At 46.5% G+C, this 141940-nt stretch overlaps 12 protein-coding genes and 1 pseudogene across 19 annotated transcripts; 11 read left to right on the forward strand and 2 right to left on the reverse strand.

The window, feature by feature from the left end:
- The first annotated feature begins 3874 nt into the window (after positions 1 to 3874).
- On the forward strand, positions 3875 to 5786 carry LOC112889598 (berberine bridge enzyme-like 18). The gene has a single exon (XM_025956320.1). It carries the CDS (start codon positions 3988 to 3990, stop codon positions 5560 to 5562), a length of 1575 nt encoding a protein of 524 aa, XP_025812105.1. The 5' UTR covers positions 3875 to 3987; the 3' UTR covers positions 5563 to 5786.
- Positions 5787 to 15731: 9945 nt separating this feature from the next.
- On the forward strand, positions 15732 to 17300 carry LOC112890317 (berberine bridge enzyme-like 22). The gene is given in 3 exon segments (XM_025957227.1): positions 15732 to 15923; positions 15926 to 16555; positions 16558 to 17300. Coding segments are annotated over 3 exon segments (1560 nt in total). The 5' UTR covers positions 15732 to 15736.
- A 9289-nt stretch (positions 17301 to 26589) lies between these two features.
- On the forward strand, positions 26590 to 28300 carry LOC112888579 (berberine bridge enzyme-like 8). The gene has a single exon (XM_025954812.1). The coding sequence runs from the start codon at positions 26632 to 26634 to the stop codon at positions 28234 to 28236; it is 1605 nt and encodes a 534-aa protein (XP_025810597.1). The 5' UTR covers positions 26590 to 26631; the 3' UTR covers positions 28237 to 28300.
- A 1445-nt stretch (positions 28301 to 29745) lies between these two features.
- Positions 29746 to 31542, forward strand: LOC112888578 (berberine bridge enzyme-like 8). The gene has a single exon (XM_025954811.1). The coding sequence runs from the start codon at positions 29778 to 29780 to the stop codon at positions 31392 to 31394; it is 1617 nt and encodes a 538-aa protein (XP_025810596.1). The 5' UTR covers positions 29746 to 29777; the 3' UTR covers positions 31395 to 31542.
- Positions 31543 to 40181: 8639 nt separating this feature from the next.
- Positions 40182 to 41759, forward strand: LOC112890818 (berberine bridge enzyme-like 8). The gene has a single exon (XM_025957679.1). The coding sequence runs from the start codon at positions 40182 to 40184 to the stop codon at positions 41757 to 41759; it is 1578 nt and encodes a 525-aa protein (XP_025813464.1).
- A 1918-nt stretch (positions 41760 to 43677) lies between these two features.
- LOC112888606 (berberine bridge enzyme-like 18) lies at positions 43678 to 45988 on the forward strand. The gene is made up of 2 exons (XM_025954859.1): positions 43678 to 43890; positions 44127 to 45988. The coding sequence occupies exon 2, from the start codon at positions 44191 to 44193 to the stop codon at positions 45799 to 45801; it is 1611 nt and encodes a 536-aa protein (XP_025810644.1). The 5' UTR covers positions 43678 to 43890; positions 44127 to 44190; the 3' UTR covers positions 45802 to 45988.
- Positions 45989 to 53389: 7401 nt separating this feature from the next.
- On the forward strand, positions 53390 to 55320 carry LOC112888516 (berberine bridge enzyme-like 8). Its single transcript, XM_025954741.1, has one exon. It carries the CDS (start codon positions 53483 to 53485, stop codon positions 55163 to 55165), a length of 1683 nt encoding a protein of 560 aa, XP_025810526.1. The 5' UTR covers positions 53390 to 53482; the 3' UTR covers positions 55166 to 55320.
- Positions 55321 to 56757: 1437 nt separating this feature from the next.
- Positions 56758 to 62091, forward strand: LOC112889386 (serine/threonine-protein kinase 19). Of its 4 annotated transcripts, none has more exons than XM_025955982.1 (9): positions 56758 to 56932; positions 58398 to 58571; positions 58670 to 58743; positions 59705 to 59785; positions 60031 to 60123; positions 60872 to 60991; positions 61269 to 61340; positions 61606 to 61683; positions 61762 to 61805. In XM_025955982.1, exons 2-9 carry the CDS (start codon positions 58460 to 58462, stop codon positions 61768 to 61770), a joined length of 639 nt encoding a protein of 212 aa, XP_025811767.1. In that variant the 5' UTR covers positions 56758 to 56932; positions 58398 to 58459; the 3' UTR covers positions 61771 to 61805. The 4 variants fall into 4 exon arrangements, with proteins under 4 accessions (XP_025811767.1, XP_025811765.1, XP_025811763.1 ...); XM_025955980.1 differs by having other exon boundaries at positions 56761 to 56932; positions 58370 to 58571; positions 61775 to 62091; XM_025955978.1 differs by having other exon boundaries at positions 56763 to 56932; positions 61775 to 62091.
- LOC112889387 (agamous-like MADS-box protein AGL62) lies at positions 56922 to 58181 on the forward strand. Its single transcript, XM_025955983.1, has one exon. It carries the CDS (start codon positions 57380 to 57382, stop codon positions 57929 to 57931), a length of 552 nt encoding a protein of 183 aa, XP_025811768.1. The 5' UTR covers positions 56922 to 57379; the 3' UTR covers positions 57932 to 58181.
- Positions 62092 to 62393: 302 nt separating the features above from the next.
- Positions 62394 to 63956, forward strand: LOC112889385 (putative UDP-rhamnose:rhamnosyltransferase 1). Its single transcript, XM_025955977.1, has one exon. The coding sequence runs from the start codon at positions 62440 to 62442 to the stop codon at positions 63838 to 63840; it is 1401 nt and encodes a 466-aa protein (XP_025811762.1). The 5' UTR covers positions 62394 to 62439; the 3' UTR covers positions 63841 to 63956.
- A 7337-nt stretch (positions 63957 to 71293) lies between these two features.
- Positions 71294 to 83960, forward strand: LOC112888569 (annotated as a pseudogene).
- A 38445-nt stretch (positions 83961 to 122405) lies between these two features.
- On the reverse strand, positions 122406 to 125899 carry LOC112889668 (probable LRR receptor-like serine/threonine-protein kinase At3g47570). Of its 5 annotated transcripts, none has more exons than XM_025956413.1 (3): positions 125487 to 125878; positions 123081 to 123188; positions 122406 to 122920 (listed from the first exon to the last, which is right to left on the reverse strand). In XM_025956413.1, exons 1-3 carry the CDS (start codon positions 125815 to 125817, stop codon positions 122547 to 122549), a joined length of 813 nt encoding a protein of 270 aa, XP_025812198.1. In that variant the 5' UTR covers positions 125818 to 125878; the 3' UTR covers positions 122406 to 122546. The 5 variants fall into 5 exon arrangements, 2 of the variants coding, with proteins under 2 accessions (XP_025812198.1, XP_025812199.1); XM_025956414.1 differs by having other exon boundaries at positions 123081 to 123759; positions 125779 to 125870; XR_003228143.1 differs by having other exon boundaries at positions 122662 to 122920; positions 123081 to 125649; positions 125779 to 125899.
- Positions 125900 to 129332: 3433 nt separating this feature from the next.
- Positions 129333 to 135989, reverse strand: LOC112889429 (shaggy-related protein kinase GSK4). Its single transcript, XM_025956050.1, has 12 exons — positions 135663 to 135989; positions 134728 to 134817; positions 134572 to 134631; positions 134198 to 134470; positions 134026 to 134100; positions 133867 to 133923; positions 132761 to 132901; positions 132590 to 132640; positions 132390 to 132485; positions 131911 to 131994; positions 130607 to 130708; positions 129333 to 129782 (listed from the first exon to the last, which is right to left on the reverse strand). Exons 1-12 carry the CDS (start codon positions 135747 to 135749, stop codon positions 129687 to 129689), a joined length of 1212 nt encoding a protein of 403 aa, XP_025811835.1. The 5' UTR covers positions 135750 to 135989; the 3' UTR covers positions 129333 to 129686.
- Between the last annotated feature and the right edge of the window lie 5951 nt (positions 135990 to 141940).

Below are 141940 nucleotides of genomic sequence, written 5' to 3' on the forward strand. Positions count from 1 at the left end.
CAGTGATGGAAGAGATAGACTTGCCTTCTTGAAAAGGCAATTCTTGTGTGAACGCCACAAGGCGGGAATCTTATTCGATAGCTCAGAGGGCTCCATGCCCTTCCAATACACGAACCATCCTTTCGGCGTTGAAGTTATAGTCAGGCCCAGATGACTACCCGATAAGGGTGTGGAGTCATCATCCGAGTCCGAGTACTTGTCAAAGACAGGGTCCTCCCGAAAAACGGTGGCTCCCCCTTCTCCGATCTTGAGTAAGCGATCCAAATCCTTCTCCTAGTCAGAGAGGGACTCAAATTGCATGGACTTTTGGTAGACAGAAGCCGCGTTCCGTAGCTTGAACATGAGTCGGGTATGCCCCTCCCCGGATCGGACTGGATCTGATCCGAGAAGTCCAAGTGCAGCACGAGTCGAAGTCACGCCAAAAATGGACTTCTCCTCGATCTCCCTGGTACCAGCCAAATGGCTGTTGAAGCCACCGAGCCGTTGGTGATGCAGATTCAGGAGCCGAAGATGAAAGTTGTGCCCTCATCGAGCACGACGCTGGTGAAGCCAAAAGATACCATCGAGTTCGCCGGTGGATGCTCGATGAACACCCTACCTGGTGCGCCAGCTGCCGGTGTTTAACCTCCAAGCCCACCCCCCCGAGATGATTGGTTGTAGGTAGAGTGTCGCCGAGATCAAGAACCCGAAGGTGCAAGGAACATGAAACTTTAGACAGGTTCGGGCTGCAGTATGCGTAATACCCTACGTCCTGTGTGGTTTGTATTGATAGATGTGGATTGGTTTTGAGGGCCTCCTTTCCCGCTTTTATATAGTTTGGGGGATAAGGTTACATGGAAATCCTAACCTAATACAAGCTTAGGAGTCCTACCCGAGTACTAGTTGGGTAGTTTCCTTCTGTTCCGACTAGTCCTACTTCTGCACGAGTAGCTACAATTGGTGCAGAATGTGGACCATGTCCCGTCCCTTATCCTAGAAAATATATGCCATGTGCGTAGTCCTATGGCCCCGGATATGACAGCCCATACAGCTAGGGGCAGGGGCGCGGGTTACATTCCGAGGGTCCAACGCGCGTGTTCATGGTCAGCTGGGTCATCATGACCCCTTTGATCAGCGCCCACGCCATCCGCTTCCGTCCCATCAGATCGACAGGACAGGCCTTACCGAGCCACGCTCCGCCCTTAGGCCTAGGGCGGAGGGGTAAGCCATGCTACCCGAGCCCGCCACACGCTCCCTCAGCCCGGGGAGGCCAATCCGATCACTCGACCAACTAACAGCTCTGGCCCCAGACCACTAGGGGCACCGAGTGCGCCCGTTGAACGTGGCTGCTCGTATGCTAGCCACGCACATGCCATACCCTACCGAGGAGTTGGCGGACAGGACTGTAGCCACTGAAAGGATCTTGGTGATGCCTTTGGGGGGGGGGGGTGTTGAATAGGCGTATATGAAAAAAATCTAAAAAATCTTCTCGGCGGTTAAATTGTCGGAACTTCCGACCCTGTGAGGAAGTTCCGATGGACCAAAACTTCCGACAAACAGAAATTTTCTTATACAAGATTCAAAATTAAACTTGAAACTGCAGAACCTGGCTGAATCAAAAGTTGCGCAAAGATACTTAGGAGAATTCTGCAGGTGATTTTTGCAAGCACAATAACTTGAGTATGTAGATTGACACAAAACAAACTTTAGGTCAACAAGAACTAAATAAATGCAATAAGCATAAGACACAAGAGATTTGTTCCCGAAATTTACTCCCACTAAGGAAGCTACGTCTACGTTGAGGAGCTCACAAAGAGCCGGGTCTTCACTAACCCTTTACCTCACTCAATCAACCACAAAGGAGGATTGAGCCACTTACTATGAAATCCACAAAGGATGGGTAATACAAACTTTCCGAGGCGCACACATACGAGAGGACACTCAACCGGGTGACACCAAACTGTCTAGAAGCAGGCTTCAATAGTAACAAACGCGAATGAGTCGATGAAGATGTTTTAAGTGCCCTTGAGATGAATGTGGCTGCCTTCTCACTCAAGTACTCAAGTCTCACACCTTAATCTTGCTCTCACCCAAGCCCTAGCTCGAGTCAACTTAAGGATTAGCTCTTGGAGGGATTGGAGAAGTATTTTCGAAGCTCAAGGAGGTGTATCTCGTGTAGGTCAGCAGCAAATGAAGGAGGGCCTGAGGGGGTATAAATACCCGAGCCTCCAAAACTAGCCCGTTAGTATGCAGAATAAGTGATTATCGGAACTTCCGACATAGGGTCGGAACTTCCGACCCCATTAAAAACAGCCGGCCGAGGACCCCCTATCGAAACTATTAACCAACTTCCAATAGAGGTCGGAACTTCCAACACACTGACTCAGTGAGAAAACTAAGTGCACAAGTATGTAATTTTGTATCTCTCTTAGGTAGTTAGCATCTCAATTAAGCACTTTGACATCTTCAAGTCATCTTCTCGCATCCCTCTTAATAGTATGGTGTTTCCTATACACAAATTCAAAATAGAAAATTAATAAAGATCTTCTTTTGAGCTTCATCACCGTCTATCAAGTAAATTGGCGTATTTTCGCGCAAATATTTCATTTCATTGAATTGTAACCTATTCATAGCTCGATAAACATATTAGTTCCTTAATTATGCATATCATCAACACCAAAATTCAGTTAGGGGGCCAAATCCACTTTCAGCCACGCCGGACACTATAGCTGACCCGTCACCGGGATCTGGCGTCACGAAGCGATAGAACACAACAAACTTACGGACCTTAGCTATGACACGTGTAGCTCCTCCGATCTCATCTCCAGGTTGTCAACCCCGGGGAATGAGGCACCCCTTTCTCTCGTTATTGCCCAGCCCTCTTTGACTATAAAAGGGGAGCTGGACCCCCATCTCTCTTGACTCTCATACGCACCCCCACTCGCATGCTCGCAAGCATCCTATTGTAAGCACCTAGCACTCGAACACAAGGAACGAGAACAGACACCCACACTGGATGTAGGACGATTGCCCGAACCAGTATAAATTTTTATATTCTGAGTGTTATCTATTGAGCTACAGAGAGTCATGACGTATATTACTAGCCGGTATACGAAATACCGACATACATAAACTTACAATTTCTATAATAGCAAATATCTTGATACATTCCACATTTGGACTACATCGGTCTCTTCTTTATGCGATTAATGTGGCTGTTGTAAACTTTTCCTTTTTAATATTGACAATTTAGCTTTTACTTCTTTAAAATAATGACGTCGGCTTATGAAAAAGAACATAATAACCATAATAGTGGCCATGGGTTTACATAGGCCCTGTTTGGTTCCCAGTGACTAAAATAAACTGACTAAAGTTTAGTCTGTTTAGGGACTAGGGACTAAAGTGCCAAACCAACTGATTAAAACTGACTAAAATCCTTTTAGTCCCTTTAATCTCAAGGAGGAGCTAAAGGTAACTAAAAGCTCATTTTTCCAAGCCCTGCCCCTCATTTACTCCCTCCCTATCGTTCCCGAACAACATTAATGAGGGTACTTCTATCTTTATGCAGCTGCATTAATGATCTTTAGTTACTTGATCCAAACAGGAGTGATTAAGATTTAGTCACTCCTTTTAGTCAGTTTGCTGGAACCAAACAGGCCATAGAGTACGAGGTTTTTAGGTAGAAAGAAGATAGGGTTAGTCGTGCCTTCAAACCGATCCAACTTAATTAAGAGTGGTACACCTTGAATTCAACCAGCACAGTGAACCATCGCCACTTCGCCACGCACGTAATGTGCTAGAGTACGCACCATTACTTTTCGACGTTTCCCACAGCTTGACCATTACTTTTCTACGTTTAGTTTCCTCCAGCACCAGGCACGGACGTTTACAGGAATGGGGAGCAGGAACAAGCCTGCACGTGTTCCCATGTCGCAGCTCGTTGGGGTTGTATATGTGGATCGATCGAGCTCGATCTGAGCACGCCATTCAACTCTGCAAGAAGCAAACATGGCCATGGCAGCCAAATCCTTGGCGCCGGTGCTCATCTCCACCGTCTTCTGCTGCTACGCCTTCCTCACCCCTTCCCACGCTTCGTCCGACGACTTCCCCCAATGCCTCTCGGCGAGCATCCCCTGCCCGCTCGTGCACGCACAGAGCACTCCGTCCTTCACTTCGGTGCTGGTGTCCTCCATCCGAAACGCAAGGTTCTCCACGCCTACGACGGTGAGGCCGCTCTGGGTCATCACGCCCACGAACGCCTCCCACGTGCAGGCCGCCGTGGTCTGCGGCCGCCGGCACGGCGTCCGCCTCCGGGTGCGCAGCGGCGGGCACGACTACGAAGGCCTGTCCTACAGCTCCAAGCGCCCGGAGGTGTTCGCCGTGGTCGACCTGTCTAATCTCCGCGGCGTCCGGATCGACAAGCAGAACTCCACCGCGTGGGTGGACTCCGGCGCGACGCTCGGCGAGCTGTACTACGCCGTCGCGCAGGCGAGCAACCAGCTCGCGTTCCCGGCCGGCCTGTGCCCGACCATCGGCGTCGGGGGGCATTTCAGCGGCGGCGGTTTCGGCACGCTGCTGCGCAAGTACGGCCTCGCCGCCGACAACGTCCTGAACGCCCTGGTGGTGGACGCCAGGGGGAGGATCCTGGACAAGGACGCCATGGGGCCCGACGTCTTCTGGGCCATCCGCGGCGGCGGCGGCGAGAGCTTCGGCATCGTGCTGTCGTGGCAGGTGAGGCTCGTGGCCGTGCCGCCGACGGTCACGGCGTTCAGGATCCCGGTGACCGTCGACGAGGGCGCCGTGGATGCCGTGACCAGATGGCAGGAGGTGGCGCCAGCCCTCCCCGACGACCTGTTCATAAGGGTGCTCCTCCAGAACCAGACCGCGACCTTCGAGGCCCTGTACCTCGGCACGTGCGACGTGCTCCTGCCGGTGATGCGGTGCCGCTTCCGGGAGCTCGGGATGAGGATGAACCGCACCCACTGCCAGGAGATGACATGGATCCAGTCCGTGCCCTACTTCTCCCTGAGCAGCGGCGCCACCGTGGAGGACATCCTGAACCGGACCACCGCCACGGGCACCTACACGAAGATGACGTCCGACTACGTCCGGCAGGCCATCCGCCGCGACGCGTGGGAGAGCATCTTTGCCGGATGGCTCGCGAGGCCCGACGCCGGGATCATGATCCTGGACCCCTACGGCGCGGCGATCGGCGGCGTCCCGGAGCCGGCGACGCCGTTCCCGCACCGCGCCGGCGTGCTGTACAACATCCAGTACGTGAACCTGTGGTTCGCCGGCGGGGACGGCGGCGCGGCGCAGATGAAGTGGGTCAGGGACCTGTACGCGTTCATGGAGCCGTACGTGAGCTCGAGCCCGAGGGAGGCCTACTTCAACTACAGGGACCTCGACCTCGGCGAGAACGTCGTCGTGGGCAACGTCAGCAGCTACGAGGCCGGCAAGGTTTGGGGCGAGAAGTACTTCAGGGACAACTACAAGAGGCTCGCTTTGGCGAAGAATGACATCGACCCTGACGACTTCTTCAGGAACGAGCAGAGCATCCCGCCGCTCGGGCCGGGCAAGTAGGGAGCTGCAGGGACTTGGAAAATGGCGCGCGCCTGCGGTCGAAACATTTTAGAATAAATCTAGTTATTAGCTAATCATTATTTTTCTTTTGCACATATTGTATAGCTATACATAACCACGTACGCACTCGCGGCTGGGGCTAGGAAAGAAATATAAGGACTAATAATATAAGTTCATGAATAAATTCAGCTAATTAAAATTATTGCTTGCCTTTGGTCTCTTATTTTTCTTTCTGGTTGTGGCAAACTTCCATTACTAGTAACTTTGTATACTTTTTCATCAAAATTCATAGTTTTCTTCTCTACATTGCGGCAGCGTGGTTTTTCAAAATGTTTTACTTGAGACCTTAGCTTGAGCTATGCCAGCTCTTGTTGAAGTCCATCTACTGTGACTTCATGCATTCAGACTTTTGCCAGTCAATTTCGATTTCACCTTCTTAAAGTTTACCATGCATCTGAGTTCAGCTAAAACCTAAGTGGTTGCTGTACCTCTTATTTTTATACGCTCTTTCTTATCTTTATTAAAGTTCTAAATTCTAGGTCCTAAACTACACTGTTGTTAGCATTACAATTGCAAAAGTATGCAATTCAACTGAGAGGGTGTTTGGATCCAAATGATAATGCCTAAAAATGCTAAAGTTTAGCACTAGCCTATCCCAATAGGAGCGCTAATGGGGTGAGCTAAAGACTCAAAAACTTTAGCAAGGATATGAGTGCTAATAGATGCTGAAGTTTAGCATTCAACTTTAGCCCATCCAAATAGATTTTAAGATGGCAACATGTAGCTTGGAGTAAAATTAGGGTGCTTACAATAATTCAACCTAACTAATAGCTTAAATGTTAGTATGCTTGTGAAATGTACTCTATACAAAATCTTACTCTAATAGCCTGAAAATGGCACAATATCGAAGGCTTGGGTGGAGGCAACGGGCAAGGGACCATATACCGTGATCGCTTCAATTTGACACTTGGACATGGAAGGGGGGGTGGTTCTGGCAGCTGTCAAAGGACCAGAAGATGCTAGTGTTGCGATCCAAGATTCATGGCTGCGCATGGTGCCAACGAAGTCACCGCACCAACGTCGCGAACCAGATTATGAGCACTTGCGAAATTGAGAATGACAGACACGATGTGAACCCTGGTTCAACATCACCCAGGAACACTTCGGCAATTGCCATTTAATTTCCCTTCCGCTCTATGACTTTTAATATTTGAATATATGATGACTAGCTCCTTGATTCAGATTGCCATCCTGGAACGCCTAAACGCTCGACATTTCCTTCTTCTATACGGGATTTAATTATTTGGGCACCTGAGTAGTAGGGTAACATAAACAATCATCTGTTTGTTCTGGACCATCACAATCACAGGAATAGAAGCAGTCAGTTGAGTTCAATATATGTACTCCATCCAGAAATATAAATTTTGTTCCACTACCAAGGGCAATCTTTGACCACCGATCACTCTATGAATATATAAGATTTAGATAAAAAAACCAGAACATGCTGATCAATGATACAGGAACATCCAGAAAATCTGAGTATTCTGTCTTAAAAATTGGAGCACCTGGTTTTTCCCGCTTCATGTTTTCAGTAGGAATTTTAGGTCAATTTTGGAACAAAGATTTGTTGAATTATTCTGGCTCCCAACGATGTAAGACCTCTCCACCCTTTAAATTTGAAGGGCTACGATCGATTCAGGGCATTCTTTATTGAATTATTCCGACTCCCAATGATGAAAGAGCAAAATCCCTTAGTGCCAAAGAAATTTTGATGAGTTCCTTGTGTGCCATAAAATTTTTCAAATTCCTCTTAATGCCATAGAATTTATGGTTTATCCCCTTTGTGTCATTCCGTCCATATTTCCATCCATATACTGTTAAGTGTACGTGGAAAACACAATTTTACCCCTCTTGATTTAGGGCCCCACTTGTCATGTTCATCTCTCTTCCTCACCTCCCTCCGACAGCCCTCTCTCAACCCAAGTTCCCCGACCGCACGCCAGCCCCTCCTTCCGCAGCCCTAAAGCTCCTCTCCCTCCTCCGCCCGGCGAGGGAGCTCCTCCCCGGGCCCGACGCCACCCCCTCCTCCCCCGGCCCTCAAAGCATAGGATGGGATGAGGAGGGAGGAGGCGGCTTGGGGTAGGCTCGGTCGGCTGTGGCTCCGACGCATGGAGGCTGCTCGTGCGCTGGCCAAGGGCGGCGGCGATGCCTTTCTCTCATGCATGTTCGCCCTACTGTATCATCCTTGCTCGCCCTCTAGCGTGGATCACTAGCAACCTGCAGCCACTATTGCCGTCAGCCTTCCCTGCCTCCGCCTCCTACCACTACTCAGTTAGGCTTCTTTAATTTTCACTCGATTTGATGAGTATGTTGATTGATTCGGGAACTACAAGAGCTCATGGAATCCAATTAATATCCTTAATATCGGAATGGGAGCAGCCAATTTATTTTTATTTCTGGTGGGGATTGCTGATTGGAGCAAGCATGACATGGTTGAGATGTTGCTCTACATCTTGTTAGTGCACGCAGGGGATGGCATGGGCGGAAGACCTGTGCGGTGGCGCGGCAGCCTCCGCGCCGCGCGTTACTGTCTCTGTGCCGGGGCTGGTCAAATCAAGTCGCCGTGCCCTCGCACATGGGCTTCCGCACTATGCCACACTGGCGATACGCGTGCCGCTCCGCGTCGGGGAAGCTGAGCCTGAAGCCGCTACTCTGGCACCAGGACGGCAGCGTCAAGGGAACAGGCAGAGCAACGCGGGAGCAAGCTCTAGCTCCCTCGTGGGTTGCCAGAAGCGGTGGTGGTTGGCCCAGGCAAGCTCCAGCTCCCCCGCTGGACCCAGAAGCGGAGGCGTCAAGCCAGGATGCCGAGAGCGGCAGACCGGCGGACCGGCGTGTGGGTCGAGCGAGGAGACCGGGAGAGAGGCCATCGGACGGAGGTGAGGAAGAGGAGCATGACATGTGGGGCATGAGGCCGGAGGGGCAAAACTGTCTTTTCCACGCACGGTTAACAGTATATAGATGGAAACATGGATGGAATGGCACTAAGAGGATAAATCATAAATTCAGTGGCACTGAGGGGAATTTGAAAATTTTTGTGCCACACAAGGAACTTATCAAATTTCTATGGCACCAAGAAAATTTACTCATGATGAAAGATCTCTCTACCCTATAAATCTGAAGGGCCAAGGATGGTAAAGGATCTTAAAATTTAGCCTAGAAATCTTAGAGGCCAGTCTCAAAAAGGGCCAGACTTAAATTTTTTATATTTTTATCTAAGAATGGTTAAGGGCTGAGTTGGATTGTGAAGGGATATTAAGGCTATGATTCATTATGGCCCTAGCGACAACTGATTAAGGGCATTCAATTGACAAAATCAATCTACTTTTATTATTTATTTTTACTTTTCTAACTTTTTCGAACCCTAATAATTGTTCTTCTTTGTCTTCATGGCATCCTGAAGTGTGCTTACAATCACAGGGTTACAAGCAAGCTGCTGACGGTCCATCAGTGATTATTTGTGTAAACTGGAGTATCTGGTTTTTTCCTGCGGTAGTATGTCCAACCCATGCTGCCGTGTGTTGCACAAGAAATGCTCAGCGTGTTTTGCAATTCTGCGTCAACACACTCTTTGACACTTGGTTAGTTCCATTCGGTTTTGGTCATAACCGAAATAACCGAGCTACTAGAAGATCAAGGAAATCAGAGACTCATCCATCAAACACAGTACAAAGAGAATGAAAATCCTGAAAAAATAAAAAAAATTAAGAAGCAGCTCGCTGGCATCCGCTCCGCCACCTGCCCGACCAACTTGAGGCATCCCCACAGTCGTCCCTCACCTTCTTCGTCATCGGCTCAGCACGGTCACGAGGAGGAGGCGTTGTCGCAAGAGGACTTAGCGGTGGCTAGCGAGCTGGAGGCGAGCGGGAGGAGCCGTGGCCGTGCGGGGCTCGAGCGGCGAGCGGGAGGATGGGACTGAGCGCCTAGCTTGAGGAGGTGCCGATCCGCTGTCGTGCTCGTTCTATCATGCCTCGTGCAGGGGCGACCAACCGAGCCCAAGCGCACAGTCACGCATACGGCGTGGTGGCCGAGCCCAAGTCAAGCCAGCCACCGGCACGTTGCAGTGGCGAGATCCATGGGCGGCAACCGATGGGATCGAAGTGAAGGGAGGATAGGAATGATCGGATAAACCTGTTGATGGGTGGGGTGTTGGTTTATATAACTAAGGGAGGCAGCTTGGGGTAGGCTCGGTCGGGTGTGGCTGTGACACACGGAGGCTGCTGGTGCACTAGCCAAGGGCAGCGGCGATGCCTTTCTCTCATGCATGTTCGCCCCACTGTATCATCCTTGCTCGCCCTGTAGCGTGGATCACTAGCAACCTGCAGCCGCTATTGCTGTCGACCTTCCCTGCCTTCGCTTCCTACCACTACTCAGGCAGGCTTCTTTAATTTTCACTCGATTTGATGAGTATGTTGATTGATTTGGAACCGCGAGAGCTCGTGGAATCCAATTAATATCCTTAAGATCGGAATGGGAGCAGCCAATTTGTTTTTATTTCCGGTGAGGATTGCTGATTGGAGCAAGCATGATGTTGTTGAGATGTTGCTCTATATCTTGTTGGTGCACGCAGGGGATGGCACGGGCGGAAGACCCGTGCGGTGGTGTGGCAGCCTCCGCGCCGCGCGCTGGTGTCTCTGTGCCGGGGCTGGTCGAATCAAGTCACCGCGTGGGCTTCCGCACTATGCCACACTGGCGATGCGCGTGCCACCCCGCGTCTGGGAAGCCGAGCCTGAAGCTGCTACTCTAGCACCGGGATGGCAGCGTCAAAGGAACGGGCAAAGCAACGCGGGAGCAAGCTCTAGCTCCCTCGTGGGTTGCCAGAAGCGATGGCGGTGGGTCTAGGCGAGCTTCAGCTCCCCCGCTGGACCCCAGAAGCGGAGGCGTCAAGCTGGGACGCCGAGAGCGACGGACCGGCGGACCGGCATGCGGGTCGAGCAAGGAGACCGGGAGAGAGGCCATTGGACGGAGGTGAGGAAGAGGAGCATGACATGTGGGGCATGAGGTAGGAGGAGCAAAACTATCTTTTCCACGCACAGTTAACAGTATATGGATGGAAACATGGATGGAATGGTACCAAAAGGATAAATCATAAATTCAGTGGCATTGAGGGGAATTTGAAAATTTTTGTGGCACACAAGGAACTCATCAAATTTCTGTGGCACCGAGAAAATTTACTCATGATGAAAGATCTCTCCACCCTATAAATCTGAAGGGCCAAGGGTGGTAAAGGATCTAAAAATTTAGCCTAAAAATCTTAGAGGCAGCCTCAAAAAGGGCCGGACTTATATTTTTTATATTTTTAGCTAAGAATGGTTAAAGGTTGAGTTGGATTGTGAAGGGGTATTAAGGCTATGATCCATTATGGCCCTAGCGACAACTGATTAAGGCCATCCAGTTGACAAAATCAATCTACTTTTATTATTTATTTTTACTTTTCTAACTTTTTCGAACCCTAATAATTGTTCTTCTCTTGTCTTCATGGTATCCTGAAGTGTCCTTGCAATCACAGGGTTACAAGCAAGCCGCTGACGGTCCATCAGTGATTATTTGTGTAAACTGGAGTATCTGGTTTTTCCTGCAGTAGCATGTCCAACCCATGCTGCCGTGTGTTGCACAAGAAATGCTCAGCGTGGTTTGCAATTCTGTGTAAACACACTTTTTGACACTTAGTTAGTTCCATTCGGTTTTGGTCATAACTGAAATAACCGAGCTACTAGAAGATCAAGGAAATCAGAGACTCATCCATCAAACACAGTACAAAGAGAATGAAAATCCTGAAAAAATAAAAAAAATTAAGAAGCAGCTCGCTGGCATCCGCTCCGCCGCCCGCTCGACCAACTTGAGGCATCCCCACAGTCGTTCCTCACCTTCTCCGTCATCGGCTCAGCACAGTTAGGAAGAGGAGGCGTTGTCACAAGAGGGCTTAGCGGTGGCCAGCGAGCTGGAGGCGAGCGGGAGGAGCCGTGGCCGTGCGGGGCTCGAGCGGCGAGCGGGAGGATGGGGTCAAGCGCCGAGCTTGAGGAGGTGCCGATACGCTGTCGTGCTCGTTCTATCATGCCTCGTGCAGGGCGACCAACCGAGCCCAAGCCACGCATACGGCTTGGTGGCCGAGCCCCAAGTCAAGGCAGCCACCGGCACGTTGCAGTGGCGAGATCCATAGGTGGCAACCGATGGGATCGGAGTGGGGGGAGGATAGGAATGCTCAGATAAACCTGTTGGTGAGTGAGGTGTTGGTTTATAAAACTAGGGTTCGTCAGTTTTTATGGGCATTTCAATTAACCGAGGCCGCAAACCAAATTAACTGAGAATAATTCAGTTAGTTGCTTGCTATGACCGAATTAGGAACCGATAACTTTGATTTCGGTTTACCCAGGTTCGGTCTTGGTCATTTCGGATCGGTTCCTCGGTATCGTTTTTTTTTTTTGTTTACCAATGCCTACCTTCAGGTGATGACCGCTCGCTGATCTCTCGGTCACGAACATCCTAATCATCATGAGCACCGTATATTAGAAAAATAGGTTTATATCAAACCCTTGAAAAGGGTGGACGGCTAGGTTAACTGACTGTACTATTTGCCAGGGAATCTCCGGCCCTATCAGTGTTCACATGCAGATGATGGGTGACACTTGACTGTGGCAGCTGGCCGGTGGAGACCGTTCAACAGCCTGCGTTTAAGTATAAAAAAAAAACAGCCAGCGTTAGCGCGGAGTCAACCATCTGTTCACCTGGCCGCCTAGTCTACTTAACTATAGCCTTGGGTTTACCGCGCGAGCTACTGTGGTAGTGTGGTAGGCGGGTGACCTGGATAGTTGACCATGATTTGACCAAACTTAACTTCACCTCGGACTACTTCACCGTACCCAGCGAAACCATCGTCAGGTTGGCCGCGACCTATCATAATTTTTCCTTCTATCTGACATGCATGGCTATGACTATGAGCCTACGACGACGAAACAAATGGAAGGAAGAACACAAGCTTTGCTTCTATCTCACGGCAAGCAGTGACGGTACGTGAACACAGGGCCGTGTTGCACCCTGACTCACTATCCAGCACGCCCCCACGGCATGCAGTACACAGCCCGGGGACACGGCTGTGTGCCTCACCGTCAAGCCACCACCAGCCAGTGATGTCTGAATTCTCACTCCAATTTTGATTTCAGAAGCTGCAGAGGTAATGTACAGTAGGTCAGGCTCGAAATTTTCAGAATAATATATATATATATGAAAAATTCATTCTACACACGCTCGTAGCTACTCCCACATATATATCTTATCAGTGGCGGAGGACGAAAAAAAATGCATGCCGTAATTTAAACGTTTTTCACAACAAGCAAATGTAAAATGAGACTGAAATGAGAGCGAAAAAATACCTTATCAAGAGGTCATCGTGATGACGCGATCATGTTAAATAATAGCCAAATATCAATTATAATATAGCAATTAAAAATCTGCAAAAAGGATAAAAATGAGTTAATAATGATATATTTAAGTGAAGAATGTTTAAAAAGAGGAATAAAGTATACCTCTAGTTGCGCCTAGGTCTAGGAGACCTAGGCAATTGCATTTGCCTATTTTTTTTATTTTGAAATACCTTTTTTATTTGTTGAAGATCAAGTCCTATTTTTACAGGTTTGAGTAATACTGTAAGTCTGTAATAGACAGAATGAACTATAAGTATCTCACCTTTAGATCAATTGTGCAGCATATTATTAATGCATCAAACATATGGCTAATCTAGCAATAACTATAACCTGTGAATGAATTTCAATATACATAACATACGAAGATAGATACTGACAGCATGAAAATGAAATCATAAAACTGACCAAAAGGCCATAGGTAAACTTTTGCAAGAAACCATCCACTATTCCACTTGTATTATCTAGCTTCTAGTAGGGCAGCAGGCCACGCAGTCGTCCCTGAGGTACCCCGAGAACCAGTCCAGCTTTTGGTTGGCGATTCTAGCTCCCAGTCCCAGTCTCCCAGATCTATCTAGATGACAACAGCAGAAACTCTGTATGGACTTGCCTTTCCTTGATTCCTCTCTCTCTCTCTCTCTCTCTCTGGTGTTCGATCAAGAAGGCAAGGAGCTAGCAGGCGCGCGGCAATGGAGGAGGAGAGGACAGGCGCAGAGCAGTAATCGCCAATCACCAAGGCGTGCTGCAGAAGGTAGTACTAGCGGAGCAGAGAGGGGCAGAGCCTATGGAGCAACCGAGCAAGCCAGCAAGGCAGCAAGGAGACTAGGAGAGGTTGCGGGCGGTGGGCGGCGGCCGGGCGGCGCGCGGGCGGCGCCGCGGCGGCCGGGCGGGGGGTGGGGCTGCGGGCGGCGGCGGGCGTGGGGAGCAGAGTCACGGACTCACGGTGGGGAGTAGCCGAGCAGTCGAGCGGAACTAGGGTTAGATTTTTTTTCTAATTGGGCTGGGCCGAGCCGAGGTATTGCCCGGGCAATACCGGGCAATACCGGGCCCTCCGCCACTGTATCTTATGACGTAGAACGTATCTGACCCAACGAAGAGCATGTATGTGAAGTATGTGATCATACTAGAACATCTATGATGGTATTTACGTTGGGTATGTGACTATGCATATAGTATATGGACATACTAATTTTTATATACCAGTACTAATAAGGTATAATATAATATATTTAAAAATAGGGGTGCTTTTGAAAATTTTTGTATATATCCATTTTGAAATATCTTAAAATTAGCATATGAACATACTCAAAGTGATAAATGAGTATGCGGATATACACACAGTGATATACTGATAGTGAGAGTAGCTACATGCGAGTGTAGATAAAAGTTGTGCTCTACTACAAATTGGTTTTATTTTACGAAACTGTAATCTACAAGAAAAGTTTTTTTTCATTGGCAATTCATCTCTGAATGTGAGTTGTAATATATGCTGATTTCCCCGTATCATACATGCTCCTGAAATGCACGTATGTCCGTAAGAGTACTTTATGAAAGAAATATTTGAAAACCATAAACCCCTCAGGGAGCTTGTACAGCATCGTGTCTTGCACGTTGGAGTTCACCTCGGTTACAAACTTACAGTCACATGGATTCCGAGTGGCCTCCAAGGCTAACTATAGCTAAACTCACTGTATCATCCTGAACTACTAGCCACTATATACATAACACTTTAGACTCTGTTAAAAGTCCTAATTAATCAACAGAGCACGCTAATCGCATTATCGCAATCCAGCGCTTCATTGACCATCCAGCGCGGGGAACTATTCTCTGAGACCTCCGGCCAGCTGAAATGGCTGACCTTGCAGCCGCGACTTCTCTGTTCTCTCCGTACCCCATAATTTTTGCAACGATATTGTACTGCAACTCCTATTAGCTGAAGATAATGTTCTTGTATGTAGCTCGTTCCTGCATATATACATGATGCCATGTGGTTATTCTTTCTAGTGCGCATCTTAGTTGTGCAAACGCCGTGAGTGGTTTAGAGCAATTGTGTACTCTGATATACCCTGATGTAATTGTTTGACATCAATAGAAGAATTTTTTAAGTAAAAAAATACCGTGCTCGTGAGATACAGATGTGTTTGGTTCGTAGGATGTAATGGCTCTCATCGCCAAGTCAGAAGAGAACACGAGCTCATCCAAGGAGATTGATGGAACACGTTTGGGACGGAGAACAATGGCGAACCTAAGGTCCTAGAGTGGGACAGAGTCATTCCATTTTTGAAAAACTGGAATGGAGCCATTCCTTTCTAATTAAAAAACTGAGATAGAACCACCTATCCCTCTTTATTGTCCAACCAGACGCATGCTAGAATTAAGTCCTAAATATCAACATAGCACGCTAGTCACACGTCCACCGCGCTTCAATATTGACCTGTCAGGCGGTGGACCATTTTCTGAGACCCTCCAGCTCAAGTGGCTGACCTTCCTCTTCCTGCCGCGACTTCTCCATTTCCATACGTGCTCAGATTCTTCTACACCGTGCGCTCCGTATTCCCATGTAGACAACAATACTGTACTGCAAATCCTAGCTGGAACTGATGCGCTACGTTGGCTTTAAATGGACGCAGAGGAGCTCACTCTACAGACAGAGCCCACAGCATCAGAAAAGCTCATCGTTCTAGCTCACAGCAGCAAAAATGGCCGTGCTCCGAGCACTGGTGCTCACCGTTTGCCTCCTGTGTGTCTACGCCCCCGCCCCCTCCTCCTCCTCGGCTTCCTCCGGCTACTTCCTCCGCTGCCTCTCGGCCAGCATTCCGAGCGAGCTCGTCTTCACGCAGAGCTCGGCTTCCTTCACCTCCGTCCTGGCGTCGTCCATCAGGAACCCCGGTTCTCCACCCCCGGGACGGTGCGCCCGCTCGGCATCGTCACGCCCACCAACGCCTCCCACGTCCAGGCCGCCGTGCTCTGCGGCCGCCGCCACGGCATACGCGTCCGGGTGCGCAGCGGAGGGCACGACTACGAGGGCCTGTCGTACCGGTCCGAGCGCCCCGAGGCGTTCGCCGTGGTCGACCTCGCCAACCTCCGCTCCGTGCGCGTGAACCGGGCCAGGGCCACCGCGTGGGTGGACTCCGGCGCGACGGTCGGCGAGCTGTACCACGCCGTCGCGAAGGCGAGCGGCGACCGGCTGGCCTTCCCGGCCGGCCTGTGCCCGACCATCGGCGTGGGGGGCCACTTCAGCGGCGGCGGGTTCGGCCTGCTGCAGCGCAAGTACGGCATCGCCGTCGACCACGTCATCGACGCCGTGCTGGTCGACGCCCAGGGGAGGCTCCTGGACAAGAAGGCCATGGGGCGCGAGGTCTTCTGGGCCATCCGCGGCGGCGGGGGCGAGAGCTTCGGCATCGTGCTGTCGTGGCGGGTGAGGCTCGTTTCCGTGCCACCGAAGGTCGCGGCGTTCATCGTCCCGGTGTCCGTCAACGACGGCGCCGTCGATGTCCTGACCAAGTGGCAGGAGGTCGCCCGGCCCTCCCCGACGACCTGTTCATCAGGGTGATGGTCATGAACGGGGTGGCCATCTTCCAGTCCCTGTACCTCGGCACGTGCGACGCGCTCCTCCCGGTGATGCGCGGCCGCTTCCCGGAGCTCGGGATGAACCGCTCGCACTGTCGGGAGATGAGCTGGGCCGAGTCCGTGCTCTACGTCTACGTGGGCAGCGGCCAGCCCATCCCCGTGACGGACCTGCTGAACCGGACCTTCCCCATGGACAGCTCCAACAAGGCGACGTCCGACTACGTGCGGCAGCCCATCGGCAGGGACGTGTGGGCGGAGATCTTCGCCTGGCTCGCCAGGCCGGACCCCGGGATCATGATCCTGGACCCCTACGGCGCGCAGATCAGCGCCGTGCCGGAGTCGGCCACGCCGTACCCGCACCGCGGCGGCGTGCTGTACAACATCCAGTACATGAACTTCTGGTCCGCCGGCAACGACGGGGAGCCGAACGTGAGGTGGATCAGGGACCTGTACGCGTTCATGGCGCCGCACGTGAGCAAGAACCCGAGGGAGGCCTACTTCAACTACAGGGACCTCGACCTGGGGAGGAACGTCGTCGTGGGAAACGTCAGCAGCTACGAGGCAGGCAAGGTCTGGGGCGAGAAGTACTTCAAGGGAAACTACAAGAGGCTCGCTCTGGCCAAGGGCAAGATCGACCCTGACGACTACTTCAGGAACGAGCAGAGCATCCCGCCACTTGTGCGGAGAAGCTAGTTTGTCACTGATCTGGATGTAAGCTGAAATTGCTTCGCAGTTTACTGCATCGCATTGTATCTGTCTATTGACGCTTCAAATCCCTTTTGAAACTGTTTGTAAAATTGTACTACGACGGCGCCACCGCTTGTTTGTGCTTCAAACCTCGCATGAGCACTGATATAATTCATTTTGACAAAACACGCCCTAGGACATTTTTTTAAGAACAATATTACAAACACATACAGGTTCAGGAAAACCTGAACCAGAAATAGTACAATAGGGACAGATGCCGCAAGAAATAGAAAAAACAACAAAACACATACTTAACTTTCTTTCTAGATAATGGAAAGAGTATCCGGCTTCAACCCCTCATGGAGGGAGAATCATACCACACATTATTACACATCTGTCCATTATTCTGTCCAGAGGATTAGAGCATCTATAAGACCAGATAGTAGCTAGGCAGGTCGTCTTGGCAGCATCAGTAGACTTGGACATTTGCTTCAGCTTTCTTCTGAATACCTTTTCATCCCTGCATTTCCATATGTTTCAAAAAAACCAAGACTAGGACAATGTTCTTGATCGTTGCTTTAAGCCCTTCTGCCCTAGTTTGGAAGGAATTTTGGAGCCGACCAAGGAATTCAATCCATCAGCTCAAGCGCCAAATTGCAGTAACCAGCTCACAAGAAAAATACAATCTTAACCAAAATCTTTGAAATGATTCATCTCACCATCTGCATTTTTTATGCCACTTCCTTGAAGGAATGGAAGAAGTTAGAACATCACGGTATCCGACTCATATGAATAACTTCTCTTCTCTACAACTAAAAAACTCAAGTGGCGACAAAAATTTCGTTCGTAAGTCGCTGCTGCCAAAACCGTTGTCCCGCCGCTAAAAACCCGCGCGCCATCGAATTAGTTTCATTGTGCGATCCCTTGCGTCCCGCGGTCCGTGTTTCCTTACGTCGTGCGTTCTGCAGCTGCCCCTCTTGCCTTGTGTCTTGCGATCCCTTGCGTTGTGCGTTCTGCAGCTGCCCGGGGCGGGATCACCGGGGCGGTTCTTCACCTGCCGGCGGCAACCATGGCGAGAGCCCCGTTCCGGCCACTCCGGCCAAGGAACAGCGCCGCCAACCGCTCCTACCCCTTCTGTGCCCCATCACACACGCCCTAGACCGTTCAGAATAGACCCACCGCCCTGGAAACCCTTTGCTCACCGTGACTGTTCTTTCTGTGTGCTGGCGAGCTGAAGGAAGAAGACGACGGAGGGAGGGATGCTGCGGCAAGGGATTTGGCTTGGGAACGGCTCAAATCAATGCGTGAGGTGGCACTGAGGCTACTGGGGTAGGGAATCGATGGGAGACCGCTCCTCGGAGACGAATTTGGCGGCGAAGCGAGCTCGGCCGAGGAGTAGCAGACTGGCGAGAGGAGGAAGACGATGGCCCTTCAGGCAGCATTTATGCTCATCCGTAGTAAGGATGGCAATGGGGACATGCAACCCGACAACTCGCGGGTAGAAACCCTATTAGGGTGCGGGTATGGGCATTTTTTACCCCCACGGGTCTGTTAATGGGTTTTTTTCCTCATCCATCGGGTGAAGCGGGTGTGGGTGTGTTCTATCGGACCCCAGACCAGTTACCCGATGGGGCACCCGTTAAGACGTGTGAGCCTAGCTTCTAAACCCTGTATATAGTGACCATAAACCCAATCTAATCCCTCACTCATGTTCCAAATCTCACCCAGCAGCCCCCAGGGACCTGTGCGCCGCCAGGTCTCTCAATCGTCGCTCCCCCCGCAGGCCTGCATGGGCACACGGCTGCACGCGGCACGGACACCCGCTGCGCGATGCCCCGCACTCCCTCCGGCCTCCGGCGGTTCGGCCCTCCCCATTCCAACGCCGCCCTCCCATCCTGTACCCCTCCCCCTTGCTGGCATCGCATCCGTCACTGCTTGGGGCCGACAGCTCGAGGCCGGCGGCGGCGAAAGAAGGGGCGCCGGGCTCCAGCTCACCGCCGATACTGCTGCAAATCCAAGCCGAGAATAATGGCTCCTCACGGGTATGGGGGAATTGAGATCCGAGATGGGTCGTGGGGCGGGTGGTGAGGAATTTGAACCCTGGTGGGTGCGGGTGCGTTCCCTTGCCCCAACCGGGTTTTTCACCCGCTGCCATCCCTAATCCGCAGCGCCTGAGCGGCCTCCACCTCCTGCTTGCTCAATTGCTGCTGTCCCTCACTCGAATGGACCCGTGGCTCATTCAATTTTTACCGCCATTAATCAGTGGCGGCGATGTCTAGAGGATAAGCTCGAGTTGCTCTGTTTCTGTCTCTGAATTTTCTGAACGGACTCGATTGCCCTCTAAACCAGCAAGTTTGAGCTTAGTTATCTCCAGAGTTTACTACTGAAATTTTAAATCTATCAAAAGCAACGTTCTAGCCCTGATATTCCTCTACAACTTTCACTGCAGGTACCTTCCTTGGTTTGGCCTAGAAACCATTCAAAAATAGCTCTGAATATTGCTGTTTGCACGAGTTAAACTGAATATTCCTGAACCTGAACACTGCAGTGCATTTTTCTCCAAATTCTTTCACTGAACTTCAAATCTCCAAACAGTAAAGTTGTAGGTTGAAAATTATCTACAACTTTTGTTTCAGGCACCCTTGCTGATTTGTCCTCTAACAATTTCAAATTTTGCTCTGAACAGATAGGGTTCATGCTGTTTTTCTGAATATTCAGCTAAACCCTTTCGGGCTACCTCTGTTTGAATTCAAATTTGGATACCTTGCAAAACTTTTTTATGGGAACAAATGACATATTTTCATAGCTCATCCAACCAGATTTGAAATGGATACTTGTCATCCAAATTTATCCCATGCAAAGACACTTTATTTGGCCTTAAAGTTGACCCCTTTTCACTGAAAATTTCAGACAGAAATATTCTAAGTGCTGAGCTGTTTCAGCATTTTCTTCAAACTTTGAGCCCTTCAAATAAATTCTTAGTATCTTCAAATCATCCCAGCTTTTGTTCTATTGCTTAGTACATGCCTTGTACTGTACTTTCATGCTGATACATACACACACTTTTTATTGAAAAGAAGAAAAAGATGGTCCGGCCCCTTTCGCACTGCGTGGATGCATACGACTCTGGTTCATTATTACACCATAGGAAGTATACTTGAGCTAATATTTTGAAGAGAACTTGACAAATGCACCTAAGGCATGCGACTTAGTCTTTTTTTTTCTTTAGGAAATTCCTTATTTGTGCCAATGAATAATCAAATCTGTTATGGGTTATTGAAAAATTAGCCTCCTGGTGAAGACATCCGAACCAGCACTGCACCAAATTGGTTACACCAGCACTATTTACACAAAGTCAAGCATATTTCAAGTCACGTAGAACAATATACATATTTTTATATTGTTTTTCACTCATGTCCTATTCTATAGATGAATGCCTTAGGCAGTTTGCATCATCAACAACTTATAGCCTGAACATTGCTATGAATTACAGATTATTATGGAATCATGAGTTATGGTCTAAGCATAATGCAATAGATTATGTATATACTTCAAAAGTAATAATCTTTGCCTATTAATGTTAGTGACAGGATAAATTGTTAAGATTCCTTTTTTCTTCCATTACAACATTCTTAGTTATAATGGTTAGCTAGTTTTTTCTGGTTCTTCATCCTTCTCAATCATTCTAATTTGGCTATATAGTTTGAGTTGATCTATTTCTCATTCGACACCAATGTACTTCACGATATTCTTACTATCAAAATTCTCTTACCCAACACCACACCGAACACCTCGGACTACTATAGAACGCACAAATGGTAATATGAACCAAACCATTTATACCGCTTGGGATGGTGACATAGCACGTAATCTTAATTTTTTTCATAAGAGAGAAGGCGTTCTCTTGTACTGTGTCTTATCATCTTTTTTTATTTCATCTTATAAGTTTTTATTTATATTTACATCAAACGTTAATTTCATTTGCAATCTTGATGTCTTTGCATAGTACACAAACAAACTTACATATTAATTAAACAAGCAAGGTTGCCCGCGCAAATAGCGCGGGTAGCTTGTTTTTTCTTCATGCTAACATTTTGACTTTTTTACTTGGAAATAATTCTTTTAAATGATTTTATTTTTTTCATTACCATTGCTTTATTGAAGTGGCCCAGACCAAGAGATTATCATCATACTTTGTGGTGTGGAACATGAATTCATTTTTATGATAAAGGGGTTCGTTGTGCAGACATATAGTTTTATGAATTTATTTTGTTTTTGTTTAGTTGTTGCCATCATAAAATTTGAAGTTTTCACCAATGCAACCTCGTTCTCGTGCTAACCATATGATTTTTTCTAATAGATTGATGGCATTAAATTGTGCCTATTGATTTTTATCCTTTTGTTTACATACAAATCATGGCCGCTTCTATTTATATTTCAAATAATTATTTAAAATAGAGCCTTATTTGATTCTTTCAAAACCAACAGCTAACATTCAATTTTAGTTTAATTTAATCTTTTTAATTCTAAAATTGTTGGAAAAAGTTATTGGTTATATGTTCTCGAGACGCCACGTTTTCTCTATTATTAATCATCTCCTTTACTATGGGAAAATAATTCTCTCTCTCTCTCTCTCTCTCTCTCTATCCCTCCCTCCCTCCTTCCTTCCCTTGCCTTTCTTTCCTACTCATAAGTGTCATACACTACTGCCTACTACATTGTGGGTTCCCATGCAGCATGAAGCATCTACCTTATGCTAGGTGATTCAAATTTCAACCGCTCCTTGTTTCTTACATCTGCACTATGTACTAATGTTTGTTCATTCCGCTGCCAGGATTTTGGATCTCCTCTCCACCGCTCCCTCACCGCATGCCATTGATCCTATGATATTCGCTTTAGCCTTTATACAAAGTGCACTTGATCCTTTTATGTTCGTCATTTGTAGTATTTCTTTAATCTTTTACACGTTTATTTTGGTGCGGACAATTAAAGTAGATTTATTGTGCATAATATGTCATATATCTTCACTTTTTATATATTTAAAAAATTATTTCTTTGGTCTTTTGAAAAAATACTAATTCTTAGCTTCCCTATTCACCCTGACGGCCAGTCCAATTGTAACATAAGTTTTTTTATGATCTTTTTCTTCAAAAAGCATTTGTTATATTTACTTGGTTGTTGATATCAATTAGTTTTATCTTATTTTTTCCGGATGCTCTAGACCTGTATCTATTTATTCATCTAAAGTTTGGAGTTTTGTCATATGAAAGTTCTTATAATCAAAATCTATTAGAAAACTGAATCTTGTATTCAAAATATGAGTTGGGTAGCACCACTGATCGAGTTTGACTACAACCTTTGACATGTTTTGTGTTGATTAGCATGCACTTGAGTACCTGATGGTAATCACTTATTCTTAAGGGTTTCTTCGGTTTTCTACCGTCATAGTTGCTCTCCTCTCAATCACCATTTGATAGCTTTGATCGATGTATCGCTCCGGCCTAGGCCTCACGTAGCCATGTGCACCATGCTTACTACATCCAACTACCAATAGCATAATTGTTGGATTATTGGCAAACCCTTTGTCTAAATGCACTCGACATCTTCTTCTTTTCTCATTTTAGTTTCCCATCCAATGCCCTGATCGTGAAATTTGACGTAGAGGTAAAATGAAGCTTTTTCTCTATGACTCTTGGCTGGTTCTTCACCAAAGATGTCTTCTGGTTCCCTCGTAAATGCACTCACTTTCTTGGTTCTCTTGTAAAATCCGCACAAACAAATGATTCTTGTCACACTATCTTCCCAGCGTTGGGGCACCACCGTGCTAGACATCATGCTAATATCATACCCCAACCTGTTTATCTTAACCTTTCTAGCAAGCATGTGTGCCACGTGAGGCTATGCAACATGACCATCACTGTGATGGGTCTTGTGTAATCATTCCTTGTAGGTTGAGATCTCAGTTGCTCCTCATTCGGTCACCCAACATCCTCGATCTGTCATCTCCTTACATCTTTCTTCCGCTCTCCTATTTCATTGCCGTTGTACGTATTAACCCCTCATCTCTAATATTTTCTTCCGCCAAAAGCTATGTTTGTACTCTCGTACTATATTCATGTATTCAAATAATCCATTTGATATGAGGCTTAGATTTATTTTAAATTAGATTAATACTCTTGTACTTTACCAGTTTCAAAATAATCCGAACCGTTATGACATGGGCCCACTGGGATCAAGCATGGAGAAGGCTCTACTTTTTTTCACCAATAAGCATGGTAATTTGTATATCCTATAGAGTGTGTGACTTCGTATGACACTTAAGTATTAAAATAATTAATATTGGGTGGGGGGGGTTCAAGGAACCATTGGATGTTGCTTTTCTAGTAATAAGCCTACACATGATAACTCTATGTAACAACACGGATTCATCAGTTTCCTTTCCTTTGTTTTATTATAAACCTTTGACTGCATAGCTCATGGTCTCTCTAGTGCTGATGTAATTAACATATTATTATAACATGGGCCCATGATAAATCAAAACACAATAGATCTTTCTATTTTACAACAAATTAATATGGTAATTTCTAGTCCTTGATAACAAATGCCCTCAGTTTGGAGGAGACCATTGCTCTAACCACCTACAAAGAAAAAAGATAAAGAAGAAGCAGCCCCCGCAAAGATCAATACTTTAAAATTAAAAAAACCATCACCTTGGTTCTTGTGCGCTAGAAATTCTCATGGTAATAGGTGGAAATAAAGAAAAATTACACTATTTATTTTGTCATAGGCCCAAATGATAATAGTACATAATTACATCAACTCTATATTAATTTTGTGAGGTGGCACAAGAATGGACTTGTTGCGGCCATGGATATGTTGCAACTCATCTTTGTGAAAGCAATGATGGCACATAGCAAATTGTGTGTGGACATGAGTTACTGTGCACAGCATGTTTGGCAGGCTTTTTGAGGACCATGTGCTTGGCGAATTAGTATTTTAGGGAACTTTCCAAATTAGTTATTCGATACATATGATTAACTAATAGCTGATGAATATATACCGCTTATATCAGTGATTATTTAGTCCCAATTCGTATCAAAATTATTTTTAGTTTTTTATTTTTTAAATTGCAAATATAGGTATATTTAGAAGTCGTATTTGATATGGATTCTTTAGAGGACCGTGGACTATTATATCTTTATAAAATCCAAAGACGTATACGCTTTTCTTTTTTCGAATAAGTATATTTAGAACTAGCTTTTCTAGTGAAGTTGAAGCCTATCTGTAAAATGTTTGGTAGAATGAGATCTTCTTATTTTCATGAATGTATGGTAGATGTCAAATATCCAATATGCCCATAACTTATGACTTGGTTGTACAAATTTATGTTTCCCCTCAATTTATAATATGAATTTGTATAAAATAGAAAAGATTAATGAATAGAATTATTGATTAAACCAGTAATCTAGTTTGTCTTTTTCTCATTTTTCTCTCCCTTTTCTTTTTCTGTCTCTCTTCCTTTTCCTTTTCTGCCTTATCCGTTCAGCCGTTCCACGTCCCCTTGTCTTTCTCCAAGCCGCCCAGTTAAGCCCCGCAATGCCACCTTGCTCAGCAGTCTGCACCTTGTCGCGATGCTCCCTGGGCATGGCTGCTCGGCCTGCTCTGCCTCTACAGCTGCGCGGGGGCGAGGCCAGGAGAGGCCACCGGGCTGCGGCGGCACGTCCCATGCGAGGTCCTCGGCGGCCAACATCTTCTGCCCGCGTGAGGTCGTCGACACCGCCGCCGTCCGCTCGCATCTTCGGCCAGCGCTCGCGCGGTTTTGCGCTTGTGCCACTCAACAACTCCTCTCATTCGCGCAGCGAGCGGCGTTCTGCTATGGATCCGCCCCAACATTCTGCTCCACTGCCGCATGAGCGACTCCGAGGGTGAACTGGTGGAGGGACATTCTAGTGCAAATCAACGAAAGCCTTCAGGTTGGCTTCGACAGTGAAGCCGCCAAGCTGGTTTGAAAATTACCGTTTGGTAAGGCTTGCTCTAGCAGAACCCGTCGGTGGAGGCGTTTCTAGGTCCTACCAAAGAGGCTTTAGTATTCATATTTGATATGGATTCTCTGAAATGTTGTAGACCAATAGATTTTTATAAAATCCAACAGTGTATATTTAGTAATCGTATTTGATATGGATTCTGTAGGATGCTCTAGGCCGCGAGATCTTCATAAAATTTAACGGTGTCTATTCTTCTCTTTTTTCGATTAACATGGAATTTCTAAATCCTCTCGGCGAACGTGATGGTTTCTTTTAACACTATTATATTAAGATAATAGATAGATTATATTGTTATTGTTTTAGCCGACATTTAGCCTTAGTCTTCTAACAGCGGTAGAGAAGGGTAATGGAGGAATATGTATAGGAGTATTTAATTTTACTTTTATGACATCGTAGTGGTGTGCAATTTATAAATATGGATGCAGGCACTTCTTCACGTTTGGGTCAGTTTTTCTTGATGCGAGCAGTGTGTAATTTATAAATAGTTACAGTAGATACCGCATGTATAATGACAGTGATGCTAGGCATATGGATATTTTAGGTTAATGGACAGTCCACCGGAATACCATTAACAAAATATCCACTATTCAGCTGATCCAAACCGCGTGGTCCAGGTAACTCTATGGTTACTATAGAAGGTAACACACCGACAGTATTCACTTGACTACTTGCACACTTTGGTTGTGTCTCGCCAGAAGGAAACTAGTCACAAACCGCTTGTAAGAGCAGGTACAATAAATTCTAGTCAGCTGGCTATAAGCTTTATTTTATTATATTTATGCTGAGGTGGAGGAGAGAAGAGAGAAGAGAGAGAAGGAGCTGGCTGTAGGATAGTAGCAAGCTCATAACTGGTTATAGCACAAATTCCCAGGCTGAGGTGAGAAAATGAGAGTATGCAAGTGGGTCTAATATTAATTACACAACACTCTTTTAGCCAACATAATAGCCAATCTATTATATTTGTTGATTACAATATTAATTTTAGATGACATAGCAAACTCTTATAGTCAGCAGCGGACTAAACTATTGTTCTTGCTATAACACACCCACCACTTCACGCAGGCTCACAGGCCTGCCTGAAGCCAGCGAGTAGCTTCGGCACAAACAACTTGGCCCGTGTACTGTTGGCCGGCGACCGCGACTTTTCCACATGCGTGCATGGCGTGCGCGAACACCCCCTGAACGTCGCCGCATAGTCTATAAATACGCATACGTGTCGCCAGCTTAAGCCACACAATCACAACCCGGTCAATCCCAACGTCTAAGCCTCAGTCTCAGCCCTCGCCGCGAAGATGGCCGTGCCCGCCGGAGCAGCACTAGCGCTCCTCCTCTGCGTCCTCTGCTGCTACGCCCCCGCCCTGTCCTCGGCCGCCGCCGGCGACTTCCTCCGGTGCCTCTCGGCGTCTGTCCCGAGCCAGCTCCTGCTCACCCCTGCCTCGCCTTCCTTCTCCTCCGTCCTGGCGTCCTCCATCCGGAACCCGAGGTTCTTCACCCCCGGCACGATGCGCCCGCTCTGCATCGTCGCGGCCGCCAACGCCTCCCACGTCCAGGCCGCGGTCCTCTGCGGCCGCCGCCACGGGGTGCGCCTCCGCGTGCGCAGCGGCGGGCACGACTACGAGGGCCTCTCGTACCGGTCCGTGCGCCCCGAGGAGTTCGCGGTGGTCGACCTCGCCGGCCTCCGCTCCGTGCGAGTCGACCGCGCCGCGGCCACCGCGTGGGTGGACTCCGGCGCCACCGTCGGGGAGCTCTACTACGCCGCGGCCAGGGCGGACCCGCAGCTGGCCTTCCCCGCCGGCGTGTGCCCGACCATCGGCGTAGGGGGCCACTTCAGCGGCGGCTGCATCGGCATGATGATGCGCAAGCACGGGCTCTCTGTCGACAACGTCCTCGACGCCACGCTGGTGGACGCCAGCGGGAGGATCCTGGTCAGGAAGGCCATGGGGGAGGACCTCTTCTGGGCCATCCGGGGCGGCGGCGGCGGGAGCTTCGGCATCGTGCTATCCTGGAAGGTGAGGCTCGTCAGGGTCCCGCTGAGGGTGACGGCCTTCACCATCCAGAAGACCGTCGCCCAGGGCGCCATAGACGCCGTGACCAAATGGCAAACCCTCGCGCCGGCGCTCCCCGACGCGCTCACCATCAGGGTGGTCATCCAGAACCAGCAGGCCCGGTTCCAGTCCCTGTACCTCGGCACGTGCGACCAGCTCCTTCCGGTGATGAGCTCCCGGTTCCCGGAGCTCGGAATGACGCGCGCCGACTGCCGGGAGATGACCTGGCTGCAGTCCGCGCTCTACATCAACTCCGGCAGCACCGGCCAGCCAGTGGAGGCCCTCCTCAACCGGACGACCAGCCTGAGCACCTTCACCAAGAACAAGTCCGACTACGTGAAGCAAGCCATCACCCGGGAGTCGTGGCAGAAGATCTTCCCCTGGTTCAACGGCCCTAGTGCGGGGCTCATCATCCTAGAGCCCCACGGCGGGCAGGTCAGCCGCATCGCCGACGGCGACACGCCGTACCCGCACCGGAGCGGCGTCCTCTACAACATCCAGCACATCGCGTTCTGGTCGGGCGACGGCGGCACCGCGGCGACGACCTGGATCAACGGCTTCTACAGCTTCATGGGCCAGTTCGTGACCAAGAACCCCAGGGCGGCGTACGTGAACTACCGGGACCTTGACATCGGCCAGAACGCGGTGGTCGGCGGCGTCACGAGCTACGACAGCGGCAGGGTGTGGGGCGAGAAGTACTTCGGGGCGGCCAACTTCAAGAGGCTGGCCATCACCAAGGGCAAGATGGATCCCGGTGACTACTTCCGGAACGAACAGAGCGTCCCGCCACTTGTCCAAACTCCCAAGCAAGTGAGCCACACGTCGAGCCGCCATGAGAACTGCTGTTTATAATACTTTAATTATTGCATTTTTTTGGGAAGGTTGCGTGTCATATTTCAATGTGTAAGTATTTGTTTTCTTGGACTCCTATTTTATAAATCAATACTATGAATCATTCAGGAATCATCCAAATCTTTGAACACATCAGGATAATACACCATGTATCGTCTTGGGATGATTTTTATAGTACTAATTAATAGTATAACATATAAGAAAAATGATGATGTGGTAACAAATTTATGGAGGAGAAAGAAGAAAATGTTTCTGACTAAATCACCTCTAGGAGTATGCAAGAACCAAGGATGGGAGATGGGGTAAAGGAAAAAAGGAGAGAGAGAGAAAAGATGGAATTGGAGGACAATTTATTTTTTGAATAAGTCATCCATTAGAAATATAGGGTGCGATTGGTTATCTACATGCAGCCGAAACTAACCAGCATTCAAGCCTCGAGGGCAACTCCTCCCGCGTTCTCCATCCACCATTGCAGCTAGCTAGCCTTCCTCGAATGGGTATCGATCCGTGAACGCGTGCATCTCCATTCCGTGCTGTCATTGGCGCCCCCGGTTGTCGTGTCCAGGTAGGTGTCTTTTGTTGGGATCGAAAACGAAGCACCCGACGTATCTTCAGCTCAAGAAGAGCCAAATGTTTGGCACTGCAGCTGTGCGCGCCAGCCCCTCATGCTTTCAACTGACTGATTCCTTTGGCTGGTTCAGTCCAAGGTGCCTGCCTACAACCAACTACCAACACTTTATTATGAACACGATGGAATTGCTAGTTTAGATTATCATCTACTGCCATCACCACTCTCTGCACGCTTCACCGCGTCCTCTAGTTTCATGTCTTTCATGTATGTTACTGCATATATATAGATATATATATAAATCCTTGGGAGATGCATGAGGCATGCATAAAATACTAGCACTGCATTAACCGGCCTGGAATCACTAACCTGCAAGATCTAGGAGTGGTTGACTGTTTTTGTCTCTTGACAGTAGTATACTACAGAGCAGTGAACGATGCCAATCTGAATCCTGTGAGCGCTTTAGCCTCTAGCTCCTGTTTTCTGAAACAGATCAGGAGCTCAGGCAGTCAGACGACCTCATTAATACCGACCTTCGGCGTGATCGAGGCGCCGGGAGCCACAGATGCGAATATAATCTCATCCACGATCTGGTGACCTACAAAAATACTACTACTATACTAGTACCACTACTCGATCTTCTGCTTCAATCTATACATCATGCAGTTCGCGTCCGTGCATGTAAACTTCGCTCTTCACGGGCGGCCATTCCATCGTCTCCGGCCAGGTCGATCCATCCCTTACGACCGTCGGAATAGTTGACCGCCGACTCCTCCAAGGCTCCATCCACCTAGGGCTCAAACTAATTGGCACGCATCCCAGAGTGATCACGAGTCATAACGTACACGCAGCTTCCTTCCGTGTCACCACACCAGCAGAGATCAGCAACTAACTACTATATAAACAGAGCTTACTGCCCAAGCGATGAACAAGCAGCACTGTCGCATTGGCATTGCAAGATCGTCAAGCCAAGATGGAAGTGTCCTCCAGAGGCTTAGCGCTAGCGCTCATCCTCAGCTTCTCCTCTCTCTGCTACCTCGGCGCTCCATCCTCAGCAGCTACCTCCGACCCCGACGGCTTCCTGCAGTGCCTGTGGGGGAGCGTACCCAGCGGGCTCATCTACACGCAGGGCGCGAGCAACTTCACCGACGTGCTGGCGTCCTCCGTCCGGAACCCCCGGCTCTTCACCGCCGACACGGCGCGCCCGCTCTGCGTCGTCACGGCCACCGACGGCTCCCACGTGCAGGCCGCCGTGCGTTGCGGCCGCGCGCACGCCGTGCGCCTCCGCGTCCGCAGCGGCGGGCACGACTACGAGGGCCTCTCGTACCGGTCCCTGCAGCAGGGCGAGGTGTTCGCGGTGGTCGACCTCGCCGGCCTCCGCGCCGTCGCTGTCAGCGCCGACGACGCCGCGTGGCCGGCCCCCACGGCGTGGGTCGAGTCCGGCGCCACGCTCGGGGAGCTCTACTACACGGTCGCCAGGAACAACTCCGGGCTTGCGTTCCCGGCCGGGATCTGCCCGACCATCGGCGTGGGCGGCCACTTCAGCGGCGGCGGGATCGGCATGCTCATGCGCAGGTTCGGGCTCGCCGCCGACAACATCCTCGACGCCAAGCTGGTGAACGCCGACGGCGAGCTCATCGACAGGGCGGCCATGGGGGAGGACCTCTTCTGGGCCATCCGGGGCGGCGGCGGCGGGAACTTCGGCATCGTCGTGTCGTGGAAGGTGAGCCTCGTCAGGGTCCCATCCACCGTTACGGCGTTCAACGTCATGAGGACGCTGGACCAGGGCGCCATCGACGTCCTCACCAGGTGGCAGGAGGTCGGCCCGACCCTGCCCTTCGACATCAACATGCGGGCGATCATCCAGGGGCAACAGGTGACGTTCCAGACACTGTACCTTGGCAGGTGCAGCGACGTCGTGCCGACGCTGGGCACCTTCTTCCCGGAGCTCGGCATGACGGGCGCCGACTGCCTCGAGATGACCTGGCTGCAGTCGGTGGTCTTCTTCGACACCTGGAACCCCAGCGCGCCGGTGGAGTCGCTGCTCAACCGCCGCACCAGCCTGAGCACCTTCACCAAGAACAAGTCCGACTACGTCCGCCGCGCCATCGCCAGGGATGACTGGAAGAACATCTTCCCCTGGTTCGCCATGAACGGCGCTGGGATGATCATCCTGGAGCCGCACGGCGGGTTCATCGGCGCCATCCCGGCCTCGGCGACGCCGTACCCGCACCGGAGCGGGGTGCTGTACAACATCCAGTACATCGCCTTCTGGCCCTCGGGCAGCGACGGCTCGGCGGCGACGAGCTGGATCAACAACTTCTACGACTTCATGGGCCAGTACGTGACCAAGAACCCGAGGGAGGCGTACGTGAACTACCGCGACCTGGACATCGGCGAGAACACGGTGGTGAACGACGTCAGCACGTTCGACGGCGGCAAGGTCTGGGGCGAGAAGTACTTCGCCGGCAACTTCAGGAGGCTTGCCGCGGTGAAGGCGGCGGTGGATCCGACCGACTTCTTCAGGAACGAGCAGAGCATCCCGCCGTTGCTCCAAGGCAATAATCGTTGGGGCAAGCGTTTGGGCTAACACGAGTATTGTATTGTTGAATCTTGATGCGATGTACTGTTTCTGGTTCCGTTGATATGAGCTGGTGCGGAACCTGAGTACCTAACTGTTTCTGAAAGAATAAGGCCAAGAATTGCACGTCTATATGCTCGTACTTTTTATGAGGAAACAAGCTTGTGCAGTCTGTTGGACATTTGTTTCTCTGAACGGCACATGGGTGTTCTCTAGAGCTCTCATTAGGTCCTTAATGAGGTACTCATATTTCTAAGCTTCAGATCACAGATATGATGTATAGGTCCGTCTTAGTTCGTTCTAATAAGCCAAACATTTTTGCTTTGACAGTCAACATGTGTCAAGTTTGTAGAGTGAGTGGTTCTAGTATTTGGCTAGTTGGCTCAGGGTTATTTAAAGAGTGTCATGTTAAGTTAGTTGTGTCGGTCTTATGTAGTTCGGGGGAGGTGCGGTACACTCACACAGTCACACTTTTATATGGTTTTGTGGTTCCGTTGCCACACTGAAAACAGAACTGGCATTTATTTTTGTTTTCTCCTTCTAATAAAACTTGCGGCAAAGTTTATGTTGTCCTTTCGAAAAAATCAGCACGCAAAACTTTTCTAGATTGACAGTATAAGATTGTTAATCTAACATACACCAAGATATTTCTTGTTCCCTTCACACAAATTTCTGCAATCTGCACCTTTAGATAAAATACGAACATTTCAAATCAGCTTTGATTTTTTTTTTCAAATCTCCTCCTCATACCACCCTTCACCCTTGCTTCTTTGACACCGCCTGCGGTGTTCATCCCTGGAGTAGTTTATTTCTTTCTAGCTGGATACTAATCGGCAACTTAAGTCACAAGTCATAACTCAGCTTTAGACAAGTACTAACAAGCACTCTAGTATTCACATTGCAATGAGAAAAAGTGGCTATGTTCAAAAGTTTAGCACTATGCACTAGTGCTAATGTCTAGAACATTGTTATCTTCTTACCACCTTTCCATTAATTGCTTCCTCGCCTCCCTCTGATAGCTATGGATTCCTCTTGTGCTTGTAGGAGAAGATATCTAGTGAGCCCATCTATAGGCAGTACCACAGCAACTTCATTGACATGCTTAGGCTGTCTTCGTCACCTTCCTCTTTCACTCCATGTATCCTTACACGATCTTCAGCCCAAGCTTTTACTCACCCTTAACCGTTGGTCCATTGGCGATGTAACTTGGTTGTCCGTTACCACCTCATTATCGACGGCCATATCTCTGATCCATATACCTACACATCATGGGTTAAGAAACATGCATGTATCTCCACCAACCGCAACTCAACTACTTCACCACATTCAATTAGCCAAAAATACAATCATTCAGGCCAGTAGCGTAGCTAGGATTTTGAACTAGGGTGGTCTAACTCAATAATTTTTTTTCAAACATTATATAGATAATGCACGAACAAATAAGTATAGAATTTACCAAATATAATACAATGAAACAAAAGACGTCTTACAAACATTTTAAATTAAGCAAGTCTAAAATATGCTTAATGTAGCTTACAAACCCGCAATAATACGATGAAATAAAAGATATCTTACAAACATTTTAACTTGTCTTGGCCCACCCAAGAAACTCATCACCTCACGTGAAAGATCTCGTCAACAATCCCTTAGGGCCAACCATGATGTTTTCACAAGTTAACATGTGCATCCTCATGGTCCATCCAAGGATGTGACTGACGCTACCACCCAGATTTATTTCTCCCTCACTGACTTCTAGTCACCTTCCCATACTTTCTCTATAAGATTACTGATTTTCGACTAGTATTCTTCATTACTGAAGGGGTTTTGCTCCCCAACTTCCAGTACAACTCCATTTTACTAGTTCGCGACTAGTACTACGTGTAGTGTACTGAAGGAGCATTGCTCCCATAGTGCCAGTAACACTTCGTTTTACTAGTTCGCGACTATTACTATGAGTAGTGTACTGAAGGGGCATCGCTCCCATAATTGCTAGTAATTATAACACTTCATTTTACTAGTTCGCGACTAGTACTACGAGTAGTGTACTGAAGGGGTATCACTCCCAGAATTCCAGTAACGCTCCGTTTAACTAGTTCGCAACTAGTACTACGAGTAGTGTACTGAAGGGGCATCGCTCCCATAATTCCTAGTAATGCTCTGTTTTCCTAATTCGCGACTAGTACTACGTATAGTGCACTGAAGTGGCATCGCTCCCAATCTTCCAGTAAAACTCCATTTTACTAGTTTGTGACTAGTACTACGTATAGTTTACGGAAGGAACCTCGCTCCCATGCTTCCAGTAATGCTCTGTTCTACGCTACTAAAGGGTTTTATTCTCATACTTCCAGCAATGTTGAGACTACTGGTCTCGAACTAGTGCTTTATGTTACTGACGGGGCCTTGCTCCCGTACTTCTCCGTTTACTAGTTTTTAAACTAGTTATACATGGAGTTTATTGCAAGGGCAATGCTCCCAACACGGTTTCATGACTATCAGTTACAACATATTTTTATGTTTACCTTGCAGGGAACTTGATCTGGACCGTACTGCTGGGTGAGTCGGATTCAACTCCGATCTGTTGGCTTCATCAACATTCGCCAACGACTACTCCAATTTTGTGAGAACACTCGACTACATGTTGCTGACTACAACAACTACTCGTTGGATTCGCCTCCAACTAGTTGGGTTCATCAACAACCGTCGGCGACTACTGGACTTCGTGAAGAATGCACGGCGACACGCTGACGACTATTTCGACTACTCATTTCGCCTAAAAGCTAGCCGGAATCGACTCTACTTGGCGACGCACTGGCGACTACTTCGATTACTAGTCTCATCTACAAAACTAGTCGGAATAAGCTCCGACTAGTCGGCTTCATCGATAGTACAAGATCCAGAGGCACTTAGCCAATACCTGACTTGGGGGCTGGCACCACCGACTACAAGGCATATCCTATGCAATTCATCTAGCTCCTAGGCTCGGGGGCTGGATACAACACGGCTCTCCGCAAAGAAGATTGCATGCCACGATTCTTTGGACCCTTTATTTCAAAACTTGGGGATTTGGATTTAAGGCTGGGGGGCTGCAGGACACGTGTCATCAGCGACTTGTTTTTCAAATCTGCTGAAACATAAGGACAAAAGACTCAAGATTGAATTGACCCTCGGCATGATTCTACGAGTCAACCTAAGGCTCGGGGGCTACTCCATATGGAGTGCGAGTTTAATCGCACCCATATAAAAGAAGATAACTACTTGGGGCACGAGCACCTCACAGCCTCGGTGCAGTCAAGGAAGTACTCAGAGGACATCTTCAAGATGAAGCTCAGGAGAACTCGAAGACGCCTTCAGAACCCGAGTTGGGACATGGCCCACGCTCCACATCTGTGTAACTACTCATAGCCTAGTATAACTGCTCCTACAGTAGTCAAACTAGTCGGATACGGTAGAAAACTGCAAGAAAACCACTCGGGGTAGGACTCTAGAGCATGTATCCGATTAGGACTTCCATGTAAACCTGTCCCCCCAGACTATATAAGGGCGGATAGGACCCCCTCCAGGGGGAATTAGGGCGATCCTCTAGGAAATCACCCAGGAGATCACCCAATCATCATAAAAGGCAATACAAACCATACAGGACGTAGAGTATTATGCTCTCGGCGGCTCGAACCTGTCTAAAACCTTACGTTCCTTTGCACCTTCGAGTTTTTGATCTCGACGACACGCTACCTACAAACTTACCACCTCGAGGGTATCCCTCGGTGGGCGTGGCGGTAAAACACCGATAGAGGGCCAATCCACGCTCAACAAAATATTGAAACAAAACAATCTCCTCAGCCCCTTCATAGCTCTTATCACCATTGGCAGACTACCACTGGATAATCTCCTTGGGCTACAGGAGGCATTCATCTACAAGCGTTTTGAGGTTAGCCTCAGAACGCTTACTTGTTCTCCACCCATCGCCGGTGGCGGCGGCGGGTTTGGAATCCTTCCCCTTCGACTTAGTGGCGCCTTTCTTGCTTACCATTCTTGTTGTCATGAGCCGCTTCACTCGCATATGCCTCGGGGGCTCAGGATTGGGGGCAAAGAAGCAACATTATAGTGGAGGAGGGAGGTCTCGTCGACTACTCCTAATAGAAGAGGATCAACTATGATTGGCCTAGATTTGAATCTAAAGGGGGCGGCGGCTACGAGACGGAGGAAGATGAAAGGCCAAGGTAGTGAGAGTGCAAGCGAAAGGGTGAGTAAACCCTAAGTTACCGCACGGTCAAATAACCAGCGATGACCCTGCAATCACTGTGTGGAATGCGAAGGGTTTTTCATCGGGTTAAGATTTATTTTGAGTGGTAATTCTGGTTACTTTGTGAAAGTTATTTGCTTAACTATTTTTTTCATAGTTGCTATCCTAAAAAAGGAGGTTTTCGAATTTCTGAACCAATTTACTCATTTTTACCATCAAATCGAATTCTTCATTTTTTTCCACAATCTATGTCATGACTCTATGGATCCTTTTTTTCCAAACCTTAGGATTTAGATCCAAGGCTCGGGGGCTGCAGGACACGTGTCATCGGCGGCTTATTTTTTAAATTTTGGAAGATAAGAGTAGAAGATTCAAGACTAATTTGACTCTCAGTCTGATTCTTCAATTCAACCTAAGACTCGGGGGCTATTCCATATGAAGTGCGAGTTTCATCGCACCCTATATAAAAGAAGACTTGACAACTACTCGGGGCATGAGCACCTCACAGCCTTGATGCAGCCAAGCAAGTACTCGGAAGACACCTTCAAGACGGAGTTCGGGAGAACTTGAAGACGCCTTCAGAAGTACTCAGAAGCTTGCAGTACTCGAGTACGAAGAGCTCGGGGTTTGTTAGACTCGGGGCCAGGAGACTGCGCACATGGCGTATATTTCTAGGACAAGGGATGGAACATGGCCCACGCTCTACACCTGTTGTGACTACTGGTACAGAAGTAGGACTAGTCGGAACATAAGAAAACTAGCCGAATAGTACTCGGGTAGAACTTCTGAGCTTGTATTTGATTAGGACTTCCATGTAATGTTGTCCCCCCAGACTACGTAAGGGCGGGCAGAGACCCCCTCCAAAATATACACATATAAGACAATACAAATCACCACACAAGACGTAGGGTATTATGCATATTGCGGCCCGAACCTGTCTAAAGTTTCGTGTTCCTTGCACTTTCGAGTTCCTGATCTCGGCGATACCCTACCTACAATCTACCACTTTGGAGGTATCCGTCGGTAGGCTTGGAGGTTAAACACCAACACATGCATCAAAGAGGCTGGAGAAGTACGCACGCGCGGATTGCCCTTTGATCAAGCGTCGCTCATGCCGTCAGTCAAGGCCACCACGGCCTACGTGCGGGAGATGCGGACACCGTCGTCTTAACTCATCAATTCGTCGGCAATCATCCACAAATCAAGCTAAGTCACTTGTACATTTCTCGACTTGTTCTCCACGAGATCGGCTACTTATCTATGTATGTCTCTTGACTCCGGAGCTACATTTCGCTGCTTACTTTTTGCGCAACGCGCATTCTCTTTGTCGCATGTCAATTACTTATTTCTGCTTTTTGTCCTCTCTTTTTGTCGCTAATCTGCTCGAATAGTATTCCGCCTTAATCCTCTCTTACATGTGGCACAAAATTATGTTGCATTACAGGGACTTGGATGCCATGTTTGTTGCAAAACAAAGTGACCCTTTGAAGAAATGAAACCCTAAACAGCTCAACTGAAATATTGAGTACTTATGGGTACTAATGGCCAAGGCCCACACGGCCCACCCTATAGCTCCGCCACTGATTCAGCCTTAACTGAAACATGCTTTTGAAACATTGAAAACTTCAAACAACTTTGATTCATAACATTTCAATCATCACTCGTAAGATTAGAATAGGACAAAACATGTCTTAACTAGGTCTCTCAAAAACCTTAATTTGCATTTTTTAAAAAAATATATGAAAAACATTTATACGATTAAAAAATATGCGTGATACCAATCACATTGTCTCTATCTGATACCTAATAATTCTTGTTGTGTGAACACACTTTGTCATTATAATCACGCAAGTGAATGTCAAACAGGTGTTATATCCACTCAAGAACACTTGTGCTCCCATACTCCACCATAAGAAAACATACCAAAAGGTACATGAAAATTTGAACCGAAAATATATATGGATAGAGGATACAATGATTTATTTTCATGTAAAGTTTGAACTTGAACAAAATTATATGCAAGGAGAAAAAAAAAAAAGAAAAATCGGCATTTGAATAGGTGCGAGCGGCTGCAAGTCCCGATGATGAACAGTGCGTCTGCCCCAGTTACATGCTGATTTTTTGTTTTTTTGATTCTCCTTGCATAAATATTTTTTCAACCTCGAACTTTGCATGAATATTGATCGTTGCATCCTCTATCGTCCATACACATTTTTGGTCCAATTTTTCATGCACGTTTTTATTTTTTTTATGGTGGAGTAGGGGAGCACTTGAACTCCCCTCATATCCACTAAATGTCATTTCCCTAAACAATCATTTGGCTCAAGGTATCACAACTAAACATTCAAAAAATTTCGTAATTTGAATATCAGTAACATTTAGTTGATTTTCTAAAGAACATAAAAATTTTGTTTGAAAATTTGGAGACATTCATGTTGAAAATTAGAAAAAAAATTACCAATAGATTTTAAAATGCATGAATTCTTCATGAACTTGTAAAGAGCTAGCACGCTCCTTATGCTCTCTGTTGCTTTAGCTCATCCATTAGGTCCTTGATTTAAATTTTCAATATTTCTGTTGTTTCACCTCCATTAGCTCTCTGCTACTGTTGTTTCACCTCCAAAAGTAGAACGGTACTAGCAAAAGATGAACATGAGATCGGGTGTAACACCTAGATGGGTTTAAGTAAAGTAGTAAAGCAAAACATACTATATTATTTAAAAAAGAATTTGAGACGGACGTGGAGGAGTAAAATAGACTGTTTTTTTACTTATATATATAAAGGAAAATATATGGCTACTCTAGTCTTTCAACCGGCATGATTCCATCCTCCTGCATCCACCATGGCTGAAGCGTCGTCGCCACCCCCCCGGCCCCCACAACAAAGTCGGGATGAGGATGTCGTCATCGATGGTTTAGCGTCGGATCAAGAAACGACAATGTGTGAGGGTGCAGAGAGGAGATAGAAGCACCCTAAATTTGCAAAAGTAGGTGGTAGAGGCGCATGCTGCAGCTTGAGGTCACGGAAGACGGTCACCAGCATCAGAGAAGACCGACTGTTAGGTATACATAGGGCCTGTTTAGATCACGTGTAAACGTAAAAAGTGTAAACGCAAAAACGCAGGTGTAAAACTTTACACCTTTTTGCATTTACAGGTGTTTAGATCGCGTGTAAACGCAAAAAGTGTAAACGCAAAAACGGCGATGCTGGAGCTCGGCTGCCGCGGCAGGGGAGGGGGCGGACGGCACGGCGGCGGCGGGGGGAGGGCCGGCGGGGAGCAGTAGGCGGGGGAGCAGCAGGCGGCGGGGGAGCAGCAGGCGGGGGGAGGGGCGGCGGGGGGAGGGCCGGCGGGGGAGCAGCAGGCGGGGGAGGGGCGGCGGGGGAGCAGCAGGCGGGGGAGGGGCGGCGGGGGAGGGGCGGCGGGGGAGCAGCAGGCGGCGGGGGAGGGGCGGCGGGGGGAGCAGCAGGTTGGGGAGCAGCAGGCGGCGGGGGACGGGCGGCGGGGGAGCAGCAGGAGGCGGGGGACGGGGCGGACGGCACGGCGGCGGCGGGGAGCAGCAGGCGGCGGGGGACGGGGCGAGCGAGATAGGGTTCGGAGTCGCGGAGCGGGCCGAGTGGAAATGGACGCGGGGCGCGGCGAGGGGAGCAGCAGCACTGCGGGAGAGAATGCACGCGGCCCGATGCCCAAACGCAAAATTAAACGGACCGGCCCGTTTAGATGCCTAAACGCGAAAAGGCCGTAAAGGCGAAATTTTTTTGCCTTTACGGGCAGATCTAAACAGGCCCATACTCATGGAAGAAGGATTGGAGGCTCGAAAATCAAAAATCATACAAATCTGAGTGTTGGGCACCTAGAAGACGGACCCTGCGAAAAACATACATACGCCATGAGCACACATTTTTTTATCATCAGAAGCATGCGTGTAGATGGTGAATATCATAATTTGAAGTATTGTGGGTACATCCATACTCCAATGGGATCAATTCTTTGTTTCAATACCTTAATTATAGGTATCGACAACTAAATGTTAAAACTTTCGAATTGAAAGTCTGGAAATATTTTTTCCAACTTACAAAGAATTGGAGATTTTAATTTGAAAGTTTGGATGTACTGTGTTGAAATTGCGAAATCTGAACCAAGAAAGCATTTTACCTATGGTTTCTCCATTGCTTTAGCTCATCCATTACGGCCTTGGTTTCTATTTGCAGTGTTGCCTCTTCTTCACCTCCACGTAGCACTGCATGCCTCTCCATCGTTTTGTATTTTTTGACCAAGCAGAAGCAGAGAAACTCGAATATGCCGTACCCTACGTGTCTCTTCTTCACCAGCTTTCCCGCGCCCCACCTGCAACTGCAAGAAATCCCGTCCGGCACAGACCCTGTAAAAACGCAGCGTTTGACCAGTCACCTTCCTCGGTATAGTTTCCAAGTGGTAACCGCTCCATCAATCGATGCATCCGCGCGAGTAGGAGCCGGAGAAGCAAGCTGCCCATTCGAAGCCTCTATATAAACCTCAGGGCCCTGTCCTTGTGGCCACCCAACACTGCCCCCAACAATGGCGACATCTTCATCAAGGGCCTCTGCCTTGGCGCTCCTCTTGTGCGCCTTGTCGGCCTCCTCCTTCCACGTCGCCATTTCAGGCCCGCCGGCGCCGTCGCCCGGCAAGGATGACTTCCTCTCGTGCCTCACAAAGACCGTCCCGCCCCGCCTCCTCTTCGCCAAGAGCTCCCCGGCGTATGGCTCCGTCTGGTCCTCCACCATCCGGAACCTCAAGTTCCTGTCCGACAAGACGGTGAAGCCGCTGTACATCATCACCCCCACCGAGCCCTGCCACATCCAGGCCACCGTGTCGTGCGGGCGCAAGCACGGCATGCGGCTCCGCGTCCGGAGCGGCGGGCACGACTACGAGGGCCTGTCGTACCGGTCCGACAAGGCGGAGCCGTTCGCCGTCGTGGACCTGTCCAAGATGCGGCAGGTGCGCATCGACGGCAAGCAGGCGACGTCGTGGGTGGACTCCGGCGCGCAGCTGGGCGAGATCTACTACGCCGTGGCGAAGGAGACGCCCAAGCTCGGGTTCCCCGCGGGGGTGTGCGCGACCATCGGCGTCGGGGGCCACTTCAGCGGGGGCGGCTTCGGCATGATGTTGCGCAAGTACGGCACCGCTGCCGACCTGGTCATCGACGCCAAGGTGGTGGACGCCGAGGGCAGGCTGCTGGACAGGAAGGCCATGGGCGAGGACCTGTTCTGGGCCATCCGCGGCGGCGGCGGCGCGAGCTTCGGCATCGTGGTGTCGTGGCAGGTGAAGCTGGTGCCGGTTCCCCCCACGGTGACGGTGTTCCAGATCCACAAGGGCGTCAAGGACGGCGCCGTCGACCTGGTCGCCAAGTGGCAGCAGGTGGCGCCGTCCCTCCCCGAGGACCTGATGATCCGGATCCTGGCCATGGGGCAGGACGCGCTGTTCGAGGCCCTGTTCCTGGGCACGTGCAAGGACTTGGTGCCGCTGATGAACGCCCGGTTCCCGGAGCTGGGGATGAACCAGACGCACTGCAACGAGATGTCGTGGATCCAGTCGGTGCCCTACATCCCGCTGGGGAAGACGGGCACCGTCAAGGACCTCCTCAACAGGACCTCCAACATCAGGGCCTTCGGCAAGTACAAGTCGGACTACGTGCGGGACCCCATCCCCAGGAGCGTGTGGGAGAAGATCTTCACCTGGCTGGTGAAGCCCGGCGCCGGGGTGATGATCATGGACCCCTACGGCGGCAAGATCAGCTCCATCGCCGACGACGCGACGCCGTTCCCGCACCGGCAGGGGATGCTCTTCAACATCCAGTACGTCAACTACTGGTTCGGGGAGGGCTCCGGGGCGCAGCCCAACCAGTGGAGCAGGGACATGTACGCGTTCATGGAGCCGTACGTGACCAAGAACCCGAGGCAGGCGTACGTCAACTACAGGGACATGGACCTCGGCGTCAACCAGGTGGTCGGCGACGTCTCCACCTACGAGAGCGGCAAGGTCTGGGGGGAGAAGTACTTCAAGGGCAACTTCGAGAGGCTCGCCAGGACCAAGGCCAAGGTGGATCCGCAGGACTACTTCAGGAACGAGCAGAGCATCCCGCCATTGCTCAAGTGATGATGAGCAACCAGTAGTACTGCTGCTGCTACTAGATCATCATCATCGATCCATCCGACCGCGCCACGGAGACACAAAGGGAGCGCCGAGTCGTACTTACGTGCTTCATTCAGTTGGTAATTAGACCGATCCTGCATTGCACGCGTTGAGATTAAGTTGCATTGCATGGAGAGTTTGTTAATTAGTGTGTGGATGGCATTATTTTCCATGGCATATAGGAGCTGCTTGCTGGGGTCCAATTGTGCTCTCCAAGTAAATAAGAACATAGTACAATGTTTGTTAATAATAAAGTTTTGTTTTTTGATGAGTTATATAGGCAGCCTGTTACTATTTCATGTACTTATCTACAATGCAGCCGGTTCATATATACTACTTGTCATGACAAATTTTTGCTGCTAGACATTCATCTTTTACGTAAGTTGATACAGTATTTCTACATAAGTCGTTTCTACATGCACGATCAAGTTGTAACAAAGTAAAAGTTATCACATATTCTATACACAAATTGATATTAATAAGTTGATACAAAACTCTATACAAATTATACAAATACTACGCTGTACAAGTTGCTATGCCTATATATATACATATATTGCACGTGCAGGACAAGTTATTATTTGTAAAATATAACATAAATTGTTACACAGATTGTACATATGTTGTGATTACATATTCGACATAAATTGATAGTTATATGAAATAGCTTCAAAATTCATCAAACATGGATCTAATTTTGTAGATCTCTTTACAAGGAACATAATGGTGGAAATGGATTTAAAATATGATGCTTGATTAGAGAGTTATGCTCATTCGAAGATAATATGTCTATTTCTTAATGTTCACCGGTGATGTTAGCCCGAAAGCGATGTTTGTGGTGACCCAGCTACGCCTGTAGTGCTTCCGCTAAGTTTCGCTGGTTTGGGACAGGTGGCATCCTATGATTGCATCACCGTCAGGTCGTACGTGGGTAAGCCGGTTCATATTAGGACTCGGCGGTGATATCTTTTGAACCTATCACCACCGGTTCGTAATACGACCCGGTTCGTAATACAATCCGGTGGTGATGCCTACTATCACCGACGGGTCGATTTAAACCGGTGGTGATAGGGTGTTTGTGATGAACTATTGTGTAGTAGTGTATGCCTTATAATTCGGTCATTAAGAAGATATGAAATGGGTTCTTTTAACTAGGATTTTAATATGAATCCTGTCTTTTTGGCACAGATGAGCTCTCTACTTTAGCAGGTGAAACATTGCTAGGAGACTCTTTCGACTACCATGAATGTTACACCACCCACATGTATTTTTGCTTGTTTTATTTAGGGTGTGTTCGTTTCCGGGTACCTAAAGTTTAGAGGGGTCACATCAAAGAGAATCTTGTCATTTAGAAGTATTAAATAAAGTCTAATTACAAAACTAATTGCAGAATGCTAGTGCTAATTCGCGAGACGAATCTAATGAGGTATATTAGTTCATGATTAGCGAATAATTACTGTAGCATCACTGTGGCAAATTATGGATTAATTAGGCTCATTAAATTTGTCTCGCGAATTAGCACACAGCTGTGAAAAAAATTTATAAACAGATTTTATTTAATACTTCTAAATAGCAAGATTCTCTTTGATGTGATGGGTCTAAAGTTTAGAGGGTGGAAACGAATACCCTTATTTGAACTATGGCTGTCTAAGGCGATAGGTAAAGCGAAACCGACAGGCTCTGCCCTCTTTTCTCAGGACAAAAACGTACCAAACATCCATTTGTCGCATCAGGTTCAAGAAACAATACTCGCTCTCGTGTTCTCCGTTAGACTCGGTCTCGCTGGCAGCTTTCAGGCCAAGACACAAATCCAAGCTGCAGACCTGCCATGTTAAATTGCTGGCAGACCTGCAGACCTGGCAAGAAGGCCTATGATGCCGTGTACAAGGCTTCTCTTCAGCCAAAATACCGTTCAGCAATCAAGGAGCTATTCCCCAACACTGGGATAAGCTCAGCAGTGGGCCGGCGCAGAGCCATCTCTGCTGTGGCTTGAGATGGTGGCTGCGACAGAGCTAGGTTGTTTGGTTAGTGAGCAGTCAGCTTTTGTGCTGTGTTCCTAGGCCCGGACTTCTATCTTATAATAATCTAACAAAAGGTGGGTCAGCGCACGAAGTTGTGATGTGGTGTGTAATTCGAACCTATTTTCTTCTATCTTAATACAAAGAAACGTAGCTCTCCGTTTCCGATAAAAAAAATTGCTGGATTAATTCAGTCGTGCGCCGTCACTACTCTCCTCCCTGCAAATCGTGCTATCAAGATCCTCCTGCTGGTTCCAGCTTGTGATCGATCAGTTTGCCATCTGCTTATTTCCATTGCCAACTTGCTTTTCAGAATTCATAGCTAAGCAGCGGTGAATCAACCTGCCTCACCTCAAGCTAAGCTCGATCCAGACAAGATGGTGGCCATTGTCCGGCGGAGCTTTGCACTATCATTCCTCGCGGCTTTCTTCGCCGTCCTGCACCGTGCGGCCTCTGTTGCACCGGCTGCTCCGTCGTCTGATGCCGCGTCCTTCCTCCGCTGCCTCGCCGTCGACCTCCCTCCGCAGGTCGTCTACACGAACGCGTCCCCGTCGTACTCATCCGTCCTCGAGTCCTCCATCAAGAACCTGCTGTTCGTGGCGCCGGCGACCCCGACGCCGGTCGCCATCGTTGCGGCGGCCGACGCCTCCCACGTCCAGGCCGCCGTGCGCTGCGGCGCGCGCCACGGCGTTCGCGTGCGCCCGCGCAGCGGCGGCCACGACTACGAGGGCCTGTCCTACCGCGCCCTGAGCGCGGCGCGCCCCTTCGCCGTCGTCGACCTGGCCGCGCTCCGCGCCGTCCGCGTCGACGCCGGGCGCCGGACCGCGTGGGTCGGCTCCGGAGCTACGCTCGGCGAGCTGTACTACGCGATCGCCAACCGCAGCGCGCGCCTCGGGTTCCCCGGCGGGGTCGGCCCGACGGTGGGCGTCGGCGGCCACCTCAGCGGGGGCGGCTTCGGGCTCCTGCTGCGGAAGCACGGCCTCGCCGCGGACCACGTGGTCGACGCCGTCATCGTCGACGCCGAGGGGAGGCTCCTCGACAGGGCCGCCATGGGGGAGGACCTCTTCTGGGCCATCCGGGGCGGCGGCGGCGGGAGTTTCGGCGTCGTGCTGCGCTGGAAGCTGCGGCTGGTGCGCGTGCCGGCGACCGTCGCGGTGTTCACCGTCCACCGGCCAAGGAACCAGTCCGCGACCGCGCTGGTCACCAGGTGGCAACGCGTGGCGCCAGCGCTGCCCCGCGACGTCTTCCTCCGCGTCGTCCTCCAGAACCAGGACGCACAGTTCGAGTCCCTCTACCTCGGCACGTGCGCCGGCCTCGTGGCGACGATGGCCGGGAGGTTCCCGGAGCTCGGCGTGACGCCGCGGGACTGTATCGAGATGACGTGGATCGAGTCGGTCCTCTACTTCGCCTTCTACGGCACAGGGAAGCCGAGGGAGCTGCTCCTGGACCGGGGCACCAGACCGGAGCGCTACTTCAAGGCCAAGTCAGACTACGTGAGCGAGCCCGTCCCGAGCCACGTGTGGGAGAGCGCGTGGAGCTGGTTCCTGAAGGACGGCGCCGGGCTGCTCATCCTGGACCCCTACGGCGGCAGGATGGGCGGCGTGTCGCCGTTGGCGACGCCGTTCCCGCACCGGCAGGAGCTCTTCAACCTCCAGTACTACGGGTTCTGGTTCGAGAACGGGACGGAGGTGGCGGAGAAGCATATCGGGTGGATCAGGGGGCTGCACCGGGAGATGGAGCTGTACGTGAGCAAAAATCCCAGGGGCGCGTACGTGAACTACAGGGACTTGGACCTCGGCGTGAACGGTGACGACGACGACGACGGTGGCGTGAGTGGCTACGAGAAGGCGAGAGCTTGGGGGGAGATGTACTTCAAGGCGAACTTCGAGAGGCTTGCCGCGGTGAAGGCGAAGGTGGATCCCCATGACTTCTTCAGGAACGAGCAGAGCATTCCTCCGCTTCCGTCGTCCCGGAAAGGCTTGTTGTAGAAAGGCAATTATTGAGTTCTTTATATAGGACTCTTGAATTTTTTTTTTAGCAGGTGTTGTGGGGAACGATTATTGCCAGCCTAGATGTGCAATGCACGTTTGAGTCAGACGGTTCGGCACAGCATAAGAAATATATTATACGACTGGAAAATAAAATGGGCAGCAAAAATCCACAATATAGTGTATTTCAAGGGGGAAAACTACTAAGATATCTTTTCATCCAAAATAGTTGAATAATTTCACTATTGCTAAATACTAAACGGAGTCTTATTCTCCAATGTAATCCACACAAGATGCACTAAAAAGAAAACTCTAGAACTCACGAAAAACAAAAAACATCAACCCACTAATTCGTTAATCTAATAATAATAAAGGAAAAAAATCCAATTTACACCCTCGAACTATCATAGCAGTTCGATTTTCAACCTGCACCTACAAAACCGGATAACGAGGGTCATCCAACTGTTGAAATCGGACAAGTTTGACCCTTTGGGTGGTTTCAAAGATGGTTTTGTATTTTTAAAAAAATTCAAAAATTCTGATTAGATTAAAAAATAAAACTAACTCATTTTAAATTAGAAAAATATAAAATTAATACCATTTTTATTCTATTTGAATCTTATTTGTTTAAAAACAATAGGCATAACTAAAAGCAAACAAATACTAGGAACACAAAAAAATTAGATTCGAATAACTGATAAATAGAGTGCCAATAGATAAATTATATTTTTAGAAAAATATTGCCACACATTTTATATTTTTTGATTTAGAATAAATTACTTATGAATTTTTTAGTTTAAACTTGAATATTTTTATTTTTTATAAAACAAAAATCCACCTTTAAAACCATGTAAAGGGTCAAATTTATTCGGTTTTGGCAGTTGGATGGCGTTTGTTATCCGGTTTTGTAGGTGAAGGTTGAAAATCGGGCTTAGTTTGAAGGTGTAAACTGGACTTTTTTCCCAATAGGGAAAAGCCTATTTTACTCCCCTCAAAATTCACTTTGTCCACTTAACCCCTTAAATAAAATTTAGGCTCAAACTGCTACCCTAAATATTTCAATTAGTTCAATCTACCCACTAATGAGATTTTATTTCTCCACTTACAAATAAAATTTGAACTTTAAATTTTGCAATATAACTTATAATATGACGCTCTATGCTAGAAAAATACATTATGATTTTTTCATGAATATTTTTCATGCAGAATTGTATTTTCCTCTGGAGAAACAAAAAAAAATATAATTAGAGGGTAAATTGGACTAATTGGAATTGTTAGGGAGTAAATTGCGCCTAAATTTTTCTCTGGAGGGACCAATAATAAATGATTGTTGAAGGGACCAATAATAAATGATAACAACAATAACAAAATTTTATTTGCATCTCTATTCAAAATAGGAAACTCAAAAGATATTTTTGATATGGTAATGCTTGAAAGCTGACCTACATCGATGACATCAGAAAATTATACGCAACTTCACCACTAATTCCGCATTCCTTTTCTCTCCAGCTCTCATTTGAGGAAAGAACACGCGCTCACCTTTATCCAGTATGCCAGCACCAGGTTCCCTGAGCTCCCGCTGCAAAACGCCCCTAGATCTGGCGCGACTCCCGCAACAATAGCAGGTTGTGTCAAGGGGCATATGTGGCATGGCTGGTGCAACGTGGCAGGCACTAGACGCAAATACCAGATGTCGTAGTGAAACACACTCGAGGAGTAACGAGCCAGTTCGGCCTACTACCACCTTGTGGTGGCGCTCGATCTTCTCTAGAACTCACCTTAATCCTCGCCTCCGCCATTGTGCTCATTCTCAACTCCAATGACAGTCCATTCATACGCTCCTTTTTTCTAGATTGCTACATAGGCATGGTTGATTTCGTGATGTTGTGGCGAGTAATTTGTGATGTTGTGGTGTACGGTTTTGTATGCTGGTTGTTGAGTTTGGGATGAAAGGTCTAAGCCTACTCTGGGCGAGTGGATTTGGTATACACACATGTGAATTGGGATGCTGCAAAACATTATTTAAGATGTTGAAAGAGACGATTTGTGTTGTTGCAATGATTGATTTGGTCAAGATTGTTTATATTTGATATTGTAACTTTTGATTTGGGACGTTGCAATATATATCTTTAGATGTCGCATGAGGTTGTCGGACATATTTCTTCATATGCATGCCATGAGCTGGTTTTAATTCATATTTTTGATGTTGAAAAAGTTTATCTGTTGATGTTTCATAGATAATTTGTCAAATGTGTAGATTTTTGTTTTTAGTGTTGCATATACTATCTTCCAATATCCTTATCTCCTTCGAACACTCATCTCTGGCCCTCTCTCCATTGTGGGGCCAATGCCATGCAGGGGCAGGAGTTACGGGAGATCTACAAAGTGTGCTCCCTCCTTGAAGATCCACGAAGCATGCAGGGGTCATGACATGACGCACGATAAGTGGGTAGGTCACATTTTGTATGGTTGGATTATATTTTGGTCGGCTGATAACTATCTGAGGGCCAGTGGATGATGGCTAGTGCTCTGATTTTACGTTCTAACACTGACAACACTATTCCGAAAAAGGAGCATTAGAGGTTTAACTTAACATACATAAAAGAATTGCAACAATAATATCCAAATTGAAATGTCAAAATTAAATTTATGAAGAGACGACATATGTGAGAAAAAAATTAAAACTAACATAACTCAAGCTAGCATTTTGACTACCTGATTTAGATTTTTGAACTGGATGAAGTATAATAGCGGCCACTAATATGATATAGCCATTTGAAAATTCATTCCAATTTCCACAACTTGTGATAGCATGTTGCATATGATCTAATGCCTTCTGTTCTATACACAAATTATTACCAAGTCTATCTATTATCTTAATACAATAGTATTAAAAGAAGTCACCACGTTCGTCGAGAAGAACTAAAAATTAGCACATTAATAAAAAAAGAGAAGAATATAAACCGTTGATTTTTATGAAGATCTAACGGTCTAAGATTGATCCAAAGAATCCATGTATAATACGATCAACAAAAACATAATGAAAGTTGATTTCTATATGAATGAATTTAGGAGCCAAAATCTCATATGGATTTTAAATAAATAAAAGGAAACATTGATTCTGTAACCAATATCATATACAACTTTTTACCGTATATTTACTTAACGTGTCATAATGGTCTATCCATGGCTTTCAAGAGGGCTGGAGCTTTTCATTGTGAGAGTAGAATAACCGTGTGATTGGAGAGGTGTGCAAGTTTGCTCTGGTGCCATCAGGGAGGAAAAGGTATTAGCAGGCTTTGGAAACCAAAATACTTTGCACTGACGCAACAATGTATTGAACGATGTATTTTTTTCACAAAATCAAAAGAACGATGTACCACCTGTTTTTACAGCATGTCGTCGTCTCAATGCAAGGATGCCGAACCAGAGGATCTGACTGTGTTTGAAAGCTAGTGCAGTGAGTTTTATGAAATCACCAACATGGTAACCAAACTTTAAGAAGCTTAATCTGTGCATACAGGAAGTACAGGAGCACGAGCATATAGAGTGCACCAGTGGTAAGGTTATTCTCTAAAACAAATGCCAGGCCAAAAGGAAAAAAATAGTGTGAGCAGAGAGAGTGCCACGATCGCGACACATGAAGAGATGGATCAAAGCAATATGAAAGCTAGATAGAAGCAAAACATTGGAACAAACCAAGACATGAACTCCACACATAGAAGATCACCGTGAACTCTAACGAGATTGATCCGCAGGATAAGTTGAAAATTAACTCGGCCATAGTGTTAAAGAAGCAACCACGTTCGTTGAAAGTATTTAGAAATTATCACGTTAATCGGAAAAAAAGAGTATATACACCGTTGGATTTTATGAAGATTTAACGGTCTAAACAAGCCTAAAAAGTTCATACCAAATGCGAAACTGAGCTTAGCCCAGCTGGTAAGGTTTCTTATGGTGGAACCTGCCCATCCGGTTTGAGTTCTAGACTCGTGCCGGCACGAGTGCTCGCATTTTCTTGGATTTATTTCAGATTTTAACCTGCGCTATTCTTTCTCTGGTAGGTGATGTGCCCCTCGATAGCGAGACGCCTGTAGTGACTTTATCAATCTCGAGAATATGCCGGCATAGTCTCTCCAAGGAGCTTGTAGAGTTAGTATTCATAGGGGTGAGCATGTGTAAGCGTATGTGGGCGTATGCTTCTATACTATGTTTCGTAAAAGAAAACAAATATGCCATACCAAAGAATCTAATAATTAGATTTAAATTTAAATTAAAAATAAGAAAATTATGGATTCAGTTCAAATCACTAATATATGACATCTATATTTTTATGAGAATACATGAGAAGATACGAAAGAGATAGATGCCTGGGGTGTCGCAATTTGAATTAGCATATTAAAACATGCTCACCGGTCCCTAGCATATAAAAATATAAAGGAAAATGAGTTAAACGCAGATGTATGTTCCAATTCCTCAGTTTCAGCGACGTAAATGTGGTCAAACTGGTGTAGCTATAATGAATTCGGTGATGGTTCAGCGAAAAAATGTGCCTCTAGATTCACAAGAGATGGAGTAGTATAATGAAAAAAAAATTAAGAGGGAAGTGAATTTGTGAGGGAATCAGAAGACGATTTTGATGAAGAACCAGCCAAAAGTCATAGAAGACAAGCTCGATTTTGCCTCTGTCAAATTTTGCATTCATGGCATCGGATGAGAAGCTAAAATGAGTAGAGAAGGAGATGTCGACTGATTTAAGAAAAGAGGTTCGTCAATAACCTAGCATTCGGGACGTTGGTTCTTGGATGTAGTAAGCATGGTGCCCATGGATGGGCATGAGACTTAGGTGGGAGCGGTACAATTAATTAAAGCTATCAAATGGTGATAGAGAGGAGAGCGACTGTGATAGTAGACTATGGTAAAAATCCACGGGCATAAGTAATTACCGTTGGGTTCTCAGGCACACGCTAATTAACGTTAAAGGTGCCAAAGGCCATAGCTTAATTAGAGTAGTAGTACGAGCCAGCTCATCAGGTATAGCACAGACCTTGGAGAGGGCCGTTCAATAGTGTGGAGTGTCTATAGTAGGTCACAATCTTAATAAATGGTTTGGTTTTCTCACAAATTTTGACTCTAAGAGCTTTCAGCTGAAAAAATTTCAAAAATTAGATAAATAAATATATACTAGGATGGAAGCAATCGGATATGTATGGAATCGGATTCGGATAGCACCTCTTACCATATTTTAACTCGAATACCGATACGAATTCGAATATTCTTGAATACGAATGCAAAACGGATGCCTCGAATTCGGATTCAAATTCGGATATTTACTCGATATAGGATAACATTTAGTTATTTTCTTTATTGATAGTTTTAGAATATAAAATCATTATATATGTACAAACTAAAATATGACAATATAACAAAGGTAGCTTGTCAAAAATAGCTTATTTGTCAATAAATATTTTAATAAATAAATATATAAAAAATAAAACTAGAAATAGAAACGTATTTTCAATAAATATATAAATATTTTTAATTAATATATAATAAAAATTTATAAAAGTAATTTCCCCCTAAATAGATAAAACAAGAGTACTTACGAATAAACTTAATCTTTTTATAACTTTATTATAAAAATTAATAATATTGGTTATGGAAAATAAATATAACTTTTTAAATAGTTCAACTCAAAACGGATATGGATAGTGTCAGATATTATCAAATATGGATGTGGAATCGGATAGAGAAAAATAATGAAAATTGGATTCTGATGTATCCACTTTACTGCTATATTAAATTCGAATACAGATACGGATATGTTAAGCGGATACGGATATCGAATATTTCGAATATTCGCGTTCACATTCCCATCCCTACTAGAAAGTTTAAAAAAGTAAGACAAAACTAATCGACACACGCAATCAAATAAATGCAACAAATACTTTTTCAAAAAAATCATCAAAAAATCTTGGTGTTACAAGACGAGTGACCGACTAGGCGAATAATGAAGCTAAGAGTTAGTATTTTTTTTAAAAGATCAAAGCAAGGATTTGAAGATGTAGCATATTATTATGCACAATAAATCTACTATGCTTCAAAATAATCATGTAAGAGACTAAAAAAATAACACAAATGATGAACATAAAAAGATCAAGTGCATATTGTCTAAAGGCTAGAGTGCATCTTATAGGATCAATGGTATGCCGTGAGGAAGAGGCGGCGAGGAGATCCACCAACCTAGGAGCAGACTGAACAAAGATTAGTAGTGCATTTGCAAGAAAGAAGAATGAGCGATTGAAACACCTAGCGGAAGATGGAGGCTTCAGCATTGTATGGGAATACATGATGCAGTAGGCAACAGTGTACGCCACTTATAAGTTGGAAAGAAAGGCTAGGGGAGGAGGAGAGATGGAGAGAGAGAGGGAGGAAGAAATTGATTTTCCTAGCAAGTTAGGTGATCGCTAATAGATTAAATGTGGCATCTCGAAAACATATTTCCTATATATTTTTCCAATAATTTTAGAATTAAATAATTAAGTAAAATAAATATTCACATTGAGTCCTAGCAAATAATAAATTAGGTATATTAGCCATTAGTTTTTACATGGCTTTGGGACTGAAATGATCAAATAAGACTTTATTTCAAATAGATGTTTGAAACAAAAATAGAAACAACCATGATTTGTATGTAAATAAAAGGGAAAGAAAATCAAGAGGCACAAATTAATGCCATCAATCTATTGGAAAAATCATGTGGTTAGCAGAGGAGGAGGTAGCATGGATGAAAACTTAAAATTTTATGATGAAAAAATACAACTAAAGGAAAAAGGTTATCATGCATTCAATAAACATTTCTCCACGGCTAACCTCCCCTTTATCATGAAAATGAATTCATGTTTCACGTCAAAGAGTATGATAATAAAAATGATAGTATCATGGTCTGGACCACTTCAATAAAACAATAATAATAATAAATAATATTATTTAAATAAATTTATTTCCAAGTAAAAAATACAAATGTTAGCATAAAAATCAATCTAGCGTGGCGCGCGCAACCTTAGTTGCTCTAATTTAGGACTTGTTTGGATCACCTCGACTAAACTTTAGACCCTAACATATCTGATGTTTATGATGTTTAGACACTAATTAGTACATAGACTAATTACAAAACTAATTGCACAAAATGGAGGCTAATTCGCGAGATGAATCCATTAAGTCTAATTAGTCTATAATTTGATTATGTGCTACAGTAAACATGTGCTAATGTGGATTAATTAGGTTTATTAGATTCATCTCGTAAATTAACCTCCGTTTACACAATTAATTTTGTAATTAATATATATTTAATACTTCTAATTAGAATCAAATATCCGGTACAATAGAACTAATACTAATATTTAGTGACCACGTCCAAACAACCTCTTAGTCGCTCGGATCCCATGGCGTGGCCACATGCTCATGCTCTCAGTCGCTGGCTTCACTCAGACACTCATGGCTAAATTTTAGTTCTTATTTTTATTTCGGAATAGTGCAAACTATAATGCCACGGTACATTTCCTGATAGATCCAAAACAAGGCCATGGGTTTTATGCAGTAGTAGAATCGAGATGCGTTCCATACTTCCAATCCTCCAGAAGGACCAGAACAGCCGATAGATCAGTCTAGGCCGCCGCCGATGTGGCAAATCAAGTACTACAAGTGTACTGAACGAAATCCCCTCCAGGCTTCAGTACGCATCAATTTTGCACCTTTCGCCTCAATCATGGCAAGAACACCAAGAATCTTGCACCTGCTCGTCGCCCTTTGCTCCCTCTCCAGCAGCAGCATCGCCGTCGCCTCAGCTTCCGGCGCCGCCGATTCGTTCCTCGGCTGCCTCGCCGCCGCCGGCGTCCCGCCGCGCCTCCTCCAGACCCCGGCGTCCCCGTCCTACGACGCGCTCCTGCGCTCCTCCGTCCGCAACCTCCGCTACGTCGCGCCGGGCACCCCGCGGCCGCTCGCCATCGTGGCCGCCGCCGAGCCCGCCCACTCGCAGGCTACCGTGCGCTGCGGCCGCCGCCACGGCGTCCGCATCCGCGCCCGCAGCGGCGGGCACGACTACGAGGGCCTCTCCTACGCGTCCCTCGACCCCCGCGAGCGCTTCGCCGTGCTCGACCTCGCCGCATTCCGGGAGGTCCGCGTCGACGCCGCGCGCGCCGAGGCCTGGGCCGGGTCGGGGGCCACGCTCGGCGAGGTCTACTACGCCGTCGGCGCCGCCAGCCGCGCGCTTGCGTTCCCCGCGGGGGTCTGCCCCACCGTCGGCGTCGGCGGGCACCTCAGCGGCGGCGGGTTCGGCACGCTGATGCGCAGGTACGGCCTCGCGGCCGACAACGTCCTCGACGCCGTCCTCGTGGACGCCGAAGGGAGGCTCCTGAACCGGACCACCATGGGGGAGGACCTCTTCTGGGCCATCCGCGGCGGCGGCGGCGAGAGCTTCGGCGTCGTGCTGTCCTGGAAACTCCGCCTCGTGCCCGTGCCGGAGACAGTCACCGTGTTCACCGTCCGCCGGTCAAGAAACCAGTCCGCCTCGGACCTCATTACCAAATGGCAAGAAATCGCGCCGGCGCTGCCGCGGGACCTCATCCTCCGCGTCGTGGTGCAGAGCCGGCACGCGCAGTTCGAAGCCCTGTTCCTCGGACGCTGCAGCCGCCTCCTCGACCACATGCGAGCACACTTCCCCGACCTCGGCGTGGCGCGAGCGGACTGCGAGGAGATCAGCTGGATCCAATCCACCGTCTACTTCGCCTTCTACTCCAGCTCCAAGCCGCTGGAGCTCCTCCTCGACAGGATCGGGGAGACAGGTCGGTATGTCAAGGCCAAGTCCGACTACGTGCAAGAACCCATTCCACGGCGCGTGTGGGAGAGCACATGGTCGTGGCTGGAGAAGCCCGAGGCCGGGCTGCTCATCCTAGATCCCTACGGCGGCCGGATGGCCAGCATCTCGCCGTCGGCGACGCCGTTCCCGCACCGGAAGGGGAACCTCTACAACCTCCAGTACTACTCCTCCTGGTTCGAGAACGGCACGGCGGCGTTGGAGAAGCGGATGAGCTGGGTCAGAGGGCTGTACAGGGAGATGGAGCCGTATGTGTCCAAGAATCCAAGAACTGGGTATGTGAACTACAGGGACCTGGATCTTGGGACGAATGAGCTGCAGGGCAACGTGACTAGCTACGCGAAGGCGAGGATTTGGGGGGAGAAATATTTCAGAGGTAATTTCGAGAGGTTGGCAGCTGTGAAGTCCATGGTGGATCCTGATGATTTCTTCAGGAATGAGCAGAGCATCCCTCCTCTCCCGGCTGCCAAGGGATGGAGCTCCATCTGATTGGAGGTCTTCTCTTTTGGAATGTACAGAGTACAGTGCATTGTTGTGATAGCGGATTTCCTCTGAGTGATTGTTGATTGTGAATTTGTGATCATCATGGTTGAGAAATTGTATCGGCGAGGCAATGCATTTTGTGTACTCTAGTTGGATATTTATTTGCCACTCAATCCGTAATAAGTCCTCTCGAGACTGCCATTAATTTGACAAGCTATTTAGGCTACTCTGGTGGCTTGATTCATTTCGTTGCTTTTCAAGATGTCACATCATCTAGATTATTTTGAAACCATGAATGAAACGCCCCTCAAATGCAAACCTTTATTGGGTTTGATCAATTTTGTGGTTTGTAGGATACCACACCATCTAGATTGTTTCGAAACTATGAATGAAACATACACCTCCAAAGCAAAGTTTCTTTTTTTTTTAGGTAAGCCAAAGCATTTAATTACTACTCCGTATGATGTTGTGCCGCTTGCAATGAAACTAGTCGCCTCAATGAAATTAGTCGCATGGGATTGGAGCAGGCCGCGTGAAAATAAAACTAATAGCCCTAGTGTGGTGTCCAATGGTTTCCACTTTCCAATAATTTGAAAATAGTAATGTACATCCTTTCTTGATCCGGATAAAAGCTTTTCTCTTTTTCTCCATAACTCTGTCGCCGACTCATTACATTTGCTTTATGACACTTCATTTATTGAAAATGAAAGTTCGTACTGCTCTTTAAAGCCCTCGACTCATGTGCCATTTTGGCCGTATCAACATTTTTGTCCTCCCGTCTAGAATAGGTGCTTAAGGTCCGTTCCGGATCGGTATGCTAATGGATAAAAGTAGTAGTACCTCGTCCAAATAGATTAATAGGTTGGCTAAACTTTAATCAAGATTTAAAAACTTTAACATATGCGTGAATATTAATATATGCTAAAGTTTAGAGCATCTTTAGAAGCCTTTCTAAAATACTCTCCAAATCATCATTTAAAGAGTCTTTGAGTAAAAATTATTTTTTTATATCTTTGTACTCTCCAACAGCTTTTCTGTATTTTGTGCGCAGTCTAGAGAGCAATTTTTGCTCTCCAACTTTAGCTAGCGAGAAATCTGAAGTAGAGGAAGTCTATATTTAGATATCCAATTGAAAAGATTGTTATATGGTAATCTTTTAACCAAATTTTTATTCCTAAAAATATATATAAAGAGTTTTTTAAAGATGCTTTTAGCACTCAATTTTAGCTTCTCGAAACATGCCCTGAACATCCTTGAAATCGTGGTTACAATTTCTCATTATAATGGTTGAAGCAGTTGGGGCTCATTATTTCATTGCAAGTTTGCAACAAGTTATTTCATCATGTTTCAATCAGAGTAAACCTGGACGGATCGGCATGCTTGCTTCATGCATACTTTCTAATTAACGGATGGTGATTAATTGATTTATACTCTATATACTAAGCAGTTGGATCATCTTTTTTTTCATCTGTAGGAGAGTCCAATAACGAAATTATATTTTTTGAGGGTGTAATAACGAAATTATATTGAAGCACCAAGGAAACAAAAGCCCAAATTCGTGACAAATTGTTCCATCCGGCCCACGGCCCACCTAGTTGCTTCCCCGTCTCCTCCAACCCCCGCCGCTCGCCCCAACCAGCTACAGGCCTCCTGTCTTCCACGTCGCCGGAGGTCTCCTCTCGCCGCCGCCCTCTTCCTGCCCTTCCTTCTCTCCTTTGTCGGCGGGGAGAGGAGTGGAGACCATCTGAAGCTGGAGCGGTTCCTTCTCTGACAGTAAGTCAAAAGCCTCAGCCCTGTTTATAATTGCATAGCAAGCTTTCTTGCGTTGGATCTTCTCACCCTGGATTTGCTGCATGTGCAATCGAATCCGAATTTCCCTTTCTCTGTTCCCGCAATCGCCGCGCGGAGGAGATTGGTTTTTCCTCCATTAATTGAGGACCTCGATTGGCTTCCTGCCTTCCTTAGTAACGTTAACGTCGAGTCCGTGCCGGACTCGACCTCCGCCGCCTCCTTCCCCCACACCGTACCACGCAAGGAAGGGAGGAAGGAAGGAAATCGCCAATCGGATCCCGTCTCCATTTTTGGCAGCGTTTCTTCTATTTATACTTCCTCCTCCCTCCTGCCTCCTTCCTTGCATCGACACATCTTGCTGAGAAAAGAGAGAGGCCTTGGGGGCAAGAAGAAGAGGAAGGAAGCCTGATAAGCAGGGCAGCCACGACAATGGGGAGGCCGAGCAAGGGGCGGCAGCGCATCGAAATCCGCCTCATCAAGGATGCCGACCGGCTAGAGGTCACCTTCTCCAAGCGCAAGTCCGGGCTTCTCAAGAAGGCCTCCGAGCTCTCCCTCCTCTGCGGCGCGCACGTCGCCTTCGTCGTTTTCTCCCCCGGCGGCAGGGCGTTCGCGCTGGGCACCCCCTCCGTCGACCACGTCCTCCGCCGCTTCGACCCGCTTCCCGGCGACGAGGACGACGGCGACCTCCTCGCGCTACTTCAGGACGGCGACGGCGTGAGTGCTACCGCGGACCGCGGGGCCGTGGAGGCCATTGTGCGGCGGACGGAGGAGACCAAGGCGCGCGTGGCGGCTGAGAAGGTTCGGATGGACGCCGTCGGGGAGAAGGTGCGCCAGGCCATGATCAAGGCCGGCGGGAAGTTCTGGTGGGAGGCGGACGTGGAAGCGCTCGGGGAGGCTGAGCTGCCGGAGTTCGCCAGGGCGCTCCGCCGGCTCAGGGACAACGTGCAGCGCCACGTGGACCTGCTGTTGGCTTCTGCTTAGTCTACGCAGATGCAGTTGTGGGGGCTCTGCAAAAGCTGGGTCTTATAGTTTGGTTAGTTCTTGGTTGTTGCTTAGTTCTTAGTGTGAGGAGGCTCTCAAAGGAAGAATAAGATTAGTGTCATTAGCCTATCAAAGAACAAGAAATGGGTACTGTGATTGGTATTAGTGGTTAATTTTGACCTGCTAATAAGTGAGCAGTGGCTGTCATAAGATGTTTTAGTATACGAATTCAGTTGCTTCTCTTGAATAATGGTGTGTAACGAATACCAGCAGTACATAATCATGTTCATACCATCCTGAAATGTATGATTTTTCGATTTTCCCATTCAAGCTTGAAATTCCATTCTTTTGTTTGTGTCGATTTCTTGCAAGATTTCTTACTAAGTAGTAAAGTACTCTGATTACTTAAAATTGATGAATTTATGTCATGCAAAACAGACGATCTGACTCCTGGCACTGTACACAGACATTTCATCTTGTTCATGTGATGCCATCTGTCTGAATTAAAAGGAGAGCCAACATATCAAGATGACAGAACCATCATCATCATCATATTCATTGTCTTCCAAAAAGCGACCACGTTCTCCTAATGATAATGATGAACATTCTCTACTCAGAGATCAAATCTGCTCAAGCCTTGGTGTGTGCTACTCTTTCTCCAGTTTGATTCCCTCTCTTGTGCGTCTTCAGTTATGAAAACTGAAACTATTACTTTATTTAACAGTTCTGATGATGCAGAGGACAATCTTACATTCAATGATACCATGATAGCTCTTCAATTGATGCGCACCCAGTTTCCGAAGCTGGAAAAGGTACTTTGTCTTCCTTGAAAATATGGTTTTATCTTTCTGATCCTTTTAAGATCATTGAGAATATGATCACACAGAAACATATTTTAGTTTGTTGCAATCCGTGTGGACTATGTCGAGTATATATACACAATGTGTGGCATGTAAATCTACCCTGGTAAAGAATATGTTTTGTTTCACATATATCTGGACTTTGTTTTCTTATTAATGAATTGATAAACGCATCACCTGTCTAACTACCCATGTTCTTAGACCAAGGAAAGATTTAAGTCAATAAGTTGAACAAGGAATTCAATGGAAGTTGCTGACTCTAGGTCCACCAATTTCTTAAGCGCAAAATAATCAGTCTAAAAATATATAAACAGATGTAATGAGCAAGTTCAAATGAAAGTAGAAAGTTTTGTTCTTGATACTCTTAGCAATTGCAAATAATTAATCCACTAATAGATAATCACCTTTTTAACCTACATTCACGATATTTATTTTTCTTGAACAGTTGAACTCACCTGGTTGATTGGTTCAGAGAAAATTACTTGGCATCTTAGTGCCATCTGCTTTCCTGCTATAAGTGTGTTTCACTAGGATGCTGAACCTTTTGCAGCTTGAAGGATATTTCCCCTGCTGCACCATACCCATGTATCTTTTAGACTCTTACTGTTTAGCCTGTGCCTATCCTGTTATTTGAAACACCTCAACTACTTAACCTTAACTCCTTAAGTCATAACTTCAAAATCATTAATGTATAGAAAAAAATCCACTAAGAACTCTCGATTACATGTAAGATAAATATTCCAAAAAATTGACGCATAGAAATAACAGAAGGGGGTGCACTATGAAACTGCAAAATGTCATCATAAAAATCTATTGTGAACTTTGTTAGTCATGTGTACTTGTTTCATTGTTTCCTTGTAATTTTTTTATTTGGTACTGAGTAAGTTACATCCTATTTTGCCGTCACTTGCAGGTTGCGGTGCAGCCATTCATTTTGCAGTCACAACTGTATAGCAGTGTGAAGGATAGAACACAAGTTGACAGAGACTTGGAGGTTTTGCTCTTTTCTGGGACATCAGTACATTGCTATGTTTTATGGAATGAGACGTTTCTTGTCTCTATTTTTGCGTTGGTTCTAGATTTATCATGTCACCATGCTAAAGTTTATCACTGACCAGATTCAGAGATTTGATATAACAACAAACAACAAACAACAAACAACAAACTAAATTTCTGAAAAGATTTTTTCTCTTGGTTATCACTATGACATTGAAAAATGGAAGGCTTCTTGTTTTGCAGTCATTCAAGAAAGATAAAGTGTTACGTGTATTCAAACTTAGTTCTGGGCAGGATGATCATGCAATCATGTTCATGGATGATTATTTGAAACAGGTATCTCTATGCCCTGGCATTTATAGGCTCACTAGAATACTAGATAACAGTTATTGGACTACAAATTACCATCATAGATATGTCAACAGCTGCATGTTGAACCTTCTCTGGTAAAAAGGGAAGAGGCAGACATTTCCCTCTGCAGTCAACAACGAAATATTGGACGGAATAGTTTTTTTAGGGCGACACCTAATATTAGAGCAAATTAACAGTTTTGACCTGGTATTGTCACTATGTGAATTCAGTTCCAGCTGTTACTTGTATGGTTTTATCAGATTGTTGCACTATGCTATATCTAAGCATTTTTTTAGATGCCTGAACATATGAAATCCCTATCTTTTACCGGCTGCTAAATGATTCCATGAAATGCTTAAGGAGGTATATAAAGAAGAGATTTAATTGATTGTTTCAGTATTCAATTGTACTTTGATCCTTATACACTTATAAGTGGTGCATGTTTTTTTGATGAATTCTGTAAGGCTTTGCTTAGGTGGGATTATGAGAAAGAGAAACATTTAAATTTGATAACAGATGGGTATCATATTTGCCTTATCTTCGAATAGTAATTTTTCTTACAAATGCATTCAAAGCGGTGATGTAATTCATCATATTCACTCCTTTTCATACTATTTAGTTATAATATATAAATACGTTTAAATACCAATACATAAATCCATCATATTTGCTTTATGTTTTTCATATTAAACTATTAATTTATCTGTTTCTTTGTTGCATTGATCATATGCAGGTTGCTTTTGCTATTAAGCGGTCAGGGGGTAAAGACCAAGATGGTAGTGAAGTATTTGAGTGGTTTGAGAGATATGTTGTCCCTTCAAAACTGGATGTTAGCATAAATCAATTAGAACTGGTAAGTATCAAGAATTAGGTTTTAGTTACTTCTGTGCAGGATCAGAGGTCATTATCATTTGCTATTGAGAATATCCATGTATTTCGGTTGGAATTTTGTGTTGCTACTCTTTAAGTCGGCATTTCATTTTGGTCTATAGTTTCTTAAATAAAACTAGTTGATGAACCAAGATATTGTAGTGCACTGTTACTCTAGTAACACTTCCGCAGACCACAGCAATGATACCTTATACTCAAATAAAATAATAGTCGAATATATCTAATATCTCTCATTGCAGTGTTCACTGTTATCACGCGGTGGTGACGTTACAGACAAACATATCACGCTGCTGATGAATGCTGGTCTCTTAGTAAGTAATTTCCTCATTTGTTTTAAGATCATTATCACAGGTAGCGTGGCCATAATTTCATGAAAGTTATGTTCAAATTCCAACTCCAAATACTCAAAGAACATATGTAGCTGTATTTACTACCTGTATGATTTGTTTCCAAGCCTATCAGTTACTAATTGATGGCTACACTTGGTTTAATAATAAAAAGATTAGATTCTGGTGACCAGTGCTCACTAAGTACTAACAGTATATTACTGTTTATTCTGGTCATTTTTCCTTCCAGACACGCCAACTTATTGATCCAAACATTTACTGGTTTGCTATTCCAAGAATTGGCCCCATATTGAAAGGTCTATCCCAGGTTTGTGCACCTTTGGCAAATATTTCATTTCCTGTTTCTCAAAGTTGTTAATATGGCCATCTTTTACAAATAAGTTAGTTATGTTGACCAGGGTAGGAAGGAAATTCTTTCGCTGTTGAACCGCAAAAAGTACAAGGAGATGCTACTCTCTTCACTGGAGAAGACAAAGCTAAGATTATCACCTCTCGATACGCGGTTCCTCCTTCGCGATTTGATTGGATCTGGTCACATAAAAACAGTTCAAACGCCCACTGGGTTACTTGCTCGCATAACAAGAGATTGATAAAGCTGCCTGTTGTAATTCTGCTCATTTTTCTGCCTTATCTGCTGGGCACAATTTACTGATTCTGATTTGTTTTTGCATTCCACATGTTCTGAACATCTCTTGAGAGAAAGGAAAGTTACCTACTCACAAAGTCACACAACAAAAGGAGAAACCGGATCTAGAAAACCTGTGGTGTTCAGAAAAAGAGACATGTTGCATTGCACCTCACTGTCTAGTTTGTCGTGTAGCAGCATCCACCATCCATGTCTGGTGAACAATAGTAGTTATTTGAGTGTAATTGTTTAAACGTTCGCATCCGCGTGGGTCGGTGATTGGTCTGTTGCGAGTTGTGGCTTGTGACTGGCTGGTTCCCAATTTGCTATTTGATGGTGGCATTGGGAGAACTCAAACTGGAGGATCCACAAGCATATCCATGAATCTCCTTGAGAAAGGATCTGGTTTCCGTTGCCAAAGCCGTCAACAGCTGCAGCATGCACGTCGTGTTGCTGCCATGGCTGGCCTTCGGCCACATCCTCCCCTTCACGGAGCTCGCGAAGCGCATAGCTCGGCAGGGCCACCGGGTCACCCTCCTCTCCACTCCGAAGAACACCCGCCGGCTCATCGCCATCCCTCCCGACCTCGCCGGCCTCATCCGCGTGGTGGACGTCGCACTGCCGCGCGTGGAGCACCTGCCGGAGGGCGCCGAGGCGAGCATCGACCTCCCTTCCGACGACCTCCGCCCGTACCTGCGCCTGGCCTACGACGCCGCCTTCGCCCGCGCGCTGTCGGACATCTTGCGGGCGCCGGAGCCGTCGCGGCCGGACTGGGTCCTCACCGACTACGCGGCGCACTGGGCGCCTGTGGCCGCGGCGAGGCACGGCGTACCGTGCGCGTACCTCAGCCTGTACGCCGCCGCCGTGCTCGGCTTCTTCGGGCCCCCGGAGGCGCTCATGGGCCGCGGGAGGTACGCCAAGACGGCACCGGAGCATCTCACCGAGGTCCCCGACTTCGTGCCCTTCCCGACCGCCGTCGCGTACCGCGGCCACGAGGCGCGCCAGATGTTCAAGCCGGCCGCGGTCCCGGACGTGTCCGGCGTGGCGGAGCTCTACCGCTCCGGCATGTCCATCCACGGGAGCCAGGTCGTCGGCATCAGGAGCAGCAGGGAGTTCGAGCCGGAGTGGCTGCGGCTGCTCGCCGAGCTGTACCAGAAGCCGGTGATCCCGGTGGGGCTGTTCCCTCCACCGCCAGCACAGGACGTCGCCGGCCACGAGGCAACGCTGCGGTGGCTGGACGGGCAGGCGCCGGACTCCGTCGTGTACGCGGCCTTCGGCAGCGAGGCGAAGCTGACAAGCGCGCAGCTGGAGACAATCGCACTCGGCTTGGAGGCTTCCGGCCTGCCGTTCCTCTGGGCATTCAGGGCTCCCGGCGATGCCGACACCGGAGGAGAAGGCACGGGCGGCTTGCCGGCCGGCTTCGAGGAGCGGGTGAACGGCCGCGGAGTCGTCTGCCGAGGCTGGGTGCCTCAGGTAAGCTTCTTGGCTCATGGATCCGTCGGGGTGTTCTTGACGCACGCCGGCTGGAACTCCGTCACCGAGGGCCTGGCGAACGGCGTCAAGCTGGTGCTACTGCCGCTGATGTTCGACCAGGGCCTCAACGCCAGGCATCTCGTGGAGAAGAAGATGGGTGTTGAGGTGGCGCGGGACGATGACGACGGCTCGTTCGCGCCCAAGGACGTCGCAGCTGCCCTCAGGAGGGTCATGGTGGAGGATGACGGCGACGAGTTTGCGGTTAAGGCCAAAGAGCTCGCCAGAGTGTTTGGAAATGACGAGGCCAATGATCAGTGCCTGCGAGATTTTCTGAGGTACCTGTCAGAACACAGCAGGGGCCCATAAGCAGAGAACTCGGTCAGCGCCCTACCATGTTCTTCCACCTGCTTTTTTGAGTTTTCAGGCAACATGTAGTATAATGAAGTGGGGTGTTTATTTGGAATGCTTGTAGTAAATTTAAAGCATACAAGTTTCAAATTTTTTTTAAATTTGGATAAGAAAATGTTACGTCTTTCTCCATAAATTTGATCAGAATTAGAAAACATAATCGGGTTTAGTCGATCAGGCCGATTAATCGAGTCTACTCGGTAGTCTAGGCATCCCGAGTCCTGATTGAATGCCCTACTACTAGGAGGCTAGGACGTATATATGCACTATATCGTTGGTCACTTGTGAATTAAAGCAAAACGATTAAGTAAGTAACCGGAAAATGTCAATATTCAAGCATGGCCAGTTGCTCGAGCAATACATCGCATTCAATAAATGTCGTTAAGCAATCTGTCAAATGCCAAGGAGCACCCATGATGAACTAGCAATGGATTAAAGGGTACGGAGGAGTGTACTGTGAGGCATATGCTTGTACTGAAACCGAGCTTGCAAGTCTCTCGTGGAGGCCACAAAGTCAAACACCTCTTTAAATGGGGGTCTCTGACTTCTTTTTAGGAGACACTTGGCTGGTAAACTTCAGGCGAAGCTTATCTCCGGAGGAGAATGCAAGCTGGGAGGAGCTCCTTGGTCTTCTGCAGAATGTGAATCTAGATCAGAAAGTTAGGGATGGCATCACCTGGGCCCTTGATAGTTCTAAATCTTTCACAACTAAACCCCTTAACAGATTTATAACACATAGGGGGGCGTGTATTCCGGCATCAGATGATGTTTGGAAGTCTAAACTCCCACTAAAGATCAATGTCTTCATGTGGCGGCTACAGCATAATAAACTACAAGTTGCAGCCTCACTAAAAAGAGAGAGGTTTGAAAGGGGATGTTCATTGCTGCCTGTGTGGTGAGGTTGAATCGACTAACCATGTCTTTTTTGGGTGTTCAATCTTGAGGTTTGCATGGTGCTGCTTTAGAGAAGCTTTTGGCTGAGCTGGTTGCCCTTCCGGAGTGACCTTATGGGGGATAAGATTACAAAAGGGATGAGGCTTTCTAATTGTCTGAAAATTTCTATTTTCGCTGGAATTATTTGGGCCATAAGGTGTTCTTGGATGCGTTGGAAACCTGACGACGAGGTACAAAATTGACAATCTCACAAGGATGAAATATTAGTAATTTTCTATTTACTGGTCGATCCCATCTTTTACGGAATCAATTCCTTTTTTGAATGTACAAAAATTTGGGGAGCTTCTTTTGGTTCTAGTCCTAGCTCCAGAAGCCTCGTGGATCATTCTGTGTGACTATAACAAGGTGCTGCATCACCAGTTTTGGGCCTTTTCAGGTCTTGTATCATGTCGGGCTTTAAGCCCAAGTTGTGGGCACCCCTCGGGTCGCCCAACCCTAGGACGTCCCTCTTTGCATAAGAACTCAGTAGCCGCCGCCGTTTAGGGTTGGATTTATTTAGTTCTAGTTTTCTATCAAGAAACTAAGATTGATCATTGTACCTGTGGCAACAAGTCCTTTTATTATGATCCAGGGCCCCTGTTCTTGTTCTTCTCGACTGTGGCGATTAGTCCTTTCAAACCGAGTGCTTGAACCCCTCTTGTGATTTGCTTCAACTATATTTGCAATTATCAGATTGCGTGTTTATACCTTCTTATTTGTGTCCTTCGATTCGCTTGCAGGAAAAGCCTTCTCGGCGAGGTCAATCAAGTTGTGCTTGGTTGATAACCAACGGAGTAGTGATGTAGCGGTTGCAAGGTTCGAATCTTGCTGATTTGAAGCCGGATCGTCAACGTTGAGTCCTCCACCAATCAAACTTGTCCTACCTCTCGGAAGATCTGGCCTTGTCCTCATCAAGTGGTATCAGATATTCAGGTTTCCCGTGAGGTATTATCCTTCATTTTCCCCCTTAGATTCGTTTTGTGTCATGTACCTAGAGTCCAAAAAACCCTACAAAAAAATTTCTGCTACCCTAGAACCTTTTTGGCCTTTGCAATTTTGTTTCAGATTCGCTTTGTTGAGTTTGTGTCCGTGGTCGAGTCTTGTTGCTGGTTTAGTGTGTTCGTCGTCGTAGTTCAATCGTCCGTTACTGTGTGTTTGTTTCCGCCGCTATCCCATCCACCTTTACCCAAACAACAAGTCGTTCCACCCCATTACTCGACTTGCCCTCGCTAGCCGCCTTGCGTGAACTCTCGCTGTGCAAACCCTAGATAGGTTGCGAGCCTTCTTGTGTTCATCGTCTTGCACTGCAGCCTTCTTGATTCATCTTGCATATCCTTTTGCTGCATATAACAGGGATACTTTGCCCTAGTTGAGAAGCTTTGCTCAGCCATAATCTTTGTTGGGGTTCAGGGAAGCTTTGCCCTAACCACCGCCGCCGTTCTATCTGCCGAGTTGTGCCATCTCAAAATACTGACTTGAGATACCTTCAGTAAAATGGGCATAACTTTTCGCTCAGTGCTCCATTTGAGCTCAATTTTTTACAGCAGCTTCGTGACTCAAAATTGGATATACCCCAAACTGGCACCATCAGTTTGGCATTCTCAAAAAAATCAAAAAAATTAGGAAGATTAAGTTTTTGGCCTCCGAAGTTGTTTCAGGGTTTTCAGAGAACGTGCCTGAATTTCTCTAGACCACAAAATAAAAAGATTGTTTGCCTACTCCAAATCAGAAAAAAATTAAAAACAAGTGCTTTTGGGTGCTCTGTGCTTGTTCCGTGAGTTTTACCCACCGTCCTTTATTCCAACTTGTGCTACGTCTAGGACACATCTTAGCCAGCTATTGTGGCTTGTACTTTGGATACTTATTGAACTTTGCTCATCTGCATTCATTATTTGCTAATCCTTGCTACATATTGTGACTGTCCCAAAGCTCCACATATACTTCTGTCAGCACAGGTTTTTGTCCTTGCAACTATTACACCCAGCTTGACAACAGATTGTATGTCCTGTTGGCTTTGGTAAGAACACTTGCAAGACGGTGGTAAGCCAGATGAGATATTGCATTCCACTTTCACCACCATCCAATAGTTGTTAGTTGATAGGGATAATATTTTGGTGTTGTCTTTTGCTATCTTCTAACCATGTTAAGATCCGGGAACGATGTTGAGTCCCCAACAGACTTCAATGATTGTGTGTCCAAGGCCGAGCTTCAGAAGTTTGCTGATGACTAGCGCACATTCATGACTGAGAAGTTTGATGAGATGATGCGCCACATTAACAACCTGGTCACTCGGGTTGAACATGTTGAACAACGACCTCCACCAGCACATGAGGATGATGATCGGGACACAGACCGTATGACCGGGACGCAGACCGTCTGCATCGTAATCGATACGGTAGGGAGGTAATCATAATCGTGGTAACAATGATCCTTTTGCTAAAGCTAAATTTCCCATGATTCCTTTTGCTGGTACTGCTGATCCTGAGGAATATTTAAATTGGGAACTTGTTGTTGAATAAAAGTTTAATTCTCATTTAGTCCCTGCTGAGCATAGAGTTAGACTTGCTACTAGTGAATTTACTAGCTTTGCTCTGTTTTGGTGGAATGATCTTTGCACCAATGGTAATGCTACTACTGTACCCCAGACTTGGAGTGTTTTAAAACAGCGCATGAAATCTCGTTTTGTTCCTTCTTATTACCAAAATGATTTATGTTTGAAATTGCAAACTTTTATATAAGGTGATAAAGGAGTAGAGGAATATTATCAGGAATTTCTTATTGGTCTAGCACGTTGTGGTATACATGAGGATGATGAGGAAAGTAGTGCTAGATTCTTTGGTGGTTAAAACCGTGATATACATAATATCCTTGATTACAAAGAATGGAATAGATTTTTCCAATTGTATCATTTTGCTCTTAAGGCAGAACGGAAAGTACAAGGACGCCGCCAAGAACAACAATCTTTCAGGTCCAACACTAGGAGATCTTTTCAGCAGCGTTCTGATGTTGAGAAGTCCAAAACTCCTGTTGCTAAACTACTAGCAACACCTGTGCATACACCTACACCCGCGCCTGCAGCCGCGCCTGCTTCCGAGGTGAGCAAATTGTCTAATGTGCAGTCTCAGGAGCCAAAGAAAAATATAGCTTAAAGTTCTTCATCGAGCAACATTGTGTGCCACCACTGCAAGGGCATGGGACACGTCATGAAGGATTGCCCAAGTCGCCATGCTTTCATCGCTGTCCCTGATGGGAACGGTTATGTAAGTGCTAGTGATATTGAGGATGATTTGGCTCTTGCAGATTCGGAGGACGACAAGAGTGAGGCAATTGATTCCTTGGCTGCGTCGGCGGATTTTTCTAGCCTTCTTGTGTGGCATGTGCTGAGTTCTAAGGCGGAACATGAGAACGAGGAGAAGCTCCAACGTAAAAATTTATACCACATATTTCTCATTATTAAGGGTTGCCGTATTCTCACCATAATTAATAGTAAGAATTGTAGCAACTTGGTGAGATTAGATTTGGTCAAGAAGTTTGGCTTGGCTACTCGTTCCCTTCCGCACCCCTACCACCTAGAATGGTTGAACAATAGTGGTAACGTTAAGGTAACTAAAATACAATTTTCTGTTGGCTCATATCATGATTATGCTGATTTTGATGTTGTTCCTATGCAAGCATCCTCTCTTTTGTTAGGACGACCATGGGAATTTGATAATGATGCTTCACACCATGATAGAACTAATACATATAGTTTCATGTATAAGGACAAAAAGATTACTTTTCTTCTTTTATCGCCAGCTGATATTAGGAAATATAATAAAGAGTTTGCTGAAAATGCTAAGAATAACCCTCCTAGCGATGACTCTACTGATGTTCAATATAATGGAATTAAATTGAAAGGAGGTGCGTTTATTGCTACTATATCTGCTGCTGCTGAGTTATGTGATCATCCTGATGCTCCTTGCTATACTATGCTTTGCGAGATATGTGTGTTATTTCCAATAATCCGATATCTCGCACTTTGCATCCTGTTGTCCCTAACTTTTTGCAAGAGTTTGATGATGGGATTGAGTCGAGGATGACTCCAATTCAAGAAGGGGAGGATGATGAGAATATTACCATGCTGGACATGCACGAGCCGGCCTCATTACCAAGCTACAAGTCGTCGCCAACTTGGACTGCGAGTTCGGTTCGGATTCAGCCAACCACCTTGCACCAAAACGGCGATATCTCCCTCATACGGCGTCCAAATAAGGTGTTCTTGGATGCGTTGGAAATCTGACAATGAGATGCTTCTTTTGGTTCTAGTCCTAGCTCCAGAAGCCTCGTGGATCATTCTGTGTGACCACAACAAGATGCTGCGTCACCAGTTTTGAGCCTTTTCAGGCTTTATATCGTGTCGGCTTTAAGCCCAAGTTGTGGGCACCCCCCTGATTGCCCCAGCCCTAGGACGTCCCTCTTTGCATAAGAACTCAGTAGCCGCCGCCGTTTAAGGTTAGATTTTGTTTAGTTCTCGTTTTCTGTCAAGAAACTAAGATTGATCATTGTAACTGCGGTGACAAGTTCTTTTATTGTGATCCAGGGCCCCTATTCTTGTTCTCCTCGACTATGAAGATTAGCCCTTTCGAACCGAGTGCTTGAACCCCTCTTGTGATTTGCTTCAACTATATTTGCAATTGCCAGATTGCATGTTTATACCTTCTTGCTTGTGTCTTTTGATTCGCTTGCAGGAAAAGCCTTCTCAGCGAGGTCAATCAAGTTGTGCTTGGTTGATAACCAATGGAGCAATGGTGTAGCGGTTGCAGAGTTCAAATCTTGCTGATTTGAAGCCGGATCATCAACGTCGAGTTCTCCACCAATAGAATAAGTGAGTACTCCACCAATCCTTGTCCTCATCAAATTGGATGACTAATAATCTAGTTGAGCTACTCGGATCAGTGAGTATAATTGGTATCCGTTAAGGACGATTAGTTGTGATGAATCGTGATTAGTAAAACGACTTGATAACATTGCTTATGGCAAAACTAAAGTACTTTATATTTTCAAAGATGGGAGTCTATTACTAAATATTATAAATATATTTTATAATAGAAAAATTAGATATTAAAATATTCTCCTATGTTTAATTAGATTGGAGCCATGATAGTTGATGTTCTTTTTTACATTGGGAGTTTATCTTTCTATATCCTTGGTTTTAGAATAATAACTTCACTATCAAAACGTAGCGAAGCTAAGCAAACTCACAATATTTTCCATTCCAGCGGCGATGCCAGGCATCCAGGCCAACCCCGTTGCCCCCAAGTGAATGATGCCACAAGCCCCCTCGATGCTGAGACTGGTGATGAAAGCTCTTCAGAATCAGCAATGTGACTATTTCACAGATTGTCAAGTGCTGATGAACAGCCTAAAAGCCACACATCCATTGGATCGGAGAGGCCTGCTCATTGGCGTCTTAGACCTCTGATTGCAGAGATAATCTCCACAGCTGACACTCAGTCTTATAAGGTCAACAAGATTCCAAGACAACTCAACAAGTCTGCTCACAGCCTAGCAAAACATGCTCGTCAGTCTGTTCCTCACTCTGGCAATTGTATTGGTGCCATGGTGGTCAATGTACTTTTGTTTGCACAAACCAGAGTCAGTCACTCACTCTGGCAATTGTATGGTGCCATGGTGGTCAATGCCCTCCAAAACTCTCAACGGGGAAGTTCGTTTGTCCTACAATCTGTACACTACTACTATTAAGTAATAAAGCTTTGTGTTGTTATTAAAAAAAAGCCCAGTCGCCCCTCAACCTGCACGACGCAATCTGTGCCCAGCAAACATTCTCCCTCTCTATATCGGCCGGCCTCTTTCTCCCCAAGCGACACCCCCTCTGTCCACTTGCTTCTTCTAGCATCGTGGAATTGAATCGATGCAGATTGTGTTGGGATCATATCCAACAGGTTGATAGTAGTAGTAGTAGCAACGTTCTCATGATATCTACTGATGCTAGAGCAAATGCTGACAGTAAGTTTTAGGAATTTCCATTGAAAGATGGCAAATCTGAGAATTCAAATTTGAAGATTTCCAGCGGAAAATGTACTTACGAAAATAGCAAAAGTTAGTACCAAAACAAGTTATCCTACTCCTTCAGGACATCTATCATGGTCTTTTCACACACAAAGATAGACCAATCGGCCATGATCTAAATAGCAGGACTGTCAAACAGTAGGGTTCTTCATACAAGTGATTTTCTCTAGACAGCTGACACTTCAGAAAACACCTTAAATACACACTATCCTTAATATAAGAAATGGGCGAGGCTAATAGAAAAGTGGAAACTATTGACTAGGATAGGAGCAGACATTCAGACGCGGCTTCTCGAGGATTCAAGCAACCAAAGGAGTCCCCGCCGAAACTAGGGCCCCACACGCAGCCGCACATGACATCACAGGAAAACTCCACGAGGAAGCAATGCACCACAGGGCTCAAGCCGCGACGCACGCAGACGCTAGCTCCGGGCTGCGACGCCGCCGCGCGCGACCACCGGCCTCCCTCCATCTCTGACTAGCGCCCGCATGGCGATGTCCCGCGTCGCCGCCGCCGCGACCGGGCGGCACCGCCGGTGGGGGGCGGCCCTCGCGCCCGCGGCCAAGGACCCCATCCTCGGCGTCACCGAGGCCTTCCTCGCCGACCCTTCCCCGGACAAAGTGAACGTCGGCGTCGTACGTCTCTCCCTCTCCCTTCCCCTCACTTACCCTGCCGTCTCCTCTCCGCTTATCGCCGTCCGATCGATCACGAGCCATGACACCTCGACCTCCGCTTCCGCCGCAGGGCGCGTACCGGGACGACAACGGCCGGCCCGGTGGTGCTGGAGTGCGTGCGCGAGGCGGAAAGGCGCATCGCCGGGAGCACGAACATGTGAGATCACGTCATCCTTGCCCCGATTTTTCCTCTCTGCTTTCCCTTCAATGCGCTCGTGGGGTTACTCCCAACTCTTGGTCATGGGGAATCTGTCGGTGACTCGACGTGGACGCAAGCTCTGCATCATGCTTTGAGTGAGCAGCCCTGATCATGTCCATTTCCCTTTACTGTTGGCCATCACTGGATGTCTGGATCAGTTTTCTTTAACAATCACTCTATGGAGATGTGTCAACTTCGTCGTCTTAAAAATTGGGCAAGACGGCTTGCTCCTTGCTCCACTCAATTCTCATGGTCACTGTCTCATTTGACTGTATGTTTCGAGGGGAAAAGAAACACGGCCATTCAACACTTGAAATTGATAAGGACTTTCGAGTGTGGCATGTGGGGTGTAATAAAAACTATACCATGATATCTGATCATGGCAAAATGGACTGCAACGATGCGCCTATTCGATCGGCTATCTTATATATATGAGCACTTTGCTTAGTTTGATGATTTAGTTCACTTAATCTACTAAACAGGGATTCCAGCTCTGTTCTGCTTTTCCGCTGGTTAGTTTGTGGTGGTTGTTCTCATGGTAGAGAGGAATCTGTGAATGACTTGATTTGGACGCAAGATATATGCTGCGTTGGGGATGTGCAACTTTGTCGTGAGGAATCCATGAATTACCCTCGTTAATGAAAATTCGATTCGGAACTGTTTTACAGGCATTCATGAATTATGAGGAATAGTTCATGGATGCCTGTAAAACTTTGCAAAAAAAAAATTTGTATAATAAGTGAACTTGATTTTCGGCGGTCCACACAATTTTTTGGTCCCGTCCTGTGAGAAAGAAAAGATTTCCTCACTCCTGCATGTTCTAGGCGGTAGAGTTAAAAATGCACATAATTCTTCTAATCCAGCAACTAGGTGCATGTATCCAAGTTTCATATATGTCTATGTAAGAATGAGATCTTCTAATCAATTGGATGATGGGATTTTACAAAACAGGGAGTACCTACCAATGGGAGGAAGTGTGAAGGTGATTGATGAATCGCTGAAGCTGGCATATGGGGAGGATTCAGAGTTCATCAAGGACAAGAGAATTGCAGCAGTGCAGGCTCTTTCAGGGACTGGGGCATGTCGTCTCTTTGCAGATTTCCAGAAGCGTTTCTTGCCTGATACACAGATCTATATACCGACACCAACATGGGCCAAGTGAGTTGGAATATTACTAAATACACAACTTTCATTCATGATGTTGCACCCAAAAAAAAGAAGTTTATGCATACGCCCCATGAGCTATCCTTTTTTTTTCTGAAGTATATATAATTGTTTGCAGCGTGCTTTTTCAGAAAATGCTTCAAAGTTTCTGTATGTATCTGTTCTTCCAGTTTGCACCCCACAAAAATAACTGACCTCATGTACTTCCTCAGCCATCACAATATTTGGAGGGATGCGCATGTACCACAAAGGACATTTACCTATTACCATCAAGAGTCAAGAGGACTTGACTTTTCAGGCCTAATGGATGATATAAAGGTAACTCTGCCTGATTATCTCGCAAGACTGTCAGTTCATGAATATTTTTAATAAATTACTCATTTTAGGTTGATACATCTTCTGTATAGCCAAATGTCAATCCTTTTTTTATTCTATAAGAATTTTTGGCAATATTGACACAAATTCCATTTCTGTACTGGTCGGAACCACTTCTCGAATAAGTGGTCCTCTTTTCTCTACTGGTCGCAAATTTGTTTCCCAAATGTTAACGGACAATATTTTGATTTTGAATGTGCGGGGGCTCATCTCTAGAGCTCGCCAATTGGTTGTCAGAGAACTGGTGGCTCAGGAACGATTTACACTGGTAGCTCTTCAAGAAACGAAACTTGACACTTGCGATGACAGCTTAATTCTAGAGATGCTGGGGGTCGGTTTCTATTTTTTCCTCGTGCCGGCCACACACACCTGCGGAGGTATTCTGCTAGCTTGGCATAGAGATTTTTGGTCGGCCACAAACCCAATCTTCCATAGCTCGTCCCTAACAGCCAAGCTCCACTGCAACAACGCAGACGAGCAATGGTGGTTCACTTGCGTCTATGGGCCTCAAGGTGAAAACGATAAAATACAATTTTTAGAGCAGCTCAGGGACGTTAGGAGAGGGTGTTCAGGCCCTTGGTTGATTTGTGGAGACTTTAACCTCATCTATAGAGTGGAGGACAAAAACAATACCATCCTAAACCGTAGGATGATGGGTCGCTTCCGCAGGTTCATTGACGATGCCGAGCTCCAAGAACTACATCTCAATGGTCGTCGTTTCACATGGAGTAGTGAACGTGGCAACCCAACCCTCGAACGACTTGATCGCGCCCTTTCGACGGAGGACTGGCTGCTTACCTTCCCCAATCATGAGCTCAGTGCACTAGCTACTGAGTGCTCTGATCATGCACCTCTAAGGCTGTCGACAGTCACCACATTACACACTTTCAAGCGCTTCCACTTTGAAAACATCTGGCCCAAGTTCGAGGGCTTCATGCAGGTCGTTGAAGATGCTTGGGTCTGTCCATGGCCGGACGCAGATGCATTTAGGGTGCTTGACTACAAGCTGCGTAACACGGCAAAGGCATTACAAAGTTGGAGCGCCAAAAATGTGGGCTCTGTACGTCTGCAACTTGCCATTGCCAAAGAGCTAGTGCTGCGTTTTGATGTGGCACAGGAAAGCCGAGCTTTAGCTGCTCACGAGCTTCGCCTCAGAAAAAAAGCAAATGCAAATTGTCTAGAACTGGCTTCCATGCTGCGCACGATTATCCGGCAGCGCTCTCGTATCACAAATATTGCTGAAGGTGATGCTAATACCAAGTATTTTCACCTGCAAGCTTGTCACAGAAAGAGGAAGAGCCACATTGACAAAATAAATATTGGAGATGCCGTTCTCATTCAAGAAGAAGAGAAAGCCGAAGCATTTCTCAGACATTTCGACGATCTCCTTGGCATATCCTCTCCACGCCCTCTGAAGCTAGACCTTGAGGAATTGGCATACCGAAACTTGATCTCCAAGGGCTCGATTTCTGCTTCACCGAAGAAGAAATATGGAAAGCTATTCAGGAAATTCACCCGGACAAGGCATCCGGCCCTGATGGATTTACAGGAGCCTTTTTTCGTGCAGCGTGGCCCATCATTAAGCATGATATAATCAGGGCTTTCCAAGCCCTCTGGTCGCTTGATGGCAGAAGCTTATACCTAGTAAATCAGGCGTACATGATCTTGCTTAGAAAAAAGAAAGATGCTTTGCTTTTGGGGGACTTCCGGCCTATTAGTCTGATACATAGTTTTGCTAAACTCTTTACTAAAGTGCTAGCCTGTCGCATTGCTCCGCACATGAACTCCCTGGTACGCACTAATCAGAGTGCCTTCATTACTGGTCGCCTTATACACGAGAATTTTAAAGCAGTTCAGCTAACTGCCAAGCTGCTACGTCGCAAGAAGATCCCAAGTGCTTTATACAAAATTGATATCGCCAAAGCGTTCGACTCTCTTGATTGGACCTTTCTTCTGGAAGTGCTAAAGCACATGGGATTCTCAAGAAGGTGGCTGAATTGGATTTCATTAATCCTTTCCACTGCTAGCACAAAAATTATTCTCAATGGTTCGCCAGGAGATCCTCTTTCCCCGTTTTTGTTTGTGCTAGCAATGGAGGCATTGAATGCCCTGATCAAAAAAGCAGAAGCAAAAGGGATGCTGGAACCTTTGGGAAGGGATGCTGGAACCTTTGGGAGACAGGTGCATTCAGGAGAGGATTTTTCTTTATGATGATGTGATCTTATTCACTTTCCCAAATCAACAAAACTTGGTCGCCACTCAGAACATCCTAGAGATATTTGCTCTTGCTTCTGGACTGAGTATAAACCAAAATAAATGTGCAATTACACCAATTTGTTGCACGCTGAATGAAACTGCTATCCTTATGCAATACCTCCATGGTAATCTACAGGCATTCCCCATAAACTATTTGGGCATCCCGCTGTCAGTGAGGAAACTGAAGAAGTCAGAGTTGCGGCCTCTTGTCGACAAGGTTGTCACTGGTTTGCCATGTTGGAAGGCAGGGTTACTGACTAAGGCAGGTCGAACAATACTAGTCAAGGTTAAACTGTCTACCATTCCTGTGCACACAACACTAGCCATTTCCATTCCCCCATGGGTGATTCACTGCATCGACAAACGTCGTCGTTCTTTTTTATGGAAAGGTTCAGATTCAGTTTCAGGAGGGCATTGCTTATTGGCTTGGCCAAAAGTTTGCAGGCCGGCGGCCGGCTGATCTGGGGGGGCTACCTGACCTCACCTTGCAAGGATATGCGCTCAGAATGCGCTGGCTCTGGCTGAAGCTCACTAACCCGAGCAGACCTTGGTCGTGTTTGCCTGTGAATTCCGAAAGTCCGGTCGACACCCTTTTTCTGCTTCCGTAACCGTGGAAATTGGAAACGGCGGACGCTCATTCTTTTGGACAGACAAATGGATTGATGGTCGCTCAATTGCTGATTTGGCCCCGGCCCTCCTGAATGCAGTGCGGCCACACGCCCGTAAGATAAGAACCGTGGCACAAGGACTACAGAATAATGGTTGGGCACGGGATATAACAGGTGCTCTCATAGTCCAGGTGATCATTGACTATCTGCTAATCTAGGATATCATCCGAGAACGCAACTTTGCCCAAGTCTTGAACGCAGATACAGAAGACATGTTCAGCTGGAAATGCATAGCAGATGGGCACCTATAGAGCTTTCTTCATTGGACAACACGCGGTGCCGGGGGCAAAAATGCTCACTAAAGCAAGAGCGCCGGGTCGCTGTAAGTTCTTCATTTGGCTCGCTATGCACCATCGCTGCTGGACCGGAGCTAGACGGAAGAGGACAACCTCCAGGACGAAGACAACTGCACCTTCTGTGATTAACACTCAAAGACAATTTCTTACCTCTTATCTACATGCGTATTGGCCAGAGAAGTCTGGTTTACAGTACTAAGGCGCTGCAACTTACAAAGACTCACTCCTACCGGCGCACTTCAAGATTTCTTTGACAGGTGGCTCTCATCACGAAAACAAATTAGAAAGGAGGGGAGGAAAGCTTTTGACTCGCTGCTAATACTGGTAGCCTGGTCGATTTGGAAGGAACGTAACCAGCACGTCTTCCAAAAGGTGAAGCTGACACCTCACCAGTATAGAAACGACCTTTCGTATTTGTCATTTATCCCGGCTGTTTTTAGGCCCGGGACTAATAAAAGCATTAGTTCCGGGTCCAATGTCTAGGAGCCCGGGGGATCTTCAGTCCTGGGTGGTAAAGAGTCACCTTTTAGTCCCGTCTGGAGGCTCCAACCAGGATTAAAAGGTTCTTCACGGGTCAGTTTAAAAGGAAAACATCCCATCTAAAATCACATCTGCTATGTAGATAGGGTGGTAAGGATAGTATACGCGAGGCAGGAGGTCTTGGATTCGATTCCTATGGGCTGCAGTATAGGATCGAGATGGCGGACTAGAGGGGGGTGAATAGTCCTTTCTAAAACTAATTGCGTCGGCTAACCGAAACTTATGCGGAATTGAAACTATTCGCTTAGCCAAGACTTCACCCCTCTAACTATGACTCTAAGGCACTTCCAAAAAGATCCTACACAAAGCAAATGGAGTGCCAAGCTAGTAAGAGCTCTCCTAACAATTCTAATGCCAAGCCACACAAGTCTAAGCACTAGTACTTCACAAATAAGGGGAGCTCCTACACAATTCTAATGGGCAATAGCACAAAGGCAAACCCAAGCTCACTAGATGCTCAAGGACAAGGATACACAATACAAACTCAAGAGCTCAACTTGCTTAGCTACACAATCTAAGCAAGAGCAACTAATTAAACTATACAACCTAACTAGTTACACTAAACTAGTTACACTATGATCTCTACTTCTAGCTACACAAGCAAGAAGATGATTAGCAAGCTACACAAACTAGCTAAACACTAGAGAGCAACTATACAAGCACAAGATATATATGAATGTAAATACAAGGCTTGTGATTTGGAGAATGCAAACCACCGAGAAGAGTAGACAAGATTGACACGGTGATTTTTATCCCGAGGTTCACTTGGTTGCCACCAAGCTAATCCCCGTTGAGACAAACTCCAAGGTTGCCGCCGATTCTCTTGCTAGTGGTGACTCTCAAGTCACACTCTCCCACGTGGAGTGCTCACACCGAGCTCTAGCACAAGATCCGGACGAACCACTTGTTGCTCTTCACGTCTCGCTCAACTAGAGTTGCTCTTCGCGGCTCCCGCGGGGTGAGCACAATACCCCTCACAATCTCTTCTCCGGAGCACCACACAATCTTCTTGCGAGTTTCAACGGAGCCTCTTCCCACCAAGCCGTCTAGGAGGTGGCAACCTCCAAGAGTAACAAGCACACTGGCTTGCAACACGATCACCTAGTGCCACTCGATGCAATCTCTCAAAGCAATCGCACTAGAATCGCTCTCTCACTCAATCGGATGATCACTATCAAGTTAGAGTGAGTAGAGGGCTCTCAAACACTCTCACACATGGACACCAAGTCCCCAAGGTGCTCAGCACCCTCAAATGGCCGGCCACACCCTCTATTTATAGAAGGAGGCCCCAAACTAGCCGTTACACTCAAATCCCGAGAAAATAGAGATTTCGCGGACTGTCCGCCTCACAGAAACCGGACCGTCCGCCATTTAAAACCAACGGCTAGAACTACAATTATTATATGTCAGAGTCGACCGTTAGAGCCCCGGGTGGACTGTCCGCGGTTCAAAACTTCGGACCAACCGATTTGCAAACGTCTCTGACTAAATCTGGAAGTGACCGGCGGACTGTCCGCACCCCATGGGCGGACTGTCCGCACCCCATGGGCGGACTGTCCGCGGATCAAAAAGTGAGCACACACAGAAATCGTAGTGTTTCTGTCCTAGAATTTTCAGTAGGAGGCGGACCGTCCGCACCCAAGGACCGGACGGTCCGCAGTTCATTTTGGACCACCAACAGAGCAAAAAACGGCTCTGTTAGAGCTCATCCGGGATAACGGTGGACCGTCCGCCCCCCATGGGCGGACCATCCGCAGATCTATTTCTAGCAGAAATGTACCTCGGTAAAACGGTCGTAACTCTTAGCTCCGATGTCCAAATTAGGTGATCTTGGACTCTATGGAAAGCTAATTCAGAGAGCTACACAACCCAACTGAATACTTGGTCCAAAACACAATGGATCAAAGCAGTATTCCACTCCAAGAGACAACCTAATTTCCGGAGAAAATCGAAAAACCTTTCTTACTTCCCAAAGTTGATCAACATCAACTCCAACTCTTTCTCCTTTGCAAATGTGCCAACACCACCACGTGAACAACACCATGTGCATGTGTGTTAGCATTTCACAATCATTTTCAAAGGATTTTCACTTGATCTCACCACGCCACTCGATCCTAGCAACATCGCAATGTTAGATCGCTCAAGTGGCACTAGATGACCGATATGCAAACAAGTTTGCCCCTCTTGATAGTACGGCCATCTATCCTAAATCCGGTCATGCACTTCTCTACACAACCTTTGACCGGTGAAATGAAATGCCCTACAAGTCATACCTTTGCCTTACGCATTTCATTTCATTTTCCCAAATGTTGATGCCACACAAGCACCAAATTCCATCAAGCCTTTTGATCATCTTCATAAGTCAACACTTGGCTTGATCTTACTTGAATGATATGATCCACTCCATATCATCACATGACCTCTTTAGTCCATCGATCTTGACCTTGCTTGCTCTTCACTGTTGCCTCGGTCCATCGGCGCCAAATCTTGCCCAAGCTTCACCGCCTCGCGGTCCCTCACTTCAAAGCCTTGACTTGCCCTTCTCCATTGCAACCGGTCCATCAAGCCAAGCCTTGTCTTGATCTTCTCCATTTTGGTCACATAACTCTATGTTATGTCTCATATGCAATGAGCTCTTCGATCACACTATATGAGCATAGCATCAACCCTTAGCCATTTCTCCTCCATGGCACATGTTGCTCATACTAGTGTCTTTGTGTGGACTAATCTCCTGTGTATCTCAACATAAATACTTATTAGTCCACCTAAGTTGTCACTCAATTACCAAAACCAAACAAGAGCCTTTCACGCAGGAGTTGGTTGTGCTCGCTAATTAATTTTTTGGGCATTGCAGACCTTTTAGTCCCGATTTCTACAACCAGCACTAAAGGCCGGGGACCTTTAGTCCTGGATTCGTTGTCCCGGTTGGAAAACCGGGACTTAAGTAGCTTCCCAACCAGGACCAATGAAGGTTTCTGTGCTAGTGCGTACTGAACTGGCAGATCTAATTTTGGACAAGGAAAAATTGTGGTGCTATGCTGGTTTGAAACACCTTCTTCAGCTATTTTCTTGGCTGGCGCACAATGCCGCTGGCTCAGGAGGGGTACCTGCGCCAGGTTGCGAATTAGTTCATATGTAATAGTTACCAATTTATTTTTGCTTTGCTGTGATCTCTATCGAGATCACGTGACGTTGTAACACTACTGTTTCTCCCATCCTCTTAATGAAAAATCACGCTCAGACGTGGTCACTAAAAAAAAATTCCATTTCTATACTTTATTTTCTTAAAACTAATGTCTTGTTGACAGTTTGCCTTGGACTAATTTCAATTTGTGTTCTTCTTTGGAATCCCAGAATGCTCCAGATGGTTCATTCTTTTGGCTTCATGCTTGTGCTCATAATCCCACTGGTGTTGATCCATCGGAGGAACAGTGGAGAGAGATATCTTATCAGTTCAAGGTACAGAAAGGGTAAAACTGTAAAAGGGACCATGATTTTCCCCTGTAATTGCATTTGCTAAGGTCAGTTCCTATACTTTCAGGTGAAGAAACATTTTCCATTTTTTGACATGGCATATCAAGGATTCGCCAGCGGTGACCCAGAAAGAGACGCGAAGGCAATTCGCATATTTCTTGAAGATGGACACCAAATTGGTTGCGCTCAGTCATATGCCAAAAACATGCATGGGACTTTACGAACAAAGAGTAGGATGCCTTAGGTACTCATTTTCTCGTGTTAGCTTTCCTTTTACATCTGTCCTACTGTTTTTTTCCTCTTCTACATTCTTCACTCTTAAGCTACTTGTCGGTCTATAAATTTTGTGCTGTGCTTGGAGATCAAGCTGTTCCTTATATCGTCAGTTCGTCACTGCATTGATAATGCCACATATGTACCTTTCTTTTGGTTAGAACTTTGTACTACTCTCAAGTTACACTGCTCTAAGTAGAGTGTAAGGATTAAGTGCGCTCTTGAGTGGAATAGGATTTATTCTTGAAAATCCAATATTAGTTGCTGGATCTCGAAGACATCACTGAAGTTATATAGACATTTTCTCGATGCCTTTGATTGAAATGTATTTATGACAATAAGTAATCTCTTGATAGCTATTGAGGGTCCTGAACATTTCTTGATTTAACCATTGGGGCATTTCTGCAGTATTCTACGTGACGATGAGATGTAAGCAGTTGTCGTGAAGAGTCAATTGCAACAAATTGCCAGACCTATGTACAGCAACCCGCCACTTCATGGTGCACTAATTGTTTCCACTATCGTGTCTGATCCAGAATTAAAAAATTTATAGTTTAAAGTATTAGAGTATATTAAAAATATTTCTATATTAAGTAGATTAGAATTATATCAATATCCTACCATATCTGTCTGTAGGAGAGACTCCTAACCCTCCATATACCATATATATATATATATATAGCGGTCTAGACCTCAATGTAATACAATCCATTATTCCATTCATTCTATTATTGTATATGGTATACGAGTTCTTATTTTGTTTCCTCGGCGACGAACCCTGACCGCCGCTTCGCTTCCGCACCTCGCGCCCCCGGGAAGATCGATCTTCACCGGGGGCAGCGTCCTGTTTCCCGCGGCAGATTCTCGCTCCGCTGCACTCGTCGTCGTTGTCGTCTTGCAACAACAAATCGTAAAAATCGTGCAGAGGATGCCTTCGCTCGGCTTGGATCAATGGATGCGGTGCCGCGCAGGCTACGTGTCGCACGCCTCAGATTCCTGTTCGTGCGGGCCTGTCTGACGCAGATGACCATGGCCGACTGCCGATAGGGCCGCCCGGCCCTAGGCATTGCGTCCGCCGATACTGCCGGTGCTCCCGTGGTTTGGTTCCCCTCCTGCTCTCCCCCTCAGATTTTTGATGTCCGTACTGTTGACGCGGACGTGAAAAGATGAGGAGACCAGAGTTGGGGGCTCAAGGCTATGTGCACCCTGTTGGTCTACACGGATTCGTTGCTGCTGTGTTTTTTTTTTCTCCCGATCATGGATTGGGATTGTGTCGCCCACCGCCCGTCGACTCTGCACGCTTCTTCGACATCGTCTTCGGCTCCTCTTCATCGACACGCGTGTGACCCGGCCTGGCGTGCCGTCAGGCTATCTTCGTCCACGCGATCTCCACGCCGGTCATTCCCGACATTGCTGCCACTACTTCGATCTGTGCGGCATCGTCTTCCGTTGTCTCGCGCGTGCACCCTCAGTCTGAATCAGCCGATCTGTGCATCACCGCGGCACGTGCGGATTCGGGATGGTTCTCGTAAGTACGCATGCACCTCCACCGACACGGGGGTTGCGACTGCATCGCCTTCTTGGCCAGCAGCACCGCCCTCCGTGATCCTTCTCGCCGCTGCATGTAAATCGCCGTCGACTACATCCTCGATCACGTCCATATCATCTTCCTCGACAACATCTGTAACCGCGTCCATGACTACGTCATTGTGCGCATCGTGCACATGGTCTTCGTCAAGCTAATCGAACGTTGCGCCATCTTCTTCGAGCACCCCCACCACTATCCACAGATCGTCCAGCCCTGCCGAAGACCGTCTGCCTCCCCTCTCCGACTCTTCATCTACTCCGACAAGCATGCTGCATCGACATTTGCTGCCCCGGCACTCCTCTGCGCCTGCGACCGCCGTGGAGGCTTTCTCTGCTAGTCCCTCAGACAATAGCGTGTCTGGTTGTGCCCTCTACCTTGCAGGTCCGATATTGGCAACATAGTGCGTGCCTTCATCCTCAACGCGTTCTCGGGCCTAGCAAACCCAGCACACGCGTCGCCACGACAGCCTCCCCGGCGTCCTAAATTTTTTGATAATTATGAAAAGTGGTGGGAATAATGATGGACAACTTAACTATTCCCTAGGGTATGGCTGGTCGCATAATTGGAATGCGAAAAGCACTAAAAGAGAACCTTGAAAGGTTGGCTTCGCCATTGTCATGGGAACATATTACTAATCAGGTAAATGCCTGGTAAAACCTTTCTGAACACTCCTTTCATTACTGAATGGATTACATATATCATTCAACCTGGTGTAATAACCAGCACTCATGTACGAAAAACAATACACTCATTTATGTACATAAAACTATATTATGCTCATTCAAAATCATCATTAGTTTATTTATTGTCCTTGGGGTGGTGTGCCCTTGATTAGTTCGTGGTCGTAGCCATAAATGTTTTTGAATAGGCATCATCTAAAAATCATATAGAATAATATGTTTCAGAGGTAAAATAGGAGCTATAACAAAGGTTTATGAGAATGTAATGAATATAATTTAAGTGGGTCTGTGGGATTCAACTGTCCAACTGGTACATACTAGTAGACTATAATTTGGGTAATTGGACATGTAAATCCATATAATAAAAGGGTTGCCATTTATTTATTGGAGCTCTGAGAGCTTACATACCCACATCATTGGAAAGACAATCAGTATAGATATACATAATTTTGTGCTCAAGATATTATAAATTAATTTTGTTTCTTTTGTTTTAAGCTATGTATGTGATATTATCTGATTCAATCATGGTTCCGTGGCAGTTTTAGCATTCAACTTTGTTGTACATTTCTCGTCACACATGATATAAAAATGCTCTTCCTCTTTTTAGTTCATGGATAGATTGGAATGTTCTGCTACAGTGGTATGACGCCTGAACAAGTTGATCGGTTAACAAATGAATTCCATATCTACATGACTCGCAACGGGAGGATAAGGTAGCAAGAACATTTGACATGGTTTGTTACTCTGATTTGTTAATACATTTTTCTGGAAAGCTGAATAACTTTGACCTAAATTTGTTATGTTTTCTTTCTGTAGTATGGCTGGTGTAACTACAGGGAACGTCGCCTATTTGGCAAATGCTATTCATGAGGTTACCAAGCCAAACTGAGGATTCTTCTACATACCTTTCATGATAGGAAAAAGAATTGGGTCTCCCTGATTGACTTTTTGGTTTTTTTTGGTAACTGACGCGAAATAGTCCAATAAAGAAACAAGTTTGGTCTTGGATATGTTGGCGTCCAATTTTTGGTTTATTTGGTGGATCCAGAAAGGAATTACTTGAATTTTTGAGAAACACATGCTGATCTTGGGTATTGCAGTTGCATCAAATATTCTGAACTTGACAGTTGTTTGCGAAATCTGAATAAAGTGAATCCGTAGGAACTTTCAGACAAGCACACAAGAGAGATCTGCAGAACTGAAAGGCACCTCCATTTTTGCCCTGCTCATGCTTCTGTTAATGGCTATTTCCGAATCATTGTTATGTGAGTTTCCATAATCAACTAGATCTTCCTGTAGAATTTTAATTACAAGTACTTCCACTACTACAATAAAGCTCTACGCAAGCGGTCCGGTTAGCCTCTACACAAGCGCTTTCAGGAACCGCTTGAGACGCTCCGCTTGTGATGTAAAACAACATCTCAGGCGGTCGATCAAAAACCGCTTGAGATAGACACATATCACAGGCGGTTTTTACCAAACAAACCGCTTGTGATAGGCCAACATCACAGGCGGTTTCTTCCAAACAAACCGCTTGTGATAGGCCAACATCACAGGCGGTTTGTTCTAAATGGACTGCTTGTGAGAAACAAACACTGAGCTTGTGTTTCAGAGACATCACAGGCGGGTTGAAAGAAAAACCGCTTGTGGTATGAACATATCACAGGCTGTTTATAATCCAATCCGCTTGTGATAGGAACATATCACAAGCGGTTTTGAGCCGAGCCGCTTGTGATAAATTCATATCACAGGCTGTTTGTAAGCCAATCCGCTTGTGATAGGAACATATCACAAGCGGTTTTAAGCCCAGCCGCTTGTGATAAATACATATCACAAGCGGTTTGCAAGCCCAGACGCTTGTGATCTAACACATCACAAGCGGTTTAATATGTCCAGATTCATATCCAAATTCAATTTGCATTCATAAATCATATCCAGATTCATACAGCAAATAGATATACAGATTCATACAAATCACAGATCACATTCACAGAACGACAACAGTAGTATTATCACCAAACCATAATTTACAACAGCTCAAGTTCAAGTCCATACATCAACATTGAAGAACAGCCCACACATGACATAAGCTAAACAAATTCAAGGTCTAAACACTGTGAGCTAGATTGTACAATTCTGGGAGATCAGACAACTTTCCCTTTTCATTGAAGAGTAGTCCATTTGGGGGAAGAACTTCACGGTGCAAAAAGGAAAGCAAGTCTCTTACAACCTTAGCCACGCCGACAGTAGCCATATCTCTTCCTTGCGATTCATCCTTGATGTTGGATTTAGAAACCTGGAATGAAAGCAAAAGGTGCTTTGTAATAGTAATGTCATGGGCTGCAATAAAAAAAAATTGAAACATAGACAATGATAGGGAACTTACATCCTCACAGTTGACACGACTCCATTCACATACATAATAACCGCACAGGACAGTACCAGGAGGTTGTTTCTGACTGGTTGAACATAGTGATATTGACAAATTAGGCTTGTCCTCTGGATGCTCGCCGCCAAGATCTTTGTAATAAAAATGGTATGCGCTGCATATAAGAATACCATTGTGAGATTAAGACAATACATTTGCTAAGTTGTAAGTACAAGTGTAAAATAGTCATACTTCTCTAAAATCCTCAAGAAGTCATTATATGCATCCTTTTCCATTCTCAGCGAGTCGAAGACCATGGCTGTACCACTCTTTGGAAAGATCTTGATACAAATGTAGTGGTCACTACATATACATATACGAAAACACATGTTAAGATCACGATTGCCATAATTTGTAGTTCAAAACCATGTGGAGAACTTACTTAAAGTGGTGCGGAGCTATTATTAACTCCTTGCCATGTTGTACATGATTGTACATGGCTCGCCCGATGTATGCTGCCATTAGCCTCTTTTTTTTTCTTTGATTCTTTTTGACTGCTCTCTCAAATTCATCATCATCAAGGTCTTTGTATTCTTCTCCATGTCTCCGAACAACTTCTTTGTAGCGAGCTTGGGATATCATCAATGGATCAAGAAACCCTGTCTGAAGTTGTTTCTTCTTACCATCTATGTACTGCATCCTACATGTAAGAAGCAATAATTGTTAGAATCTGTGCTGTACAAAACTAACAGACATTAAAGTTTAGAGGTACTTACAAGCAAAAGAGGGTTAAGTAGTTGGTTTCCATCCTTTTTCGATGGTACAACGACCACAGATCGTCAAAGAATAAATACCGCACAGCATCTACATTATCTTTGCTCCAAAATGCATCATCTGGCACAACATATGAGAAGCCCTCGAGTTTGTGTTTGTTGCTAGCCACCATGTACCACTCATGCATTGTAATCTCTACAGCCGACAACTTAGAAAGTTGCACCGTTGTCAAGAACGGCCTCCCATTCACAAATTTAGGAGGAACATCCTCCTTCTTGTATATCGGGATATCGACTTTAAGACGTAATGAATCTCGAGTATGAATCATTCCATCTTCTTCCCATACCTCGAGCTTGTCTTTTAATTGGGACCGTGTGCGTACTCCACAAGATGCTGATTCTGCTTTTGACTGATCTGTCATAACTCTCTTCAACCTTTCCAAGTAGCGTGTCACAACTTCTGCCGGTTTCTTGACATTGTCAGTGGCTATTTGTTGATGAATTTTCTTTGAAGTACTTGGCCCTGCAACATTGGTGTCAACCTTTGCTTCCTTTCTAATGTCAGCATCAACATTCTGAGGAACAATTCTGTCCACATCCCCCTCCTCAACTGCCTTCTTCAGAGGTGATATGACTGTTTCACTAGTTTTGTGGGAGGCCGGTGCTATACTTTCCTGCACCATGGGGATTGAACTATCTTTCTGTTGCATGGGTGTTGAAGTTGGTGTTGGTGACTTATGACGCGATAGGGGGCTTGAGATCAGCTCATCACCCAACTTAATGTCGCGTCGATGCCAAAGGACCAACTTATTCACTGCTTGCTGCAAAGTCATGATCCCCTCAACTGGATAGTCTATCTCCCAATCTTCACAACCACTGTCTGTGATCTCTAGAACTTGGACCACAGCATAGAATGGGGGAACAGGACTATCATTGCAGCAAAGCAGTCCTGGTTTTACCACACCAATAGCAGCCTGTTTTGTTTTTGTCCCAGATCGATTGATTGGAATATGAAGACGGCAAGGCGTGTCCTCAACAATGAAGTCTACAGGGAACTTGGTGCCCGATCCCAAGCTTTGCACAGATCCTACACTGCTAGGGACTAGAGGTGGACTCATGGGGCCTGGATGCTGTTCACTCGGTACACATCCTGTTTCCTTCATTCTCTTCATTGCTTCATTAATAGCCTTCTGTACCCTTTCATCAATAGCCTCTTCAAGGGTCCTTTTCGCCTTCTCATGTTTCCTGTATGACGCTGCATACTCTGGAAATGCCTCTCTCCAGGAAATCTTAGAAGAGATTCCCCGAGCCCGTCCAGTGTGTTCAGGAGTGCCAAGAGCTGCAGTTAGTATGTCATTCTCCCTCCGAGGCTTAAACTCGCCCTTCTTTCTCTTTTCTGCATATTCTTGAACTTTTTCTGCAACTTCACCAACCAATTCTGGATGCAACAGTTTGCCCTCATTAGTCAAACCTGCACGAGCTAAGATCCAACGAAGAGCTCGCTCATCGATATCTTTTAATAATGGGTCCAAAGTGCCATTGGCCATAGCTTCCTCAATTATCCTGTTCCACTCCATTGCTTTAGGGAGATATCCGGTTGACCCGAGGCGATGGGGGTGTTTGTTCTTCTTTGCTCTCTGAGAATTAGTTTCGCTCAGCTCTTTGGCCTTTGGTTCGGTCTTCTGACGAACAAATTCCTCCCACTGAGCTTGTGTGATTTTCCCCATTTTCTTCGGCGGAGGAACCCTGTTCTTCTTAACAAAATCCCTATTCATCTCAACCTTCCACCCACGAAACCTCCTGGCCATAGCAGAGAGCATCGACTTCCTTACTGCATCCTCCGTGCCTTTCGGGACCCTGAATGACTCTGACATCTTAGCCCATAGCCTATTGCGGGTGTCCTCATCCAAATCCTTCCACTTCTTAAGTGTGATTGGCACTATATCTCTGACAATAGCCCCACAGGCATTTCGGAACTTTGTAACCACATCAAGTGGTTCTTCAGGAAACCCCTCTGCATTGAGCTTTGTTATGTACATGACTGCACCAGCCTTCAGCTGATTGGGACCTCGTGGCCCTCGTTTCCGCTTCTGTGAAACAGATGATTCAGCCACCGGAGTGAAGCGTCCCCCCTATCCGGGAAGACTTAAAAGTGTTACTTTATCAGTCCCAGGAGGCTGATAACACTTTTATTACATCAGATGGTACATCACCATACAACTCTTCGCGGTAATGGGCAGTGAAGCGCCACTATCGCGAGGATTACAACAAAAACCCATACTACTACACTAACTACGAAAAGGGGATCATCAGAGTCTTGCGCCATGCGGAGCTCCAACAATGGCCTCACCCACAGGCAAGACTGGGTGCAGGACGGAACCCTACTCAACGTCTTCGGGGATGTAGTCGGGGTCTTCCACTGTAAAAGTAAGAATGGGGTGAGTACGAACGTACTCAGCAAGTCCAATCACACCCACGGATGGGGTACAACAGAATTAAATGCACAGAAAACGTTCAAGGATGGAGTTAGGGTTTATTTACGGAAAGCTCGGTTATATGCAAGGGTTCATTTTGGAAAACATTTTCAAAATAGGTCTTCAAGTATCAAAGAACACACGATGTGGGTCCACACAGGATCCACGTTTTAAATCGCTACCAGACTCTCCGTCTGCCGTAGCACACGGCACATCTGCCGGACACTTTCCAAACAACTCACGCCCGCCCATCCATTCCAGAGAGAAACACTAGTTATGTGACCACACCGTAACTTGCCCAGTACCGTGGGCACGGCTATTCGAATAGATTTTAAACTCTGCAGAGGTGTGCAACTTTACCCACAGGTGGGGTACCACAGCACGAACACCTTAGTGCCGGTGCAGATCCCATCGAAGCCCTTACCCACCTTAGCTAGACCTGGCTAGCCACCACGGGATCTATCAAGGGGTCATCCGACCTAGCACCGAGGCTTAACCGGGGCATAAGTCACACAGAGCTTATCCCGTCTCCTTGATCACCCGTTGCTCCCAGCTCTCCTGATGGCTATCAGACTAACTAGTGGGGTTAGGCCAAGCCGTTGCCCATACAACGGTCAAGTGGTTTGCACGACAGGAAGCTAGGTGAGACGACACATCAACTCGGTCCTTAGGGGTGACAAGATGGATATCTCCCTTTCACGCTCAACCACACAGGTACAAGCACACCAACGGCATTTCACACAGAAATGCCATCCATCCCGTCTGACTCACTTTTCGAAACCATATTTTATCCCTTCCCGCACACACGCGTTTTCTTTATAAAATCAGGTGGTCAAGGTATGGTTATCACGACAAGGGTGGCTATCCTACCATGTTTACGGCACGCAAAACCATGCAATTTTATAAAACAGGCCACTGGGTTGTGTTTATAAAAACTAGGACAAAAATATGCATCAAAGGGCGGAATTGAACTTGCCATCGTCAAGTCCTTGCGGAAAGTCCTGATCGAAGCACTGTCCTTCGGGTTCGGGGTCGCAGAACCGGTCCTCAGTTGCTTGGTCGCAGTCGGGAACCTCGTCGTTCACTCCGTGCCCTACGACGCAAACAAACAGACACACAATCAAGCGAAAGAACTAAAAGCTTTTATCATTGGGCTTGAATCGGAAATAATTTAGTTACGGAGTTAGGGGTGATATCTTTGGGTGGTTTCTTAATGGCATGGCTAAAACTATACTAGAAGCGGAGTGGTAAAGTTTCGGGTCAATCGGAGGTCGTTTCGCACATAAAATGACGCGCTAAAGGTGGTTTCAGGGCTTAAACGGGGGTCCAGGGACTTGTTCGTAATTATCTAAAGGGGGTAAGGGTTTATTTGCGAGCCCTAGAATTAATCAGGGCATGCTAAAGGGTGTCGGGCATAGTTGGGTTTTTTTGTAACGGAGGGATTCAATTTGAATTAATAGAATGGGCAGGGTTTCTTTTGCGAAAGGGAGCCATTAGAGAGGGGGGGGGGGTCCTTATTTAGAAATGAGAGCAAGGGTGGGCGGTTATTGGGCATTTTGCCCTGTTCTTCCTCCTCTTGCCGGTTGAAACAGAGGAGGGGGAGGAACAGGGCGCCGGCGGCGGCAGCCTTGCCGGCCGGCCGGGGCCAAGGGCCGCCCGGGGCAAGGGAGAGGAGGGAGAGGGGCGCACGGGGAGCCCTCTCCCGGGCTCACCTTGGGCTGAGGCGGGCGAGGGGGGCGTGCCCACGGGGCAAGGGCGGCAGCGCTAGGCGGCTCGGTGGAGGCGGCGCCGGGCTGGGGAAGGCGAGGGGCCGGGTGGTGGAGTGGGTTGTGGGGTGGGTGAGCCGCGCGGGAAGCCCATTTATAGGGGAAGGAAGCGGCGGGGCGGAGGGGATTGGGATGGGGCGGCCGGCGGGCGGTGCGGGCGCCATTAATGGCGCTCCGGCCGCATGCGGCCGTCGCGACGCGGCGTGGCGCGGGCCAGGGGCGGGGCGGCTGTTATCGCCATATTTTGACCAGGCCAGAGGTGGGCTATTGAGCAAGATGGGCTTAGAAGGCAGTCGTGATAAGGCTTGCGAATTGGGCCCGTGCGCAAGATGGAGGCCATAAGGCCGCGTAAATTAGGAATAAGCAGTTAAGATTCGTGTCGTGTTAGGTTAGGGTTAGTTAAAGAGAACAAGTCTACGGACTATAAATATGTACCATGAATAAACAAGAAAAAAAATCAATCATCATCAACTCTCGGCGTATCGCCTCCCCTATTTTAGGGTTTTTCATCGGGTAAGCGCCACGCGACCCCGATCACGTCTTGCGTGATCGGGGTAGTGTCACCCTTGCTCGTTCGTTTATACGTTGCTCGTGCTGAAGCCTTGTAGATGGCGAGTAGCGTTATTTATCCTGGCATGCGTTGAGCAATCTTTTCTTTTGGTACTTTCATTGTGCTTTATGCGTTGCTCTCGCATGTCTGATCATCGTACCCGTTCGTGGGTATGATTGTTTTATCTTGTTTCGTAGTTGTCAGTAGATCCAATCTGTTATGGCTGGTTTCTATGCATTTAGAAGCTTGGTTCAATATATGCACGATTAGGCCTTGCAAACGAGTTGAATGATCCGATAGTATGCTCTGTATCGGCTTTTGCTTGAATAGAGGTTGTTTGGGAATCGGCTTTCAGTTGTTCTCTTGCCCTCTGTTTAGATCGTTTTGTCGATGCTTTTGTGTATCTGTTAGGCTCAATTACGTGTAGGATGTTCCGATCGTGTAGTGAGGGCTTAGTTGTTGTGGATTGGATTAGATTGTTATTTATGAAGCAAGTTTTGTTTAAATATATATATATACGTATCAGTTTCTATATTGCCTGTTCCAAAGATCCGATCCGGTATTGACGCAATCGGCTCTTCATAGCCGATGCCGGGGAGGATGTGATGAGCCGATCACGGCTCGGATTAACCTTTACACATGTCTGTGCACGCAGGAGTTTGATACGTCACACCTTCCTGATCGGGTGTAGGATCAGGTGGCACGCCTAGCGACTTTCAGCCAGGGCGCGCGCCAGATTACTGGGCCGTTGACCGAGGGACCGGGGCCCACCAGCCGTCCCGGAAGCCTCCCGGCTCCTCGTGTTGCCTGTCGCTGCCCGCCGGCGGGTTTTGACCGACAACACATTCTGGCACGCCCAGTGGGACCTTCTTCATCGACTTCGTCATCGCCATCGGCACCATCTTCATCGACTCCATCATCTTCGTCGACTCCGTCAGTGGTGGTCAACAAGATGGCAAGGGAGGATCCGATCTCTTATGAAGAGCTTTCTGCTGAACATAAGCAGAGGTATGACGAAATCAAGACTCAGTTTGAGGCCGACCTCATCAGCTCTTTCGAAAGGACTCGCAACCACGGTATCAGGTGGAGAGGTTTTTCGCCTGAAGGTGCTCTTGATGGAGTGGATCTATCTACCCCATCTGAAGACCGTACCAGAGCTTTGCGGCAGGAGGTGAATTATGCAGTGGCTCATTCGTTGCACCGGCATTCTGAAAGTCTGGTTAATGCTTTTGAGCGTGTAGCTTTACGGGTGGTCCAAGAAATAATGAAACATCAACATTCTCCAACTGGGCCTGCTCTGGGAAGCCATAAGGGAGAATTGCCGTTCCAGACCAGACCTCCTTTGCCTTATACACTTGCAGCGGCGGAATCACATGGTGCTCCGGCTTACGTGGTTTACAAAGTGGGGGGTGATCCCACAGATCACCAGTTCTTCAGCGAGCCACCCAAGGAGATCCCACATGGTTACATGTGCGCATATATTCCGGATAATAATAACCTGACGCATCTCTCACAGAAAGTAACTGGAGGGGTTCCTGGAGCTGACGCGGATAAACAAGCTTGGCTAGCAACTTATGCCACAGGGCCGAGTTATGATAGTGTGCACTCGGCCCCCGGATCACGAACGGCGGAGCAAATTGGTGCCATCCTAAGGGATCAGTTTGGCATTTTGCCAAAAAGGAGAGCGATCGGCTATACGAAGCCGTATCCGAGTGATTATGACCTAATTCCATTGCCACCCAAGTATCGGCTCCCCGAGTTTACCAAATTCAGTGGGGCAGAAGGTGCTAGTTCCATCGAACATGTGAGCCGATATTTGGCACAGTTAGGTATGATCTCTGTGTCGGATCCATTACGAGTAAGGTTCTTTTCGCAGTCGCTTACGGGGTCGGCCTTCGGGTGGTACACGTCACTGGGTCCTGACTCCATCCGTACGTGGAAACAGTTGGAAGAGCAATTTCATATTCAGTATCATTCAGAAGCTGCAGAAGCAGGAATTGCTGATTTGGCCCAAATGCGACAGAAGCGTGGAGAAACTGTGGCAGAATTTATTCGACGCTTCAGGGAGATGAAGAATAGGTGTTATTCAACGCGGATCCCAGAAAAGGAAGCTGTGGAATTGGCATCTCTAGGGTTATTGAAGCCGATTAGAGATCTGGCTTTTCAATTGGAATTTACTTCACTGGCACATCTTGTCCAGAAGTTGACGATGCATGAGCAGCATCACCCCGAGCTGTACCAGGAAAAGTTCAAACGCCAAATAGCACTAGCTGACACTGAAGAAGCCGATGACTCCGGGGAAGAGGCAGAAGTATCGGTTGCAGAATGGGCTCGTGGTGCAAATCCCGTATCGTGCAAGTGGGTAAAGCAAACAGGGCCGGCAAAGGGGTTTGATTTTGATGTGAGCAAAGTGGAACAAATTTTTGACTTATTGCTAAAAGAAAAACAGTTGAAGTTTCCAGAAGGTTACAAACCCCCTACGGCGCAAGAGCTGAAAGGAAGGTCATATTGCAAATGGCATGATTCTTTCACCCACAGCACAGGCGATTGTAAGGAGCTCCGTCGGCAGATCCAATCGGCTATTGAGCAAGGCCGGTTGATCTTGGGACAGACCGCCATGAAAGTCGATACACAGCCGTTCCCTGGTGTCAATATGGTGGAAAGTAACGATCGGACGGCAAGGCGACAACTCAACTTCGCACTGGGCATCAACATGGCAGGGGTGGCATCACGCCGCCAGGTCAAAGATGGAGAGGCTGATTCGAGCAATCGGCCCCAAAATGAGAAGGATGAATACGTTACAGAAAGGCAAGTAAGGTACGTAAGGAATCAACGGCCGATATCTTCTGATCTTCTCAGGAAATACGAGTACCAGTATCAGCAGCGCCTCCGCCGGGAATCTGAAGAAGAGGAATATGAGCGCCGGACTGGGAAGCGTTTGAAGAAGCACGAAGAGGCCCGCGACCATTGGCACTGCCCGTTCTTCAGGTACTGTTGGGATTCAGGTATGAGCCGATTGCCTACAATCAGAGATTGCCCAGAGTGCGGACCAAGGAGGCCAGAAGCAAGGGATTCGGTTTTCCAGCGGATAGGACCTGCCTCAATCCGGCAAGTGCGGGTTCGGTCACCACAAAAGGAAGATGAAGAAGAAGACAGGTATCATCGTCCTCGTTGGTGCCCCGATGGACTTAGTCGTTCCCAGAAGCGCAGGGTTCAGCGGCTGCGTAGCTTGGAGGAGGCCGAAGCTAAGTACATCGAGACTTTAAGGAAGGCACGACCAGATTTGGCAGAACAAGTTCACTATGTGCAGGAAAAGGAGTCGCGCCCACCCAGGAAGGAATGGCGACCCAAGTCAACGAAAGCCGATAAGAAGGTATCGGCTGATGCACATATGGTTTTTGTGCTTCCTGCAGAGTTCCATGCGAGACATTATGCCGATAAGGAGGAGCCGTCGGTGGCCCAACTTGATTTGGGACCTCGGCCGGTGATATTCGAGAAGCCACAAGCTAAGAATTACAAACATCTGAAGGCTTTGTATCTTAAGGGGTTTATTAACGGCCAGCCCGTGAATAAGATGTTGGTGGATACGGGAGCAGCGGTCAACATTATGCCATACTCAGTCCTACGCCGTTTGGGGCGGTCCTCCACAGACTTGATCAGGACCAACGTCACCCTAAGTGATTTTAACGGACAGACTTCAGAAGCCCAAGGTGTCCTTAGTGTGGATCTCACCGTTGGAAATAAAACTGTCCCGACCTCGTTTTTCGTCGTCAACAGCAAGAGCACCTACAACGTTTTACTTGGCAGGGATTGGATCCACACCAACTGTTGCATCCCTTCCACGATGCATCAATGTTTGATCCAATGGGACGGAGACGAGGTGGAAATGGTCTAGGCAGACGACTCGATCGAAATTTCACATGCGGCCATGAGCATTTGGGATGCGAAAGATCAAGAGCCGATTTCAGGAATAAGCCTGGAAGGGTGTGATCGCATCGAGGCTACAAAAAATGGAGTAAGGCTGGTCTTATCCACCGGCCTCACGGAATAAAGGAACAGGAGGCAACATTTGGTAGCGGAGTCACAAAGGACGGTTCTTGCAATCGGCCCCGAAGAATCGAAGTTGTAAATATAAATGTGTTTCGTAGTCGTTATAAAATGGTCAGCATCAACAGCCGGCCCTGTTCTTTTTACAAAAACTTGGAAAGTAAGGGGATGTGTGGAACGGCCGATCTTAACGATCGGCCGAGTTTTTTTATGCTGTGTCCTTTCTCCATTTGCAACGTTGATCTAATGGAAGAAGAAGGGAAGTTAGGATATGGTTTCGCATCGGCTGATGAACTTGAGGAGATAGACATTGGTCCTGGGGATAAGCCACGACCAACCTTCATAAGCAGGAAGTTACACCCAGCACTACGAGAGCCGATGATAACATTGCTAAAGGGATATGCCGATTGCTTCGCCTGGGATTACACAGAGATGCCTGGATTGGATAGGAAAATAGTAGAGCATCGGCTTCCCCTCAAAAGTGGGTTTCGACCATTCCAGCAACGGGCACAGCAGATGAAAGCCGAAGTCCTGGTTGAAGTGAAGAAAGAAATAGAAAAGATGCTGGAAGCCGGATTTATCAGGACTTGCAGGTACGCTGAATGGATCTCGAGCGTCGTGCCCGTACAAAAGAAAGATGGCCGATGGAGGGTATGCGTGGACTTCAGGGATCTTAATAGGGCCACTCAAAAAGACGAATACCCGATGCCCATTGCAGAGACACTAATCAATGCTGCCGCCGGCTACAAGATTTTGAGTTTTATGGATGGTAATGCAGGATATAATCAAATCTTCATGGCCCCTGAAGATATACACAAAACTGCGTTCAGAGTGCCTGGAGCAGTGGGTTTGTTCGAGTACGTGGTGATGACTTTCGGCTTGAAGAATGCTGGTGCTACGTATCAGCGGGCTATGAACCATATCTTCCATGACCTGATCGGCAATCTAGTAGAAATTTATATCGACGATGTCGTGGTAAAGTCAGCATCGGTCGAGGGACATTTAGACGACCTACGGCGGGTTCTAGAACGAACTAGAAAGTTCGGGCTCAGGATGAACCCAAAGAAGTGTGCTTTTGGTGTGTCGGCTGGGCAGTTCCTGGGATTTCTGGTTCATGAAAGAGGAATAGAAATTGGTCTAAAAAGTCAGGAAGCCGTACGAACCATGGTGCCACCCACCACCAAGAAAGAGCTCCAGCAGCTCATTGGTAAGATCAATTTTGTCAGGAGGTTTATTTCTAATTTGTCTGGACGGATTGAGCCCTTTATGGAGTTAGTCAAGACTAGAACCACTGACGAGTTCCGCTGGGGGGCAGATCAGCAACGGGCATTTGAAGAAATCAAAGAATATTTGTCGAAGCCGCCTGTGCTGGTGCCACCACAACAGGATAGACCATTTTATATATATTTATCAACGGGCAACACTTCTATTGCTTCAGTAGTGGTACAATTGTATGATGGCAAAGAGAAGGTGGTCTTTTATCTCAGCAGAAGGTTGTTGGATGCAGAAACAAGGTACCCCGACATGGAAAAACTTTGTTTATGTTTATTCTTTACATGCACCAAGCTTCGCCATATCCTGCTATCAGCTGAAGTGGTCGTCACCTGCAAATCGGATGTCATAAAACATATGCTATCGGCTCCCGTTTTGAAAGGCCGATTGGGGAAGTGGATGTTCGCGTTATCAGAATTTGATATCCGATACCAACCCGCAAAAGCAGTTAAAGGGCAGGCATTAGCAGATCTTATCGCTGAGAGGGTTAACACCAATATCGCAGCACTTTCTATACGAGCCTGGGCTATGTACTTCGACGGATCAGTTTGTGGGGATGGATGTGGCATCGGTGTCTTACTGGTATCGCCTCGGGGGGCGACGTATTCTTTCTCAATCAGATTACCTGTTGCCTGCACCAACAATCTTGCAGAGTATGAAGCGGTACGAAAAGGTATGGAATTGCTTCTAGAAGCCGGAGCCGAGGCAGTGGAAGTTTTTGGGGATTCGAAATTGGTGATTTCCCAGCTTACAGAAGAATACAGGTGCGAAAGCGAGCTGCTGTTCCCAATGTGGGTCCAATGCCAGGAGTTGATAGCTCAGTTCAGATACATTAATTTTTATTGGATACCTAGAGCTCGGAATGCCGAGGCCAATGATCTAGCACAGCTGGCTTCAGGGTACAAAGCCGATGGGTCAGTACATCAGGCATACTTCCTGGACCAGGGAGGTTGGAGAGCCGATATCTTCAATTACTTGAAGGATTCGGCTCGGGGGGCACCCAAGAGGATACGATACAAAGCTATGAAGTATGTTCTCATAGGAGATAATATGTTCTACAGGACCTTAGAGGGGTTACTGCTTAAATGCTTGGGGCCAGTGGAGTCCAATCGGCTCCTGCATGAAGTTCATGAAGGAACGTGTGGGACCCATCAATCGGCACACAAGATGAAATGGCTAATTAGGCAATCAGGATATTACTGGCCTACCATGCTTGAAGATTGTTTTAAATATTATAAAGGGTGTCAGGCATGTCAGAGGTTCGGAAAGATCCAGATGGTACCAGCGTCCGTTATGAACCCCATCATTAAACCATGGCCGTTCAGAGGCTGGGGTATGGACATGATCGGCAAAATTAATCCCCCATCTAGCAAAGGTCATCAGTTCATTCTAGCTATCACAGATTATTTTACCAAATGGATGGAAGCGGTTCCGATGAAGTCAGTGGCGTCCAGGGATGTTATTCAGTTTGTCAAAGAGCACGTCATTCACAGATTCGGAATTCCACAGACTATTACAACGGACGGTGGCTCGGTTACCACTTGGTCTACGGGCAGGAGGCCGTATTGCCGTGGGAGGTTACGGCCGGATCAAGGCGTGTAGAATTCCAGAATGACTTATCCGCCGAAGAATATGCTACCCTGATGAGCGACAACGTGGAAGATCTCACGGAACTCAGGCTATGGTCACTAGAGAAAATCAAGAAAAATAAGGCTAAAGTGGCCCGTGCATATAATAAAAAAGTTAAGCCAAAAGAGTTTCAGGTGGGAGATTTGGTTTGGGAAGCAGTATTACCATTGGGAACTAAAGACGCGGCTTATGGCAAATGGTCCCCAAATTGGCATGGGCCGTACAGGGTCGACCAGGTCCTGCCAGGGAACGCGTACATGCTTGAAGAATTGGACGGCGTTAAGTTCCCAGTAGCGGTCAATGGCCAACACCTTAAGAAGTACTTCCCAAGTATGTGGGCTAATGGACAATGAAGCCGATGATACCCATCAGGCCACAAGCCGATGCAACCAGCAAGCTAAGTAGGGGGGGCAAAGGCCGAGTCAACGACGTTCGGCGCTGGCAAGAAAGACCAATAAGTATTGATCGACTCAATCGGATTAGAATAGCCGATGCGGTGCCATCGGCTTCAGGAGTTGTCGATGGTGATCATGGTAATCAAGCATCACAGGTTCTCAAACAGCCGATGTACCACCATCGACTTGAGGTTCGCTACATAAAAAAAAACGCCACAGGTTTACCACACAAACACAAAGTTTATCTCGGACAGGGCTGCAGAAGGAAGGCATCGATAGCGGCGATAGCATCAAGACGGATGCGGTCAACCTCATCAAGCACTACTTCATCCTCTTCGTCTGCCCCCGGCACCACCTGTTTGTTTAAGCTGTTCAGTTGGGCCAAGTCCGTCTTCAGTTCAGTGGTTAGGATTTCTGCCTCCTGCTTGGAACCCGCGATGAGATTCCTCTCCTCTTGGATGCGCTGTTTGGTGGCCTGGACCCTAGCTTCAAGGTCTTCCAATTCTTTCTCCAAGAGGTGGAGCCGATGGGCGGAGGCAGATGTATCGATCTTGGCGTCAAGTGCGGCTTTCTTCTTGTTGATCGACTGACACATTTCGGCGATAATGGTCCTTAAGAGCGATTGGGAGCGCCGGGTCTCAATCCTGCGGCGAGCCTCTGCTACTTTCGCTTGAAAGGAAGAAAGGTACCCTGCTGGCAAAAGCTTGACCTGGAGGCTGACAGGGAGCTGGGAGCTAATCTCGTCGAGGATCTGCTTGATTGCACTGGAATCCTGGATCAAAGCGGAGATGGGGCCCGACAGAAGATCCTTCACACGGAGAAGTTGATCAGCGGCGCTGGTTGGGCCTGAAGAAGAATCATCGGCCTCCAGTATGGTTGACCCGATCGTGGCAGGGTCAAATGCAAGGAGCTCTGAAAGATCCAGGTTCTGAAGGAGAAGAGATTGAGACAGGCATTACGAAAAAGACCAAAGTAGCTACAAAGAGAAGATGTACCTGTCTCGAGAAGGAAGCAGCGATGGCCAACGAAGGGGAGATCGGCTCCCGGGAAGGTGTCCCTTCCGAGGAATGAGCGGTGGCGGTAGAGGCCGCATAGATTGCACCTCCAGAGGGAGGAGCGACAGCCGATGGAGCAGCAGTCGGCTTTACAGAAGCAACAGCCGGTGAAACGGCGATCGGCTCCGTTGGGCGTACCTCTCGTGCAGGGGAATCAGCAATAGCCGAGGCGGGGGAGGGTCCTTCCAGACAGGAGTCGACGACCTGCAGACCTAGCGAAGCAGTTGGGGCAGCAGCCGATGCAGAAGGGCCTTCCAAGTCTGTCACACCAGGATTACAAAGGGTGATCAGGGCCCTGATGGATACGTCCACGTCTTCTGGCGTCTCCACAGACGAACCTTTCTGACATGGGGGCTCCTCCCCGCTGGAGACTTCTACAACAGCAGGCTGCAGGAAAAGGAAGTGTCATTAAAAGGGAGATGAACAAAACCCGATTGCGAAGCGGGAAGAGGGGCCAAACCTGGTTGGCGACTGGAGATGGTGGATTAGGAGAAGACGGCGCAGTCTCCTTCCGGACCTTTCTGACAAGGGTCTTCCTCGTCTTAGCGCAGACACGGGGGGCAGCAGCCTCAGAAAGCCGTTTCCGCTTGGGGGTCAACTTGGCGGTGCTCGGCTGGATCTGCATTACACTCTTTGAGGGAGGGGGTGCATTCCTGCCAAAAAGAACCACGGGAGCGACTGCCCGGAAGCAAAAAAGCGATCCATCCTCGTTTATTGGCTCTGGGCCATCTTCTTGCTGCAGCAGTAAGATGAATTCAGGAGGGATTCAACACAATTTAAAGAAAGAATGCTAGTCCAAAAAGGGGGTACCTCTCCATCAGGAATGTCATATTCAGGGTCGATCTGTTGAAGCATCGGACCCAGAGCTCTGCGGAAAACATGAGTTTTCCACATCGTCCACCATCCATCAAAGTCGACGGCCGAGGAGGTGAAAGTAAAGTTGGTAGGAACAGACAGGGGAAGGTCTGTGAACAGACTGTAGCACCTCTGGGCGGTCAGAGCGTCGGGAAGATCTACCCTGCTGGATGTTAGCAGGTGGAGAAGGAAGTGAGGAGGCACCTGCGCAAGGCCAAATTGCCGGGCTGCTACGACCGGCTGGTAAAACTCATAACCGGGTTTAAGAATCCGGTTAGAGGTGCTCATGCCAACTAGGAGAAGGCAGGGCCGAACCATGATGGAATAAAGATGCCTGGTGTCAGCATCATCGGCAATATCAGCCAAACGGAAGGTAGCTGGGTTCTCAAAGAGCTCGGAGTCGGCATAAGGAAGGAAGTCTGGGTTATCAAGGCCTTTGTAGAAAATCTTGAACCAACGGGAAGCATCTGGAGGATTCAATTTCCCGCCAGGGAGACTGTATAGGGCCTGCCCGAAGCTAGTGCATCTAATTTGTCTCCCATTCAGATCAGGAAAGGAATTACCAACCAAGGAAGGAAAATCAGGATCAGAATTGTGGAAGTAAAGACGAGCCCACAACTGAATGAACCACCATGGGCCACCAGTTCTAATTTTCTTCTGGGTAAGGAGGCTGGAAGTCATCAGATGAAGATAATGGTAAAGTTCCCCCAGAAATAGTCTGCCGAGGCCAACGGGTTGACCCCTGGCCAGTTCATAAGCCAAGGAAAGATAGTTTTTGGTCGGGGCAAGGGAAGGACCACAGAAGAGGAAGTGTTCAAGCCATAGGTTCAGGAAGGCCGTATGCTCCTTTTCCGATACAGGGCCTTTGCTTTTCTGGTGTTGGTTCAGGTATGTGCTCCAGTTAGTGCATTCAGTTTTTGAAGATAACTTGTAAGGGACCACATGGAGGCTGTAAGCAGAAGGACAGGCTGAAGATATGTTTAGGCCGGTAATCATCACAACATCTAACAGTGTTGGTGCTAATGGGCTATGCCCGAAGAGGAAACAATTCAAGGCATCAGACCAGAAATAGCCGATAGTCTTCAGAAGGTTTTCATCTTTCTCAAGAGGGGAGAGTGACAAAGACAGGGCATCGGCTATTCCAATTGATTCCCATAAGGGCTGATAGGTGTTCGCTACCCTATTATACCAAGCCATCCAGCCTTCAGGAGGGTTTGGCAAGGCGCGGAGGCTATCCGACCAAGATTCTAGGTCTACATCCTGGCTCACGAAGGGGATCCGGTTGGCCTCACACGAGATCAGATCTATGGGTTTCTCATAGGAGCGAGGTCCAAGGCAAAAGGAATCAGGGAAAGAGGGGTGTGGCAAGAAGATATCGGAAGCCTGAAACAAGATTGTCGGGGGAAAAGTCATTTAACTGCGCGGTAAAAAATGTGCGTACGCTGTGTTAGATTAATGGGGGTCGGAGTTTACCTTCAGACCAAAGGCGGCGGCAGCGGTACGTGAGGATCCTGCCATCGGAAAGCTTGGATCGAAACCTTGGAGAATGAATCTAGGGTTGGTGGCGCAAGATCGAGTGTGTGTCTCAAGGACTAGGGGAGATCTTGCGGCTAGGGTTTGCGAGCGAAAAGGGGATCGGAATCAGCCTATAGAGGTTTGCGCTGGATCGATTGGCAGGAGGTAAAGTAAATTGAAGAGCGGTTTCAGATCCGGGGTGGTATACCCTAAGGCCGATGCGATGCCATCGGCTCTTGAATAAATTGTTGTGCATAATAAGAGGGGCTAATATAAAAGCAGATTACATTCATGGCAAGGCAGTAAGAACAAAAGAGGAGCTAACTACTCCTGGAGATAACCTAACAGGGGTACTACAATCTACCACCAGTGCACATCAGAGGCTTTGCGGCGCTTGGACGGTGGAGCGATGCTGGCGCCGCTGCTGCTGCTACCGTCGCGGCCATCATCGTCAGCGTCGTTCCCGTCACCGCCACTGGTGAAGCTGTCATCATCGTCGGTTCCACCGCGGCTATCGGAAGTGTCATCCGATGACCTGTCAAAGAGAAAGCTACCTGCCATCGGATCTTCTTCGGAGGAAAGGGAATCGGATTCTTCCTCTGAGAGAGAAAGGTCTTCTCCCGAAAGGGCATCATCTTCTTCTTCCTCCAGCTCGGCTCCGAGGAGGAGCGCGAGATCCTCGCCGTCAGTCAGAGATTCGTCGTCTTCAGACTGGTAATAGAAGTCCCACTCCACTGCGTCCCAATGCAGGGGAGCACGGACCTCATAAGCGGCGATTGGGTTATATTCTGGAGTGGGTTCTCGTGTTGTTTCGGACTCGTAAGAGATAACAGAGGAAGCAGAGGAAGAAGAGGCCATGGCAAAGGAAGGGGGAAGGAGTCGACGATGGTCGTGAGAGAAAGTGGTTGAAGAAGGTGCTAGAAACAAGTTTATAAAGCCAACGAGTGGATGAAATGAATCGGCACCGTAACGGTTCCCTAGGAAGCCGATGCAGAGCAGTCACGTCCATCGGAAGTCGAAAGGGCAGGGTTGTACGAATCGGAAGACGAAGGGTCAAGGCAGTGATGATTTCGGAATTATCATTACCGAAACCAGGGGGGCATGTGTTATCGCCATATTTTGACCAGGCCAGAGGTGGGCTATTGAGCAAGATGGGCTTAGAAGGCAGTCGTGATAAGGCTTGCGAATTGGGCCCGTGCGCAAGATGGAGGCCATAAGGCCGCGTAAATTAGGAATAAGCAGTTAAGATTCATGTCGTGTTAGGTTAGGGTTAGTTAAAGAGAACAAGTCTACAGACTATAAATATGTACCATGAATAAACAAGAAAAAAAATCAATCATCATCAACTCTCGGCGTATCGCCTCCCCTATTTTAGGGTTTTTCATCGGGTAAGCGCCACGCGACCCCGATCACGTCTTGCGTGATCGGGGTAGCGTCACCCTTGCTCGTTCGTTTATACGTTGCTCGTGCTGAAGCCTTGTAGATGGCGAGTAGCGTTATTTATCCTGGCATGGTTGAGCAATCTTTTCTTTTGGTACTTTCATTGTGCTTTATGCGTTGCTCTCGCATGTCTGATCATCGTACCCGTTCGTGGGTATGATTGTTTTATCTTGTTTCGTAGTTGTCAGTAGATCCAATCTGTTATGGCTGGTTTCTATGCATTTAGAAGCTTGGTTCAATATATGCACGATTAGGCCTTGCAAACGAGTTGAATGATCCGATAGTATGCTCTGTATCGGCTTTTGCTTGAATAGAGGTTGTTTGGGAATCGGCTTTCAGTTGTTCTCTTGCCCTCTGTTTAGATCGTTTTGTCGATGCTTTTGTGTATCTGTTAGGCTCAATTACGTGTAGGATGTTCCGATCGTGTAGTGAGGGCTTAGTTGTTGTGGATTGGATTAGATTGTTATTTATGAAGCAAGTTTTGTTTAAATATATATATATACGTATCAGTTTCTATATTGCCTGTTCCAAAGATCCGATCCGGTATTGACGCAATCGGCTCTTCATAGCCGATGCCGGGGAGGATGTGATGAGCCGATCACGGCTCGGATTAACCTTTACACATGTCTGTGCACGCAGGAGTTTGATACGTCACACCTTCCTGATCGGGTGTAGGATCAGGTGGCACGCCTAGCGACTTTCAGCCAGGGCGCGCGCCAGATTACTGGGCCGTTGACCGAGGGACCGGGGCCCACCAGCCGTCCCGGAAGCCTCCCGGCTCCTCGTGTTGCCTGTCGCTGCCCGCCGGCGGGTTTTGACCGACAACAGCGGCGCTCACCGCGGCGTGCGCACGTGGAAACAGTGGCGAGGGAGGACGCGGCAGCGGCGGACGGCGCGGCGTCGCGGCGCGGCCGTGCGACGGGCGGCGCGGCGAGCGGCGCGGCGCGTGGAGCACGCGCGGGGCGTGCACGGCCGAGCGCAGAGGCGTGCGCGCGTGGGCACGGGCGGCCGAGCCCGGGGCGTGCGTGCGCACAGGGGAGGCGACCGCGGCTTGGGAGCTGGGCGGCGCTCGGGAGCAGAGGGAGGAAACAGGAAGGAAGGAAGAAGAAAAGGAAAGGGAGGGGAGGAAGAAAAAGGGAAAAGAAAGAAAAGGGAAGGGGAGGAAAAAGAAAAGAAAAAAAGAAAGGAAGAGAAATAGGGAGAAGAGAGAGAAAAGAAAAAGAGGGAGGGAGAAATGCCGGCGCCGGTCGCGGCGGCGACCGCGGCCGGTCGGCCACGCGCAGGGAAGCGCGCAGCGCGAGGAGAAAAAGGGGTTGCGTCGGCGCTGATCGCGGAAAGTGGTCGCGCGTGAGTGGCGCGGGATGGGACGGCGGTCAAGCCCGCTGTCGGTCGAAAAGGGTTAGGGTTAGGGTTTTGACGGCGAATGACTTTTAAACAACGCACTCTAGCGCGTGATTTATTTTGGTGTATTTTCAGGGCGTCACAAACCTACCCCACTTAAATGAATCTCGTCCTCGAGATTCGGCTGACTCATAAATAGGTGGGGAAACTCCTTCTTTAGCGCCTCTTCGCGTTCCCATGTTGCTTCTTCTACTCCGTGTCTGCTCCATTGAACTCTGCATATCCGTACTTCGGAGTTTCTTGTCCTTCTAGTGACAGTGTCCAGAATTTTGACCGGTACTTCCCGGTACCGCAGATCCGGTTGCAGGTCTATTGTTTCCACCGGCACGTGTTCCCCCTCGGGTGCTCTCAGGCACCTTCTTAATTGCGAGACATGAAATACTGGGTGTATATCTGACATTTCTTCCGGTAACTCCAGTCGGTATGCCACTGCCCCGACCCTCTTCAGAACTCGGTACGGTCCAATGTATCGAGGGGCCAATTTCCCTTGCACTTGAAACCTTCGCGTTCCTCGAATAGGTGAGACTTTGAGATAAGCAAAATCTCCCGGATTGAAACTTATTTCCCGCCTCTTCTTGTCTGCATAGCTCTTCTGTCGGGATTGAGCCGCTTTCAGCTTTTCGCGGATCTCCGCTACTTTTTCTTCCGCTTCCTTTATAAGTGCGGGCCCCACTAGTGCACGTTCTCCGACTTCCGACCACATCAAGGGAGTTTTGCACCTTCTTCCGTAGAGGGCTTCGAATGGCGACATGCCCAAGCTGGCTTGGTAGCTATTATTGTACGAAAATTCTGCATAAGGCAGACTCTGCTCCCAATCATTTCCATAGGTCAGGACACATGCTCTCAGCATATCTTCCATGATCTGATTCACCCTTTCGGTTTGACCATCCGTCTGTGGGTGATATGCAGAGCTGAAATCCAACTTGGTGCCCATGGCTTGATGCAAGCTTTTCCAGAACCTAGAGGTGAATTGGGTCCCTCTATCCGAGACAATTCGGCTAGGTACTCCGTGCAATTTTACTATGTTTTCAATATAAAGCTTTGCCAGGTTTTCCCCACCATAATTAGTTCGTACGGGTATGAAATGTGCCGATTTAGTGAGTCGGTCCACTATCACCCATATGGAATCGTGTCCCTTCTGTGTTCGGGGTAGACCTACTACAAAGTCCATTCCTACCTCATCCCATTTCCAGACCGGAATGGGCAAGGGTTGCAATAACCCGGCTGGTTTTTGATGTTCGGCCTTGATCCTCTGACAAGTATCACAGTGGGCCACAAATTGTGCTATATCCGCCTTCATTCCATTCCACCAATATTTTTGCTTTATGTCCATATACATTTTGGTGGATCCTGGGTGGATGGAGTAGGCCGAGTTATGGGCTTCGTCCATGATCAATTGCCGGAAATCTCCATTCTGGGGTACACAAATCCTATCCTCGTACCATAATGTCCCCTTATCATCCACTCTGAAACTCGGTGCTTTGTTTTCTCCAGTTTGTTTGCAAATCTTTACTAACTCTTGATCCGAGCTTTGGGCCTCTCTAATTCTATCCTCTAGCGTCGATTGGACGTTTAGCACTTGGCTGGAACCTCGAGGAATCATGTGCACATTTAATCGTGCCATTTCCTCGCGCAGATGGTCGTCCTTGGGCCCATAGGATTTTCGACTTAAGGCATCGGCTACCACGTTGGCTTTCCCGGGGTGATACTGAATTTCCAAGTAGTAATCCTTGACCAACTCCAACCATCTCCTTTGCCTTAGGTTTAAATCCGGTTGGGTGAATATATACTTCAGACTCTTGTGGTCGGTGTAAACTTCACACTTATTTCCAATCAGGTAGTGTCTCCAAATCTTAAGGGCATGCACAACGGCTGCTAATTCCAAATCATGGGTCGGATAATTCTGCTCATGAGTCCTGAGTTGGCGGGAAGCATATGCGGCGACTTTCCCGTCTTGCATCAGTACACACCCTAATCCTTGTCGGGATGCGTCACAATAAATGACAAAGTCCCGATGAATGTCCGGTAGGGTCAGCACTGGGGCGGTTGTCAGTCTTCGCTTCAATTCCTGAAAACTTCTCTCACAGGATTCTGTCCAAGCGAACTTTTTCTCCTTCTTAAGAAGTTCCGTCATGGGTCGGGCTATCTTAGAGAATCCCTCAATAAATCTCCGATAGTATTCGGCTAATCCAAGGAAACTTCTGATCTCACTAACGTTAGTCGGTTGCTGCCAATTGGATACGGCTTCAACCTTCTCTGGGTCCACTGCTACTCCTTCCGCGGTCAGGATGTGACCAAGAAAAGCTACTCTCTCCAGCCAGAATTCACACTTGCTAAATTTGGCATATAGCTTATGCATCCTTAGCTTTTCCAATACTACCCGCAGGTGTTGCTCGTGTTCCGGAATACTCTTGGAGTAGACAAGTATGTCGTCTATAAAGACTACGACAAACTTATCTAGCTCGTCCATGAATACCTTATTCATGAGGTTCATAAAATAGGCAGGGGCGTTAGTTAGTCCGAAGGACATTACAGTGAACTCAAACTGCCCGTAGCGGGTGACAAAAGCTGTTTTAGGGATGTCACTTTCTCTAATCTTGAGCTGGAAGTACCCTGACCTTAAATCGATCTTGGAAAAGTACTTGGCTCCCTTTAGCTGGTCGAACAGGTCATCAATCCTAGGGAGGGGGTACTTATTCTTAATGGTAACCTCGTTCAGTGCTCGGTAGTCTACACACAACCTCATACTCCCATCTTTCTTCTTGACAAACAGAACTGGGGCTCCCCACGGCGACGAGCTTGGTCTAATGAAGCCAATTCGTTGCAGTTCTTCTAGTTGCTTCTTTAATTCTGTTAGCTCAGAAGCCGCCATCCTATAGGGTCTCTTGGCTATAGGGGATGTTCCGGGGATAAGGTCTATGACGAACTCTATATCCCTGTCTGGCGGCATACCGGGAAGCTCTTCGGGGAATACGTCTGGGTATTCGTTTACTACCGAGACTCCTTCTAAGGGCTTGGCTTCCATGCTAAACGCCATTGGGTCAAACTTACTATCCCGGGTATGGCAAATCACTTGTACTCCTTCGGGGTTTGTTAGGTGTACCACTTTGTCGGTACAGCCTATGAGACCATTGTGTCGACTTAACCAGTCCATTCCAAGGATCACGTCTATTCCCCCAGGCTTAAGTACTACCAAATCTGCTAGAAAGTCTACCCCACTTAAATTGATCCTTACCCGTGGACAACCTAATTGACAATTGATGTCGCCTCCAGGCGTCCGGGTTAATAGGGGCGTTTTTAGTAGTACTGTAGGTATTTTGTGTTTCTCCACATAGCTCGAAGATATAAACGAGTGTGATGCTCCAGAATCAAATAATACTGTCGCCAGAGCTGAGTTGACTAAGTACTCACCGAGCACTACGCCCTGAGCTTCTTGAGCCTCCTGCGCGTCGATGTGGTTGACGCGGGCTCATCCAAATGATTGCTGCTTCACCTGCTGGCTGCCGTCGTTGTTGCGGACGGGCACTCGGTTGGCACCGGTCAGGGCTGGTCTGGGCCCATTCACTATGTTGGAGAAGGCTGACGTGGCCGGCTTATTCTTGGCGTAAGGGCAGTTGGCGATGAAGTGCCCTGTCTCACGGCAGTTGAAACAGGCCCTAACGTTGCTGTTGTCGGAAGCAGCCAGGCTGGTGTTGCTCTGCGGGGCCCTCATAGTATTCTGACTCTTAGGCTGTGCTTCAGGGGCTCGTGATCCTGTCACTTGGGACTGAGTCCTATACTGCATTGGGGCCTGGGATCTTGGTGCAGTGTAGTTGGAGTTCCTCGGTTTTTGGAAGCGGTCCTGTTGGCGGGCCTTACTTTCCAGGAATTTGCGTTTATTATCCTTTCTCTCCTCAGCTTTGGCCCTTTCTGTGAGGATAGCCTTGTTCATCAGGGTGTTAAAGTCCGGATAGATCTGGGGAGTAAGCAAGGTCCGGAGTTCTGGGCTTAATCCCTTCTTGAACATGTCTTGCTTCTTATCGTCATCATTCACTTCTTCCGGCGCGTACCGGGCCAATTCTATGAACCGGTGGGTGTATTCTTCCACCGACATGCTTCCTTGTTGTAGTGCGCGGAATTCATCCGCCTTGCGCTTCATAGTGGCCGAAGGGATGTGGTAGCGGCGGAACTCCCTTACGAATTCCCCCCAGGTGATGGTAGAGGCATCTTCAGCTGCGGCACAATAGTTTTCCCACCAGGATAATGCTGTTCCGGTGAGCTGGTGGGCTGCCAGAAGGACTTTATCCCGGTCCTGGCATTCGAATGGTTCGAGCTTCCTCTGAATTACTCGCAACCAGTCGTCAGCATCCAACGGGTTGCAGGATCCGGCGAAGGTAGGTGGCTTGGTCCTTAGAAAGGCCGTTAGCTTGTCGTTCATATTCTGCCCTCGTGGCTGCCGGTTAATGAGGGCATTCGCCAGAGTCTCCAATATGAGGGTCTGGTTATGGATGATCTACGCCAGGTCTCCGAGGGGTGGGGGTGGTGGTAGTTGTTCTCCTTCTTGGCTTCCCCCTCGGTTCTGGCTTACTTCTTGCTCTCCTTGGGGAAGGTCTTGTTCAACGGGCTGTGCTCCGACACTAGCGGCTACGGGGTTCCGGCCACGGGAGGCCCTCGCGACGTTCCGGGGGGTCACCTGTTGATTGGGTAAATCGGGGTTACGATTTTGTGATGTTTAAGTTGTTTAATTCGTATATATAAGGCAGAATCTTCCTTCTACCGGTACCCATATAAACAGTTAGCACACAACAAACCAGTACACAATCACCACAAACAGCAAGCACAAACCCTTTTTATTACAGCAAGGGGGGTACAGCTTGGGGGTACGACTAGGTCTCGTGCTACTCAGCCAGGGTCTTGTCTTAAGGGTACGGCGTAAACAGAAAGGCTGGGAAGGGGCATCGCTGGGATGGCGTCGGTCACTCTACTTGCATGGTGTGCCTTCTTCCGGGGCGGAAAGGGTGAGAGGTTCTCGCTCGCCGTCTTCATCGGTCGGGGGTTGCATTGCCGCATCCCCTTCGTCGGCGGCGGCAGAACTTTCAGGATTCTCGGGTGGGGCTCGTGTGCTCCCAAAGAGTGATCCCCACCCTATGACGGGTGTCCCGAGTAAAACATGGTCTTCCCCTATTGCCGGGACTGGCGTCCCACTTTGGGTCCAATCTTGCATACGCCGGTCTCGGGCCTGCCTGAGGCTTTCTTGGGCGACTGCTTCGCTACTGACCGCGGTTGCGGCTCTCGCCTCGGCATGGGCGGCTCGGATCTGCTGTATCCTCACCGCGAGCTCTGCTTGCTCGGCTCGATGGGTCTGCTCCCTTAGAAGATTGGCTTGCTCATCAAAAAGTTGGTCCAGGGCGGCTAGGTAAGTAGCTACTTGGTACAGGGGGCCTTCTTCGTGGCGACGTCGCTCCAGGTTTCTCATGCGTGCTTCCCAGACTGGGGTTCTGATGGCCGGCGGAAAGAACTTCGCTGGCGTGGGGGCGAGGTGTTCTTCAAAAATCCGGCACAAATAGCGGAGTGCTTTTCTGATGGCCAAGGGGTAGGTATCTTGGTGTCTAAACCCTGTGGCGGTCGCCCGCCAGGGCTGGATGTCGGGGTAGCGGTGGCTCCTGGCGATGACCAGGATCACCCTGCAGCGGAGGGTACCATGGTGCTCGTACTCTCGGCTGTAGTACCTTGGGCGCTCCGTAACGCCAAGGTCTTCCAGGGTGTTGATTAAGAGGCTGGGGAATCCAGGTGCAGCTTGGCAATCGCCCTGGGTCCATCCTTTCTCAGCCATCTGAAACAGAAATAGGGTAAACAACCTGGTACAGGTGCAAAAGGGAGTAGATGATATTTATTATTACAACAAGGGTGGTACAGTTTTCATGGATACGTGGTCATTATCAGCGTGCTAATCCTATTATGGGGATTCTTCCTCGGTCCTGATAGAGCGCTTCTTTATTGGAAGGAACCGATCCATCTCGTTTTCGGTCTGAGTACCCTTATCCCAATGGGTTTCCATGGGTTCTTCTTCTTCTTCCTCGATCCATCCACCTATTCCGTTGCGGTTCTCGTATTCTTGCATCTGGGCTTGGAGGGCGGCTAAGGAATACTCGGCGCTTGCGGCTCTTGTCCGTTGTTCCTCCAGCTCCTGGGTTAACTTTTCAATCCCATGGATCAGCTGCTTTAGTTGTGCCGCCTGTTCGCGGTAGAGTGCATCCAAACCAGTGAGGTAGATGGACAGGTGGGAGACCGTGTCTTCCAGGTCTTCTTCTTCTCGTCCAAGTCCCCTCATTCGGGCAATCCAAGTGCGCCCTCTTCCCTCAGCGGGTGGGAAAAATCCCATAGGAGTCCGCTGAAGGTGGTGCCTGTAGAGCACACGCAGTCGTCGCAGGGCTTTACGAGCGGCCTTTCGATAGGTGTCGGGGAAGCGGAAACCAGTGGTGGAGATGAACCAAGGGTCCACATCAGGGTAGCGGGTGCTTTTCTCCACAAAAACCATTATGTCGCACCGAAGGGTGCTTCCGGCGATGTACTCACGGTAGGCATACTCCGGTGGTTCCATAACCCCAACGCGTTCCAGGCTGAGCAATAGTAACTTGGGGAGGCCGGGCTCTGCGTGGCAGATTCCGCTAACCCATCCATTGCCAGCCATCTGGAACAAGGCAAATACCAGTGGTGTGTGTTTGTGCAGAAAGTTTCTAAACCGAGACAAGTTCTAGGGCCTGAAAAGGGGTCTCGCTCCTAGGGTCACGTCCTACGGCCAGCCTACGGCTCTGATACCACCTGAAGCGTCCCCCCCATCCGGGAAGACTTAAAAATGTTACTTTATCAGTCCCAGGAGGCTGATAACACTTTTATTACATCAGATGGTACATCACCATACAACTCTTCGCGGTAATGGGCAGTGAAGCGCCACTATCGCGAGGATTACAACAAAAACCCATACTACTACACTAACTACGAAAAGGGGATCATCAGAGTCTTGTGCCATGCGGAGCTCCAACAATGGCCTCACCCACAGGCAAGACTGGGTGCAGGACGGAACCCTACTCAACGTCTTCGGGGATGTAGTCGGGGTCTTCCACTGTAAAAGTAAGAATGGGGTGAGTACGAACGTACTCAGCAAGTCCAATCACACCCACGGATGGGGTACAACAGAATTAAATGCACAGGAAACGTTCAAGGATGGAGTTAGGGTTTATTTACGGAAAGTTCGGTTATATGCAAGGGTTCATTTTGGAAAACATTTTCAAAACAGGTCTTCAAGTATCAAAGAACACACGATGTGGGTCCACACAGGATCCACGTTTTAAATCGCTACCAGACTCTCCGTCTGCCGTAGCACACGGCACATCTGCCGGACACTTTCCAAACAACTCACGCCCGCCCATCCATTCCAGAGAGAAACACTAGTTATGTGACCACACCGTAACTTGCCCAGTACCGTGGGCACGGCTATTCGAATAGATTTTAAACTCTGCAGAGGTGTGCAACTTTACCCACAGGTGGGGTACCACAGCACGAACACCTTAGTGCCGGTGCAGATCCCATCGAAGCCCTTACCCACCTTAGCTAGACCTGGCTAGCCACCACGGGATCTATCAAGGGGTCATCCGACCTAGCACCGAGGCTTAACCGGGGCATAAGTCACACAGAGCTTATCCCGTCTCCTTGATCACCCGTTGCTCCCAGCTCTCCTGATGGCTATCAGACTAACTAGTGGGGTTAGGCCAAGCCGTTGCCCATACAACGGTCAAGTGGTTTGCACGACAGGAAGCTAGGTGAGACGACACATCAACTCGGTCCTTAGGGGTGACAAGATGGATATCTCCCTTTCACGCTCAACCACACAGGTACGAGCACACCAACGGCATTTCACACAGAAATGCCATCCATCCCGTCTGACTCACTTTTCGAAACCATATTTTATCCCTTCCCGCACACACGCGTTTTCTTTATAAAATCAGGTGGTCAAGGTATGGTTATCACGACAAGGGTGGCTATCCTACCATGTTTACGGCACGCAAAACCATGCAATTTTATAAAACAGGCCACTGGGTTGTGTTTATAAAAACTAGGACAAAAATATGCATCAAAGGGCGGAATTGAACTTGCCATCGTCAAGTCCTTGCGGAAAGTCCTGATCGAAGCACTGTCCTTCGGGTTCGGGGTCGCAGAACCGGTCCTCAGTTGCTTGGTCGCAGTCGGGAACCTCGTCGTTCACTCCGTGCCCTACGACGCAAACAAACAGACACACAATCAAGCGAAAGAACTAAAAGCTTTTATCGTTGGGCTTGAATCGGAAATAATTTAGTTACAGAGTTAGGGGTGATATCTTTGGGTGGTTTCTTAATGGCATGGCTAAAACTATACTAGAAGCGGAGTGGTAAAGTTTCGGGTCAATCGGAGGTCGTTTCGCACATAAAATGACGCGCTAAAGGTGGTTTCAGGGCTTAAACGGGGGTCCAGGGACTTGTTCGTAATTATCTAAAGGGGGTAAGGGTTTATTTGCGAGCCCTAGAATTAATCAGGGCATGCTAAAGGGTGTCGGGCATAGTTGGGTTTTTTTGTAACGGAGGGATTCAATTTGAATTAATAGAATGGGCAGGGTTTCTTTTGCGAAAGGGAGCCATTAGAGATGGGGGGGGGTCCTTATTTAGAAATGAGAGCAAGGGTGGGCGGTTATTGGGCATTTTGCCCTGTTCTTCCTCCTCTTGCCGGTTGAAACAGAGGAGGGGGAGGAACAGGGCGCCGGCGGCGGCAGCCTTGCCGGCCGGCCGGGGCCAAGGGCCGCCCGGGGCAAGGGAGAGGAGGGAGAGGGGCGCACGGGGAGCCCTCTCCCGGGCTCACCTTGGGCTGAGGCGGGCGAGGGGGCGTGCCCACGGGGCAAGGGCGGCGGCGCTAGGCGGCTCGGTGGAGGCGGCGCCGGGCTGGGGAAGGCGAGGGGCCGGGTGGTGGAGTGGGTTGTGGGGTGGGTGAGCCGCGCGGGAAGCCCATTTATAGGGGAAGGAAGCGGCGGGGCGGAGGGGATTGGGATGGGGCGGCCGGCGGGCGGTGCGGGCGCCATTAATGGCGCTCCGGCCGCACGCGGCCGTCGCGACGCGGCGTGGCGCGGGCCAGGGGCGGGGCGGCGCTCACCGCGGCGTGCGCACGTGGAAACAGTGGCGAGGGAGGACGCGGCAGCGGCGGACGGCGCGGCGTCGCGGCGCGGCCGTGCGACGGGCGGCGCGGCGAGCGGCGCGGCGCGTGGAGCATGCGCGGGGCGTGCACGGCCGAGCGCAGAGGCGTGCGCGCGTGGGCACGGGCGGCCGAGCCCGGGGCGTGCGTGCGCACAGGGGAGGCGACCGCGGCTTGGGAGCTGGGCGGCGCTCGGGAGCAGAGGGAGGAAACAGGAAGGAAGGAAGAAGAAAAGGAAAGGGAGGGGAGGAAGAAAAAGGGAAAAGAAAGAAAAGGGAAGGGGAGGAAAAAGAAAAGAAAAAAAAAGAAAGGAAGAGAAATAGGGAGAAGAGAGAGAAAAGAAAAAGAGGGAGGGAGAAATGCCGGCGCCGGTCGCGGCGGCGACCGCGGCCGGTCGGCCACGCGCGGGGAAGCGCGCAGCGCGAGGAGAAAAAGGGGTTGCGTCGGCGCTGATCGCGGAAAGTGGTCGCGCGTGAGTGGCGCGGGATGGGACGGCGGTCAAGCCCGCTGTCGGTCGAAAAGGGTTAGGGTTAGGGTTTTGACGGCGAATGACTTTTAAACAACGCACTCTAGCGCGTAATTTATTTTGGTGTATTTTCAGGGCGTCACACGGAGCTTCCTCTGTGTTTCCCGTAGAGCATGCCTCCTCTTTCTTCTCTTCATTTGAGACCTATATATTCAAACAATTGATGGCCTTTAATATATGGACATATTTTAGATGCTACATAATTTAAGTTATCAGGCTGATTTCTATTTACCTCCTCTTCGTTGGGAATATAGTCAGCATCAAGCTCATCTGAAGTTTTTCTCTGTCTCGGAGGTATGGGTGTTGAAGGATTGTCATCACTAGGACTATCCTCCTCCCCGCTGCCTTCACTGGAACTGCTTGATGTTTGCCAATGGAGTCTGGTCGCGTCTTCATTAGATTTGTTACAGACACCGGTCAAGTCCATATCATCCATCCTAGTAACAAATACAAGCACTGCACATCAGTAGAAAATTTTAAGCTAATTCTATGTAACTGAAAAGGATGAATCAATGCAATTCAGATCAAGAATATAATACATGCTATCTCAGAACATAAGAGGCAGTTCATGCTAACAAATAGAGGTTAACATAAGAGGCAGTTCATGTATTGTTATCATCTAGGAAGAACAACTGTATTCTGTAAAGGCCAGTGCACTAGAGCAGCATCTAGGAAGAACAATTGATGTACGTATATGTGAACTGTGAGGCAGAGAATCAACTACGAGAAGGCCAATAGGAACAGGTACAACCGTGGCTGCACTGGGCTCGGGGACGGCGGTGCTCCGCTCGCGGACGGCGGCACTCCGCTCGGGGACGGCGGCCCTCCGCTCGGGCACGGCGGCACTCCGCTCGGGGACGGCGCCCCTTCGCTCGGGGACGGCGGCCCTCCGCTAGGGCACGGCGGCACTCCGCTCAGGGACGGCGCCGCTCCGCTCGGGGACGGCGGCCCTCCGCTCGGGGATGGCGGGCCTCCGCTAGGGCACGGTGGCACTCCGCTCGGGGACGGCGCCGCTCCACTCGGGGACGGCGGCGCTCCACTTGGGGACGGCGGCGCTCCGCTCAGCTCGACGATGGTGCGGCCCTCCGGCCGGCAAGGGGATGGCGGCGGGGATGGACACGGCTGGCGCGGTAGGCGGGCGATGAAAATTTTGTCTGGCGGCGCGCCTCCGGGAGGGAGATGAAAATTTTGTTTGGGGCGCGCCTGCGTGGGACACATAGGCATCCATCTGTTCACAAGCGCTTTTTCCTTGACGACCGCCTGTGATGTAGAACATCACAAGCGCTTTTTCCTTCACGACCGCTTGTGACGTGGAACATCTCAAGCGCTTTTTCCTTCCCGACCGCTTGTGAAACAGCTTGCCATACGCTTTTCCTTCCCAAGCGCTTTTTCCTTCCAGTCCGCTTGGGATAACTTTTTTCAATTTTTGGTCCTATGAAATTTCGTTTCAGAATAATCTGTGTGTGAACGTTGGATAAATCTTTTGGTACAATTTCTACATATCATATAGTGCATGAGTGTCGCTGCATAGAATTTTCATGAATTTTTGAGTTCGGTAACTATTTAATTGTATTTAAATGAATTTCTACATGCTTCTTGAGAGTAATTCGAATTTAAACTAAGACTACAAACAATATGTCTCAAAAAAATTCCTGAAAAATATATATTGTTTGATGTGTTATAGTATTGACTAATTTCTAGAAAATGATCCAAAATTTAATTGTTTGTTAACTAAAAAAGGTACCTTTGCTCTGTGTGATGGCAACAAATAAATCTAATAATATGGATTTTTTGTCCAAAAAATCTATAACTTGACATGGCATCATACTTTAGGTTACTGAACTCCTAGAAAAAAAATCACTTGATTTCGACAACTTTGGAAACACACTTGTTCATAGGATCACAAGTAAGAGTCACATGGTTAATATAAAGTGAACTAAATCAATGATCCTATGACCAAGTGTGTTTCCAAATATATATTGTTTGAGACATATTGTTTGTAGTCTTAGTTTAAGTTCGAATTACTCTCAAGAAGCATGTAGAAATTCATTTAAATACAATTAAATAGTTACCGAACTAAAAAATTCATGAAAATTCCATGCAGCGACACTCATGCACTATATGATATGTAGAAATTGTACCAAAAGATTTATCCAACGTTCACACACAGATTATTCTGAAACGAAATTTCATAAGACCAAAAATTGAAAAAAGTTATCCCAAGCGGACTGGAAGGAAAAAGCGCTTGGGAAGGAAAAGCGTATCGCAAGCTGTTTCACAAGCGGTCGGGAAGGAAAAAGCGCTTGAGATGTTCCACGTCACAAGCGGTCGTGAAGGAAAAAGCGCTTGTGATGTTCTACATCACAGGCGGTCGTCAAGGAGAAAGCGCTTGTGAAGTTCTACATCACAAGCGGTTTCCGTGTATCTCAAGCGGATTTTGGTTTATATCCGCTTGTGGTGTGTGTACATTATGAACTGGTTGGAATCGAGTTGCAGAGGAACCCTTTCGAGTTTCTACCGTTGCCTAACAGCGCCGCCAAGGCTGCCGTTGGCGAGCCGCTGCCGTCCCTGCCCCGAGCGCCGCGACGTGGGACGAGCTGCCGCCGCCGTCCACGAGCGCCGCGGCCCCGAGCGCCGCGCCGTCCACGAGCGCCGCTGTCCCCGAGCGTCGCGCCGTCCACGGGCTGGCGCCGCGGGCCCCGAGCGCCGATTCGCGTCCACGAGCTGCCGCTGCCGGCCCAGAGCGCCACGCCGAACGTCCACGAGCTGCCGCCGTCCCAGAGCGTCGCGCCGTCCAGGAGCTGCCGCCGTCCCCGAGCGTCGCGCCGTCTACGGGCTGGCGCTGCGGGCCCCGAGCGCCGATTCGCGTCCACGAGCTGCCGCCGCCGGCCCAGAGCGCCACGCCGTACGTCCACGAGCTGCCGCCGTCCCAGAGCGTCGCGCCGTCCAGGAGCTGCCGCCGTCCCCGAGCGTCGCGCCGTGTACGAGCTGCTGTCCCCGAGCAGAGCGCCGCGCGTCCACGAGCTGATGAACCGACCCCAAGCCGCAAGGTATCCTCATCAAATTTGTCTGTTGCTTTAGTTTATGCACATTTGTTCATGATTTAGTGATCGAATTCAATTAATTAGGGGTTTTTGTAGTTCATGGCATAGAATTTTGAAGATTCAGACTTCTGTCATGTACCTATCGATATGATCTTGTTTCACTGTCATGTACCTATCGTCATATGGTCTTGAATTCAATTTACGTTAATCAATATAGGGATAAGCAATGGACCGAGGTTGGATGTACAATGTGCCAAGACCACATCCATCGTACATTCGAAATGTCAGAAGCTTTATTGAAGCGGCCAACAAGCACGCGAATATGCGAAAAAGTAAGGAGATATTGTGCCCATGCATCGATTGTGATAATAAGGTAGCTTGGAGAGATACAGGAGCAATCCAATCACATCTGCTCAAAAGAGGGTTCAAAAACAATTACACGATATGGACAGAACATGGTGAGCTGGATCCGTGTGAAGTGCTTGGTAATGACGAAAGTGCTGTGGGAATGTTAGCTAAAAAGGATGGTAAAGTGGATTCTGTGGATGCCAATCAAGATTTTGTAGAATTTGATTGCGAAGACATGTTGCGCCATATGGATCCAGAAATGTTGAGTTTTATGGGATCACAGAAGAAAGATCTACCTAAATTGGAGGGTCTGGAAAGTGCCTCAAAAGAACCTTTATATGATGAATCAAAAGGCTGTGACAAAGAGTTTACTACACTGCGTACAGTTCTTGAACTTCTTAAGTTGAAGGCTAGCGCCGGATGGTCTGATACTAGCTTCACAGATCTTTTAAAATTTCTATCCCAACTCCTACCAAAACCCAACAAACTACCAACCAGCACTTATAAAGCGAAGAAGCTTATATCTCCCGTAGCTCTAGGTGTGCAAAAAATTCATGCATGTCCGAACCATTGTATTCTGTATCGTGGCGAGTTTGAGAACGCAACAAGATGCCCAGTTTGCAATGTCAGTCGATACAAGAAGAGCTACAATCAAGAGTGTGTGAACAAAATCGCAAAGATAAATAGAAACAAGAAAGCCGCTATCGGACCTGAAATTGATGATGACACTTTTGATGACATGGATGGCAAAAGGAGGTCAAAGATCCCAGCTTTGGTGATGTGGTATCTTCCAGTAATTGATCGCTTGAAGCGTTTGTTCTCGAACCCTAGGGAGGCTGAGCTTATGCGCTGGCATGCTGAAAGTCGCAAGCAGAATAACAAACAGATTCGACACCCTGCTGATGCATCACAGTGGAAAACTTTTGATCATTTGTATCCTGAGTTTGCCAAAGAAATCAGAAATGTAAGATTTGCTTTGGGTACAGACGGAATGAATCCATTTGGTGAAAAAAGAAGTATACATAGCACCTGGCCCGTGACTCTGACGATGTACAACCTTCCGTCATGGTTGTGTCACAAAAGGAAGTACATTATGTTGACTATTCTTATTCAAGGTCCGAAAGCAGCTGGTGTTGATATTGATGTGTTCCTGGAACCTCTTATGGAAGATATGGCGAAGCTCTGGAATGAAGGAGTTCGAATATGGGATGAGTATCGCCAGGAGTATTTCAACCTAAGAGCAATTATATTTGTTACCATCCATGATTCTCCCGGGGGCGCCACACTTTCAGGGCAAAAGACCAAAGGAAAGAATGGTTGTGTAGTGTGCGTGGAGGGAACTGCTTCCTTATACCTTAAATCATCCAAGAAGTTGGTGTTCATGGGACACAGACGGTTCTTGATGAAGCAGCATAAGTACCGAAAGATGAAAGAGGAATTTAACAATGAACTGGAAAGTGAAGGTGCACCAAAGCCTTATAGCGGGAAACTCATTTTTGAAATTGTAAAAAACATTCAGGTTGTATTCGGAAAGGGGAAAAAAAACAAAGGAGAAAAGAGAAAGAGAACTGACCCTTCAACTGACACAGCTTTCAAGAAGCAATCGATTTTTTTCAAGTACCTCCCATACTGGAAGGATATGGAAATTTGCCACAGCATTGATTTGATGCATGTAATAAAGAATGTTTTTGATAGCATCATTGGAACCTTACTGGGCATGCCGAGTAAGACAAAGGATGGACTTAAGTCACGCCAGGACCTAGTAGATCTTCAAATCAGATTGGAACTTCATCCAGTGGATAGTGGCAAAGGGAAGCCTTACCTTCCCCCAGCTAGCTACAACTTGACAGTTGAGGAGAAAACAAAAATTTGCAAATGTTTGCGTGGGATCAAAGTGCCCACAGGTTTCTCATCCAATATCAGCAAACTAGTTAGGATGAAGGACTTGTCTCTATTTGGTTACAACTCTCATGACTGCCATATGATGATGACGGTGTTCCTCCCAATTGCGGTAAGAGCCCTCGAAACAGAGCATGTCAAAGTTGTCATCACACGTTTGTGTTACTTTTTCAATGCAGTGTCACAAAAAGTAATAGCTTTAGAAGACTTGGACTATCTGAAGGCATACATCATCGAGACTATGTGCAAGCTTGAAATGTGTTTTCCTCCATCATTTTTTGATATGCAAGTACACCTTATCATACATCTCGTGGATCAGATAAAAATATTAGGGCCACTATATTTACATCATATGTTTCAGTTGGAGCGGTACTTGGCAGTGTTAAAAGGTTATGTGCGAAATCGCGCTCACCCAGAGGGTTCAATCATGGAGGGATACACTACAGAAGAAGTGATTGAGAGCTGTATAGATTACATCAGAGATGGAACAATTATAGGTGTGCCTGTACCTAAACATGAGGGTAAACTATGTGGGAGAGGGAGAATGGGCAGGAAAACTTTCCGCGTCGAGGATTACAAGATAGTACATTGTGCTCATGGTAGTGTACTACAACATCTCGCGATAGCCGAGCCTTACATTGAGGAACACCTAGATGAGCTTCGTAAAGAAAATCAGAACCGCACAGAGGACTGGATCATGAGGGAGCACAAACATCGTTTTAGCGAATGGTTAATGGACAAAAACATCCCATCCGGAGACTCTTTGGAAGAGAAAACAATGAGAAATTTGGCTTCTGGACCATCGTGTTTAGTGACATCATGGCAAGCATATGACATCAATGGGTACACATTCCACACTAAATCAAAAGACATGAAAAGTGTTGTGCAAAATAGCGGTGTTCGTATTGATGCTTTTGACCTACAGGGACAGAAAACCACATATTTTGGATTCATAGAGGAAATATGGGAACTTGATTATGGTCCGAGCTTGAAAATACCCTTATTTAGGTGCCAATGGGTACAACATCCCGGGGGGGGTGACAGTGGACAACTACGGACTCACACTGGTAGACTTAAAGAAAGTAGGATATAAAGATGACCCGTGGGTTCTCGCCGAATGTGTTGCACAAGTGTTCTATGTACTCGATCCATCAAATGAGAAGTGCCATGTAGTTATTTCTGGAAAGCAAAAATTGTTGGAGTTGAGAATGTGGGAGACGGAGATGAGGAATACAATAAGTATGAAGAGATGTCCGTCTTTAATGGTCCTGAGAGAATCAAGCGTGTGGAAAAGAAAATTGATAAGAACTTGAAGCCATACGTGCGGAAAAATGGTAGTTCATGAAAAATTGTATGAATCAAATTGTATTTGTCATGTGTCCGATCGACTATGTATTGTGGTTACCAATGAATTTAAAATCTCTCAAGTTCTCTATGTGTGCTATTTAAATTCATTCACATATATATATGGTGGTTTTCTACTAACAATATAAATGCTCATGTTGATGCTAAAGGTCACGGTTAACTGATTTGTTTTGCCTATATGTGCAGCAATGCCCAGGAGAGGTCTCAGCTAGAAACTTCATTTGTTGGAGCTCATTATAGTGTTACATATTAATTTGTTACTTGTAGATTATAGAAATTTCCCTTCTGTGATTCTGTATTTATCTATATTGGACTTGAAAGAATATCGATTCTGTGATTCTGTATTGATCTATATTGGACTTGAGTATATTTCATTCTGTGATTCTTGACGAAGGGCCTCTGTCTATGCAATTTTACTCGGTTTGGTATTCACATACAAGCGGTTCTATTTAGCTTGACCGCTTGTGATACGTATCCAGCATCACAAGCGTTCCCTGTTACAGACCGCTTGAGATATGAATCCATCACAAGCGGTTAAGATTCTAAAACCGCTTGTGACACATGTCCCGCATTACAAGCGTTTCGTATTACTGACCGTTTGTGATTTCAAAATTATATCACAGCCGGTCAGGTTAAAAACCGCCTGAGATGGTAATAAACTCACAAGCGGGTTATATTATAAACCGCCTGTGATGTTGACGCGGATATCACATGCGCTTTTTAATTTCGGACCGCTTGTGATACTTAAACATCACAAGCGGTTTGAATGGCCTGGCACATCTCAAGCGGTTTTCTAACCTAGCCACTTGTGATGGAAAAAGGCTACCGCTTGTGTAGAGCCATATTGTACTAGTGTTCTTTACAAGTGTATAATTCTATAATTCAAACAGTCATGTATCATCTGAATACCCCAGAAAACTAACACAGTATAGCCACCGATATTACTCTCACACAAATAATTGTATGGCTCTATTTGCCATGACGTCATAGGTTGCCTTGCACAAAATCTCGACATCACAGGACCTATACGATAAGTCACCATTTGGATTCGGAAACAAATTCAGCAACAACTTCGTTTCAGAAAAAAAATACCAGCAACAACTAGAGGTTCTCTCCATTTTCTTTTTCAAAAGACAGAGAATCCCTCCATTTGAAGTGGCCGCTTGGATGATAGGGTATGCTTGAAACACAGAGGACTCAGTCGTGCCAGCTTTGAAACCATGAGAATCCTTGGGGATAAAATAAAATGGAAGGGGATTGCCTTGCTGTTTCAAGGGAAAACCCTATGTGAGGCAAGCCCTTGCTGTAATGCAAATTTTCAGCAGGTTAGAGTGATTGTGCCGTTATAATTAGGGTTTAGGGCTGAGATTTTGCCCTAGTCGCTACTTTCAGCAGGTAGTTTGTTCTGCAGTCACTATTGTTAAAAGTTTTACAACATCTTCATGGCATTATAAAAATGACAATCCTTTACAAAAGTACAGAGGTTTTTCACAGCTTCCCCGTAGCAACACATGGGGTATCATCTAGTTATACTATAATTTTTGGTTGCTTGCCCACATTAGGTGGCTACGTTCGCTTCATCATGAACACCCATAAGAGCTGCACATGCCTTCTTAATGGCATTCAACTCCTCAACCACACAGTCCATCTTGATTCTTCGCCTTGGAGAGCCCTGGCAGCATGCTAGGGCAAGTCTAAACACAGGATGAATGACTAAATCCATGACATCTTGGGTGTTTCCACTGTAGGTTGCACTAGCATCCAGTATTTCCAGTAATTTGTTTGGATAGGCCATCTTGACGTAATTGACTAGACTTGTCTCACCAAGGTTGAAACTGTCAGTTGGCTTCTTTCCAGTAAGCATTTCCAATAGCAACATCCCATAGCTATATATGTCACCATCCGTGGACACCCCATACCCTGAGCCATACTCTGAAAACATATATAAATGAAGGATTTAGCGGTTAACTAATGAGTAGTAAAAGAAGTGGGCTTCACACTACAAATTTCACTTGGGTAAATAAAACACTGATATTACCATTTTTTCACTAGAAGAAAAAACTATTGTGAAAAGATAATAATAATAACTGACCTGGTGGAACATATCCAATTGTGCCTTTAACTGCCAATGAGCTGCTTTCACTGCCACCATGATTTTTCTTCCATACTTCAGCATGCATTATCTTTGCTAGACCAAAATCTGTTACATGTGCAACTAAATCATCATCTAAAAGTATGTTGCTTGGTTTAATGTCACAATGAACTATGGGTGGCTCAATATTGTGGTGAAGATATTCCAGCACTGCTGCAACATCAAGAGCAATGTACAGTCTTCTCATCAAACTGAGCCTTTTGGCGGTCAGGCTATTTGTCATTATGTTTGGATGCAGCCACTCGTCTAGACTTCCATTGCAGATAAATTCCAGGACAAGTGCCTTGAATTCACCACCATTATGGTCCAAGCCACTGCACACTGTGATCACTTGCACAAGATTTCGGTGCCGAATCCTTCTTAGGGCATTGCACTCTCTCAAAAAACTTCTACTGGCTCCTCGGAGATTAAGATTAAGAACCTTTATTGCCACAGTAGTAGCTAAGTTCTCATCAACGACGAAAGTTCCTCTGTATACATTGCCAAAGCTTCCAGAACCAATCTAATTGGCAGGTGAGAATGACTGTGTTGCTGAACGCAGCTCATCATAGGATATCCTCTCATGCGTCTCACTGAGAAGTAGGTTCTCTTGATCAACAATGTTGGGTTTGACCCTTCTCTGGATGCAGCAGTATGTAGGAATAGAGAACAATAAGAAGATCAAAGTTCCAAGAATGCTGAATACTATTAGTAGGTGCATTTGATGCTGAGAACGCACAGATGCACATGATGGGAACTGCAAGAATGGTGGACCCCCGCATAGCATGCTATTACCTATGAGCGACAATATAGTGGCATTACAAAAGATTCCTGTATCAGGAACTGGACCTGAAAGGTTGTTGAAGGAGAGATTTAGATGATTTAGAGTTTTGATGCTCTCCAGGAATTCTGGTATGGGGCCTGTTAAGTTATTGCTAGAGAGATCCAAGTTTTCAAGCACCCCCAATGTTTTCAGACCATTTGGAATTTTTCCTTGTAGCAGATTCCCTTGGAAGTGTAGCAATCGTAATTGGACACAGCTTCCAACAGCGTCTGGGATTTCACCAGTTAGCTTATTCATTGAGAGGTCGATTGACACGAGGTTGATCAAGTGTCCAATCTGTGCTGGGATGGAGCCACTTAGAGCATTGTTGGAGAGGTTGAGAAGTATGGTTAGGGAAGGAATGCTAAGTATCTCTTATGGGATTCGACCGCTCAAGAAGTTGCAGGAAATATCTATGGACACAAGAGTTCTCAGGTTACCAAGGCTTGTTGGGATGGTATCGTCCAGAAAGTTATTGGATAAATAAAGCTTGCTCAATTTTGTGATATTGCCAAATGATTGTGGAATCTGTCCTTCAAATCTATTATGGGACAGGTCAAGATCCTGGAGGCTAGGAAGCCGGCCAATATCCACCGGTAAGGCACCTGTGAAGAGGTTATCCTCCAGGTTTAACTTTGTAAGTCTTTGAAACATTCCTAACCCTGCCGGTATAATCCCAGTTATTTGGTTTCTAGCAAGGGAAAGCCATGAAAGCTCTTTAGATAGGTTGGCAATGGTAATCGGCATAATACCTACAAAGTTGTTTTGTTCAAGGTCTAATAATTCCAACTTGCTACAGTTGGTTATGGATGTGAGGAAGTCCCAATCCCTACGTGAGGCTTGCAACTGATTGTACCCTACAGAAAAGTACTTCAGATTACCGTGTCTGCCAATATCCCTTGGAATCAGACCGTGGTATTGATTATGACGTAGAAGAAAATATTCAAGTGCAGACACATTTGAAAAGGAGGCTGGGATTAAACCTTCGAACTGGTTCCCCGTTGTGCCGAAAAACTTAAGATTAGGAAGCTGAAAGCCAATATCATGTGGCAGGGAGCCTGAAAGTTGGTTAAAAGAAAGGTCCAAGTGTTCCATGGATGACGTATTGAAGATGGATGGAGGAACAGGACCCTCCAATTGGTTACTCTGGATCATTAAGAAAGCCAATTTAGTTAACTTTCCCAGTTCTGCAGGAATTTGGCCATCTAATCCGCTAAGCGCAAGATCTATGGCAGCCAACGATGTCAGGTTGCAGAGCCAGCTCGGTATTTGGCCCTGCAAGTAGTTGCTCTCGACGCTAAGATTCGTGAGGGCTGTAAGGTTGGACAGAGTCATGGGAATAACACCCGTCAGATTGTTGTGGCGAACATTGAATACCTTTAGCTTCGATAAATGACCAAGAGGATCAGGGAACAATGAACCAGACAGTTGATTCACACTCAAGTTCATGGTGCGAAGCTCTGTGCAACGGCCCAGGCTGACTGGAATCTCACCTAGCAGGTTGTTTTGTGACAGATCAAGGTCTTGAAGGTGAGTGAGATTACCCAAATGTGGGGAGATGGTGCCACCTAGGTCTGAACCCCGCAAACGTATGGCCGTGACACGACCTGGGTTCCGGCGATCATTGCAGGCGATGCCATCCCATCGGCAGAAATCAGCCGACGGCTTGTTGGTGCCGTTGTCAGCAGCGTCCCACGAGGACAGTGCCTGTCCTGGGTCATTTGTTATGTAAGATTTGAATGATAAGAGAGCTGAGAGGTCATCATTGACACCGTAGATAGGCACGGAGCTGGATGCGAACAAGAGGAGGTGGGTAAGAAGAGAGAGCATCGACACCTGCCATGTACATGGGTAGCATGCCATCTTGGCCTTCATTCTTCAGCAAGGTGGGTGTGGGTATTGTGGTCTTCAACGCTTGCCCGCTGCAGTACTGCCCTCCCATGGTGTGCAAATCGCTAAATAAAGGCACAGCTTGTGGCCAAAATATCTGCACCATGTTTGTGGCCTGAAATTTTCAGAGACCAAGTACAGTTTGGTGTTCAATGATTGCTAGATTTTCACATGCAGTATATTTAAAATAATTTTACTGTTGGAAACTAGGAGTGGAACGCTTCATCCTAAAATATGGATTCAGGACGTTTGACTCAGCAAAAAAAATTTGGGCATGGTCCAGATAACACTGTTGGTTATCAGTGAAATTGATTTTGTGTACCATTTATTAACAAGAATGATTTTGTTATTTTTACTACTACCATTTCACAAGAATTATCTATGGTTGGAACATGTAGTGTTGTTGAAAATGACAATTAAGTACCAGGAACGCTGAGATGCATTTGGGAATGCGGCTATCGGTGACAATACTTGAGCATAATTTTTGAGGAGAAAAGGTCCTAGTTCAATTCTTTCTTTGCCTTTGACAAAAAGAATACATTATGAATGGACCAGTGACTTTTCTTAGGTTGCTAGCATTTTTTTCTGTTTTCATATTCATCTTTGAATCCTTGTCCCCTACTCCCCTTCATTAAGAAATTGATGTTTTGGAAAGGTATACTCTTGGTGATGTAAGTTTGTTATAATTTCTTGACTGTATTATAATAAATGTAAAAACAATATTAAGACATTTTCATGACAAAAGCAGCAGTATTTGTGTGGAGCCATAATAATAGCAGCAGGTGAGTACTTTTTGGCATGCCCTATATTTAAAATAGTATTACTGTATAAAATTATGAGTGGAGCACTTCATCTAAAATTATGGATTTAGGATGTTTGACTCGGCAAAAAAGGGTAAAATTGTTGGTACTGAATATACACCTAATATTGCATTATTTTTGTTATGCAGCAAAACACAGTGCAATATCTAATTAACCTTAAGCTTTTTTTCAAGTGGACTAGAAGTTCAATAAAACGATTTTCATTTTGAAACAATTTACTTTCAACATGATTGCAATAATTACTCACAGAAAAAAATGAGTACAATAATTTCACCTTTGAACGCAATAATCTCTATCGTGGACATAACTATGTGAAAATTGACAATGTTACATTTCCTATGAGATGTAGTTAAAGTGCTGGCGTATTGCAATGAATTCAAACGTTGAACTATTGCATTGAACTATTGCAATGATGTTGATGTACCGACATTGGACCGGTAAAATTTGTAGAAGTTCTGAAGATGGCATTGGCAATAATGCCATGAAAACGACCATAACTCTTAATGACATGTAGAATTCTGTGTTCAAGTGGCACAATCAACTTTTCTTGAAAGTGACTGAAGAGGTTGAAAAGCTATACGTGGTCCAGCATTAGTAGCTTTCAATTGGAGTCTGAAATGCATGAAGAATTTATCCTTTCAGGCTAAATTACTTTATATTTAGTATATACTCCACAAATTATCTCTATTATTACTAAACCGACAATAATTTATTAGTTCGTCAATCAAAATTTTAATCGGACCATTTAGAATTAGCACTTGACGAGTAAAATAGAAAAAGACTGAAGTCCGCTGCCGACACATACTATGTTATTATAAAATACATATGGTGTATAATATATATATATATATTTATATGGCTTCCCGTAGCAACGCACGGATATATTTGCTAGTATAGTTAACTTATGGTCACTCAAGAGTCGTCTTATTGTAATTTTGTGCACCACAAGAATTAATCTTATATTCCTATCCCAATTAATAAATGAATATTTTCAATATAGTTAGCAGTGACGATTGATTCTGTGTACCATGCATTTAAAAAGAATTTGTTAGAACCTGTAGTGTTTGAAATTGACAATTATGTGTAGCCAATAGGAACACTGAGATGCACTTGGGAATATGGCTATCAGTGATAATACTTGAGCATTACTTTTGTGGAAAAAAAGAATCCCGGTTTAACTCTTTGATTGCCTTTGACATAAGAATACATTGTGAAATGGGCCAGTGAACTTTCTTAGAATGCTAGCCTTTTATTTTTTTTATATATTCTTCTTCCAATCTTTGTCCCCGTGGAGCTGGTTGTGTGGCTTCCAGCCCTTTGTAGGAAAATGGAGGTTCAATACTGCATTGTCAACTGTCAAGGGAAAAGCACGCCTTGGATCGGTACTATTTCAGTTTACAGCCTCTGCTTTCTTATTAAATGTTAAAGGCCGGTAAAGGTTACAAGCTAATAAATAATTGGCTGTAGATTATTCACAAGAAGACTGCATCAGTTCTACTTTTTTTTAGAAAAAGGAACAGTTCCAGCCTTTGCGATGCACACAGCCTGATTCTTACATCATTCTCAGCATAAGAACTGAGTATACATAAATTAATAAAAAAGAGCGCACATAATATGAGAAAAATTAAAAGCAAAGTCTATTATTACTTCTTTATCCGTTTTTAGCAAAAATATTCAAGGCGACGATCTTCAACACCTTGCTTGCCGAGCGGATGGATCCCTTGTTGCCTCACGCTGCAACAGGGACCAAAACATAGCCAATATGCTCCTCTGAAAACACCCTGCATGAATGAAGAAATTCGTTTTTTCTCAAACACCACGTGTGCACCAAATAGCCCACATTAACGTTGAAACCCCCACAAATATTAATTTTTTTCTTTTCATCCTGTGCCTGTTAACCAATTTCCAAGCAAATGTATTTATCTATGTGGGATCAAGCCAGTAGCTATTTGAACTGTTCTCCAAATAGTCTTAGCATGTTGACAGTCAAAAAAAGGTGTTTAATCGTTTCATGACAATCAAGGAAACAATATTTTTTACTACCATTTCAATTCCTCTTAGCTAGATTGTCCTTTATTAAAATTACCCCTCGCCGAAGGTACCAAAGGAATATCTTGATTTTTAGAGGGATCTTAAGCTTCCATATTGACTTTAGAAAGGTCCTGAAGGCTATTAAGGTGGGAAGTTACTAGTTTGTCGGTTTCTTGGTATCTAACTAAGTTCTTTTGATTTGTCGACTGACTAGAAAGTGATTTTTGCCCGAAGAACTTCAACAAGTTTGATGAGGTCAGGAATAAAAGGGGCGGTGGTGCAAGAGCATCTCCAACGGATCGGAACCCGATCCTCTGACGTACTGTGCATGTCACTGCGCGTGGCCCCAGGCCCACGCGTCAGTGACGTGGTAGTACATCAGAGGAACCTCTTCCCAACAGATCATCCCTTCTCCAAATATCAAAATATTTTACCAATTCCAGCAAGTAATCTGCAATGGGCTCCAAATCACACGCGAAAACCAATGCCAGGGAAAAGCTGCTAGCCAAGTAATCTGCGCAACGGATGACCTAACAGCAAAGGACATTCGCTTGCAAATACGTATTGTATCATCTATCACACACAGCTTTCGCCAAGGGTTTGTGTACCTACAAACATTGTGGTCAGATCTTGGTTGAGCCAGAACCAGAAGCGAATTGATCATCATCATAACACGGGAGGGGTAAGACACATTTACATGGTTATATCAGTTGCGAATAAGTACAGGGTAAACAGGTACAGGTGCGCTACAGACATGAAACGTGAAAAAACATAAGCTAAATAAGTTACCCTCCGTGCTCAACAATACACCAACCATCCCCTCCAGCAATATGTGCCGTTCCTGGCAGTACATGGACACAATAGCCACCTCGGGTTTCAATATTAGATTTTTTTTTTAAGGCTGGCTCAACTGCAACAAGATGGTCAGGTCCTAAAACTCAAATGCGGGAAATGCAGATTGCCCTTTGGCAGTACCAGCAGCGACGTTTCCGTACATCCTTCCTATGGTCCAGTCCCAAATAAAGAACTAAATCCTGATTGCCTTCGAGCATGCTCTGGTAACAGCTTGCCGATAAGCTCCGGTGGTGCGTTTGCTAGCTGCAAAGGAACAAAAGAAAAATGATTTTACAGCTGCAGGTTAAAGAAAAGTATCTCTGCAATAATAATTACGACAATATGGATGCAAGACTTGCTTGACCGCCTCTGAGGCCTTCAACACAGTCACCACTCTTTATCAAAAAAAAAAAAAATCAATCACCACTCTGCCCCCACCATAATGGCACCCCCATACCTTCTTGCAGTGCATGTGCACCACTGTTCACTACTCCCTCACCTCGCCACCTCCTCTACCTTCCAACAACTACCACAAACCAATACCCTAAAACTGAAGCTCCTTTCCAATATCCATCTCCCATCAACCTTGTGGCCTCGCTATCACCCACCCTACCATTTACCCAAATTTTACAATTCAGATACCAGGAATGCTCATACTAGGTGAAACCCTGATGCTGCCACCAGCCACCACTACTGCCTGAAGAACCGCTCAAGTGTGGTGGGACTGTGTTCCTTAGGGCATGCTATTTGCAATGAACCAATGAGTAGAGAGGAAACACTGCTCATATATAAGCAAACCATGTTGTTGTAGAAAAAAGCAGGGCACTATGCATGGCACGCAACATAGAACATAGCAAAACATGCTGACTTGTCAAGGACTCATGTTCAGTGAATGTGATTTTAGCCACTAATGCCTATCAAGTATCAGTGAAATGCCACAAAAAATATACAATGGAAGAATATAAAATGAATCTACCAATGCCATTTTCCTGTGGCCAATTGACACTTTTTCATACATAGTCAAGATCTCAGAAAGGAATTATATTTAGGAATAGAATGAAAAATAAGATTGCCTTGAAATCACTTACTTCCTGCTTAAAGTTGAACAGTGGAGGGAATGGGCGTCCGTTTGGGAGCCTTGCGTGTGGTTCTCGTAACTCGTCAAAGAACGAATGAGCACACGCCTCAAGCTGGAACAGTAATTCAAGAAGCAATGAACTCAGTGAAGAGGAGAGAAAGATTCCATTACTGTACATTTATATTCACCACATATATATTATACCTAAACTTTACGCATTTACCATGATACGTGAAGGCAACATGACTAGGTTTGCAGAATGGTAGGTCACAGGTGCTATGTTAGCACACTCAATTTGTGGATGATGTATTTGTTACCGTCACACTATTATGTTGATTTGGTGCAAATTTTAGTTTCCTTACCAAGCACAGGCAACAAATTATGCATAAATTGAGGCTTTTGTAATCTTTCATTTCTATGTTCAAAGTTGTGGTGTAATGTTTCTAGTGGTTATGGTACACTTTATTTGAAATCCATTGCAAAGCACTCTATATTTAGAATTTCTTTTGTTAAGCACTGTCATCATGTCATGATTGTGTATGAGAAACATAAGATAAAATTTTTGTCCAATTATGCATGACTGAGACAATCAATTCTATATTTGGAATATTTGAGAACCACTGAATTACAACAGGTAGTTTCTTATTTTGAAAACTTTTGACCACAATATCAATACCAAAAATCAGGACTCATATTAGTACAACTATATATGCCACCGAATAATGTCCTATGTTCAAGATACAACGTCCCAATAGCATGTAGCCCTGGCCACATGGCATATTGTGGAACATGTAGTCATTCATGGGAATGTTTGGACTCCCTACTGTTGTTCCCTTCATCAAAGATCACAGGAAAATACAATAATTATTAAAATGCTGAATTTACTAACACGATACATATGCAGATTCCAGGCAAATCCTGCATCATCCCTAAAAAGTTAGTAAGTATTTGATCTCCTAGTGGATTCCAAAAAGGTGTTTGTCCCTTCTTTTATACTATCAATTTTGATATTTCCTCAACCTTGAAAGAGCACAAGTTCTTGCATTCATTTGAATCAGCACGCAAGTCCTCCAAAACAATTTGGCATTACAAAGTCTGCTATCTGCCAGTATTTAGAATACTGGACCTGAACTGGACCTGAGTCACACAAGTGATCGGAGACGGGACCCTTTATTCCAATGTATCAAATATTAAGCAAGATGATCACCAGCAACTATCAGGCTATACTAGAAAGCTTAACCACGGGAAATACTAAAAACAATTCAACATAGTCAACAGACCATTAATGAGACAAACAGAGATGAAAAATCTTACAGCACTACACCGCAGATTTGGTGAATACTGGAGAAGGCGGGAAACAAGATCTATTGCTTCTGGAGGCATTCGCTTGTGGAAGATCTGCAGCATAACCATTGTGATAAGAACTCCATTAGGAACATCAAAGAATAAGGGAGATCATATGACAATAGAAAATTGTATCGCAGATCATGTTTTACACATGACAATAATATATACATTGGTATCTTCCATGTGTTACAACTTATTGAGATATCCAAAGTAGAAAATTGAATGGATCTGAAGTTTGACTTTAATGAGTGGCAGTTTGATCCTATACGGTCAAAGGAAATTCATGGAAATTGAACAATAGCCACTCTGCTGGAAATTCGTATGTAGGTCTAGTTTAAGGAAAGAACGTAAGGGAGAAACCCACTGAGATTGCGTGAGCTCCACCAGAGTGGACATATCAATAGATTTTATTTAAGAGTTTCCACTAAGTATAAATGTGCACATACCTTGTGCCATGGACACGCTTTTATCTGAGGAAACTTGAATTCTGTGTAATTGGGATTCATACACCGGATTTCCTCCCTTGTTGGAGTACCCAAAACCTGCATGGAGTTCATCTTTGTTCAATTCTGGAAAGTACCAAAGTCTATAGCAAATAACTTCCTCAAATAATTAATTATAGAATGCATGAAAACCCATTAATTACCTTGATAATCTCAACAAGCTGGTCCACAGCACTTTCACCAGGAAACAAAGGCTAATAAATTGCAAAAAAAGAGATTCATTCAGTGTAACTTCACTGCTGAAATCGAATTGCAACAGCTTAAAAGATGTAAAGAGATGTAAGCCAATAAAGGAGGGTAACTAAAGCACTTACTTGACCAAGAAGAAGCTCAGCAAGAACACATCCAGCGGACCATATATCAATAGATGTTGTGTATTCAGTTGCACCAAATATGAGCTCAGGAGCACGATAGTAACGTGAGCATATATACGATATATTTGCTTCACCTTTAACCTGATAAGTTGGTGTATTTCAAAAATAAGATTCAAAGGTCTCAACCAAATAAAAAAAACACTAACAGAAATGCTGGTGCACAAAATGTTTGGATTTGGATGGGAATCAAAGGTGGATTTGGAATTTTATCTAGAACAGACTTCATGAATGGAAGGATAGAAAAAGGTTCTCATAGTAAGTCTTGCACAAGAAACCAGCTAACACCACATAGTACTACTTCCTATTCAGACACCTCAACACATTGTTCTGTAAAGTTTAGAATTTAGTTACCGATGATATCATAATATTGTTGAGTAAAACACAAAATTCATATTAAGTTGGATCGAAGGTCAGGTTCCAGGTGCCAACATTGAAAGTTTTTCTAAAAAAAGAAATCCAAAATTCCAAATTCAATGCACACATTCTTAATGTTTATAACCCAGTCCCACAAGGCCTGAGTCCATGAATCAATACTGCTTATTAGTGGCATCCCTTATGCGACCAAAAATACATTTTGCGAAGAAGCATACTGTTTCCACTGGAATTAGCATGCCATACATGCTAGAGTCCCATTAATCATTTGATGGCATACGAATTAGCAAATGCAGATATTAAGACCTTGCACCATCAAATCATGGCACAGCACAAAAATTAGTAAATTTTCTACTTTTGTGTCTTAACAATTCATGATGAACAATTTTATACAATAAAATTGAAAAATACAATAGTATTCCTGGCTTTTATCAATAGAGCACGTAAGTACCAAGATTTTAGCACTCCCATCAATCATTTGATGGCATACGAATTAGCAAATGCACATATTAGGACCACATATCAACTCACAGTCACAGCACAAAAAAAAAGTAAATTTCCTAGTTTGGTTTCTTAACAGTTTATGATGTTTCAGTTACATTCAATTTTATACAAAATATTGAAATAAAAGGACAATAATATTACTGCCTCTTATCATTAGAGCATGTACATACCAAGATTTTAGCACTCCCGAAGTCACAAACCTTGACCTGGTGGGAAAGAGGATCCACCTATCAAACGATAAGAAAAGGTGAAGATTAGCAATTTTCCACTGAAACATCATGAACAGGAAGTCAAGAACAGCCACATGTCTAGGATAAAAATCAGCATACCAAAATATTCTGAGGCTTAATATCTCGGTGGCAAACTCCTGGTACAGTATGAATATAAGCTAAACCCCGGAATATCTGCACAATATATCAAAAAAATGTAAAATGTTAAAACTTAAAACACCACTTCTAGCAAATGCATATCAAGATAGCATGCAATTCTACCACGACCCACCTGGTACATGTACAGTTTAACATATATGAGGGGCATCCTCTGCTTCATGTCTTTGTAGTGTTTCAGAACACGATAAAGTGACTCTGGAACAAACTCCATCACTAAGTTAAGGAAAAGTTCGTCTCTACTTGTGGTAGAGAAGAAACAGTGCTTCAGGGAAATGACATTGCAATGGTCAATCGATCGCATTATCTGCAGCTCCCTATTCTTGTATCTTTTATCCTGTAGAACCTTCTTAATGGCAACAGTTTCGCCAGTCTCAATGCATTTTGCCTGAATCCATGCACACAGCCACACACCATGAACAGATGAGTCAAAGTGAGAGAAAAATGCCAAATTGGAAAAAATAATATGACAAGCAAGCTATCCCTGACCTGGAAGACAACCCCAAATGATCCAATTCCAACAACTCCCTCGGCCATATAGCTAATGGTCTAGAGAACACAAATTACAAGGTAATAAGTCAGAGTGGTATCACCCTCATCATGTAACTCAGCACAATCAAGTGAATTTCTTTCTCCAAAACCTACCCTTTTTGGCTCACCGTTCTTTCCCCCAATTGTGGTCGAGATTATATGTCCTGTAACTGCATCATTCCCCCCCATAACAGTAGCGACATGCTGTCGTGTAACACAAACAAAATGCAAGCCATAAGCAAAATATGAAGCGTCAAATCAGTAAGGAGAAAAAAATGAATTCGATATACTTGGTGAGTTAATTTGGCATCAGCATTTGGTTGCTTCACCTGGTTTGCAGCAGCAACATTAGCAGGCACCAGCACATCATGCTAGCATTGCCCTAAGTGAGCAAACCAAAATACTACCGAGTATTTCCTATTCATGGAATCTGTATCCAGACAACTAAGTTACAAACTCAATGCAACGAAAACCACGGAATGTAACAGCTATGCCAACTGCCACTTCACATGAACCCAAATAAAGTCATACATCAAAACCGGTAACTGAAATAGTATCTAGAAGACAACTTCTAGAACACATTTCGGGCGGCTTTAGCCGCCGTTTAAAGCACCACGAGAGTGGAAACGCTTGCAATGGCAGCACGCAAAGTTGCCGGCCGGGGGAGCATGGAACAGCAGGTTCCCTACCCCGGAAAGCAAAGGAAAGCTACCAGAGCTCTAACTGTCTCCAACGTAACACGCCCATCAGCCTCCAAATCAACACGAAAGCAAGGGGCGCAAGGCGCGAGCCACTGGCGGAATGAGGCAGCAAGCGAGCAGCCCCAATCCTGACAAGCGGGCAGCACAGATCGCGCAAGCAGACCGGAGCCAGGACCGCCTCCCGGCCTCCCGGGGCCGGGAACGCCGCAGCTAACAGATCCGCGCCGCACAGGCAGATCCAGGCAGGAGGAAGGGAAGCAAGCAACCCTAGCCGGCTATGCCCCTAGACAGCGGAGCTCCCGTTCCCCCCGAGGCGAGCGTTGAGGTGGAGGGAACGTGCGCGCTCACCTTCTCGTCGGCGGAGGCGCGCGGCGGGTCGACCTCCATGGCGTCGGCGGCGGGGAGGGGCCCACCGCCGGGCGCAGTGGTGGCCATGTGGGGCGGTCGTCGCTCTGCGGCTGGCCTCTCTCTCTCTCTCTCCTCGGTGATGGGGGGCGGGGAGGGCTGCTGCTTCGGGGCTGGTGCCGCTGCTAGCGTGGCCGTGAGGAGGGGGCCATGGGGTGGTGTGGGCACTGTCCCTGTCTGCCCACTGCCCACCACCACGCCGCTTTTTTATTCCTTTCCGGTCTTCTTCCTTCCGCCCGTTGGGCAAAGCAGAGCACACGGAGCAGGGGAGCTCTGCTTTTGCTCGGTTTCGCGATGCCAGAGCGCGGCGTTGGCATTTTTGGCAGGAGATTTAGTAGGACTGGGCCTCCAGCCCACTATCCCTGACTTGGAACGCATTTGGCCCAGTTTTTTTTTAATTGTCGGCGCCTTGTGTGGGACCACGGGCGGAAACAATGTGGGCTACGAAATGAGGCCAGCCCATAGCCCCCTCTTATAAGATGTGTTAGAGCCAACAAATTACTAATCACACTCCTTAATACTAAAAAAATTGATATTTTCTATTGGAGGTACTCCAGCAGATTATCAATCCAATCCCATTATCTAAAAATTTTTAGTAATCATCAAAATACACCTCCCTCTCACCTAAATGAAGGGGATTTATCTCTCTGCCTTATTCTTGGTGATTAAATTTTGATAGTTTGTTGTAACAACCATTACCAAAAATACAAAAGTAGTTATTGATAATGGAAAGAGAGTATGTTTTGGGTGTGAGGCATGAGTAAGCATCTTGATGAATCTTTTATATATTTTACCATTTTAAAAATACTAGAAATATATTTAGAACACAGCTAAGTTACGATCGGTCGTACCATAAATATAGCCCCCGTACGGCCTTGCCTAATCTGGCAATTCTAGACTCCCTCCCCCTCCATGCTTTTGGCGCCAACCAGAGCTGGTACGCGCCGCCCTAGCCCCTAGTAAAAAATGCAAAAAGAGTCTCCGTTAGGATCCACTTACCTTGCGCCCCCGTTTCCCTGTTAAATTGGCCTAGAAAACAAAAAGCTTGCCCTAGATGCCGCCTCTCGACAGCAAAAATACCAGATTTCTCTTTGCCCATCACGCCTGACAAGACGACAGCGACAAGTAAGATTGCTCAGCCACATATGAACAACAGCAAAAAAGATTGATTGACAAATGAGAGAAAAGCACAAATAAAAGAGGTGCGTATGCACATATTTACTTAAGTTGTTGTATCTTGGGTTTAGGGTTCCTGCATAGATCTAGGTAGATCTGTATAGATTTGTATGTACACAAATTTACTTGAGCATTTCAACAAGAACATAGAGCTGGCGTAGGCTGATATATACAGTAGATTTGGGATGCATAAAGAATCAAAAATCTGCTTGGTGCCAAATCTGCTTGATGTTGTGCCCACCTGGCCTAACCTTCATTGTTCCTTTCCTCCCCACCCTAGCATGTTAGCTTTTTGTTAAAATAGAATTGACTGCAAGAAAAATGAAAATTGAAAATATTAGCATGTTAGTTTTTTTACAGTAGATTAGCTTACTAATTGGAAAAAATACTTGGGCAATATACTCATTTTGCCCTTTTGTAAACATATTATTGCTAGCATGTTAGCTTTTGTTACAGATGTAATGTGTTTAAAAAAATACTTGGACAAAGTATTCTATTTTGCCATTTAGTATACACATTATTGGCTGGTGTGGGGGATAGAATAGATGCTAATCTGCTTGATAACAAAATATAGCGTGTAGACACCATGGACTTGAATGAGCTCCCCAGAATTTGATTATGGTTTTCTAGATGAAGGAGTTAATTCAAATCCTTCCTATTGCACCTAACCAACCCTTGTTGTTCCAACTTTACAGGACAAAAACCATCAAGCACAGCAAGATGTTGGCAGCACCATAGTTGCTGGAAGTGGTACCCAAAATGCTCACGCTTATGTTGTTAACACCCAAGAAGTTACTGCTGTTGGTGGTGGTGTTGTTGAGGAACTTGTAGAATGGGTACGGGAAGATGTAGTAGAAGAGGTTTGGCTAACACATCCAGTGCCATACACAGGTCGGATATTTTGCACTAAACAAGAGACAAGAGAGTTCTACAACTCATATGCAAAGAGGATTGGGTTTTCTATCCGTACAAGCACTACACGCATTTCATGTTTGACAAGAGAACATCACAAGGTTCAGTTTGTGTGTAGCAAGGAAGGTCAGGGGAGGAAGGTGAAAGAAGATCAAGGGACTGTTGCATTTGAGGAAACCAATTTTGTTGAAGAAGATTCAGAACCTAAGGATACTAATGAGGGTTCAGTAAAGAAAAAGAAAAGAAGCTCGATGGTGGCAGAAAGAGGCTAGGATGGTTCTGAAGCTAATTGCTGATAGGTGGCATGTAATATAATTTGCACCAGATCACAACCATGAGCTTGTTGTGAAGCCGTCGTTGAAAAAGTTTCTAAGGTCTCATAGAGGGATCCCTAAACAGGAAGGATTTCATTGCATTGCTGCACGGATGCAACTTGAGCACTCGTCGAATAATACAGCTGATATACAGCTGATGAATGAGCTTTATGGTTCTATGCAGCTAGTTCCATATGAAGGAAAAGATGTTGGCAACTTCCGCTACACTATTCGAAGAACAGAAAAGTACCAAGATGTGCAGGAAACCTTGGACTACTTTAGAGAGCTGGAACAAGAAAATCCATTCTTCCACAAAATTAAGCTTGATGCTGAGCACAGGGTGGAGTGCCTATTTTGGGTTGATGGTGCTGCAAGGCATGCCTACATTGAATCTTACAATGATTTTATGCCTTTTGATGGTACCTACATAACAAACATGTATGATATGCCCTTTACTCCATTTATTGGTATCAACAGGCATGGGTAGTCCTTTATGTTTGGTTGTGCTTTCATAAGGGATGGGAAAACGCCTAGCTATATCTGGTTGTTTGAGACATTCCTAGAGGCAATAAAAGGTAAAGCACCCATGAGCATTATCACTGATCAGGATACAGCTGCTATGAGGTATGCAATTGCGCAAGTTTTTCCAAACACAAATCGCAGGAATTGCCGGTGGCACATAATGGACAAGTTTTCTAGATACAGTAGGGCCTGCCATAGATGATAATGAAGAACTGGAAGATGATTTTAAAGAGTGTAGGAACTACACAATGACTCCGGATGAGTTTGAAGCAAGATGGTCAACGATGCTAACCAAATATAATTTGCAAGATAATGTGCATTTTCAGCGCCTCTATGCGATCTGAAGCAGTTTTGTGAAAGCATACTACATGCATTATTTTACCCCTTCTTGCAATCAACTCAGAGGAGCGAGGGGTTCAATGTTGTTCTTAAAAAGTATGTGAACCCCAACATATCTGTTCTACACTTTGTTAAGCAGTATCAAAAAATTCAGGATAAGTTCCTTGTTGCTCAGGATGGCAGGACTTTAGGACAGATGACAGGGAGAAAAAGAGGTGGTCGAAATATCCTATAGAGAGGCATGCAACTACTGTGTACACTAAGAATCTTTTCTATAGGTTCTCAAAAGAGTTTGAAAAGACAACAGAATACGATGTGAAACCTGAAGGTCAATTCCAATGTTGGCTAGTGCCAAACAACATTTTTGTCTATGGTTATGGCAAAAGAACCTACCTTGTGACAGCAGTTGAGGATGAGGAAAGCTATTTGATAGAGATGGATGCTTTGTTGCCATATAATCAAGGTGATGACAAGATTGGGTGTGAAGGCTATTCCTCAATGGTACATATTGAAAAGATGGACACAAGAAGCAGTTCTTGACAATAAGAGCACTGCCCCTAATGCCCATGTGCAAACTAATTTTATAGCTCGTGGTATGCCATTAAATAACAAAAAGAACTTTGTGGTTTACCAATCTCTCTACAACGTTTGCAAATTTGGCAGTTGAGGGATGTAAATCAAAAGAAGCGTATTTTATGGACAATCACATAAGGGTGATGCGCTCTGAAGTTGAAGAATGAAGAAAAAGAAACAAAAGCAGCGCACAGAGGGGCGCAGATGTCCAGCATCTGTCCCTGATGATGGTCCTACTGTGCCTATTGTTGCAGCAGAGGACACACATGGTCTGTCTAAATCTGTAGCACTTAATGATCTGTCTGCTAATCCTGAAGTGCCTGAAAATGCAGGTGTTTTAGCGCCTATGCCAACTGGTAAGAAAAAATATTGCAATACACCCCCACCCCTGTGCTGTCCCTTGATGCTAATACGATGAAGATTTGCATGCAGGTAAAAACTGTGGTGCCCTGATAATAATCCTGCTGCATTGGGGTGCAACGACGACAAATTTAGGCAACCCTCCGAGATCAAAAATGAAAGGGCGCAAGAAGGAAAAAAGACTTAAGAGAGGGATGAATGCAGAGGCAAAGAGGAAGAACAAGTGCGGGATCTGCAAGTTGACTGGTCATAATGCTGCAAGGTGCCTCGATAAAATAGGTAGAGAAGATGGATAGTCAGGGTCTATGGCTGTTAACTGAGGAAAAACTGCAAAGAAAAAAAGACTTGGGGAGCACGAAGGTGGAGGGATGCTACATATAGCTAGGATATGTCATCCATATCTTATAACTTATTCAATACAGAGTTTTGTACCGGTGCATTTTCAGCTAAAGAGACAATGCTTCCTAGAAATATTATGTCATACCTATTGAACAGCTGAAAATACTTATGAAGTTGCCTATTGCAAATTTTTGAAATGCTTATATCATACCTATTGGATAGTACTGAAATGCTAACGAGAATATGAAAAAAGTATCATACCTATATTAGATTTAAAATGGGTTCCCATTCTGGGTCATTTTTATCATATTTGGGCCACTTGTGTGTCAATATTTTGCGTATGTTTGACATATCCTTCTCATTCAAATGGCTCACCGAGTGTCCATCCCAATACTGAGCATGCATGAGCATGTGAAGCCCACAATCTTTGCTTCATGAGCGAGCATTATCAACATGTAAGTTTGTGGCAACATTTTCTCATTGTAAAAAAAGGAGTAGAGACACCAAAAAAGAAAAAAGTGGCATTGACTTACTTAAATGTCTGCTTTGGGACTGCAATATCAACGAGTTCATAATTATCTATTGGATGCTTTGAATTGGCGTACTGGTCCTTCTATAAGGAAAATGACACTTAAGCCATTGTTTGTGATTTTGGTGACTGAATAACAACATAACCATTGGGAGTAATATTTTGTCAAGACATACTTTTGTAGATGTTTATAGGTTCCAAGAATGCAATGGAAGCCATCCAAATGATCAAGAAAGAAAAGACCCACAAAGAAACAAAGTCAAAACAAGCGAAGATACGAGTTAGAGACTTAAAAGGTTTTGAATTGGATGAGTTTGCTTAACTCAGGAATCCTTATTTTGCCTGAAAGACTAAATTGGTCAGGAAAAGTGGGATCACTGAATTAGTCGGTCATCCCAGGATCTAGTGCATTTTCTAGTTACACAGACAGATTAATTCGGTCCTCCTCAAGTGTACTGACAGTATTAATTGGTGATAATTATGCTAAGGCAGCTGAACTCTAGTTTTGCCTCAGATTAATTCAATCCTCATTGAGTGTACTGATAGTAGTAATCGGTGATACTATGCTGAGGCAGCTGAACACTAGTTTTGCCTGACAGATTAATTTGGTCCACATTAAGTGTACGGGCAATATTAATCGGTGAGGTTATGAACTCTTGCAAACCTCTCTGGATTGACCGAAAGGTTCGGTGATTGTGAAGAAAAGGCTCGGACCGAATTAATCGGTCAGCTATCAGTGATCGTTGGCCCTGTTTGAAAAGGGAGCACCGACACTACTACAGAACATAGCTATAGTATAACACCAACTTGTGTTACTATACTTAACTAAATGTGTTACTAGCTCTCCTAGTAACACATCTTGTTAGTGAACTTATTTTTATTGTTACTACTTTATGATGTATTGGAACAAAAGACATGTGTTCTTTTACATCCAAAAAAGTGTTACCATTTTGTAACACAATTACTTACTTAATGGAAGATTGATCAAGTGTTACAATAGTTCTCTTGTGTAACATAATTTTTATGCTATAATAACGCTTTAACATTATGATAGTAACACTTTTTGAGAACATTACTTGGTATTTTCGGAACACAATTTGTAACACATATTTTACCTATTGTAACACATTCAAAATTTCAAAAAAATTATAATATAC

The sequence above is a fragment of the Panicum hallii genome, chromosome 4, assembly GCF_002211085.1.
Source record: "Panicum hallii strain FIL2 chromosome 4, PHallii_v3.1, whole genome shotgun sequence".
Taxonomy (NCBI): Eukaryota; Viridiplantae; Streptophyta; class Magnoliopsida; order Poales; family Poaceae; genus Panicum; species Panicum hallii.

What these genes read in the sequence shown, in the direction of transcription:
- LOC112889387 (XM_025955983.1), top strand. Translation starts at nt 57,380, where the DNA reads ATGGGGAGGCCGAGCAAGGGGCGGCAGCGCATCGAAATCCGCCTCATC.
- LOC112890818 (XM_025957679.1), top strand. Translation starts at nt 40,182, where the DNA reads ATGGCGACATCTTCATCAAGGGCCTCTGCCTTGGCGCTCCTCTTGTGC.
- LOC112889668 (XM_025956413.1), bottom strand. Translation starts at nt 125,817, where the DNA reads ATGAAGGCCAAGATGGCATGCTACCCATGTACATGGCAGGTGTCGATG. An exon ending in CACCATCTCCCCACATTTGG is followed by an intron (nt 123,189 to 125,486) that starts GTAATCTCACTC and finishes CACATGTAACAG; the next exon opens with ATTTTGGTCTAGCAAAGATA. An exon ending in AATTGGATATGTTCCACCAG is followed by an intron (nt 122,921 to 123,080) that starts GTCAGTTATTAT and finishes ATATGTTTTCAG; the next exon opens with AGTATGGCTCAGGGTATGGG.
- LOC112889385 (XM_025955977.1), top strand. Translation starts at nt 62,440, where the DNA reads ATGCACGTCGTGTTGCTGCCATGGCTGGCCTTCGGCCACATCCTCCCC.
- LOC112889429 (XM_025956050.1), bottom strand. Translation starts at nt 135,749, where the DNA reads ATGGCCACCACTGCGCCCGGCGGTGGGCCCCTCCCCGCCGCCGACGCC. An exon ending in AGAACGGTGAGCCAAAAAGG is followed by an intron (nt 134,632 to 134,727) that starts GTAGGTTTTGGA and finishes TGTGTTCTCTAG; the next exon opens with ACCATTAGCTATATGGCCGA. An exon ending in CTGAGCTTCTTCTTGGTCAA is followed by an intron (nt 132,641 to 132,760) that starts GTAAGTGCTTTA and finishes GCAATTTATTAG; the next exon opens with CCTTTGTTTCCTGGTGAAAG.
- LOC112888606 (XM_025954859.1), top strand. Translation starts at nt 44,191, where the DNA reads ATGGTGGCCATTGTCCGGCGGAGCTTTGCACTATCATTCCTCGCGGCT.
- LOC112889386 (XM_025955980.1), top strand. Translation starts at nt 58,460, where the DNA reads ATGACAGAACCATCATCATCATCATATTCATTGTCTTCCAAAAAGCGA. An exon ending in TCAAATCTGCTCAAGCCTTG is followed by an intron (nt 58,572 to 58,669) that starts GTGTGTGCTACT and finishes CTGATGATGCAG; the next exon opens with AGGACAATCTTACATTCAAT. An exon ending in AGTTTCCGAAGCTGGAAAAG is followed by an intron (nt 58,744 to 59,704) that starts GTACTTTGTCTT and finishes CGTCACTTGCAG; the next exon opens with GTTGCGGTGCAGCCATTCAT.
- LOC112888516 (XM_025954741.1), top strand. Translation starts at nt 53,483, where the DNA reads ATGTGGCAAATCAAGTACTACAAGTGTACTGAACGAAATCCCCTCCAG.
- LOC112889598 (XM_025956320.1), top strand. Translation starts at nt 3,988, where the DNA reads ATGGCCATGGCAGCCAAATCCTTGGCGCCGGTGCTCATCTCCACCGTC.
- LOC112888578 (XM_025954811.1), top strand. Translation starts at nt 29,778, where the DNA reads ATGGAAGTGTCCTCCAGAGGCTTAGCGCTAGCGCTCATCCTCAGCTTC.
- LOC112888579 (XM_025954812.1), top strand. Translation starts at nt 26,632, where the DNA reads ATGGCCGTGCCCGCCGGAGCAGCACTAGCGCTCCTCCTCTGCGTCCTC.